General features: G+C 39.1%; 12 protein-coding genes and 1 long non-coding RNA gene across 22 annotated transcripts in view; 9 read left to right on the forward strand and 4 right to left on the reverse strand.

The window, feature by feature from the left end:
* Positions 1–248: 248 nt before the first annotated feature.
* On the forward strand, positions 249–9,342 carry LOC119893137 (nucleobindin-2-like). 2 transcript variants are annotated; one of them, XM_038705093.1, is made up of 13 exons: positions 249–382; positions 953–1,090; positions 1,449–1,556; positions 1,658–1,790; positions 2,170–2,273; positions 4,453–4,638; positions 4,977–5,067; positions 5,355–5,413; positions 5,529–5,621; positions 6,586–6,675; positions 7,004–7,174; positions 7,629–7,683; positions 7,998–9,342. In XM_038705093.1, the coding sequence occupies exons 2-13, from the start codon at positions 953–955 to the stop codon at positions 8,108–8,110; spliced, it is 1,341 nt and encodes a 446-aa protein (XP_038561021.1). In that variant the 5' UTR covers positions 249–382; the 3' UTR covers positions 8,111–9,342. The 2 variants fall into 2 exon arrangements, with proteins under 2 accessions (XP_038561021.1, XP_038561022.1); XM_038705094.1 differs by having other exon boundaries at positions 262–364.
* Positions 9,205–12,556, reverse strand: LOC119893737 (2-oxoglutarate-dependent dioxygenase htyE-like). Its single transcript, XM_038706070.1, is given in 7 exon segments — positions 9,205–9,677; positions 9,680–9,797; positions 11,216–11,265; positions 11,268–11,322; positions 11,427–11,569; positions 12,296–12,449; positions 12,551–12,556. Coding segments are annotated over 7 exon segments (585 nt in total). The 3' UTR covers positions 9,205–9,618.
* A 7,138-nt stretch (positions 12,557–19,694) lies between these two features.
* Positions 19,695–27,117, reverse strand: LOC119893138 (2-oxoglutarate-dependent dioxygenase gloF-like). Its single transcript, XM_038705095.1, has 7 exons — positions 26,893–27,117; positions 26,677–26,801; positions 26,536–26,602; positions 25,859–26,012; positions 23,891–24,033; positions 23,171–23,281; positions 19,695–22,047 (listed from the first exon to the last, which is right to left on the reverse strand). The coding sequence occupies exons 1-7, from the start codon at positions 27,043–27,045 to the stop codon at positions 21,868–21,870; spliced, it is 933 nt and encodes a 310-aa protein (XP_038561023.1). The 5' UTR covers positions 27,046–27,117; the 3' UTR covers positions 19,695–21,867.
* A 58-nt stretch (positions 27,118–27,175) lies between these two features.
* LOC119893136 (patatin-like phospholipase domain-containing protein 2) lies at positions 27,176–33,890 on the forward strand. The gene is made up of 9 exons (XM_038705092.1): positions 27,176–27,550; positions 28,552–28,784; positions 29,166–29,231; positions 29,989–30,198; positions 31,082–31,142; positions 31,295–31,489; positions 31,630–31,747; positions 33,114–33,221; positions 33,532–33,890. The coding sequence occupies exons 1-9, from the start codon at positions 27,364–27,366 to the stop codon at positions 33,830–33,832; spliced, it is 1,479 nt and encodes a 492-aa protein (XP_038561020.1). The 5' UTR covers positions 27,176–27,363; the 3' UTR covers positions 33,833–33,890.
* A 915-nt stretch (positions 33,891–34,805) lies between these two features.
* On the forward strand, positions 34,806–41,398 carry LOC119893478 (patatin-like phospholipase domain-containing protein 2). 2 transcript variants are annotated; one of them, XM_038705678.1, is made up of 9 exons: positions 34,806–35,230; positions 36,088–36,320; positions 36,464–36,529; positions 37,647–37,856; positions 38,164–38,224; positions 38,316–38,501; positions 38,907–39,048; positions 39,205–39,300; positions 39,507–39,959. In XM_038705678.1, exons 1-9 carry the CDS (start codon positions 35,044–35,046, stop codon positions 39,697–39,699), a joined length of 1,374 nt encoding a protein of 457 aa, XP_038561606.1. In that variant the 5' UTR covers positions 34,806–35,043; the 3' UTR covers positions 39,700–39,959. The 2 variants fall into 2 exon arrangements, with proteins under 2 accessions (XP_038561606.1, XP_038561607.1); XM_038705679.1 differs by lacking the exon at positions 39,507–39,959 and adding an exon at positions 40,919–41,398 and having other exon boundaries at positions 34,811–35,230.
* On the reverse strand, positions 40,311–48,038 carry LOC119893480 (G/T mismatch-specific thymine DNA glycosylase-like). 2 transcript variants are annotated; one of them, XM_038705680.1, is made up of 11 exons: positions 47,894–48,038; positions 47,187–47,261; positions 45,824–45,990; positions 45,122–45,408; positions 44,947–45,016; positions 44,484–44,619; positions 44,212–44,294; positions 44,032–44,126; positions 43,172–43,343; positions 42,791–42,943; positions 40,311–41,093 (listed from the first exon to the last, which is right to left on the reverse strand). In XM_038705680.1, the coding sequence occupies exons 2-11, from the start codon at positions 47,243–47,245 to the stop codon at positions 40,969–40,971; spliced, it is 1,347 nt and encodes a 448-aa protein (XP_038561608.1). In that variant the 5' UTR covers positions 47,246–47,261; positions 47,894–48,038; the 3' UTR covers positions 40,311–40,968. The 2 variants fall into 2 exon arrangements, with proteins under 2 accessions (XP_038561608.1, XP_038561609.1); XM_038705681.1 differs by lacking the exon at positions 47,187–47,261 and having other exon boundaries at positions 47,894–48,018.
* Positions 48,039–49,272: 1,234 nt separating this feature from the next.
* tdg.2 (thymine DNA glycosylase, tandem duplicate 2) lies at positions 49,273–55,371 on the reverse strand. 3 transcript variants are annotated; one of them, XM_038706727.1, is made up of 10 exons: positions 55,259–55,371; positions 53,740–54,062; positions 53,162–53,361; positions 52,890–52,959; positions 51,842–51,977; positions 51,622–51,704; positions 51,434–51,528; positions 51,165–51,336; positions 50,833–50,989; positions 49,273–49,700 (listed from the first exon to the last, which is right to left on the reverse strand). In XM_038706727.1, the coding sequence occupies exons 1-9, from the start codon at positions 55,267–55,269 to the stop codon at positions 50,883–50,885; spliced, it is 1,197 nt and encodes a 398-aa protein (XP_038562655.1). In that variant the 5' UTR covers positions 55,270–55,371; the 3' UTR covers positions 49,273–49,700; positions 50,833–50,882. The 3 variants fall into 3 exon arrangements, with proteins under 3 accessions (XP_038562655.1, XP_038562656.1, XP_038562654.1); XM_038706728.1 differs by having other exon boundaries at positions 55,268–55,320; XM_038706726.1 differs by lacking the exon at positions 55,259–55,371 and adding an exon at positions 54,948–55,244.
* A 1,322-nt stretch (positions 55,372–56,693) lies between these two features.
* Positions 56,694–58,286, forward strand: cunh12orf73 (chromosome unknown C12orf73 homolog). The gene is made up of 3 exons (XM_038706979.1): positions 56,694–56,838; positions 57,070–57,183; positions 57,761–58,286. Exons 2-3 carry the CDS (start codon positions 57,076–57,078, stop codon positions 57,878–57,880), a joined length of 228 nt encoding a protein of 75 aa, XP_038562907.1. The 5' UTR covers positions 56,694–56,838; positions 57,070–57,075; the 3' UTR covers positions 57,881–58,286.
* A 118-nt stretch (positions 58,287–58,404) lies between these two features.
* si:dkey-42p14.3 (EF-hand calcium-binding domain-containing protein 10) lies at positions 58,405–60,603 on the forward strand. The gene is made up of 4 exons (XM_038706978.1): positions 58,405–58,805; positions 59,755–59,919; positions 60,174–60,264; positions 60,370–60,603. The coding sequence occupies exons 1-4, from the start codon at positions 58,703–58,705 to the stop codon at positions 60,407–60,409; spliced, it is 399 nt and encodes a 132-aa protein (XP_038562906.1). The 5' UTR covers positions 58,405–58,702; the 3' UTR covers positions 60,410–60,603.
* Positions 60,604–61,354: 751 nt separating this feature from the next.
* Positions 61,355–68,828, forward strand: samm50 (SAMM50 sorting and assembly machinery component). 2 transcript variants are annotated; one of them, XM_038705784.1, is made up of 15 exons: positions 61,355–61,511; positions 62,800–62,910; positions 63,235–63,336; positions 63,428–63,515; positions 63,635–63,741; positions 63,924–64,054; positions 65,241–65,328; positions 65,690–65,818; positions 65,922–65,993; positions 66,082–66,168; positions 66,519–66,589; positions 67,518–67,585; positions 67,669–67,824; positions 68,013–68,154; positions 68,662–68,828. In XM_038705784.1, exons 1-15 carry the CDS (start codon positions 61,491–61,493, stop codon positions 68,705–68,707), a joined length of 1,419 nt encoding a protein of 472 aa, XP_038561712.1. In that variant the 5' UTR covers positions 61,355–61,490; the 3' UTR covers positions 68,708–68,828. The 2 variants fall into 2 exon arrangements, with proteins under 2 accessions (XP_038561712.1, XP_038561713.1); XM_038705785.1 differs by having other exon boundaries at positions 67,678–67,824.
* A 1,090-nt stretch (positions 68,829–69,918) lies between these two features.
* api5 (apoptosis inhibitor 5) lies at positions 69,919–81,531 on the forward strand. The gene is made up of 14 exons (XM_038705783.1): positions 69,919–70,239; positions 71,840–72,001; positions 72,182–72,275; positions 72,498–72,563; positions 74,618–74,769; positions 75,159–75,365; positions 75,736–75,840; positions 78,096–78,185; positions 78,743–78,924; positions 79,046–79,139; positions 79,286–79,342; positions 79,805–79,884; positions 80,034–80,176; positions 80,927–81,531. Exons 1-14 carry the CDS (start codon positions 70,168–70,170, stop codon positions 81,004–81,006), a joined length of 1,584 nt encoding a protein of 527 aa, XP_038561711.1. The 5' UTR covers positions 69,919–70,167; the 3' UTR covers positions 81,007–81,531.
* A 9,990-nt stretch (positions 81,532–91,521) lies between these two features.
* On the forward strand, positions 91,522–135,188 carry LOC119894448. Of its 4 annotated transcripts, none has more exons than XR_005442925.1 (8): positions 91,523–92,240; positions 95,538–95,560; positions 95,985–96,109; positions 101,848–102,066; positions 115,948–116,147; positions 127,717–128,296; positions 132,724–132,771; positions 134,278–135,188. It is a non-coding gene; the product is annotated as an uncharacterized LOC119894448 (long non-coding RNA). The 4 variants fall into 4 exon arrangements; XR_005442926.1 differs by lacking the exon at positions 95,985–96,109 and having other exon boundaries at positions 91,524–92,240; positions 127,717–127,835; positions 128,047–128,296; XR_005442924.1 differs by lacking the exon at positions 95,985–96,109 and having other exon boundaries at positions 91,524–92,240.
* A 916-nt stretch (positions 135,189–136,104) lies between these two features.
* hsd17b12a (hydroxysteroid (17-beta) dehydrogenase 12a) overlaps positions 136,105–140,887 on the forward strand; it is an 18,903-nt gene continuing 14,120 nt past the window's right edge. Inside the window, exon 1 of the mRNA XM_038706744.1 lies at positions 136,105–136,282. Within this exon, the coding sequence (XP_038562672.1) occupies positions 136,105–136,282 (178 nt within the window). The remainder of the gene's footprint in view (positions 136,283–140,887) is intronic.

A 140,887-nucleotide genomic window follows, 5' to 3' on the forward strand; every position in this document is an offset into this window, starting at 1 on the left:
CAAATTTATAAGTAAGTATGTTTAATCCAGTTTAAGATATGACTAACTCCGCCCTCGTCGGGGGCTGCCTTTGAACGCCACGTACAGTTTGTCTCAACGTACCTTAAGCTATGGCTTGACTTGGTAACCTTTGACTAACAGGCTGAGCGACCAATCAACTCTCAACGCGACTGTTCTACAAAGAAAATATATTTCTTCTGTCCAATAAGAGCGGCCGGGGGCGGGGCGTTACCATGGTGAACACAACCTTTTTTTTTTTTTTTGCTGTAGGTTGTGGCCAGTTTATAGATGACAGCCGTAAACAAGCTGCAGGGAAGCTCGAGTAGTGTGGTGAGAGCTAAAACGGTTCAGCGCGGAGCTCAAAGTGAGTGTCAGTATACAAGTAAGTATTATTTTACGTGAACTGCTATTATTGCAGTTTTCTATATATGCTACGGTTTGTTTTGAAGCTTTTCTACATCTATGGGATAATGAATTAGCTAACATCTTCACTACATCACCCTCACTAAACAACCTGTTCTTTAAATGATACTGTCAGTCTATGTGTTTATCGTAAATTAGAGGTCGAGTTACATCTTAACAACAACTCTTTTAAATTACAAGGCTATGGTAGAGGAATTGTTTTAGTAAGTAAGCTCGCTGTGTCTTGATCCACCAAACACGTGTGTTGCATAGTCCTTTGCTGAGTGTTGCTTTTGAGATTAAGACTGTCTTGCTTAACCTCATTCATCCAGGTGCATTTGTGACTTGTATTCCTTTTGCAATGCTTGAGAAATGAAGGGTGTTTTCTTTTGCAAGGGTTGAGCACCTGCCCACACTGTACAGTGACACTTATGTCTAAGAACCATACATTTAAAAAGCTCCATGTGAGGTGTTCCATATTTTTGTAACATAACAAAATTATGATTTACCCAATTAACCCCTTATTTATTTTTCTTCTGTAATTAAAAAGATGGTGAGGGGTAGAGCTGTGGCCCATTGTGGGCTGGTTCTGCTAAGTTTGTGGCTGTGTATCCAGTCAGTGCCTATTAGTGTGGACAAGACCAAAGAAAAGCCTAAAAAGGAGGAATTGGAGCCACCACAGAGTGCTGTGAGTATTGTACAGGGATATCACATGTAAATCTGGGTCTTATAGCTAATTACACCAAACATCTGTCAGTCATCCAAAGGATCTGGACTGACTGTGTCTCAGACGAAAAGTGCACTTGCTTGTGGGTAAAAGGTTGACGGGAAAATTACATTCAGTGTATTTTAGAGTTTAGAGTAGGCTATTTGCTCAAAACAAACAAGAGCAGTTTCAGGTTAAATTAGGTGCCACCATTTAACCAAGAGTTATTGACACAAAAGGTTTCCATAATGGAATAAATCAAGTTAGATATTAACAAGTTAAATGAGAATTTTAGTCCTCTAACAACAAAGACTGATGTATGCTTTGGTTTATGCTTCAGGAAACTGGGCTGCACTACGACCGCTACCTCAGGGAAGTCATTGAGTTCCTCGAGAAAGACCCCCACTTTAAAGAAAAGCTTAAAAATGCCAACATGGATGACATCAAGGTATGTCTGCATACTCTCTAAAAATCAGCGTTATTTTGTAAGCTTTTTGTTTACATGAACACTTTGTATTGAACTGTGGCATGTTGATTTTTTGCTTTCAGCAAGGCAAACTTTCCAAAGAGCTGGACTTTGTCCACCACAATTTTCGGACTAAGCTGGACGAGCTGAAGAGGGAGGAGATGAACAGGTTGCGGATGCTCATCAAAGCCAAACATGACATTGAGGGTGGGAATGGTAAGTATTGTGCATATGTTGCTGATGTGTCTCTGACAAACTTTTACTTCTTGAAGTTGCTCAAGAAGTTTTGAAATACACATTGGCAGCTGGGTCATTGTCAAATATAGGATGTGGCTCTTAAGACACAGGAACATGATGTAATAGAGCTCCTACTTCTACCTCAACTAACACTGACTTACACGGGTCATTGTGAGCTGCAGTATGAAAGCTTCTATGAAATTAGATTAAGAATATATCACTGTACAGGTTGAAGTCATAACACATCACCTTTTAAAAACATTATGGTCAGAGACATAAGATGATGCAAGATGGACAGGATGTGCAGAAACATTTTAGAGGTGGTAAATAAAACATTTCATTATTCCCTTTCTTGTAGGCCGGACAGTGGACCACCAGGCCCTGCTGAAACAATTTGAGCACCTCAACCACATGAACCCAGACACTTTCGAGGTGGAGGACCTGGACCGCCTCATCAAATCGGTGAAAAAACACCTGAACACTCCTCACTAAATAGATCTTTACTGAAGTAGATCTGACTTTTTTATGAAGAAGTTTGCAGGTAACTTCTAAGAAAGCAAAATTCATCAGGCAAGGTTGCTGCTTTTCTAAATCTAAAGTAACTCTGTTAATAACACAACATACCATACCTATATGAGAACAGGCCTTTTGGGGCATTTTTTGGCAATGTCAGAATCAAACATCAAGCACAGCCAAAATAAAGAAATGACTCATTCCAGAGGAATGACTGTTGTAACCTCAGAACATCTTGACTGTTCAAGTAGCACAAATAGCTAGAAATTTGTTGTAAGACAACGTCCCCTATATATAAATGGCAGCCACACATAATAATTAGTGTATGTACTAGTAGGTTGTCATAAATACAGATTTCTATATTTTAGTAGAGTTTGTCTTAGACCCTTGAAATGTATATGAATTTTTAGCTTTTACTGACCATGTTCCTCTACACTGTAGTGCTGCTGCTCATGTGATTCTGCTAACAGTTGTGATGGGATTTTTAGGGGTACTATGATACAGGTTTTCCCTGGTAATGTTAGGGTCATTTTCTGAGCTAAAGTAAGTCAAAGGTGATAGTCAGGGACTCCAAAACAATAGGTCAGACTCTGTCTCTCCTCTCTACCTTCTTGGTCGACTGACTGACACAGCTGTCTTGATAAGGATGCATTGTTTTCCATTTGTTAGGTAACCCAAGGTTGAGATTATCTTTATTTTGTTTCGTTACAGACAGACTGACTGGCTCTATGTAGAAAGTGTTGCATGTGGCTTGAATGACACACAGCGTTACTTTAGGATAACTTAGGTAAGCATAGTGTCTTTACACTATGTATAGGTAATCTCCACACATTTAGAATGAACAACCAACTTATTTGGACAGTTAGTTTTTTTTTATTTTATGCAATCCTTTTATGGCGTATTTATTTCTTTATAGAAGCTGCTAAGTTCAATGGTTTGCTCTAAACTGCATCTCGTTGTATTTTATGTGCAATGACAATAAAGTCTCTATCTATCTATCTAGTGAATCTCTGTAGGTCTAGGAAGGATAAATATCTCCAGACAGGAAGTACCCTCGAGATTAGGTGTTGGCATTGCATGTGTTCACATTTGGATGCTGGCACTGTATCTCCTTACTCAATAAACAAATGCTGTGTAAGTTTTCATCAGTCTCCGAAACCTCTTCATCACACCTGAACCTGGCTCACTTTATTTTTACAACAACAGTCATACCTATAATCACAGTAAAGAACACCTTGCGTCATGTTATTGCTATAATTACGATGGATAGAGAATTACAGGTGTCAAACAGCGAGCTGTGTTTCAAACGGGGCCGCTCATTCGTTCTTTTCTTCTGCCTCAGGTTTATTAACCAGTCCGGCCTTTTTTGATTTTGGATGTAATAACTGGAGAGGGCCACATTTTTTCTGTTATAATCAAATGCAATCAAATGCATCTAAAGCTTGACAATATTTTGTTTAGTGTAATTTATTCACTATTCATGCCTTGGGGCTGCTTGGTGAAATGCAAACAATACAGATAAATAAATGTTTACTTTGTTTGTGAGACTTATTATTTGACACTTTTAGGACAACCAAATGTGTATTTAACATAAAGGTACCACTCTTTTTTTATTTTTTTTTATTTGTCATTTACTAATGGCTACTTCCCTACTAAAGGATAAGATTTAATATCAACAACAGGGTTTAGATTTAATATCAACAAACCAATCCACCACCACAAACCAACAAATAATTTTTCAGAATATGAAACAGACTTAGTCATCTTTACTCTCAGTTTTACTACCCAGGTTATTAATGCTGCAGAGTGGCTTTGTAGGGCAGGTGTAGTTGTACATGGCCAGCATCCATAAAATAATGTGAACATATCAGCCCTGAACAATTTGTGTAATTTGCACTGCACGAGGTAAAACAAAAGGATCATGTTTGATTGATCCTGCCTGGGATATTACAGCATTAAATCCCTTGTACCCTGGGTGAGCTATGGAATTGAAATTCATCCAGCCAAGCAGTGTGCTTGCAACTGTGATTGCACTGTATGTGTTTTTCCAGAAAAGCGAGTGTTCCAGTACAAGCTGTACAATCCAGGTGAGAATTTCCCCATCTCAACGTTTTGTTTTAATGTGTAGGCGACCACAGACCTGGAGAACTTTGACAAGGACCGCCACGATGAGTTCAAGAAGTATGAGATGTTGAAGGAGCATGAGAGGAGGGAACGTCTGAAGGCTATGAATGAGGAGGACCGCAAGAAGGAGGAGGAGCTCTATGAGGAGATGAAAAAGAAACATAACAACCATCCAAAAGTTAACCACCCTGTAAGACTCCTGCTTCATTAATGCAAATAGAGGTTACATCTCATTTAGTAAAGTATCGTTTAGAAGAATTTTCCCATTTTACTTTGCCAATTCTTAGTTCTTAGTTGGTGGAATTGTTTGGATTTTAGGGACTATGCTGAACATGGAATTTTGCTGAGTAGAAATAAAAACAAGAGTCAGTTGAGTGGGTTTTATTGAAAGGTGCAATGGAGAGTTAATAAAAAACATAACACAAAATACAGGAATAAAGGAGAAAGAGAACTCCTTAAGGAAACTGAGGTGATGTGCTTCAAGATGAACTGACACCTACTATGGTGTGTGCTTGTGTGCAAATGCAGGGCAGTGAAGACCAGCTGAAGGAGGTGTGGCATGAGGCAGACGGTTTGGACCCAGAAGACTTTGATCCCAAGACCTTCTTCAAAATGCACGGTAACCAGAGACCATAGTGGGGCTAAAGAGCTAAGAACAAATATCAGATGTTTCCACTGTTCTCTCTCTAAATATACGACCAGTTCTGACTCTAGCATTGAATTGTGGTTGTGCAGTCTACTCTGACAAGTCTTCCCTCATCAAAAAGGGATGTTGATGTAGACCAGTGATTCAATGAGCACTGTATAGCTAAACACATTGACATAATAATAATCTGATATGCCTCTGAAAAAACTATGTATGTATGAAATTATCTGTTCATTCTTGTCATTTGTTTTGTTTTACAGACAGCAATGGAGATGGATTCTTTGATGAGAGCGAGCTTGAAGCTCTCTTCACTAAAGAGGTATTTATGTTTATGTATTTATGTCTGACTGCCCTGGTGTTTTAGGATGAAAAAAATATAACAATAAATGAAGAAGCCTTGGAGGTAAAATTTGTATCTTGTGTGTGTCCTTAAGCTGGAGAAGGTGTACAATCCCGAAAATGAAGAAGACGACATGGTTGAGATGGAGGAAGAGAGACTGCGAATGAGGGAGCACGTTATGAAAGAGGTGAGGCCACCACAATAACAGAACAGATGTGGATGCTCTATCAAGTGTGTTAATAAGGCAGTAATGCTCAGCCTTGATCAGGCCCCACAAATAATTTGGGCATCCTTTGAATGCAGTCAGTAAAAAGATTCAGACTTTTTCTATTGGAAATCTTAATGAAAGTTTGACTGTTTAACACCAGAACATAAAGACGGGGTACAAATTAAAAGAAAAACCTGAATAACACAGCGGATAAACATATCAAATGCAGATGCTACCTTGCATCAGGGTTTGGTGAGTTTGAAACCATGTGAATAAAATTCTATGGCCTTTACAGTCACTAGATCTCAACCCAGTTGAACACCTATGAAAGACCAACACGTAAGACAATGTTCTCCACCACCATCTCAAATTTGGTGTTATATAACATCAAATAATATAATATAAACATTTATCTGTAAATCTATTTAGTGATGTATAGACACTAATAAGACACTTCATGTTGGTTTTTCCTTTCATTTGTCACCCATCTCTTGTCCCATGCGCATTGCCACTCCACTGTTCATCAGAAGTGCAGTATTGGTATCTAAAATATTATGTTTTAGTTCAAATGTATAGTTATGGCACCCTATATTTAATTTAAAAACACTGGATTACAGTGTAAAAATACATTATTCATCTATGCAGTGCTGAAGTCAGAACAGTAGTGTGTCAGAAATCACTCAAATTATCATTAATGGTCAAATGGGCACATTGTTTCTCTCACTTAATTGACAAATTGTAGACTTGTAAACTTGTGCAGACATTGTCAGTGCTGGAAAATGGACAATATCAGTTGTGCTAAACAGAAACTGCAACAGAGGGCAGTACTTTAGCAGGGAGTTGAAAGGTCGAGGCTTTCTCCTGGGCAGTTGTGGCCAATGATTCCTCTTGAAGACTATTTATTGGCCCTGACATTGATTAAAGTGCTTCATGTGTTCTTCAGGTGGACACCAATAAAGACAGACTTGTGTCACTAAGCGAGTTCATGGCAGCCACGACGAAGGAGGAGTTCTTGGAAAAAGATGAGTGGGAGGTAAGCGCTAGATTTTATAGACAGAAATGTAAGGTTTCTCTTGAGAAGATGATGTTCACCAAGTAGAGTCAAGATTTGGTTGACCTTGCTGTCATGTTAGTGTACATTATCAATATTAAATTTAACTCACCATCAGTTGGAGAGCTACTGTCTCTAGTTGGCTTGTGAAATGATAAAATAAAAGCCCTACAAATGCTTGTACGGTACAAATGGTTGTACGGTTGAGAACAGCTGTTTTGCTTACATTGCTGATGAAATTCATCCCCTTTCTGTATTTATTAAATTCATTACATCTTGTAATTTCCTGCCCTTCACCGTGCCTCCACAGACTTTGAATCAAAACCCCCTATACACCGAGGAAGAGCTGAGGGAGTATGAACAGCAACTGGCCAACGAGGGGGATGACATCAATAGGAAATCGGCCGAGCTGCAGAAACAGAGAGAGGATCTCGAAAGGAAAGAGCAAGAACTTAATGCTCAGAAGTTGGGGCTACAGCAGGTGAATTTAAAAAACTAATTATTTGCAGGATTTCTTTCCTCAGTAGTCTGCAGGTGCTATAGAAGGGGGTTATATCGACACAGTTACCCATAGTTCAAATTATTTGAAATAATTTCTGATTGATTATATGTATGATTTGTTGGTATGTGAAACATTTACTTGCTATTAACAACAGTGGTGAGCCACACCCAAATGTTACTGTATTCTGTGGATTCTTTGCATTACAACTTACTGTTGCCAAGTTTGAGATGCAGTGGGCAGGTTTCAGCAAACAAGACCAAGATTCAGCTATTTTTATCATGGCTCATGTCATATAAAGACATGTCAAACTGTAACTTCATGTGAAGTTATGTTACAGTTTTGTTTGTACAAAATATTAAGTTAATAAACTGAGCAGAAGTTCCCACTTATTCAGTGATGCTCTAACATTTTCCATCTCGTTTTGTCTGCTCAGGCAGTAGATGAAATGGAAAGGTTAAAAGCCCAAAGCTCAAAGGCTGAGGTCATCAGTAAGTATCACACACACATTCACACGAGAGCTGACACAGAACACAGCCTTTTGAACACACAGTTGCCATTTACTTTGCACTTCTATAATATGTATATTATCATAAATGGGATTTATTATAATTATATTGATTTGTTTTGCATAATGTGTCAGCTAAATGACTAAATGTATAAAGTTGGGGGACTGACAAGAGACATTAAAAAAGAATGGTAATGTAGTCATCCGGACTTTTAGTCCCTAGTATGATTTAATGCTTTAACTTACATTTCCCAAAATTGTCATGTAAATTTGTCATGTCATTTAATTTCATTGCAGAGCCCGGAGCTCCTGTAACTGAAGGTGAACCTGCACCAATTGTACCAGGAAACAGTAAACCACTGCCCCCTGGTCACCAGCAGCAAGATGTACCAGTGCCAAGACACTCTTAGCAGGCCTCAGTACTCTGTGTGGGCTGTATGTGTGCCAGTGAGCGTGCGTGTGTGTGTTTGCCTTGTAATGATTCCAATTTACCATTTTTGTTTAGGATTTTCCAAAAAAAAATGCCTAAATGTTAAGAGCACATAAGATATAAGAACTCAGATTTAGTGCCAGTGCCCATAATGCCCGATTTCGCTGCATAAATCAGACTTGAAATGTGGAGCGGGTCCAGATTCCTTTGTGGACAATCGACTCTTTTGTTTAGTTTTTTTGTTTTGATCTTCACAAGGACTCTGTTACTCTCTGCTCTCCAGGGGAAGTGCTAATGGGGTGACATTGGGGGGGGGGGGGCTTTTAGGCCTGGTAAGTGAATGTTTTGTTTAGCACACTGTAGTTAATTCTCAGTGGTACTGTCTCTTAGAGACAAATACTAATTATTTATTTATTCCATTAAAGAAAGCTGATTATTTCAGAAAACATATATGCTGCCTAATGAAAGAAAATGTCCTATTTACATTTTTAATGTAGTGAAAGGATTAATTAATTCAGCACATCCATAAAATATTTCTCTTTTTATTTAACATTTATTTCACCATTTTCCTTTTGAAATATGTTTTCATTTTAAAATGTGACACTGTGTATGTGTTGGTGTAGAAAGTATGCTATCAATATTTAAAAAAACACTTGATTTTGTCCTCAATCTCTTAACTGTTTTATATAACTTAAGAGGACCCCAGACAGCAACAATTCTCAAAGGTCTTTTTAGACCCTTTGCAGAAACAGACCAAATGACTGAAGAACATATTTGTTTACAGATAGTTACATTAAATATTGAAATCTTATAATTTAATTGTGCTGGTTCAGAGTGATGATTGTATACATTCTAAAATAGTTGTATGTGTTTGCGTGTCTGCATTTGTGTCAGTTCTCATGATAGATTACTTAAAAAAAAAATTTAAAAAGCTGGTTGAATTTGACCTTGTCTCTGTCATAGGAGTTGGGAAAGCGTGAATTAAACAAGTAAACAGTCACAAGGTCAAAAACTGACTTCAGAACTGTCTTCATTAAGGATTAATACAACAGATAAGAGATAGACACAGAAAAGGACACATAGTTTATGTTTAATTGAGGAATCAAGATACAATACTTTTTTCATTCCTTTCAAAGAGCAGTTAAATCTGTCCAACATCCTGAATTTGTTGTACAAGGTTTGAATGCAGTCAATAAAGTGGATGAGCTTGCATATTTCAGATTTGTGTCTCTTTTTATACTGCACATTGCTTCATTGATTATCTAAAAAGCACAATAATATTCAAAGCAGAATTTAAAATGTAAAAACATTGTGGGATCCAAAAGAGGCATCTTCATCGTTCTGATGAAAGTGACTATGATAAAACGTGTGAAAGACTTCACAGGCATGTCTATAAAGCTCAGCAAGGCACCCTGACCTTTGTTGACAAAGTGACAACACATTTATGATAAACAGTTGTGTGTAAATGAACTTGGAGCGTGGAGAAATTCAGCTTTGCCCATATGTCTCATTGAAGCGCTCGTTGAGATAAGCGCTTGTAGTAACAGAGGATATTTGTTGGAGCCGTTGCAGCAGGTGATCAGAACGTCGTCATCCGGCTGGGAAAAGAAAGCCACAGACTGACGTGTTGTGGAGTCTCCAGCAGGGGGGAGCAACACTCTGTGGAGCTGAGGGACAGGACAAAGGCAATAATGAGCTTTCACATTTTTACATTATAAAACCCAAAAAGCACTGTACATCACCAATTAACATAAAACATTTTCCTCCTCAAATATCATTTCCCAGGATATGTACACCAAAAACAACATACAACAACAACAACAGACAGGACAGGTGAAATCTAGGCTCCAGCAGCCTGTTGCACCAGCAATACGTAAGTTGTACCTTAAGTTAGGGTGCAAAGTCCACACTAAACAATACGTTGAAACTAGGCTAAGTTTGAACTTACACATAGTTGGTGCAACCCAGTGCTGATGACTTCATTGAGATACCTTTTTCATGGCTGCTAAGGCCACAAAGGGACCGAAGTCCAAAATGACCAAAGTCCATTTTTCGTGTCACTTAATGTCTTCACACTAAGGTTGGGCAATATAACAATAATAATTTTTCTAAATATATAACAAATGTTCAAATTCAATAAATAAGCACTTAGTTTTTCTATTCAGATATTTACTTGGTTACTTATTTTACTCATTTGAAAAAAGATTTCATCATTATAATTGTTTTGAATGTTCTACCTCTGATTTGTGAAGTGATCCACTGTTTGGCAAGTGTTTGTCATGTTCTGACCATCAAGAATACTTTAAAACCACAATTAACCTTCTGGATTCTTTAACTTTCACTCAGGGGCAAAAATCAGCCTTTAAACTGGAAAGAAAACATTATTTGATATTTATTGTGATAATTATCGATAGAAATATTATTGTAATAACATTTTTGGCCATATGGCCGAGTCCTACTTCATACTAAACTTTAACTTACATTATATCCTGTGGGATTACTATTAATAATAGTTCTAGTTAGGTTAACATTTTTTGTACTCAATCTGTAGGGATGGTGAACATCAATATAATTAACAAACATTTTGTTTATCACTGTTAAACACTGCAATCATAACCTGGTTGCACTAAATCAAACATCTGATTTTTTTCAGTGATAAACAAGTGAAACAAAACAGCAATTCAGTCTCATTATCACACCTCTGAAGTCAGACATTACGGGGTGTTTGGATTTGCACGTCAGCCAGTCAGTAATGACCATTACAAGTGGTCCTTGTGTTAGACTTTCCCGTTTTGTATGCTGTAAGAGCCAAAATTTTTTAAAATCTTTTTGTCCCCATTTCTAGTATCCAATTGAATATCAATTACTCACTATCCTCTGATATAACCTACTGTATTTATTGGTTGATTATTGTAAGTTCTTTCTCTTGGATACCAGTTAGACCTTGAATTTGATCTTCTTATGCCCCATGCACATAGTTGTGTCCTGTGTATTTCTTACTTCGTTGTAAAATCAATAGCTAAATCCACCAAAGGTTTGTCATTCAGATGGGAGAGTTATCTGCAATACTGTCCTTTCCACTCACCACAGAGACATACTGATCACTGGTCCAGCGCTGCATCAGGTCAGCAATATGAGGACCGCTCCGGGGATAGCGGGAGCACTGATGAATTCACCTGAACGGTTAGGCACCTGAAAGATTATCAAGGGTCAGGTGGAGTAACAAATATCAGTACAACAACAGATATTCAGTTTTGTAATCCTTTACATTAAAAAGGAGATGTCAGTGGTGTTACCTGCAGACCCACAGAGCTCTGTAACAATAGGGTGATGCTGCCGTAGTCTGAATGCTCTCCACATCGCAGCTGACCCTGCTTCGCTTTCTCGCTGTTTACTGATGGGTAGTACAGAGACCGCAGCGTGGAGTCATTCTCTTCAGCTAGAGGAGACACTGTTAATACTTGCCTAGAATGTTAGTATTACAAAAGTTTACTTTGGGATTAAGATTCAGTAGGCCTACTATACTGGGAGCTATCGGATGTTTGGCTGTCGATTAACAACAGTCAAACAGGCCTGGCATTCTGAGGATAAGTTGTTACAGTAACTAGCCTGTGGGCTACACAGTCTTATTTGTCTTCCAAGATGATGATTCTGTGGTGTTCTGTTGGGAACTGAACTTTTGAGTGTATTCTTTATTCATTGTCCTTATTTTTAATGCCTTGCATCTTGCTTAAAAATGTTTTTCCACCTTTAAAAACCATTATCCGACATCTTCCTTTATTGACGATGTGGAAGCCAAACACAGTGCTGCTGAGTGAGAAGACTGTTAGCTCGTGTAAGCTGCATGTAAGCCCAGAGGGTTAACGACATTAACTTGGAAGTCAAGTTTTTTAGAGTGATGGAAAAGTCTGAATCACTCAACGAGCTGGGAAATTATGAGCTCTGTATTTTCATCTGCTCAGCAGATTACAATTTTGTGAATGTGAGACAGGATGTGCTTGAAAAGGTCCTCACATGCTCTGAAGACCTCATGCAGACAAAGGATCAAGTCACAGTGTTACCACATATCAGCTGATGTAGACTCAGTGACTGCCTTGACATGCAGCCTGAACCTAAGAAACAATACCACACTCCATAGTGAGAGCAGTGAGCCTTTTGTACATACTTCCAATTGAACGGTGTGCACTCAGGAACACCTCGGGGTCCAGACCCAGACTGTGTGCCATCACTCTCAGTACCCACAGACTCAGCTCTTTACAGCGCTGATAGAAAGACGCCTGGATCTCCTGGAACCCGGTTACAGCACCTGATGGCCATTTCTAAAGCAGAGGAGAACAGAATTAGAGCCTGACTGTTACTGGACCTTTGCAGCAGATACAGATATTTATTTTCGAAAGTTTTATTAAATAACAATTTATACATCCATTCATTTGTTTGCATAAAGCAAGCATGTTTTAATTAGATTCCTTTATATTGTTTTTAACACATGTTAATGAAATATGGACTTAGCAGGACACTTGGTGGGCACGTAATGGGGACACCTGTTTTTAAACATATTTGACCAGTAGACTATACTGAAATGTCCTTGTGGTGATACTGATATATCTGTGATAAATCAGTATTGGCTGATAGTATTGACAAATGTATCAGTCAGGCTACAAATGGAACAGAGTATGTTGTATGTTTCTCTATTAGGTCACCTTTCACCTAGAACAACTATCTATCTGATGTTTAGTTATGTTTAATTATGACCATACAATTGAATGGACCCCAGTGAGAATAGCTAACATTTATACTGGTGCTGATGGGGACCCTAATAAAAATAGATTTTTCCAATAGTTACAAAAACGTTTGTGTATGCTGTCAGTTATAGTTCTTAGAAAGAAATAAAATCGTAATCGGTCAAAATTAGAATTGGCTTGTCAGACCTTATAAAAAATCAGTAATTGGAATCAGCCAGGAAAAATAATCTGTGCATCTCTTACTACAACCATAATCCTGTGTGTGAACTGATATTAGGCTAATATCTTATATCTATCATTGTGTTGGGTTTTGCGCATATATATATATATATTAGTTCTGGTCAATATTAATTTTTAATTGTGATTAATGCATGATTTTCTTGCGATTAATCACGATTAATCGCATTGTTATGGTAAAATTGAATAATGAATTCTAAAGTAGTGTATTGCGCAATTTTAATTTAAATGTACTGCTATATATCTACACAAAAGTGTAATAACATGTGGTTTGCAACACTTATCAAACTCACAAATAAGGTGCTTTTTACCAGCAGTATTCCCTTTACATAGCAATAAAATATTTCTTGTAAATCTCAACTTAAACTTATTAATGTAATCAAGTCAAATATTAAGTCAAAGCGTGCGTTCACTCGCACAGACTTCACTCGGTTAAAAACTTAAAATGACGTTACAAGTCTCGACGGATATTTTACAAGCGCAGACCAGGTAACGTTAAAGCAACATTGAACACAGAGTGCAGATGCTGGTTTCGGCTGTTTGAGGTGTTTGATAGGCTGCGTCATTAACAAGCAAGCGGCTCACCTGCTGCAGTGATGACGGATCGCGGGTGGAAAACTATGGAAAAAAGATGACAGCGTAGTCTGCCGAAGCCTCCCTCCACTGCTTGTTTGGGTGGGTGATTTGCAGGCTGATCAACATCCCGCCCCTCCTGTGACCCATGGTTTGGACTGTATGTGTATTCAGAGTCAGTGGGCAAGGGACTTTCAAACTAATAATAATAAAATAAATACTGCGTTAACGTCTGATAAAATATTTGTCGGCATTAATTAATTAATGCGTTAACGTGACCAGCCCTAATGTATATAGCCCTAATATATACAGGTGAAACTCGAAAAATTAGCATATCATGCAAAAGTTCATTTATTTCAGTAATTCAACTTAAAACGTGAAACTAATATATAGACTCATTACATGCAAAGTGAGATATTTCAAGCCTTTATTTGATATAATTTCGATGATTATGGCTTACAGCTTATGAAAACCCCAAATTCAAAATCCCAGAAAATTTGAATATTGTGAAAAGGTTCAGTATTGTAGGCTCAAAGTGTCACACTCTAATCAGCTAATTAATCCAAAACTCCTACAAAGGGTTCCTGAGCCTTTAATTGGTCTCTCAGTCTGGTTCAGTGGAATTCATAATCATTGGGAAGACTGCTGACCTGACAGTTGTGCAGAAAACCATCATTGACACCCTCCACAAGGAGGGAAAGCCTCAAAAGTTAATTGCAAAAGAAGTTGGATGTTCTCAAAGTGCTGTATCAAGGCACATTAATAGAAAGTTAAGTGGAAGGGAAAAGTGTGGGAGAAAAAGGTGCACAAGCAGCAGGGATGACCATAGCCTGGAGAGGATTGTCAGGAAAAGGCCATTCAAATGTGTGGGGGAGCTTCACAAGGAGTGGACTGAGGCTGGAGTTACTGCATCAAGAGCCACCACACACAGACGGGTCCTGGACATGGGCTTCAAATGTCATATTCCTCTTTTCAAGCCGCTCCTGAACAAAAAACAACATCAGTAGCGTCTTACCTGGGCTAAAGAAAAAACGAACTGGTCTGTTTCTCAGTGGTCCAAAGTCCTCTTTTCTGATGAGAACAAATTTTGCATCTCATTTGGAAACCAAGGTCCCAGAGTCTGGAGGAAGAATGGAGAGGCACACAATCCAAGATGCTTGAAGTCCAGTGTGAAGTTTCCACAGTATGTGTTGGTTTGGGGAGCCATGTCATCTGCTGGTGTTGGTCCACTGTGTTTTATTAAGTCCAGAGTCAGCGCAGCCGTCTACCAGGACGTTTTAGAGCACTTTATGCTTCCTTCAGCAGACAAGCTTTATGGAGATGCTGACTTCATTTTCCAGCAGGACTTGGCACCTGCCCACACTGCCAAAAGTACCAAAACCTGGTTCAATGACCATGGGATTACTGTGCTTGATTGGCAGCAAACTCGCCTGACCTGAACCCCATAGATTCTCTATGGGGCATTGCCATGAGAAAGATGAAAGACATGAGACCGAACAATGCAGAAGAGCTGAAGGCTGCTATTGAAGCATCCTGGTCTTCCATAACACCTCAGCAGTGCCACAGGCTGATAGCATCCATGCCACGCCGCAATGAGGCAGTAATTCATGCAAAAGGGGCCCAAACCAAGTACTGAGTACATATGCATGATTATACTTTTCAGAGGGCTGACATTTCTGTATTTAAAATCCTTTTTTTATTGATTTCATGTAATATTCAAATTTTCTGAGATTTTGAATTTGGGGTTTTCATAAGCTGTACGCAATAATAATCGAAATTATATCAAATAAAGGCTTGAAATATCTCACTAGTTTCACCTTTAAGTTGAATTACTGAAATAAATGAACTTTTGCACGATATGCTAATTTTTCGAGTTTCACCTGTATATAAGTAAGAGACCTCCTCTATCCCAGAGGAAACCTAAATTATGTAGCCTAGAGGAGGCAAGTTTTTTAGGATAATATGACCCTATGGTGAACCTATGAACTTAAGTCATATTTAAACGACTATTGATTTGTGTTGTTGGCCAGAAAAATAATAGCAAGACTTCCCTCTGTGTACACGTATCCTATAAAAATACAATTTTGGCTGTATTATTTGTGTCCCCTTCAAAAATTGAGAAATTTTATGTTTATTGTCCACCCTTACTGTTAGATGAGATTTACGCCCATGCTACCATGCCAAAAAAAATGGAAAAAATAAATAAGACCTATGACCTGAGGTAGGTGTATTGGTATACAGTATATACAATATGACATAGTATGAACATAGTATGAATAGCATTGAAATAGAGAATGGTGAATAAATAAATAATTATGGAATAATAAGTGGAAACCAGTAAACAGGTGGCTGATTAGAGGAAGAGTTACTGGGTTATTGCACAGGAATTGTTCCTGACACCTTGAGTCAGAAATCAGCTGTTCATCAGAGTGATGGCTTATGGGAAGAAACTGCTTCTGTGTCTGTTGGTTTTGGCGTACTGTAGCGCCTACCAGAGGGGAGGAGCTGGAACAGATTGTGTCCAGGGTGAGATGGATCTGCAGTGATGTTTCCTGCCCGTTTCATGACTCTGGAAATGTATAAGTCCTGAATGGAGGGCAGGTTGGCACCGATTATTTTTTCTGCAGTCCAGACTGTCCGTTGTAGTCTGTCCTTGTCCTTTTTGCTGGCAGTTCCAAACCAGACAGTGATGGAAGTGCAGAGAACAGAGAACAGACTTATATGTTTACAAGTTGAAGTTTTCACTAGTTCGTGTAATGGGTTTGTACAGACTGGACTTTTGTTGCTGGAGTCGCACCTGACATGATGTTTGACTCGAAGAAAGAAAGGAGCATCTTACAAGTTACACATTGTAAATTACACAGTGGCCACAACAAAATATTAGACCAAATTTTCTGCAGTTAAAATAACAGCAGTAAAAGCAGGACAGGGCAAGTAAGGATTCCTCCACAGTTGGATTATACCAACCAATATCGGCACATACAGACCCGTTATTGTTGCGTCTTCTCCTTTTCAAGAAGATGTAAGAATGTCTCCAAGGTGTGTTGTCAAAGTCCTGCATGCACCAAAATGTGGCTGAGAGATAACCTGATTATGAAATTAGTTGATGCCTCCTTTCTGCTCTCTGCTTGTAACCTGTAAATATAACTTAGAGGGAAGTCTCCCTTTTATTTTGATACCAACAGACAGTGATCTCAAAGGATTTTGTGTGTATATCAATTTAGCTTCCATGCTTCCCAAACACTGAATTTTACAGACAATGGCTGAAATCTGCCAGAATGGCTACATGGGTGCTCTCCGCTTCCTGCAAGAGAACAGTAAGGACATCTTTCCATAATTACTGTTGAGCATTCATGTAAACAGAAGGTTTTAAAGTTGTATTCTACTAGCTGCAGCAGCTGATGGTAAGTAATCCAGTGCTTCTTACTGTGGAAATCATGTCGATTTGAATAATCCATCACAGATCTGATCAGCAGTGAGAGTCCCCTGAGAAGTTTGGAGATGGATGCACCTAAGCCTGCTTGTTGTGAGCTGGTGAAGGAGCCGGCCGAAGCTGAAGAGTCCAAGGAGAACACACATGGACTGAAACCATTTAAGGAAGAGCACAGGTGGCTGGATCCACAGCTGACTGAGCACCTCCCAGTTAACATTAAAAGGGGTAAGAACAGTCATTGAAAGGTTGGCTGACTTGGCTGTGTACAGGACTGTGATTCAAACAGAAGAAACGGCGAGTCACTGAGCCAGTACAGTACATAAAGTTAAACTAAATGTGTGTTTCTTTTTCAGTGTATTTGTTTCAGTGTTGTGTGATGCCTGTAGAAAGGCGCACACTGCCGGTGGTCTGTTGTCCAACATGACTACGTACCTGAAAGTCTCCTGTACTCTGCCCCTGGTGTCGACCTGCTCTCTTGCCAAGAGGTACAGTGTACTAGCCTGTACTCAACCTTTTCAACAGTACCAAATCCAAATGATTTCTAATATGCTTGGAGCCACTTAAGCATTCTTCCTTGTGATCATCTTAATGCAAACAAAGGCTCTGCAATCAAAATAGGTTAAAATAAATGCTTATACTTTTTTAAACTACATGTAATGTTGACTATGAACCACAGGGGAATATTTGGAGGATGATAAGAGTCTCAAAGTTATTTTCCAGGATAGTCTGCAGCAGCATCTAGGGTGTTCAGTCTCTTCACTGTAATTTGGTTTGCAGCTACCAAACCAGTGAATCATGCCACGTTGATTTTGTTCTTGCTTTTTTAAATATGACCATGAAGCGCATGAAGTCTTCATACTTTTACTTCACTATATATCAGAGGGAAATACCATTTCCAAACATATTGTATGTAACCCTGGACTCAGCGAGACTCATGTGTGATGTGGCACTGAATCTGTGTAGACGTAACAGTAAAAATATCTCTGTTCTCTGTGTTATCCAGACTTCAGGTATGTGTCTCTTTGAGATAATATGCTTGACCCTGAAGCTGGATAAATAACAGGCTCACTGAGCTCTCTTTACTCATTCAAGCCTACATGTAGCCTACACGGAGTATGTGTATTGCTATGAGACAAGTGTTTGCCTGAGCTGTTTATTTGAAAACTCGAACTGCCATCACAGGAATCTCTTTCTGTCTGTATATTCTGACATGTCTTCCCTCCTTCTATTTTCAACTAACGTGAAAGCATGAAAAGCCCCAAAACTAGGAATAACAAGACAGTCGACCCACAGCGAAATAGTGTTTGTTCTTTACAATAACTTTTGACTTCTGACCACAATTCATTACCAGTATTTGCAGCTTTCACTCAAGTCAAATTTTAATGTTTTTTTAATTGTGCTACACAGGACTCCCTTGTAAAAGAGACTGTGGCTCAATGGGACATTTCCTGTTTAAATAAAGGTTTATATATAATGTAGGATTTTTAATACACCCCATAGTGGTAGGGCTGATTTTAACTGTGTAAGAAAGTACTTTTTTCACTGCACACAACATGTGAAAATTTGACCTAGAATTTGACTGTTCCTTTTAGACTTGTGGACTATATCCCAGATGCGTCAAGGGACATGAGCTGGCTCTATGGCAAGGCTGTAGACCTGTACAAACAAGCTTTGAAGGATGATGTGGAGGACTACGACAGGTAGGCAGCGTAATAACCCTTTCTCCTTTCCAGATTCATAAATGTGCAGACTGTGCCATGGTTTCATCAGTTCACTGTGAGTTGCAATACCTCTAAAAACATCATGTTTGGCTTAACCTCAGTTGTGCTTTGCTGAATGCCAAAACATCAGAGTTACACAAGTGGAAGTTTGGGCTGTGTGTCATGCTAGATCATAGATGAAAAATCACTGGATCTCTGCGCAGATGTACAAGCCTGCCATTAGGCTTGAACCTGTGCAGTGAGAGCAAAGCTCTCCCAATGACCCCAGAAGCCACGCCCACCTCCGGTCTTCACTGGATGCAGTTGTGGAAAACAATGAACGGACGGTGACCTCGGTGAAGTACATCTTGATACATGAATGACATCAAACAGTATGAGAAACATACAATAATGCTATAAGATGGATGGTCCGGTGTGCCCTATGCTAAAAGGAGGAAGCACTGAAGCACCCTTTCCTTAGCATTTAGAGAATTGGACCAACTCTTATCATGGCTGCCATACTTCAGGGTCACTTCACTCAGTTAGAAACCTTCCTTAGCAAAAAAAGACTTTTCGACCGCAGCCCGGGAACATGCATAGTGGGTTGGACCACATGTCCCTGACTCCACCACCTACACCCACCTCTGAGTATGGTGAAGCCACCACAGAGTCAACTAAAAGTAAATGTGAATGCTCTGTATTTGTATAGCGCCTTTCCAGTTTTCCGACCACTCAAAGTGCTGTTACACAACATTGCATTCAGTGAGCCTAAGTGCTCAAACAGAACTAACATTCATACATATTCATACACCAATGGAACAGCCAATAGGCAAGCAGGTAGAGCCTGGGGCTTGGGCAGAGCCGGATTATTCAATGTCCTTTTTTTTGCATTTGAGTAAAAATATTTAATATTACACTGACATACACGCACATACATGTCATGCTCATACATACACGCTTGCATACACATACATACTGTCATTCGTATGTATGTATGAATGCGCGAGGCAAAGTATGTATATATACACACGTGGTTAAGTATGTAGATATGCACAAACTGATAAAAACTGAAAAGTACATTTACTCATTTGGTAGACACTTTTATCCCCTGTCAAAAATGTAAAATAACTTGTCATGACGGGGATTTGAACCCCAAACCTACTGCAGGAAAACAGTTTCACTGCCACTGCATCACTCAGCCACACAAGTGATTAGGGTTATTCCACCAGTAAGAAACCTTCACCGGTTTTGCTGTCAACACATTACATTGGCATTTACTGATTTAGCTCATGCTTCTATTTGATCAGCTCACAGTTTGTGAGTGGCAGGCTCTCCTTACTCACTACAGTGGGCTGTCACAGGAGTTAAAGTTTCTCTTTCTGGAACTGAAAATGCAGTATTTCCCTCTTCTCAGTGTCAACAAACTCAGAGTTATCAGTATATCGACTTTATGGACTACACCCGCATAGAGTGTCTTCCTCCACAGAAGCAGCTGCCTGTCAGCCTCAGACAGCACAACCTGTTAATATCGTTAGGTTTCCATACAAGGGTACAGCCAGAGACATTTTACAGCTTAGGTTACATTCATCTAAATATATAGAGACACTGAGCAACACTGATAATCTGGGAATCACACAGATAAGAATCATAGATAGCTAACATTGTTTCATCTACTTATCAAACAGGCAAAAACTATCCATTTCCATGTACTCATTTGGCAGTCACTTTTAACCCCCCCAAAAAATTAAAAGAAAGTTTTCATTTCTCCATAATCCCCTGACCTGCTGCATGAAGAGCAATGACTCAGAAGTTGGGGCTACAGCAGGTGACTTAAAAAAAACAATTATTTGCAGGAGATCGGGATTTCTTTCTTCAGTCGTCTGCAGGTGCAATAGATGGGCGTTATATCTACACAGTTACCCATAGTTCAAACATCATTTCTGATTGATGATGTGCATGATTTGTTGGCAAGTGAAATATTTACTTCCTTGTAACAGCAGTGGTGAGACGCACCCAAACGTTACTATATTCTTTGCATTATAACTGTTGAGATGCAGTGGGCAGGTTTCAGCAAACAAGACCAAGATTCAGCTATTTTTATCATGGCTCATGTCATATAAAGACATGTCAAACTGTAACTTAATGTGTAGTTATGGAACAGGTTTGTTTGTACAAAATATTAAGTTAAGTTAAGAAGTTCCCACTTATTCAGTGATGCTCTAACATTTTCCATCTCGTTTTGTCTGCTCAGGCAGTAGAAGAAATGGAAAGGTTAAAAGCCCAAAGCTCAAAGGCCGAGGTCATCCGTAAGTATCACATTCACACGAGAGCTGACACAGAACACAGCCTTTTGAACACAGTTGCCATTTACTTTGCACTTCTATAATATGTATATTATCATAAATGGGATTTATTATAATTATCTTGATTTGTTTTGCATAAGGTGTCAGCTAAATGACTAAATGTATAAAGTTGAGGGACTCACAAGAGACGTTAAAAAAGAATGGTAATGTAGTCATCCGGACTTTTAGTCCCTACTATGATTAAATCCTTCTTTCATCATCTTCGTCATTTAATTTCATTGCAGAGATTTCACTGCATAAGTCAGACTTGAAATGTGGAGTAGGTTCAGATTTCTTTGTGAAAAATCGAGTCTTTTGTTTAGTTTTTAGTTTTGATCTTCTATCACAAGGACTCTGTTACTCTCTGCTCTCCATGGGAAGTGCTTTTGGGGTGAAATGGGGCAGGGATTTTGGCCTGGTAAGTGAATGTTTTGTTTAGCACACTGTGGTTAATTGTCACTGGTACTGCCGCTTAGGGAGAAATACTAATTATTTATTTATTCCATTAAAGAGAGCTGATTATTTCAGAAAAAAAAGTATGCTGCCTAATGAAAGAAAATGTCCTATTTATATTTGTAATGTTGTAAAACGTGATAAAAGACTTCCCAGGCATGTCTTTAAAGCTCAGCAAGGCACCCTGACCTTTGTTGACAAAATGACAACACATTTATGATCCACAGTTGTGTATAAATGAACTGGTGGATAGAAATTCAGTTTCGCCCATATGAGTAATTGAAGCGCTCGTTGAGGTATGTGCCTGCTGTAACAGGAGGATATTTGTTGGAGCCGTCGCAGCAGGTGATCAGAGCCTCGTCATCCGGCTGGACGAAGAAAGCCAAAGACTGACGTGTGCTAGAGTCTCCAGCAGGGGGGAGCAACACTCTGTGGCGCTGAGGGACAGGACAAACGCAATAATGAGCTGTCACATTTTTACATTATAAAACCCAGAGGAAAATTCTTTTTCACAGCACAAATATTTTTATTTTATTGATATGGACCTGGGTGTCAAATGTATGTATCAAATGTAAATAACAGTGGATTGTACATCACCAATTATCATACAACATTTCCCTCCTCACTTGAGACACCTATTATCATGGCTGCTATCAAAAGGACTAAAGTCCAAAACGACCAAAGTCCTTTTTTCGTGTCACTTAATGTCAGGGTGTTAAGGGTGAGCAATAAACGATAATTATTGCGATATCATTTGTTTATTTTGAATGTTCTATCTCTGATTTGTGAAGTGATCCACTGTTTAGCAAGTGTTTGTTCTGACCATCAAGAATAGTTTAAAACCAGAATTAACCTTCTTTAACCACAATTAATCTTCTTTAACTTTCACTCAGGGGCAAAAATCAGCCTTTAAACTGGAAAGAAAAAATGATTTGACATTTATTGTGATAATTATCGATAGAAATATTATTGTAATAACATTTTTGGCCATATCGCCGAGTCCTACTTCATACTAAACTTTAACTTATATTTTTTAAATCCTGTGGGATTACTATTACTAATAGTTCAAACATTTTGCTTATCACTGTTAAACACTGCAATCATAACCTGATTGCACTAAATTGCACATCTGATTTTTTTCAGTGATAAACACGTGAAAATAAACAGCAATTCAGTCTCATTATCACACCTCTGAAGTCAGATATTACAGGTTGTTTGGATTTGCACGCCAGCCAGTCAGTAATGACCATTACAAGTGGTCCATGTCTGTAAAGACAAGTGGTCTCCCATTTGTTATGCTGTAAACAGCCAAGAAATGTTTTTGAAATCTTTTATTACACCTATTTCTAGTATCCAATTGAATATCAATTACCTTCCTCACTAACCAGTTTCCTCTGATATAACCTACTTGAAGATCTCTTGGATACCAGTTAGACCTTGAATCTTGTCCTGTTGTGTCCTTTTATAATTACAGTTCTCCTACCGTTGTAAAATAAATAGCTAAATCCACCAAAAGGTTTTTCATTCAGATGCGTGACATATCTGTAAAAATGTCCTCACCACAGAGACAAACTGATCACTCGTCCAGCGCTGCATCAGGTCAGCGATATTGATGAGGACCGCTCCGGGGATGGCGGGAGGACATATGAATTCACCTGAACGTCTCCGCACCTGAAAGGTTAACAAGAGTCAGGTGGATGTCTGTGAAGGTTCTCAGTCATCCAGGTCCTAGTTATCCAATAAGGGTTGAGGTCAAGGGCAACTGGACTTGGTTGAAGATACTACAAGACGTTTGTCCCTCATCCAAGAAACTCAGCTATTTAAACTGACAGTCGTCTTGGTCGTTAGAACCACCCGTGGCCAAGTCTGAACGATCATCACACCACAGGTGAAGATAACAAAGAGGAAATTTCCTCTTGGCCTCAGGTTAAGATACAAACGATGGTCGTTCAGACTTGGACACGGGTTTGCACAGCCAGGAGCAATAACGAACCAGCGGTATCGACGATCCTAGCTAACGATCCCACAGTAGTTAAATAGCCGAGTTTCCCTACCAGTCAGTCAGGACTGAAGAAGTCTCTTGGATGAAGGACGAAACGTCTTCTAGTATCTTCAACCAAGTCCAGTTGCCCTTGACCTCAAACCTCGTTGGATTACATGCCTTATTAAAAGCGCTATAGAAATAAAATGTATTATTTAAACAATAACAAATATCAGTACAACAACAGATCTCCAGTTTTGTAATCCTTTACATTAAAAAGGAGATGTCAGTGGTGTTACCTGCAGACCCTCAGAGCTCTGAAACAACAGGGTGATGCTGCCGTAGTCTGAATGCTCTCCACATCGCAGCTGACCCTGCTTCGCTTTCTCACAATTTACTGATGGGTAGTACAGAGACCGCAGCGTGGAGCCATTCTCATCAGCTAGAGGAGACATGACAACACTGGTAAAACTTGCCTGGTATGTTAGTATTCTGTCCAGTTCAATATGGTGTGCCTCAGGGGTCGGTCTTAGGACCCATTTTGTTTTCCTTGTATCTGCTTCCCCTTGGACATATTATCCATAAATATGGTATTTCTTTTCATATTTATGCTGATGACACACAAATGTACTTGCCCGTCAGATCCACAGACCCTGGAATGCTGAGTTCACTTAACAACTGCCTTTGTGAAGTTAAAAAATGGATGTCAAATAATTTCCTCCAGCTGAACTCAGACAAAACAGAAATCCTGGTCATCGGGTCTCAGCAGATGGCAAATCAAATACTGCCATCTGCCTGTGGCGAAGAACCTTGGTGTCTGATTTGATAGTAATTTAAATTTCAAGCAGCACACCACAAAGCTTGTTACATTCATGTTTTTATCGACTTAGAAATCTAGCAAAAATTCGATCTGTGTTAACTTTCTACACTTTCTAATCTACTGATCGACTCCAGACTGTCCAGAACTCAGCTGCCAGGCTTTTAACCAGAACAAAGAAATATGACCACATTACCCCTATTTTAGCTTCATTACACTGGCTCCCAGTATGTTTTAGAATTGACTTAAAAATTTTATTGATCACTTTAAAGATCTTCATGGCCTCTTGCCTTGTTATATTTCTGACCTTTTAGTCCCATACGCACCAGCACGTACCTTTAGATCCTCGGGCAGAGGTCTGTTGTCTGTTCCAGAGTCTCGACTGAAAACTAAAGGGGACAGAGCGTTTGCTGTCAGGGCCCCGAGGCTCTGGAACAGCCTGCCTGAGGAAATCAGGTCGGCTGAGTTAGTGAACTCTTTTAAGACCCTTTTTAAAACATTTTTATAGGAGAGCCTTTCCCGATCTTATTTGACTTTATTTTATCCCTTTTATTTTATTTCTGTTTTAAACGTGTATTTTAGTCTTTTCAATGTTTTCTTGCTTTTATCTTTTATTGTTTTTGTATTATTGTCTTTACACTTGTTAAAGCACTTTGTAACTTGTTTTTGACAAGTGCTCTACAAATAAAGATTATTATTATTACTACAAGAGTTTACTTTGGGATTAAGATTCAGTATTATACTGGTAGCTATAGTATGTTTGGCTGTAGATTAACAGTCAAACAGGCCTGAGGATATAATGTCTTACAGTAAATAGCCTGTGGGCTACACAGAGTCTTATTTGTCTCTGAGATGATGAATCGTTGGTGTTCTGTTGGGAACCGAACTCTTCAGTTTATTCTTTATTCATTTCACTCATTAATGCCATTGTTACGTGTATTATGTGTAATATTATGTGATTACATTTATACATGAAGGGATCTTGCTTAAAAATGTGTGTAAACATTCATTTGACTCACTGATCTTTTTCCACCTTGAAAAACCATTACCCGACATCTTCCTTTATTGACGATGTGGAAGCCAAACACAGTGCTGCTGAGTGAGAAGACTGTTAGCTCGTGTAAGCTGCATGTAAGCCCAGAGGGTTAACGACATTAACTTGGAAGTCAAGTTTTTTAGAGTGATGGAAAAGTCTGAATCACTCAACGAGCTGGGAAATTATGAGCTCTGTATTTTCATCTGCTCAGCAGATTACAATTTTGTGAATGTGAGACAGGATGTGCCTGAAAAGGTCCTCACATGCTCTGAAGACCTCATGCAGACAAAGGATCAAGTCACAGTGTTACTACATATCAGCTGATGTAGACTCAGTGACTGCCTTGACATGCAGCCTGAACCTAAGAAACAATACCACACTCCATAGTGAGAGCAGTGAGCCTTTTGTACATACTTCCAATTGAACGGTGTGCACTCAGGAACACCTCGGGGTCCAGACCCAGACTGTGTGCCATCACTCTCAGCACCCGCAGACTCAGCTCTTTACAGCGCTGATAGAAAGACGCCTGGATCTCTTGGAACCCGGTTACAGCACCCGATGGCCATTTCTAAAGCAGAAGAGAACAGAATTAGAGCCTGACTGTTACTGGACCTTTGCAGCAGATACAGATATTTATTTTCGAAAGTTTTATTAAATAACAATTTATACATCCATTCATTTGTTTGCATAAAGCAAGCATGTTTTAATTAGATTCCTTAAAATTGTTTTAAACAAATTATAATGAAATATGGAGTAGTAGTAGGACACTCGGTGGGCCCATTTTAAAAGACCTCAAACATATCTTTGACCACTAGTAATGTCCTTGTGCTGATACGGATATATCTGTGATAAATGATTATAGGCTGATAGTATTGACAAATGTATCAATCGGGCTATAAATAAAACAGAGTAGAAAGGAACTTTCTCTGGTAAAATAACAGTTACAAAGAAACTTGAACATTGGCCTCCAAACTTATAACCTACAGAATAAAGTGGGATCAATCTGCTAGGTTATGTCACCAAACAATAAATCCTGAGATAAGTCTGTTGTATAAAATTAACAATGTCACACGTTGACAGAGAATCATTACTATGTCAGGGTGAAATGAAGAAGTGTTGAATGCCTCCTTCAGGTCTCCAGGTCGACTTGGATTCAACCTGAAAAGCAGTTATTCTGAATTAAAACGAGTAAATTGTGCAGATTAGAAATGTGTTAATTTTCTGATTCATACCTCTCAGTCTCCAGAGACACCCAGCCGTGATTAGGATTGTTTGAAAAGCTTTTCCTGCTAAAGGGTTGTTTCAGTTCATCTGGCTGCAGGAAGAATTTCTTGGATATGTCCATAACACGATTCACCTGGACACACCAGGAGACAAGACGCATACCGCATTAAGCACTTTCAACCAACTACATGGCACGATGCTTCTTTTTCACATATTTTGCTCACCTCCTCCTCAGTGATCCCAGTGTTCTTCAGAAAAACAAAACCAATTTCAGTAAAAGCTGTTTTCAACTGCTCGCTTAAGTTCTGCATTTGCTCGTCGGGAACATCTTTTTCACTTAGGCTGTACGCGCCAAAGTCCACCACTGGGATGCTCATTTTCAAAACAAAATGCAGAGTTTTAGGTTAGCCTACTTCATACTATGAGCAACACAAGAATGTGGAAGTATTGGTGAGTCGCGACTCTATTCTGTTGTCATGTGACCTTTCCCAGCCAATAGGAAATGAGTCCTAATCATTCAAAATTGAGTAAGAGTTTATTACTCTACCATGCCACCTTTGGATGATTTTTTTTGCAGGGGATGTGAAGGTGGCAGATGGCATTTATTTCACATGTTTACAAGTTGAAGTTTTCACTAGTTCGTGCAGTGGGTTTGTACAGACTGGACTATTGTTGCTGGAGTCGCACCTGACAAGATGTTTGATTTGAAGAAAGACTGGAGCATCTCTTTTGCAGGATGTGGTTTTATGGGTATTTATTACGTTGGTGCCACCAGCTGTATCCTTGAACGCTTCCCCCGCCTCATACAAGGCGCCTCATCCATCTATGGAGCTTCTGCTGGATCTTTGATGGCCGTTGTTCTTACTCTTGAACTTCCTCTAGGTGGGTTGTGAGGCCCTTCTGACCAAACAAAAATCGGCCATTTTAACGTTACGGTGGTCATTATCAAATGTACTGTCAAATGTATAGGAGAGCCTTTCCCGATCTTATTTGACTTTATTTTATCCCTTTTATTTTATTGTATTTTACTAATTTTATATTAATCTGTATTTTAGTCTTTTCAATGTTTTCATGCTCTTATCTTGTTTTTTTTTTGTATTATTCTTTACACTTGTTAAAGCACTTTGTAACTTGTTTTTGAAAAGTGCTCTACAAATAAGGATTATTATTATTATTATTACTAGATCAAATAGCAGAATATTCAAATGCCATAAAAATCACTATATTTTATAACATAATTCAGCATAGAGCTATGCATCAAGCAGCATTGTACTTGGATAAATATCCAATGTCAATGCCACTATCACCATAGAGAGATGTCTTGTTGTTTGTTTTGACTTAATTAATATAAGATATATTATTAAAAACTTCATAAGATTTTGCTGCTTGTACCCACATTTACCTCATTAGTTTCTTAATGGATCTCTGTGTTGCAGTGGTTGCACCTTGTTTGGACACCTTATTTTGTGAATTAAGAAAAATCTTTTTAGAGCACATTTTAGTTTTTTTCTTAACTTTAGATGGGCTTCCATCACCTTAGCACAGAGTTTAGCCAGGTGAGTTTTAGACACAACCTGATATTGAAAAAGCACATTGACATCAATATATGGAGCTATTTTTAAAAAGGTTTTATCCAATGTTTGATGTATCTTGGCAATAGTCTATTTTGACAAATAACTCATAGCACATGTTAAATCAAATTAGACAATCTAACTTAAATCCTTAGTTGACAGAGACACTGCAACTGAATGGCTCCTTAATTTAGTTTTATGTAAAAAAAAATGTATATATTTCCCTTTACTGATTTGTGATCAGTAATTTTAGAATTCCAGTTCAGCCATTTTACCAAGTATGCACTGGTATTACTGTGTTTCTCTGTGCAGAGAAATGCTGTGCTGATTTGATGTTCATGGCCAGAGAGGCTAGGAAGCGCAAACTGGGGCCCCTGCATCCAGCTTACAACCTGGTGAAGATCGTTCAGGACTCTCTGCTGGGGATCCTTCCAGAAGACGCCCACGTTCGAGCCTCTGGGAAGCTCTGTGTGTCCGTGACCAGAGTGTCTGATGGGAAGAACGTACTAGTGTCGGAGTTTAACAGCAGAGAGGAGCTCATTCAGGTGTATTTTACAATTTGAGAGTTCAACTGACATTTTTATCCAGAGTCTTCTGAGGAGACAGTTCTGTGTCTTTATTGCCAACATGATATTTAGCCAACAGAGATAACTAGAACGGATCTGTGATGATACAGTTGTTGTAATCAGTTACATTAAGATTGTGAAAAGCTGACTAGACAGATGTTTTGACATTCCAGGAAACGGAGGAGGAATATGTTGGGGGGAAATTATGAAAGCTACTGCCTTTCACCAGAAAGGAGTAGTGATTCTGCTGTTTCTTTTCAAGTACAGTCATATCAGATGTAACCGATTTATAATCTTTTAGAGACATTACTCCACTGTTTGTTTCTGTACCTAATCTGCAGTAAAATGTGCCTTTTCCAGGCCCTCATATGCAGCTGCTTTGTCCCTTTCTACTGTGGCGTTATTCCACCCACTTATCGCGGAGTGGTGAGTGAACCAGCAAGCCATTATACTAGGCATGCAAAAAATCTTGTTATGGTGAACAATTTACCTTAAAACTGCATCTCTCTGTGCTTAAATTAAATTAAATTAAAGCAAGATATTAATTGTTTTTGAAGCAGTCTCGCACATTCATTAATTTTTATGCATGTTTCTTACCCTCTATTTCTCTGTATTCTGGCCAATAGTCCTGGTGTAACAGACATTCCCTACTGCTGAGCACGCAACCTATAATTTTAAAGTTGAAATCAGAATTCAGGCCTTTTTTTGGGTTGGAGGGGCGCATTTTGTACGTGACCAGACTGATTTGGTATGATTTTATTAATCTCAAGTTACACATTGTAAATTTCAATTACACAGCAACCAGAAAAATTTAAAATATTATGAGCCCTGAAATATACTGTACTGCGTTACAAAAAATTTGACAAAATATTAGACCAGCCTCCAAAATTTCTATAGTTGAATGAACAGCTCTTTGACAGTGTCAACACTTACAAAGTTTTATTTATACAGGACAGTTGGATTGCATTCGAATGTACAAGTTTTTTTTTTATTCAGATGCTTCAAACTTCACTCTTCCTCAAGATTAACCAAAGTGCTTTAGTCACTGCATGGCCTGTTAATTGTTACATCTACATGAAAGCTGTGGCCAATGTCTTGGACGATATTCATTAACCTCAATATCTGAGACCAGGAATACGTTTCCGGTTCTACCCATTGATCAACACCCTCCTTTTCCACTCAGCATTACGTGGACGGTGCTATCAGTGACAACCTGCCTCGATGTCACCTGAAAAACACGTTCACGTTCTCTCCATATGCCGGTGAGTCTGACCTCTGCCCTCGAGGGAGCACGCTCAGCTTCCACGAGGTGCGCTTCAACAATGTCAGCATCCAGGTCAACTCAGCGAACATGTTCAGGGTGGCCAGCTCCTTCTTCCCCCCCAATCCTGAGGTGAGATACAGATGGCCTATGTTTCAGAAGCTACTCTCAATTGCAGCAGTTAGAAACACTTTTAGTTAAAAATGGTGTTTTTAGGATAACAGACTTATGTATATTCTGTGGATATAGTACTGAATTTTGTACAACACATGTTAAATACTTCAGGTTGTTTTCTGTAAATTCTGTTGAACTATTCAGTTTTGGTTTTTGTTCCGCCCAATTACAACAAATCACATATTTCATATTACTACTGCCAGCCTTCTAAGGCATTAATTTTATGGATTAAACATGCTTGTTATCCTCCCTTTCAGCAGCCATTATTTTCCAATGATTTCAGTTGTCTTTCTTTTCAATATGGCATGACAATCAGCTTACACAGACTTTAAATATGGATAGTTCAGAATTGTTTATATAAGGTGGTATGAGTTATTAATGATATTGATGGCTCACAAAGAAGTATTTCATGTAACTATTGGATATCTCTGATCATAGAAAAGCAATGAAAGTTCAGCTGATACTCAGGGAAAGGCCATACAGGAGTCAAAGCAGTACAGGGCAAGTCAGGATTCCTCTACAGTTGGATTATTCCAACCAATATGAGCACATACAGACCACTTATTGTTGCGTCTTCTCTTTTTCAAAGAAGATGAAAGCATGTCTCCAAGGTGTGTTGTCAAAGTCCTGCCTGAACCAAAACGTTGCTGAGGGATTATTTGAAATTACTTGATGCCTCCATTCTGCTCTCTGCTGGTCATAATTTGTAATTGCAACCTATAAATATAACTTCTAGGCAAGTCTCCCATTTATTTTAATACCGACAAACGGTGAACTCAAAGTATTTTGTGTGTCTATTAATTTAGCTTCCATCCTTACCAAGCATTTTCGGATTTTACAGACAATGGCTGAAATCTGCCAGAATGGCTACATGGATGCTCTCCGCTTCCTGCAAGAGAACAGTAAGGACATCTTGCCATAATTACTGTGGAGCAATAATGGAAACAGAAGGTCGGGATTTTAAAGTTGTATTCTACTAGCTGCAGCAGCTGATGGTGTGTAATACAATGCTTCTTATTGTGCAAATCATTTTGATTTGAATAATCCATCACAGATCTGATCAGCAGTGAGAGTCCCCTGAGAAGTTTGGAGATGGATGCACCTAAGCCTGCTTGTTGTGAGCTGGTGAAGGAGCCGGCCGAAGCTGAAGAGTCCAAGGAGAACACACATGGACTGAAACCATTTAAGGAAGAGCACAGGTGGCTGGATCCACAGCTGACTGAGCACCTCCCAGTTAACATTAAAAGGGGTAAGAACAGTCATTGAAAGGTTGGCTGGCATGGTTGTGTACAGGGCTGTGATTCAAACAGAAGAAACTGTGAGTCACTGAGCCAGTACAGTACATACAGTTAAACTAAATGTGTGTTTCTTTTTAAATTTATTTGTCAGTTTTGTGTGAGGCCTGTAGAAAGGCACATACTGCTGGTGGTCTGTTGTCCAACATGACTGCGTACCTGAAAGTCTCCTGTACTCTGCCTGTGGTGTCGGCCTGCTCTCTTGCCAAGAGGTACAGTGTGCTAACCTGTTACAGTACCACATCCAAATTATTTCTAATATGCTTGGAGCCACTTAAGCATTCTTCCCTGTGATCATCAGATACTATCTTTGTCATCTTGAAGCCAACAAAGGGCATGTTGGTACTGCAGTCCAAATAGGTTGCAACAAATGCTTCCAATGATTTGCAAATACTTTTTTAAACTACGTGTAATATTGACTATGAACAACAGATGGATATTTGGAGGATGATAATAGTCTCAAAGTTATTTTCCAGGATAGTCTGCAGCAGCATCTAAGGTGTCTTTTTAAGTTTTTTTTTAATTATGACGATGAAGCACATTGAGTCTTCATACTTTTACTTCACTATATTTCAAATCAAAATCAAATCAAATTGTAAAATCACCAGATGTGTGGTCCCAGTACACTTTACAGAAAACAGAGACACATAAAGTTTGCAGAACTGGATAAAAAAGGCTTACAACACATAAGAAACACACATTAAAAAACAACAATAAAATACACAATTTCAAAACTAATACAATAAAATAGACAATGTATACAAATTCATAAAATACCCTAGCCCAAACTATAAGCCTTTTCATAAAATATAGAAAAAACATCCCTAACTAAAAGCTTTTAATTTTTTGTTTTTAACCTACTCTTAAATATGGAAATATTGGTTGCTTCCTGAACCCAGACAGGGGTCTGACTCCACAGCCGAGGTGCCTGATGGCTAAAGGCTCTGGCTCCCATTCTACATCTAGAGAACCTAGGCACTACAAGTAGCCCTGCATTTTGGGAGCGCAGTGTTCTAGTTGAGCAGTATGGTGTAAGGAGTTCTTTCATATAGGATGGTGTCTGACCATTAAGAGCTTTGTATGTAAGAAGTATTTTAAAATCAATTCTCAATTCTACCGGGAGCCAGTGCAAAGTAACTAAAACAGGGGTGATATGATCTCTCCTACTGGTTCTTGTCAGTATGCGTGCAGCAGCGAGGGAAATATTATACTCCACTACATTTCTCTGACAGCTGTAAATACTTTAAGTCCTTTTATGTTAGATAAGCAGATAATAAGCATCATGGCATGTCTTTCTGTTTGTAGATTCCGTCGTGCCTTTCCCTCCTTTCCATTTTCAACTAACGTGACAGCATGAAAAGCCCCAAAACTAGGAATAAAAAGATCCACAGCAAAACAGCATTTATTCTTTACAATAACTTTTATTCCTGACAACAATTCATTACTAATATTTGCAGCTTTCACTTAAGTCAAATTTTAATGTAGGATTAGTAATACATCCTAAGAAAGTACCTTTTTCTTTCTACCACTGCACACAAGATGTGCTAATTTAACCTAGACTTTGACTGTTCCTTTTAGACTTGCGCACTGGATCCCAGATGTGTCAAGGGACATGAGCTGGCTCTATGGCAAGGCTGGAGACACATACAAACAAGCTTTGAAGGATGATGTGGAGGACTACGACAGGTATGCAGTGTAATAACCCTTTCTCCTTTCCAGATCTATAAATGTGCAGACTGTGCCACGGTTTCATCAGTTCACTGCGAGTTGTAATACCTCCTATAAAAACAAAACAAAAAAAACATGTTTGGCTATACTTGAGCTCAGTTGTGCTTTGCTGAATGCCTTGTCTTAACACGAGTGGACATTCTGGCTTGTTTGTCTCACTAGATCATAGATGAAAAGATACTGAATCTCTTACATTTCACATTGGTGCACAGTGTTGGCCTGACACAATTAAACTATCCCTTTTTTTTTAATCCTGTGCTCTTTCCAGTGAGAAGCCACTGCGCAGATGTACAAGCCTGCCGTTAGGCCTGAACCTGTGCAGTGCTCTCCCAATGACCCCAGAAGCCACGCCCACCTCCGGTCTTGCCTTCACCTGGAACATGCAAAGTGAGTTGGACCACTTGTCCCTGACCCCCCCCCCTACACCCACCTCTGAGTTTGGTGAAGCCACCACAGAGTCCACTACAAGCGCAGGTAGAGCCTGGGGTTTGGGCAGAGCCGTGGGGTGGATCCGAAATAGTCCACACCTCAAGACGGATGATTCAGTGTCCTTTTCTGCATTTGAGTAAAGATATTTAATATTACACAGAAGAAATGAAAATGTTTAATAAAGGAATGGAAAATGTCCTGTGTTTTGTGGTGTCACTATCAAAGAGAATGTCAGCGGGATCTCAGATACAGTAAGCAACTGCATAGTAGTACTAACTGCACTATATTTGTTTTCTTGAGGTCCTGCCTACTTAACCTTATTATTATTATTATTATTATTATTGTGTGTAATATGAGCGGTGGCGCTATCCCACTGAGAATTATGACATGACTGCAGTTCCCCTCAGCTTATTGGAGCTTATTGGATCTTTGAGCTCATTGTTTTAGTCTTCCAGCCTGAATCTTTACTCTTCTGGTTCACTCTCACCGCTCAGGAGCAAAAGGCAGCAGTAGTTAAACTCACTGTGCACAACATCGTAATTTCAGTTGATGGAAGATAGAAAAACAAACTCGATTCTACTCAAAGTTGGATCTTTGCTATATATGTATTTATACATTTCATTTATTGATTTTTTTATAATAGTCTATTTATCAACTTGTACTGACGTACTGTCATATTATGATGCACCATTGTCAGCTGATGTCACATGTAGGTGTGACAATATTAAGTCAAATTAGAGATTGATCTTAGTCGTACTTTTTTTGTTTATTACTAGCTACATAAAGGATCAAGTGACCAAGGTTTACTCAGTTGAGCGTGGTGGGTGTGTGTGTGTGTGTTTTTTATTTTATCACATGTATTTCTAGGATCTGAAAATAATAATCCATTGAATAAGTCAGTGGGAAGACTGGACAGACTGGATAGGAATTGTTTTCATATAGGTAGCTCCTTTAAATATAGTTTTTCAAACCTGTACTTTATTTTCTCTCGGTATGATGATGTGCAATAAGTCAGTTCAGTCACACTGAGGATGTTTGTTTTTCCCATGCCCACCTTTGACCCCGCCTGCCTCCCTTCTGTACACAGTATAGTGTTGGTTAGTTATGAAAACTGTATCACATGGCATGTAAGTGAAGTATCCAGCCTGTTCTTTGTTTTGAAATATATGACGTTTGAGCCTAGCAAGTTGTGCAATATCAGACTGTAGCACAGTACTGCCCATTTTATCTCTAAATGTAGTGACGATAAGACAGTGGTTTACATGTTCCACAAGGAATCCAAATGCACCAGCTGAACTCTGATGTATGATTGAAAAGATGTGGTTTTGAGTTGATAGTAACCTCAGAGAAGATGTTTAACTGGGACGAGGAGTGGAACATCTCTTTTGCAGGCTGTGGATTTAGGAGTATTTACTACCTGGGAGCTTTGAGCTGTATCCTTGAGCAGGTCCCACAGCTGGTTCATGGAGCCTCTAAAATCTGTGGAGCTTCATCTGGTTGTCTTGTGGCTGCAGCTCTGACAGTTGGGATTCCCATTGGTGAGTTTACTGTACATTGCAGATTAGAGTGTACATTTCTTCCGTCTGACTCAAATCACCATGTTCTATAATTCAATTGTTTTGCTGACAATTTGTTGTTTGTCTCATGATGATTGCCAAATGCATCATCAGTATGCCTAAAATACTTAGCAAGTAGCTTGTAAAAGCCTCATTAATATTTTAGTTTGTTTTGTTATTCACCACTTTTTTCACCACATGTTTGCTTCCTGTAGTATATGAGGTACCTGGCCATTCAGAAAGTGCTGTTATTGATACTTGGAGTAAACACTGTACTTGGCAGGTTCTCTGACACACAGAGTTCGTGCAATAGTAAGAGCAAATTCCAGAGGTCAAAGTTAAAGCCAAGGGAGGCCAAATGAGAAAAAGCACGTGTCACTCACTGTCTCTCTGCTCTATTTTCTTAGTCATTAACTCAGAGTAAAACAATAAAAATAAAATAAAATCGCAAAAACAAAAAACACCATAATAATTTATTTTTATTTTCAACTCAACCTTAAATCCTAAGCTAAAATGATAAAAATGACTGACAGTAATAAAGCAACAAGCAAAGGGCAGTGAGATAAGAAACAAATCAGTTGAAACAATGCGTCAGTCATTGATTTCCTGCATTAGCCAGAATGCATTTTGCAGCAGAGCAACAACGCTTGCTTCTTGAATACATCAAAGAACCCGATGAATCACAAAATAGCTAAAGTAAATACAGAAACAATATCAAAAGATAACTTTATTAAAGTTAACCATGTTATTAATTCTCTCTCATTCACTTATTCACCTTTACTGCATAATAAATGCATTACTATAGCCAAAGGCTGATGTTGATAAGTTTTCCTCCTCAGAACAGTTGTGTGTCGATGTATTGAACACGGCGAAAGAGGCCAGAAAACACACACTGGGAGTTTTCCACCCAACCTTCAGTCTGCTGCGGATCGTACGGGAATCCCTGCTGGAGAGGCTGCCAGCAGACGCCCACCTTCGGGCCTCTGGAAAGCTCTGCGTGTCCCTCACCAGACTGGCTGATGGGAAGAACATTTTGGTGTCAGAGTTCGACAGCAGAGAGGAGCTCATTCAGGTAGAACAGATTTAAGAGGGGTACAAAACATTTTTTGCAGCCTGGTCTGACTTCATAGCATCTGTGCTGACAGTCTTCCAGCAAATGCCAGGAGCTGCGAGTCTAATACCTGAAGTTTTATCCTGCCTTGTCTTCCTTTGCAGGTTCTCATGTGCAGCTGCTTTTTCCCTGTTTACTGTGGTTTCATGCCACCCTCATACCGTGGAGTGGTGAGTAGGCCTAGAAATCTTGTACATTTTTTAATTTAGATTTTTGTAAAAGGGTTAGAAGGAAATGGTTATACAGTATATTGTTATTATAGTAATATCATAAGGGCTTGAAAGTAAAGAACATACATTTTATATACTTTAAAGCCCTTGTAATCAGAATGTATGAATCACATAAACAGGGGTAAAAATCCAGAGTAGGAATTTCTGGCACATCACCTTCTGCAAGATGCACAGAGAAGGAAAAAATCTGAATAGGTCAAAACTCCACCAACACTTGTAGTTGAAATACCAACTTCATTGTGAGACCAACACCTTTTGACTTGCGGTTTTCATTAGGGTCATTACACAACACTGTGTTGGTCCCACATTACAGTTCTTTCTACTACTTGACCATTTCTGGGCTTTTGTTTTGTTTATTTTACTCCAATACTTGCAACACAGCTACAATGGAGTACATAATGTTTTAGCTTTAAACATAATTTTGATTCAAACATTTAAACATAAAAGGACTGTGTGTTGTTTTTACAGCTGCCATTGTGCCTCCATGTTTAACAGTCACATAGGGAAAAAAACAAAGAACAGCAGGAGTACCAGTTCCCCCACTGACAGTTGACTCATTAGACCAGAAAGCATTGAAGTTTGGAGATAATATTTGAAGATTTTCTCATCTCTAAAGGCTGTTGCTTTGTCTTTCTTACTATTTTCCTAGTAAGACACTTTAACTCACAGCTGAATGCAACAAATTCATGCTTCTTTTCTGAAATTTACAAAAGGGAATCTAAGTAATGTAGGAAATCAATAACTTAAGATACATTATTAAATTCAAAACATGGATTTAATGGATTTGAAGAGTAGGATCAGTTCAGAATAATTTGTGGCCGGGCAATATGAGAACAGTCAATGATGTCAAATTACTCTCCTGCTAAACATTATTAAATGTTAACGTTAGCCATCCGTTGATATATAGATGCAGTGACATTTTTTCAGTCACATCCAAATGTTTGTCATCAAGAATGTAATAATAATTACATTATCAAACCCTTTAAGCTGCACATTTTGAATCTGTGCGGCCATCTGAGACAGTAATCAACATTCAGTCAGTTCTCCTTCCTCTCAGCTCTATATGGATGGAGCCCTGAGCAACAACATGCCTCTGTTCGAGCAGAGAAACACCATCACTATGGCCCCCTTCTCTGGCGAGAGCGACATCTGCCCCAGTGAGGGCACGTTCAACTTCTTAGAGGTTCACTATGGCAACGTTAGCATCCAGGTCAACACAGGCAATGTGTACCGGGTCTGGACATCCTTCCTCTCTCCCAGACTTGAGGTGGGTCATTTTACTTTAATATAACAATCTTTGTCACACCAAGAAATGTAATGTATTAAGTTTGGCAATGGCGCAGTTGATAAGACTCATGACTTTGATGTGTCCCTGAGCAAAACACTTAACCCCTGGTTGCTCCAGAGGAGTGCGACCTCTGACATACTTAGGAATTGAAACTCGCTTTGGTTAAAAGCGTCACCGTCACCTAAATGAATAAATGTAAAAGACAAATGGACCTTGTGATGCGTAGCAGTTCTCTGTAATTTAAAAGAGCAAACACACCTTCATGATTTCCACTTGTTCTTAACAGAAGCTTGCTGAAATCTGTCACAACGGTTACAAGGATGCTCTTTCTTTCTTGAGTGAAAGAGGTGAGCTCCAACACATGCATCCTCCTCACGACTGAGTCTATTTGATCTTAACAACCAACACATGTTATATTAACTCAACTGTCTGTGATAGATCTGCTTGGGCAGCATCTTACCACCAGTTTGGTGGCGGAGAGAGACGCAATCAGACCTGCTTGCTGTGAGCAAGCAGAAGAGTCAAAGACGACACTGTTGAATGGACAAAACCCTCAGCAACAGGAAGATCATTTATGGCTGGACCAGAAAGTCATAGAGAACCTCCCAGTTAGCTTCAAGAAAGGTAAGGAGGACATGTGGGACTTGCTCGTAATCAGCAGGTCACAGAAAGGGTTTAGTTAGAAAACCGAAAAAGGATAAGTGATGATTAAATGTAAGGACTTGGTTTATTGGAATCAAACTTGTTCCTAGGACACGGGTAAAAATTCCCAGGAAGGATACAAAAAAGGGAATAGGAAAGAGAATAATGAATGCCCTTCTTGCCCTTAACCTTTGAGCAAAGCACTTAACCACCACTGTGAAGCTCCTCAGTGGAGAATCATCACTGGAAATGTGAATCTTAAGAGGATACTTCTTGTGATAAATGAATTTGGATTGAGCCCAAGTACAAAATATCTCACAGGTAATATAACTATTATGACACAGACATAAGTTGGTGTGATGTCCACTGTGTGTGTGTGTGTGTTAGTGCTGTGTGAGGCATGCAGGGACAGTCATGATGGCAGCACTCAGTGGTCTCAGCTCATTAAGTTCCTTCCAGCAAAAGTGCTTATGTATCTGCTGACCTTCCTAATGCTTCCTGTTGAACTGACCTTCTTACTCACCAAAAGGTAAAGTGCTTTGATTATGCAACCAAAAGGGAAGGAGATGAAGCAACATAACTTAATATCCTGCTCCTTTCTGCACTGGGAAAATTACTTTAACAACAATCAGTGGCATCACTTACATTTTTTTATACTTATGATATTTTTCTTTTCTTGTGACAGCATGATATCAGGCTGTGCAGCGACTAGCAGACTGCTGACGTCGACTGCAGAACTTTGCAGGCTGACATGGAACAGCGAAGGCAAGGAACCTAACAGGTGTGTGCACTTGCAAATTTAATAAAATTAACCTCGAGTTAATCAAATTAATAAATTTTGATCTCTGTTATTGGATTGGTAATTATCGGTTATTCTTAATATACACGTCTTTGCCACTGCAGCTGTTTAACTAACACCACTTTATAAATAGATGACATTGCAAAACTACTCTTATTTTTGGTGATGCTCATCTTTGTATTCTCCAGTGCATTTCCAGAGCAGCGCTGCAGCAGCAGGTCCTATAATTCAGACCTCAGAACCCAGACAGCAGGAGACAAAAACATTAAACGCCAGGAATTCCAACAAAACTCTTCACTGGGTCCATCCACCCCCAAAACCTCTTCATGTAGCAAGATGACTTTAAACCACAGAAGTAAACAGATGTGTCATCAACCATAACCCAGGCAAAACAAACAAAAAAGTAGATTGTAGTAGATTTTATAATTTTAGCCACCCCAGTAGCTTGCATGTACTAAGGATAAGTCCTTACCACAGTGGCCCGGGCCCTTTGCTGCATTTCCTGTCTCTCTCCAGCTATCAATGTCTAATAAAGGCAAACAGCCTTTAGAAAATGATCTTGAAAGAAAATAATTGCAAATGTTAAACTTTTTTATGAATGACATTTGTTGTGTAGAAGAAGAAATGCTTGTTTGTTTGGATTTCTCTGACTCCTGTGTATCGACTCAGAAAGGCCAGCTTTACCTAACTTTTCCCAGGCATCGTGCTTTAAAAAGAATACCCCAAACTTCAAGTAAATGAGCATAACTTGCTGTTGAATAACCAGCATTCCGAGAACAGTACATAAAATAATTTAAGAGACTTAATTTAAGCATTGATAAAGTAAGCATTGACATAAAAAGTGATAGTTTCAACGATAAGTCGTTATCCAGGGTTTAGTGTGTTTAAAAGCATGTTGATTTTATGAATTTCTTACAGACAAATCTCTGGCACTCTAAGCTTACCCAAGAGGCTTTATGACTCTTGAAAAGACTGAAGGTGATCCAATAATATAGAAAAATCATCATCAGGACATTTTAATGGACAACTGTTTCATAAAATTCCTTGTGAATGACATTTTCATAAACATACAAATCATAATTCTAAAATTCCTAAACCAGAAAAGTGATAACAAAGATTAAAATATTACCTGTTTAAGTTTTGTAACATTATATTGAAAGGCTTGACAGAAATTCCTTCTGTGAAATCTCCATTATGAGTCTGGTTTCATTGAGTGATCACTTTGCATTGTGGTTAGTTCATAGCACCATGAATGTAAAAACATTAATGCTAGCTAAATCCTCAATTCACATAGAGGATCTTACAGTCACACTGATAAAATAACCATCTGGAGTTTTATCTGTCAGTAGAGATGAATGCTTACACTTACTGCATCACAGTGCAGTATAGTACAGTACAAAGGCAAAACAGACATTTAAATACAAGACCTTCTCCAAGGACAGTCAAGCATCATTGTCAAGTCCCTGATTTCACATATTTAAAAAGACTGCCATGAAGATGATCATACATGTATACAAGTCCACAAACAAAATAAAAAGTGCAGAAAGAATATTCTGCAAAATCTCTAAAAAGTCCATCTATGTGTGTATTTCCCACTCAGACACTAATAAAAAGGAAAACAACCTAAACCTGACAAAAGAAGTCTTTTCCTTATACGCTGCCCCCCTTTGGACCACCGCTGATGTCTGGGATCTCATCTGCAAAGGACTGGGTCATCCACTGTCCGTCTGGGAGCTGGCCTTCAGCTATCTGTGACGTGGTCGCCTCCTGTGCTCCTTTAAAGACAGCCAACACACAGACTGAAAGCTTCTGCTAAGGATAATGTGACACAACTGATATCTATTTTGTTTATTGTTATACCTTTGTCATATACATAATAACACTTCTGGAATTTTTCAAGGTACTGAATCACTTCAGGGGGGACAAACTGTTGCCAACATGAAAAGTGTGCATGTTGCTCACATTTGACTTTCCAGTCATCTGTCCCTTGTAATAAAGTTTCATTGCTTTAGGAAGCTTATTTAGAACAACGTTGGGAATTGTTTTGAGTGCGTAAAATAAATTCATCTGATTTTTGGAAGTGATGAGAAGTTCTTGAAAGTGAGTTGAATGACCACTTAATGTCAAATGCTGACAAACCGCAAAGCTCAAAGAATGAGGCTAAATTTGTCATACACGCCATAATAATGCATCTAAGCAACACAAAGATTTTGCATATTAACTTACGAATTTACACAGTCTGCGATATTCTGTCTGTGATGCCTTTCGCCTTGATTATGTGTTCAACTTTTTTCATATGTTTAATATTAGTTTGCTCTTAGATTGTAATATATGATGCTCTGCTGCCAGCAGACTTGTCCATGTTTGGTCATCTGCTGCAGACACTGCCCCCTTTTATGTGAAAGCACTTATGGCTGGATTGGGAAACCCTGGTTTGACTTACCTAGTTGATAGCCAGAGTCGTGTGACTGCTTAGCCTGATTGTGATTGTTACTCTAGGAATCCACTGACTACGGCACGTTACGGCTGCGCTACGGTTTTTATCCGTCCATAGCCCGGCGTCAAAGTCGATGTAGTGTAAAAGCGCTTTGAGTGGTCGACTAGACTAGAAAGGCTCTATACAAGTACGGAGCATTTACTTTTACATTCACTGGAAGCGTGTCAGAAGCGTTTCAGCAGCGGAGCGTGCAGCCTGCCCCACGTTATTTACTTGTTATTAATTTGTCCTTTTTGTGCTTCTTTTACCTTCTCCACAGCTCTATGTGACCCTGTTTTGTTCAGTCAACTTCAGGCTGCATTTCCCAGGAGGAACATTACAGAATCAGAGCATTTTGCCTGCCTGATTTTGCTGACATGTTTAGTGTTTTTGCTTTTTGTGCTTCTACTATGATTAAATAGGCTGCGCAGTTAAATGATTTCATTTTGTGTCCGTTTAACCGCGTTTATTGTCATTTTACAATCGGGAGTCTCCAAAGGGTGTTATATTTTGAAAATTTACCAGATTCTCTCTGCCATTAAGTGTCTGACTTCCTGCCTGGTTCGAGCTGCACTGTGTTGCTTACTAGCTATTCTCTGCGGAGCAGAGAGCCGCTTCTGGGACGCGCTGTGGCCATAGCTGGTGGACTCGGGCGCATTGACTAGCCGTAACGCACCGTAGCCGGAGTCAGTGGATTTTAGGCTTAATAGGCTTAGTGAAGCCAGATAACAAAAAGATTTCCTGGGTATACTGAACCAGTTATGCAGGATATTGGACAACCTGGCTTTGTTTCTCCAGCAGAAATCTAGAAGGGGAAATCAGGGTTCTCTGATCCCTGACCCTGATTACAAAAAACAGTTTCTCATATACATGACGTTTAAGAAGTAACCTGGTTTATGTAAACATGCTGAAGTCTTTTACCTTAAAAGATGGTTAAAATGTAAGGAGTGGAATAAACTCTGCACAGGTGAACCATTTCAACTATGTGTGTGTTACCTGTATTTTCTATAGATGAGAATGTACAGTGTCCGTTGGTCTGGCTTTCAGCCTGGCCCCCTTCAGGTCCTCTCTCTGCATATACTCCACCGTAGGCGTCTTCATAACCAGGATCGTACTGCTCCTCCTTTATTGCCATCCTCTTTGCATCCTCTGTTGATGTAAAAAAGGGAAGAGTAAATAAATGATCTGAACTGGATCCAGAGATCAAACTAAAGTCAGGATGATTAAATCAGGATGTACTGAAACGGGGAATCAAACAAACGATGCCACTACTTTAAATGCTTAATTCTTCATGCAGTATTTTACTGCACTAGAAGTGGGGAAATGAGTTAAATAACCTTAAGGAAAACACATCCATTCATTGATGACTTTGCTTACCCTTGGCCAATTCCAGGTTAAATGAGTACTTGACCTCCTCAATCTCAGTGCTTCTTTGGATCCCCTGCAGCTGATCTCTGAGCTCCCTCAGTTTGATGTAAAAGTGGACTTTGTCCTGAGCACGAGGAAACTGAGCACAACGAGCGCTGGATGAAGGCATCAGATACAGAGCCTGTGTAGGGGGAAATGACTCAAATCAATTCTTCAAAAGGTAATAGCTCTTCATTTATGAAACTGCTATGTTTTTTCAACCCTTAAAGAATAATTGTGGTATTTTTAAACATCAGGCCTATTTTACATATTTTGGTGTCGAAATGACATCGAAATGGTTTTGGAATCCGTGCAGTAGATAGCTTCAGCCAGCAGCCGCAAACCGGCAGCCTCTTTTTTTGCCACTGACAGGCTCAGACTCTTATTCGAGGTGTCACACAACATGGAAAGGATACCTACGAGTGACGTCCTTTGTTTTTAACAAACAGAAGTCTTGTTCAAGACAATGCTCGCTCTGAAATCTCGCAAAAGTGTTGCTGCAGATGTGAGTCAGAGTTGGAGAGAGGAATTTGTTGTGTGGAGTAACATTAGGGAATAAACGGTGTTTCCTGCAACAACTCGCCTCTCTCGAGATTTTAGAGCGAGAACTTGAGCAAGACTTCTGATTCCAGGGCGTCATCGGGAGTCACTTGGAGGGATCCTTTCCATGATGTTGATGTATTTCGACTGGTATCAAGTACTGATCTGATCTCTTTAGTCTCTGCGGTCAGCTAAAAATGTAGGAAAAAAAATAAATTTTCAGAGGCCAATCTGGAAAATTAAATATTTGAGGAATCCCCAATGAAGTTGTAAAACAGCCAGGTGCTCACCACATCACAGTCGGGGATCTTGTGTGGCTGCAAACCAAAATCGAGTTTCTTTGGTTTCTTACCAAACAACTCTCTGCAGAACATTTCATAGATGCCTTTGGGGAGAAAACAGAAATATTACTTTCATTCACTTTAACGAATATTTTTTTTGTAACAGTTGCTCTGTAGTGGAGTGCTTACATTTTCCATTGAAAACAGCAATAAGAGGCTTGTATTTCTTCAGCTTCTCTACGAGAATTGTGCCTCCTTCACGTAACTCTTTACTGTTGAGATGAAGACGGAAGAAAGATGGTTTTAATACTGTGTTACAAATAAGTTAGGATGCTCCAGTAATATGAAACATGATAGTGAGTGAAAAAAATCATAATCCATCAGCGATGTCATGGATGCATCTTCAGTGTCTCTTGCCGCCCCCCTCCCCCCCTCACCACCACATAAGTCTGTAGGCCTACCTTGAGAGGTCTTTGCTCCCTGGTGTCGCCCTGGCCACCATGTTGGTGAAGCCCATTTTATACTTAACAGGCAGGGTGGTATCATGCATGTGGTTGAGCTGCGCCTCAGTAAATCCAGACAAAAATAGGCACTTCCCTGAAATAGAAAAGTAGCCCAGTCATTCATTTCACAAACTGATCATGTCACAGCATCTTGCTTAATCTCTATCAGAAGAGCAAGGTAAAAATCACTTCTAATGTTCTTAAACTATAACCTCGCCTCACAAAAAAGTCCTCACTCTACAGGTCTCAAAGTCAAAAAGGATCTTACAAAGATAGTACAGAATCACACACTTTCATGGATTTCGAAAACACCTTTGGACAGCCACAACTATTTCCCATCCCCTGATCAGTTTTGCAGACAAGCATAGGAACCATTCTTAACTATTATACAACTCAAAATCATTCTTGTCACACAACTTACAAAAATGATTTCCAGGACCTGGAAACCACCGTCCAATGTAAGCTGCCATCAGTCCTGGATTGATACCAATCTAAAAGCAAAATGGCAGATGTTTTTTAAGCTTATGAACTCAAATTCATTCCTGACAGCACACTGTTTGGCTCCACTGTTAAAACAGTTGAACAGGGAATCTTACAATGACATAGTCCAGGTTGTAATCCAGCAGGTCTGGTAGAGTTTTTTTCATGACTTCCTCCTCTGACATTCCTTTGAAACGGTCAACTTTCCTCTTCACCTTCTTGAAGCTCTCATCAATCTTCTCTTGCTTGCCATCTGCCTGAGCCTCAGTGGCCTTCTTGGGCTTAGGACCAGGCTTGGCTTTAGGTGCATTTGGGTCCTTAGGCGGCTTTGGTGCCTTGGGGACTTTTGGTGGTTTGGGTGCCTTGGGTTCCTTGGGTTGAGCTGGTCTGCCTCTCTTTTTGGCTGGGGATACAACAGTACATAGTTTATATCAAAAGGAAGAACTGTCTATTGACAGACTTCATCTTTATGTTACTGTGCTAAATATCACTCCATTTAATTACACTTTAGAGTGTCCAGAAGCATAGAAAACTTCACTGCAAACCCCCACTACTCCAAATTACTTGAGAACGCTAAATACATTTAGCAAGGCTGTCACTTACTTACACAAAGCTTTTCTTCGAAATCATGCTTACTAGCAAGCATGCTAATGTTATACAGTATTACAAGACTTTCATCACATCTTATCATTCATACATCATTGTGCACACCTTCAGTTAACACACTGAGTCAATACTTAAAGACAAATTAAGAAATCTGGGACCAGAACCAGCTCATCTATGAGTGAGGATGTTTCATTCAAAAAGGATCATAGTACGTTTTGCCAGGTTGGCAGGTTCCTGTTGATCCATCATAGGTTCTGGATTAGCCATGTGTGGTACGGCTGTCTCTCCCGTCTGCTCCTCCGGGTAGTGATACTGATTGTTGGAGTTGAAGCCTGAATATTGGGCCTGGAGAGCTTGAAACTGCTGTGCAGACTGAACCCTGTGGTGAATTAATAAGAAAAATAAAACATGGAAATTATAAATACATTAAGTGAAATCGTGATGGGATGTGCTGTGGGATTCAACCTGACTTGGACCAGTTTGCATTGTTGCCTATGTGCCGTTATGTTTTTTGTTTTCAAATCATTGATCATTTGGTTTGATAAATTAATAAAGCATAACTGATGCACTCTCTCCTACAATTGCTGAGTCAGTTAATCCTGATACATTAAATTTATTCATTTAGCGGACACTTTTATCCAAAGCAACTTACAATTGCTATACATGTCAACATGAGCAACTAGTCTTTATTTATTATTATTTATTATGGTTTGTGTCTTGCTTGACATTGATGGTTATGTCACAGTGGGAATTGAACCCGGGTCTCACCACACCAAAGAGATGTGTCTTATCCACCATCACCACCCTCATAATCGCCTCACAAGGATGTGGTCCTTTTTCACAACTTAATTATTAGGTCCGAATTGTTTATTAGTTTATTAGATGAACCCAATATTAGGTTAATTTAATAACCCTGCAAACTGTTCTTAGTTTGCCAATTTAGCTGAAAGCATTTGAGAGGTATCAAGCTTTATGAACTAAATACTGGAAACAGCTTTTTGTTTAACGGAATACAATTCAACAGTCCGTCAAACTACAGCTTTTAAAATGACCATAAAGTTGAATCAACACCTCTTTTAAACAATTTTAACTAAAATGGAACATTATAACCTTGACAATGGTAGGTATTATTGCAGGTCTGTTGTATGTCCTCATTAGGTTTTAGCTAAACTGGCAACTTGGCAGAGCTGCTTGCAACTTATTTTCACACCACATTGAAAACCCACACTGTTAGTTCCCCAGTCAACAATCGTCATTGAATCAAAGAGACTATAGTAAAGCTTCACATCATATTAAGGGGAAAGACATTCCACCATCAAGATGTTTTGCTGTATTCTCCCTGTATTAAACTACATTAAAATGCCAACAACCTATAACAAAACAACATACACATCACTTTAATCCTTTTTCATGGTGCACAAACCAAATGGTATGTTATGAAAACAATGGTAAAACAAAAATCAAAAGGTCAACTGGGCGCACATGCTTTCATTTCATTTTCATCACACTTTACCATTTAGAGGTTTACTGATCTGATACCTGTATGGCCACATTGTGATGAGGAGGAAGACTCACCACTGATGAAGATACTCCGGGGAGACAACAGGGAATGATCCATTCAGCTTTTCTTCCATCTTTTGGGTGGTTTGACTTTATTAAATAAATCAATATGCATATTGAGGAAATACAGCTAGGTGATGTACACGTGTTTTAGCATATTAAGAGTCTGTCATTGTATGAAACTGAATGCATGTGCCAGGGCATTGTATACAAACTGTAGAGTTAACAACAAATGATCAACCATAACATAAAAAAATACCAACAAAAGGATAACTTAGATGGTGCATACACATTAAAACGATGTTAAAACACTACTATGCAGACCCTATTTTATGAAAAGTACAACAATAGATATCCTAAACGACAAATTCTGCTAAAATGCTTCTTCCTCATCCATGACTATGCTAACTAACAAGCTAAACCCGAATGAAAACCAGCTAAAAAGTTGCCATTTTAAACCAGGTTTAGAATACAATGCTAGCAGAATAAAAGGTACGAGTTTGTAGCTATCACACTTCACTTATAACCGTTTAGTATTTCGGGTGATAATATGAATGGTATTGTTAACAGCGGTTCAGTAGCTGTGCCACAAGTGCAGCTAATGTTAGCCAGCAGCTAGCTGTTCAGCTAACTTTGTATGGATGAATGGTTCCGCTTCCCACAAGAGATTCCTCGAGAGAGAATTTTACACAATTTAGCAGTAATTAAAAACGTCTACGAACCTGTTGGGTGTACGGGTTAAACGTGTTTCTTCTGTACAAATAACAGTTTTTTCCCATCTACCCCGCTCTTCTATTCACAACATATGAGGTGCAACACAGGCAACAAAGACTTGACAGCACTGCCGTTCAACTTTGACACCGGAAGATCTCAAGTATGAGACGTAGGGGTGTAAAAACGTAAAAAGAAAAAATATCTTTGGCTATAAACAAGAAAAAATACTCCAACGAAATTATTTGCACATTATGTCCATTCTTCAACAAACATATCGGAATGCGGTGTTTTTAGTGTAAACTGCAATGAAAAACACGAAAACAAGCAAAACGGCACGCACCTATTTTCGCATTGGTATGAGCTACTCGACTTTTAAACTCCGTGAGACTTGTTTTCGATTGGCTGATAGTCTGAGGCGTTTAAAGGGTTCAGCTTTTAAGTACTAATTTCGCCTGCTATTTTTACCCACCCCGCGACCCTGTACGCAGGATAAGCTGTTGACGATGGATGGGTTTTTCCCCACTAAGGTGAGTACAACAACAACTATGGTGAGTACAACTACCACTACTCCTGTAATCCAAAATATGACAGGTTAAAGCATAGTTTCAGTGTTTTTCTAAAACACATAATTAATTAAAATGAAAATAATAACAGCTCCACTTATAACTTTGGTTTTAAAAACTCTTGGTGTATCTTACACATCTCAGGTTCCAACCGGGCAATTTTATTGACCTGTATTTCTTCTTTTTACACTTCTGTTACAAACAATATGTTGTGCAAAATAAGTTAATACAACCTGATAATACATCACTGATGTTTTTTTACAGCAGTAAATATGAAGGCATATCTTACTTTACTGTGAGCACAAAATTAGATTTAATTTCATTAATTATTTTAAATGCTAAACTAATTTACACATAGTACTGTAGTGCTAAGCAGATATGTACAATGCACAGTTACATATAAATGATATAACACTTTTATATAGCCTAAGTTCAAAAACAGTTGCTGTTCTTTAAAGTTGTATTCAATAAAACAGTTGCCCTGTACATACTGTTGCCAGAAATTTGTATTAAAGGTGTCATTGAGGTTTGGATGTCAGGTTTTCTTTCTAGCTTTTTAAATTTTGGTGTTTGTCTACAGCTATATGTATAATTTATACTATGCATTGGTCTATTGAATATACGGCTGCTGGGAAGGAAAACAAGTCAGTAAGTGAATGAATCATCTAAATATCCACATCTTCCTGCTCTTGTTATAGAGCTTTGGAAATCGACTCAAGAAAAAGCATTAACCATACCTTCCGATGGCTTGTGTGCGTTTACTTACATTACAGGTTAAATATTACAGAGTCACATGAATGACTTTAGCAATGAGACAATAAAAGTGCCAGCTTTAGAAAAGATTTAATAACTCTGTAATTACAGATTAGAAATTCAGAGTACAATTACATATTTATACATGTGATAAATCATAAAATGTCTTTTTTTAAAATACAAAAATAAGTCACTGGACACACGTACCATACAAAATGCAATAAATAGTGATATAAAATAACACCAAAAACATGCACAGTTTGTTTGAGAGTTAAAAAATGTAACTGTTGTGGGAACTTTTTCCCTTGTGCGTCACATTGCGATGCCACAGTAAACTGCAAGACTCCTCTTCTCTTGTGGTGTCATCAGAGGTTTTTTTTACCCCCATTGATGCATCATGCTACTAGTAGAGCTGATATCTGGTATCTGTTGAGTGAACATCTTCAGCTACAGTGGTTCCATGTCATGTTGGCGGCTGAGTGGCCTACAATATCCATTTCTGCAAGATAGCACAATAAAAATGGATTGTGCTGCTTCCAGAACCAATACATTAGTAATAGTTCAGCAAATTATTTTTATTTCTAGAAACCACCAAGATATTTTAAAAAAAGGACCATGGCAGTGCTTGTGTTTTATGTAATTTACTGCAAATTATGTACGCTTAAAGGTGCCCTGTGGAGTTTTCTTCAGAATCAGAAGGAGCTTTATTGCCTAGTAGTGTTTTACACATCCGAAGAATTTGCTTTGGTGATAAGGTGCTACACGTAGACAAACATACAGTAGACATAAATAAATCTAGAAATATATAAATATGGAATAAACAATGCAAGTTATATAAGAATATAAAAAGAATAGAGAAAAATAATACAACTATTTGCAGAGAAAGAACAACGTCGCAGATATTTACAGACAGACAGAGATGTGCCTTATTCCAGGTTTGTGTTGTGCAGACATATTGCAACAGAAGAAAATACATATATAAATAGAACAAACAAAAGTTAAGAACAAACAAAAGTTATGTTTACATTTAGTATATCCTTGGGGCCTAAAATCACGGTGAATGCAATTCCTTCCTTCCTACAAACACACTTGCAAAGCTGATTTTCTTTTTTAAAAGTGACCTGTACTGTTTAAATCTATGTAATTTTGTTTCTTTTCTTTGCCCATGCATTGCTACTTGTTTTGGCTTGTTACAACTAATTACTGATCAGTGGTATGATGTGAACCCATTGGCATGAATGTGCGTAGTACAGTGCCAACCCACATGCACATGCATGAGGCATACAAAACAGGCACCTGCTCATAACTTCTCGTAGATGTCAAAGACTCCACAGGCTACCTTTCACATTACTGAAAAAAACATTTTACACCATGCCATTTATTTTGGGATAGACACATCCATTTTTACTTCCAGGGTGGATCAGGTCATTAGTTTACTTCATTTTAATAATGTATAAAAAAATCAACAGACTTCTTAATTGCTTTAGATAGGTTATTAGTCACAGTGGATTGGAGTCATTATTTACACTTACATTAATTGCACCTGAAACTATTGGTAGTTTTTCTATAAATAAAAAGATTCCATGTAGTTCCTGCTAAATTGAATTAGAACTACATGGTAAATACACTACCTGTGTGCTACAGCAGACAGGCCTGTTCTTTCACCTCTCCTCAGTCTCTCTTAGTTGGAGGTGTTGCTGCTTTGCCTCACGTCATCATGCAGCACACTGCAGCTTTCATACTCTGGATCCACCTGCTCTTCTTTAATTGCAAGCCTCTTAGCATCCTCTGCAGAGCAAACGCAACATCAAGGAGTTAGATCTTTATCAAAGACATATACATATTTGTGTGTGAACAAAAATGACAAAACTGTACCCTGCTTATGTTTCAGAAAATCCAAATAAGCAGGTATATCTTTGTATCCAAAAATAGCCACAAAATAAATCATAATCCAACGGTTTACCTTTAGCTAGCTGCAGATCAAACGAGTACTGTGTCTCTTCCACCTCGTGGCTGGGTGCCAGGCCTTTCATCTGGTCTCGCAGTTCCTTCAGCTTGATGTAGAAATGCACCTTATCCTGTGCTCGAGGAAACTGGGCACAGCGGGGGCTTGATGATGGCATCAAGTAGCACACCTAGACAAAAGGAAAGGATACAATGAGGATTATTAATTTTTTGAGTTAACCTATGGTTGAGTATATTTTAAGTAATCCAGATACTGCTTCAACATACGGTTTCAGTTTCTGGAATTTTGTAGGGCTGTAGACCAAACTCGAGATTCTTCGCCTTCACACCAAATGTTTCTTTGCAGAAGATTTCATAAATACCTGGGAAAAAACAAATGTCAATACACTGTTAAACTGACCCAGTGGCTTTATGAATAAGCCATCTAAATACATAAAGTAGTTTATTAATTTTACCTTTTCCATTAAAAGCTGCTATTAATGGCTTGTATTTCTGCAGCTTGTCAAGTAACTGTCGGCCTCCTTCACGAATCTCCTTACTGGCACAAAAATGTACATCCACAAAAATATTATCTATCTTAGAATTCAGGCTTAGTCTAACTGTTGCACAAACTCTGAATCATTCTGTATAAAAGCATTTCTATATACTAAATAGATCAATGTGTTTTTAATTCACCTGGAGAGATCCTTGCTGCCAGGTGTAGTCCTCTCTACCATGTTGGTGAAGCCGATGCTATAATTCTCTGGCAGACTCTGGTCATGCATGTAGTTGAGCTGCTGGTCAGTTAGACCGGAAAGAAACAGACATTTCCCTGGATAGAAAAGAACAGTTGAAAATTAAGTGACGCACAAAATACATTTCAACACTGGAAACTGACTAGTTTTTTTTAAAAGCACACACAGCTGGACCATGTGCAGGTTTGTTTTCCAGCATAATTACTTTTTACGGTTTTGGCCAATCAGTAAAATGTTTTCTTTTTGTACAATGATGTGCTGCGCTGATACTGGATCTGCTGGGATTGATGTAAAGTGAATGACAGCACCAGCATCAAATATACTTAGCTGCTTTATCAGCATAACAATAAACAGTGCAAAAAACATAAAGTACAATCAGAAAAAAGACTAATATTATATATGTAAAAGATTCTTTAGAGAAAAAATTGTGTGCCTACAATACTTAGAAACAGTCTGATAAATAATCTTGAGGAGCTACAAGTAAAAGATTATGAAATCATTGTGCACCCTGATTTTAGCAACCTCTCATTTTGAAAAACTGTCTGCCAAAAACCAACATTAAATGGCATTTATACCTTTTCTATTGACCCCATAAATGTTGATATTCCCCTTTGACGACCCTTTAAAAAACTTCTTGGAAATATTTTCCAACATGGCACAACACTGTCACGCATACTGCACATTCAGTTGTGTGAGTGAAATATTCAAACTCAAAACAAAATTTTTATGACTGCACCAATACATCAAAACAAAAGCTTGAGTATATTTAAATAACTATATAACATTTCTTTGTAATTCAGCATGACATGTTTTGTATCGCTGGAAGCTCTGGGATCTGTACTTAAAATGATGCGTTTGAACAAATCTGAGCTGCAATAAATGTGTAGATAATGATGGACCCATGCTGGGTCCAACAAAGTAGAAGAAGTTAACAGTGAAAGCTGGATTGCATTTCCTGTAGTCAGTAATGCAATTGAATTTCAACATACAGAAATGGTTTCCTGGGTTTGGGTAATGGTGTCCTTTGAAGGCTGACAATAGTCCTGGGTTAATTCCAATCTGAGGAGAAACATGAATGTGTTACCATGGCAACAGACCTAAAAATAAGAATTTTTTTGTGACTGAAACCTTACAACATAGACACACTTGGTGTAAATCTCTCTTTTTTTTTTTAAACAACTGGCACAAAAACCTCTAATTCAGTACTTATTCAAATAAACAAATACATAAATTCTAAAAATGCCCCCAGTAAATAACTCACTATCAAAATGTCAAGATTGTAGGTAATAACGTCTGGCAGGGTTTTGGCCATAACCTCAGCCACTGACATGCCGTTAAAGCGGTTGAGAGCCCTCTTGGCTTTTTTGGCGGCCTCAATCTCATCCTCCTCTTCCTGCGCCTTGCCGTCCTCCGCCTGCTGCTTAGGAGGCCGGCCTCTCTTCTTCTTCACTGGTGTCACAACTAGGGAAGAGAGAAAGAACGTGTATGACGGTGACTGATAAAAAGATAAAAAACACCTGTTATTGAATTCACAAGCACAGTCACGGCCATTAGAGAAAACACGTAGATAGAGGCTTGAAGGGCAGCTGCTTGGCTGAAAAAAAAGACAAAAATTTTGATTTACATTTTATGATGTCTTTTTCTGCTTAAGATTATTTCCCCAAATTATTCCAGAGAATCATTGCCAAATCATACCATGCAGCATGTGCAAAATATAGTACAGGCTGACAGATGTATTGCTAGAAAAAAGGATAGCAGCATATTAAAATACAGTAGATGTGAGCAAAAACTATTTTATGTGTGGGACAGAATTACTTTGATTAATAATCTCTTACATACCTTGAGGTGGACCGGCAGGCTGAGGTTGGTGCTGAACACTCTGCTCCTGCTGCTGTACTGTATGTTGATGCTGAGGGTGGTGCTGATGTGCAGGAGGCTGCTGCTGCTGCTGCTCCCTGACGTTCTGCTGGTAGGTCAGGTCCTGGTAGTGATTTTGGGCAGGGGGACAGTTCTGATAAAGAGGGTCCTGATAAAGAGGGGGCTCCCGGTGGACAGACAGCTCTGCCATGACGAGATCATCTCTGGGACCTTCTGTGTAATGGCCCATGTTGTGATACGGCATTACATACTGCGCCTCAGGATGCTGCTGGCTGGACTGGTACCTAGAAAAGAGAGGGTGCGTGGGAGAAGAAAAGAGAAGGAGGACGATGAAGGTTAAAGAGAAGAAGAGGAAGGTGAGCAAAGGAAGAAAACGAAACAGGATCTGGACACGGCAAGAGAAGACAAATTATGTCTGGCGTTCAATGGGGTGCGTGAACAAGTGGGTGAGGCAAACTTACAAGACACAATACTTACAAACATACATGCTCTGGTATACACCTGTTTGTATACTCTGCATTTCATTCATTGCAAGAGTATGTAAGTCAAGCAGTTTTTCCCTTTATTGAGGCTATTTCATTAGTTTAGAGAATATAACCTAAAACATTCACTCACTGCACCCATAAATAGGTAGGCTGACAGAATGGAATGAAAATATACAAACAACTGATAAGACTTGCAAATACATTGTGACTGTGATCGACATGAAGTCTACAGATCAAACGTGTGAAAAGTTTACTTTCAGGCTGTACCCATTCCACAGTTGGCAAAGACGCTGAATGAGAGCCACTGTGGGTGTATTTATGAAGCCTGTAGCAAGTGGTCGTGTAATAACTGCAGGATAATGCAGTAATTTAAAAAATATGTTTTATTTATACGTAATATTATGTCATCACATTGTAAAATTAACTGGCAATTATTACATTTACTGTTACACAACCTTCATTATTATCCACATGTTCATTTAGAGGAACATTGTATTACATTTCGACAGGGTACTACCCTTAATAATTACACTATCATTTGCCACAAGCCTAAATATAAAGTACATGTGTGATGTAGTGTGTCAAATGCTATTTATTTTTCTGCATCTCATGCATGAAAATGAAGACGTCGAGGAGAAAACATAAGAAGTTTCCCAGGACCTTCCACCTCCAACACCAACTCACCACTGCTGAAAATAATCCGTGGGAACCGTCAATGATGTATACTGGTTTTCTTCCATCTTAACTGTTGACTTATTTGAATAAATTAACATTCATTCTGCTGACAAACGCATTAATAAACACTGGAGAGAGGAGCTGTGTGAAGATTATAGCACATTAGGGGCATTGCTGGCACAAAGACGGATGGACGCTGCTACAGGAAGGTGGAAGCTTTACTTAAGCTAACAAACATTACGCAGTCCTACGGCTATCTTCAAACCACAAGTTACCTCTAAATTAGCGACACATAAAGGTATATGAGCAAACTAACATACCTGTCATACATTTTGTGCTTTAGTTTTCAAATAAGGAGACGGGGGGCAGGGAATCCTCACAAAACAAAGACCATTTAAACGCTCAACATTACGTTTTGCTCGGGTTGAGTGAATGCTTACCGCCACCTCTTGGTCAGGAGGTGTACTGCGCGGTTCAGACTAAAATGATCTTTAGGATGCTTAGTCACATTACACAACTATACGTTTACAGCCTACGACCAATAATCATTAGGTAAAACTGTACATGTTATTTATTCATTTAAATATTATAAAACACGGGGTTATAGTTCATGATGCACAGTCTGAATGTGTTCGCACAAGCTACCGCTAGATGGCGACTCTCATGAAAGCACCAACAGGAATTTATACCGTAGCCGCCAAAGATGTTTTGCTTTTGTGCAGCGCATCACTCCGTAGTAAAATCGGAACTCCTTTTACATATATGGTGTAAAGTGCATTATCTTAAATGATTCTGTAAAACTATTGCGTCTTGTTGGCATATTTCACATCCATAAAGCTAAAACGCTTAAAAACTCCCAATTTCCATTTTTTCCCTATTGAATTACAACATCTATTTGACTCTGTCTCACAATTATCAAAACCTCTTTAGTAATTGGTAAATAACTCACTAAAAAGTCTATTAATTTATAGGCTATATATTACTTTATATCTCCCTCACAAAATGTGCTTTCAGCTCCTTTTGTTTTATTGTCTTGTGTTTTATTTTATTTGTCCTAGTCTAATCTGTCTTTATTATTTCTGCTATTGCCTTGTCTCTTAATGTATATCATTTTCTTGTGTTATCATTGTTAATATACCTTGACCTGTTCATCTGAACATGTTACATAAAGGAAATATATAGGCTATATATTACTTTATATCTCCCTCACAAAATGTGCTTTCTGCTTCTTTTGTTTTATTGTCTTGTGTTTTATTTTATTTGTCCTAGTCTAATCTGTCTCTGCAATTTCTATGATTGCCTTGTCTCTTAATATATATCATTGTCTTGTTTTATTGTTAATATACATTGCCCTGTTCATCTGAACGTATTTAATAAAAGCAGTCAAAAAGAAATCCATATCTGAACCCTGTTATCTACAGTAGTATTTACTTTTTTCCTCCAACTCTCCTAATGTAACTGTACTGGTGCAACAAAGCAAGTTCAAAAGGCACATTATTACACAAATAGCGAGTTTAGCTGTTCACCAAAAAAGGCTAAAGTTAGATGAACCTAACCTACGTCTCATAGTAGCCTGGAAATAATGGAATAGAAAGCATGTGGGTTTTTTTTTTATTCAAGCTAGAGAAAAAAGAAAAAGAGAAAAAAAAGCAATTGCAATATGTTTACAAAAGCGGATCCCACAGCAAACGCACGAACAGGCGACGGTAAACTGAATCTTAACTTTTGGTCTCCGTAAATGTGGTCAGAGTAAGAGCTCACTGCCCGTTTATAATTATCTCCGGGTTAGCGAAACAGCATGACCTGCTTGTGTGTCCCAATGACAGGCAGTTGGGTTTAAAATGGTGAAAATTAGCTTCACGTTACGGTAATTTATTTAAGAGACAGTTAATTGTACAAGGTAAGGTCTAACGGGCGTCATTTCTTGTCAGTTTATGTCTGTCGCTCTGTCTCTGTTTTCTGTTCTTTAAAGTTTTAGCCCTAGTAACGTTAACTGTTACAGCAGTGCTAACAAACATTCACAGTGTGCAGGTGGTTAGCAATCCTATACAGTCCATGTATAATATGTGTGTATGAATATATATTCCATTAAAATGATGAACTAGCTAGTAATCTCTTCCTCTTTTTCCAGGTGAAGATGCCAGCTGGTGTGTCTTGGCCCCGCTACCTGAGGATGTTTGGTGCCAGTGTACTGGCCATGTTTGCAGGAGCACAGGCTGTCCATCAGTACTACCTACCTGATCTGGTGAGGAACAGAACTGACCTTTTTCCACAGTCTGTTTTTTTCTGTAGATGTTCTGGTTATGAAAACGTGTTGGGATGCATTGAAGTTATCATGATTATCATTTTCAGGTTTTTGAAAAGTTTGCAAAATCCAAATAAATGTGCCACCATACAACTAGATGGTGTAGTGTATTGTCACTGTTATTACACATAGTCCTTTTTGACAGATAGCTTTTACTCAAAAATGGGCTTATGGTCATAGATATGTCCGTTAGGGATAGACCAGTCAGTTTTTTTTTAAACAATTTGCTTTCATTCATCCACTGCTGTGTGAGAATAAGCTCCAAAAATACAAACACTAAAGTCAGACTTTGACTGTTGTTTCAGATTGCCTAAAGAAATTTTGTTACTGTAGAGTGTCACTGTAGATGCTGAAAATATGTTGATGTGACATTATGTTATCAACATTTGACCAGTTATACAATTAATTGGAATAATTGGGAATTAAAAGAAACTACGACATCACCCAAATAAACAGGCCATGTCTTTCAGTATATTTAACAGTACTTGCTTTTGTTGTTGTTGTTGTTGTTTTTTAGAGTATACCAGATATCCCACCAAAGCCTGGGGAGCTACAGACAGAACTCCTGGGTTACAAAGCCAGAGAAGAAGCTACTGCTGCACTGCAGCATCTTAAAGCAGAACAAAAGGTGGACTGATCCTATTTTTGATGGACACTCATCCAAGCAAACTAAGTCCAATTTTGCCAACAGCTAGAGGCTTCCATGTGCCTGGGAGAAAAGTAATTTCTGGAATAGGAGTGGAATAAAATGCTTCACTGTTGGCGTCTGGCTGCTCAGGATAATGATCTTATCTGGAACAAGGTCATTTGGTTTATACAACCATATGTATCCGTGTGTTGTTAATATATGTCGTCATCCTTTTTGAATGTGTTTGCATTTTTTTAGACCAAGTGATGAAATATGTAAGAGAGTAATAGAACGCTTCATGAACACACGGTAACTGCTGAAGTCATTAAATAATTCTATTTTATTCAAAAGTACATCCTTTGATTGTTTTTGCCCCCTAGCAGAGAAAATGAAATTTGAAATAAAAATATCAAACTAAACTGTTGTTAGTGCTTTAAAAATTTTTTTACAATTTTGATTATTACTTCTTTAAAGTAATTTTATCAAGCTAGAATGCCAAAAAAAATCTGTTTCCAGCTTTTAAGATGTGAAGATGCTTTTCTTTGTACTGTATCATTGTAAATTAAATAATTTGGGGTTTGGAGGCTGTTTGTCAGACAAAAGAAGCAACACCAAGACATTTTGTTGTTGTAAGTTTGACTTTACTTTTAGTTTTAGGTTAATGTTAGAGTTAGGGTTGCGGTTAGGCTCATAAAAGTGATCTGGTCAGGATTATTTGTATTTGTGATGGACCACACAGGTAACGTTACGTGTGTTTGTTTGTGTTGACGCCTCAACCGTTCGTGTTGGCGTATCATAGCAACAAGCTCAAACAAAGGTGAAGTGGAAAAGATGGCGACGCAGAGAGAAAACGATGCTGCTGATTATCTCAAGAAACACAAAATTATCGAGCTCATGGACAACCTGACCAGCATGCTGTTCTTTTACAGACCTGGTTAGAGCTTATTTAGTCTCTGTTATACACACAGCCTAACACACTGTGCTGAAAAACGCTAGTTCTTTAGTAATAGCTTAATTAGTAACGCTAACGCTAGCTCAAATTGTATTAACGAAAGACCATAACAAGTTTTTGGTTAGCCTTCCAGTCACAAATGACCTTATCTAACTGTATCTGTGCTGGATTAGAGTTTCGTTCTTCTGACTTTCCCGGTGCCAGATGGAAAGAGGATGAAAAAATGGAAATAGGAGCACTAACGTTAACTAAACATACATACCCAAGCATTAATTAAAAAAAACAAACTAAAATGTAATTTAACACCTACAGTTTTAACACAGCACAAACGTTGTCAACGTTATTCCTATGCTGGACATACCCAAGTGTATAAAGTTTATTTAAATATATTATCAGTTTTACATTGCTATATTTCTACTATTGTTCATTTTAGGTTTTATTCTGTTGAAATTGTTGTTCTGAATCCTAATATTTTGGTTACTGCAAACCTTCCCTAAAGTCAAGGGTGGATATTTCAGGTCACTGTTGGTGGGGACAAAAAGATAAAATTAAAGTCGCTGAGGGTCTGGAAAAGGCAGGCATCAGACCAAACCGTGAGACATGTTTATTTGTAAAATAATAATAAACTCAATTTGCTACACAAAGACAGGAGAGAGAGTCTAGGACTGTAGGATTATCATAGGCCTAGCCCAATTCTTGATATTATGATTGCGATTGTAATTTCAATTTAATAGCATTGCTATTATGCTAAATACATATTTTGTGTATGCCTATTCTTTAACTGGAGGTGGACATTAAGGATCACCTCCTGGCTGTCCAGTTTATTGAAATAATTTAAATTGTTAAATAATTTAACCTTTATTAGGCCACCATAAACACAGCATAGAAACCTTAACAGCAGTGATTTATTGTGATTGATTTGTTCTTTCAGAGAATCCCAGAGAGTTCCTTATTGAGCAACTGGAACAGCTGAAGATTTCTCAACAGAGTGGTATGAGAGGGCCGAATCTGTTCAACAACGCCAACTTGAATGCAGTGTTTGGGATACTGGACCCCGCTAACCAAAAATACATCACTTTTGCCCAATACAAGCAGGGTGAGCACAGGACATGGACACTATTAGGTTTTCTTGGGCAGAGAGATCGACACTGTACACACTCTCAATATAATTAAATACACAATCATTATTTATATTAGTAACATAATACCAAGGTCACCCACCAAAATAATAAGCTATATTTTAATGCATTTACTTGTCAGGTATTCAGTCTTTTTGTATTATAACCAATAATTATACTTATAAGACACTGTGGACTAAAACAAATACTCAGAGAGGCTTTTTCCCCACAGCTCTGACCACACTGGGCATAAAAGACATTAATGAGTGTCCTGAAGGTGTAAATGAAGACAGAATATCCCATGAGACTTTCAAAACAGAAGCGTAAGAGTAGCTTGTACAATCTAAACAGCATGACAATTACATTACTAGCATTTACAAAATTCACCATATTATAAAGGTAATTTTTGTCTTGCTTTGTTGTTACAGGATGCAAGGCCTGCAGAGATGCTCAGCAACGTATGAATAACTGTGAACTTATATATAGATATGGATGTTGTCATTTGGACTTGGCTTTATCTGTAGCTGTGTTTTATAAAATGAGCACATTTTATATAATTATTGTTATTAAACTGCTAATGTTAACATGTATTCTGATTCATGTAGTTTCATTTCCTTTCAAGTATTCACCACTTTGTAGAATAAAGTCAACATTTGCATGTTGTTGTGGGATTTATTCTAAAACCTGGAGGCTGTTAATTGAGAGCTCTCGGCGAAGTACAACAGGTTTCACATTGTAAGTCTACGTCCTAGCTCTACATCGCAGTTCTGAATGATGTTTTTCCCTTTCTATTCTTTATTGAAATTAAACAAAAAAAAATTTAATCTCACACTTTTGGTCAGTTTAATAAGGTCCCTTACATAGAAGATACTGTACATTTGACATGTTTTCACCATACTTTTGTTTACTCTTCAGCATGACCTTGGCCTGAAACATAAAATCTGTTTATGAACATAGTGTAGTGTATAATAATGATTACTCTTAAAACAACAATTTTTTCTACAATAAACTGCCTGTAGTAATAAATGACATAATCTCTGACAGTAATGATCTCTATCTCTTTAAGCTCTTTATTTTATTTGATTAAAATTTTTTTAAACAATAAACATATTATTATTATTATTAGTAGTAGCTGTATTCATTGGTAATACATTTAATAATGATATGATATATTATAGTTTAATATTTTATAAAATAATAACATTCATAGTAGGCTATTAGTACTAGTCTGTCTGCTATGTAGCAGAATGGAGTTAGTTAATTTCACTCTATAACTCGCTATATTGTGACAATAAACCTACCTACCTACCTATCTAGAATACTTTTTCTTGAACATAATTAAAAACATTTTTCTTTTTTTCCCTCATTTTGCAGCGCTGTTGTGTTGAACGCGCAGCAACAGAGGGCGTGGCCAGGAAGTGACATGGCCGCCTACTTATACAGAGCATCTTCGACTTTCTCCGGGTACTTGTAAGGTTACGTTAGTCAGTCTTTTATTCACGCAAAGTTTCGCCCATTTTTATTGTGACAGCGCCCTGTGGAGCTTAGCATGGGCACCGTCCATGCCAGGGTAAGGATAAGTCCGGTAAACGTGTTTGCTAAGTTAGATTTTGACCTCTTTATATGTTTATTTCGGCAGTTGTGGTGAAGGGAAAGGCCCATACTGTACATTCAACAAGGCTCAGACATTCAGCTCTGTGACAAGACACTGCACTACCTCTCTACTAAACCAGGCAATCAAGTTTTAACTTAACAATTAAACGTAAAGAGTCTGTCTGCTGCGTGTTTTCACACAAATTGACAGCATGAGAGATGCTAAGTTAGCTGTTTCTCCACTGACTGACAGCATGTGCTTTCTACACTCTTAGTGTTTTTTTTTTATAACATTTTACTTACTTGTTAGTCTTATCCATTTGTTCTGTACATATTTTAAAAACACAAACGTTATATATATTAAATTCAGTTCAATTAAGGAAGTTTTATTGGATGGATATTTATGTCAAACAATGTTGGCAAAGCAATTTTTTGAATCTAACAAGAATTAATGCAATCACGGCCCCTCAGTTATATTTGACACATTCAGTATATACCTTTTTAAATTAATAAAGAAACGTCATATGAGAAAATTAAACTTGTAGTTAAAGGTTTGCAGACAAATCAAAATATAACTAGAATTCATCTATATGTTTTTGTTAGCCAAATAAGTAGGTGATTAGTAGTAGTTTTCCATTTCCCCTGCACATTTCCCATTTGCTTAGTGCATTTATGAAATGAGTGTGTCACCAGTCAAACACCAAAAAATTAAAATGTAAATCTCCTTGCATTATGCTGTAGTGTAGGTCTGACACAATTAATCAGCAAGCAAAAATGTCAATCCCTCTCTGGTTCCAGCTTCTCCTATGTGATGATTTGCTGCTTTTATATGTTTTATATCTTTGTTAGCTTAATATCTTTGTATTTTGGTCTGTTCGACGGACGTGTGAAGAAGTCATCTTTCACTGTGGGAAACCGTGATAGATACTTTTCAGACCAAATGATTAATCAAGAAAATGGTCAGTAGATCAAGCAATAATAAGATATTCAGCTTTTAAATATCCAACATGTATAATCTGTGTGTATTTATAGAATGTAAACTCCTTTTCTTGTCATTATAAACCCTTAAAATGTCAAGAAATATTTCCAAGAACATGACCTCAGTGGTACCTACAGCCCTGATCTTGTAGACCCATATTTAATATATTTTGATTCAACACTCTATTTTTTCCATTTGATTGGTAAAATACAGTATGACCTCTGATTGCGAATATAATTAATATAATATAATTAAAAAATGTTCGCCCTCATATTTTGCGTTGCAGAGCCTGGATCCTCTGCCCATGCGGGGGCCAGAGCTAGGAGTTCAAGCTGACGACATCGAGGCTCCAGAGACTGAGCTGGAGCCAAAGCATGAAGTTCTTGAAAACAAGGATGTAAGATTTGCTTTGTTCCAGACCTTAATTACACCAGACTGCCTCAATAGGATTCTCACATTGCCAGACCTGCCTCCACATTATGTTTGTGCGTTGCCAGCGTAGGAGTAAGGCATTGCTTGCCTCATATCCATGCCACAGTTTATTAGAAAATAGCCACTTCTAAAAAAAATTTTATAATGGCTGTAAATGAAATTATTTAATCTGTATCTAAAACACAACCAGGCCAGCAGCTTTAGTGGACTTAAATAATTTAATAGATTTATTTGTGACATGAATATACTGTGTTTTGTTTAGGATGTTTTTAATGTTCTTAATTTTCAGGTTGTGGTTCAACGAGTGCACATAGATGGGCTCGGAAGAACCAAGGAGGACCTGTTGACTTATGAAATCGCAGGAGTTTTCCAGGCAAAGAACTTGATTGATGTAGGTGCATGTTAAAACAGCTGCACTAATTAATGCTTGTTCAATTTATGCTTGTGAGTAGCACCAACACATGGTTCATTTTGTTGTGCAGGTGATGCGAAAATCCCATGAAGCCCGACAGAAGCTGCTGCGTCTCGGTATCTTCAGAAAAGTTGAAGTTGTTATTGACACCTCACGAGGTACTGTCAATCACACATACATTTCCAAATTAATGAACAAATGACAAACATAGATCATGACAGGAGATACCCCTCTCATTGTTTTAACATAAAATCATTTTGATGTTTGTTTTCTTTAGGTGAAAATGCTCTTCCCAACGGCCTCGACGTGACGTTTGAAGTCACTGAGCTGAGACGTATGACAGGCAGCTACAACACCATGGTCGGAAACAATGAGGGAAGCATGGTGAGCACTGTGATGGCTCATGCCACCAGATACTTTCTGAAAGACCACATACTGTTTTGGATTCAATCATTGCGTCACACTGCGCTGGCCTTAATACACTTGTTTACCAATTTCCGTTATTAATTTGGTTGCCTCTAAATACAGAATGGAAACCCTAATCACCTCACCCACTTTAATTTCAGGTACTGGGCCTGAAGTTACCCAATGTATTGGGTCGGGCAGAGAAACTGACCTTCCAGTTCTCCTACGGGACCAAAGAGACATCCTACGGCCTGTCCTTCTTCAAACCCCAACCAGGACACTTTGAACGCAAGTAAGATATGAACAACTTCATAAAATAAATTATTTTTTTGGGCCTTATCACCTTGATACATAGTATGTATGTATGTTTACTGTATGTGCAGGAAGGCTTTTTCTTTTGCTATAAGTTATGCAGTTCATATTACTGGCCTCATTTAATGGTGGTTGAGGTCACTTTCCTGGTACTTGAGCTATTCATAGTTTTTACGTGACGTCACACTCCAATGAAAAAGCTCCCTTGGAGAGCAAAAAGACGTTAATTTCCATTGCCTGCCAACCAATATGCAAGTGATACACTGTTACTTTGAGTTTGTTACTTTTTGTGTTGCCAAAATGAGGGATGGTTGTTGTGATTTCGGATTTACTAATCGAGGAGACGAGCCTGAGCTGTGTTAGGTGAGGGATTCTCCAGAAGGTAAAAGTAAAAATTACCGCAGTCGAGCAGCGGCAGGGACCTGGCGGTTTTTAACGCTAGAAATGCAGCAGCGGATGCTGTAACGTTATATGGATCAGATATGCCCAATACTTGCAGTTTGTGTTCATGTCTTTCTTTTTCTTAAGTTGAAAGATGATCCAAATAAAATTTGATTGCTTTTGCGGCATCTCTGCGGGGGAGTTGCGGTGTGAGACGCTTTGTTGGTCCGTGTTTTGCCCTCCAGGTCACCGCGCATGTCACATGACTGAAAACTATGAATAGATTTGGGTCCATCATGCACTAGGGCTGGACAATATGGCCAAAAATGGTATCACGATAAAAAGTTTCATATCTTTCGATATTGTAACACCATGATGGTGGAACGAACTAACAAGAAGCTCTTGAAAACTCACCACTTCTGAACACCTCTAATCCATAACCTCTAACATGCACTTCCTGTGCTATTCGTCCTCTCTCTCCTTACACCTTGCTTGTCTTAATTGCACTGTTTTTGTTAACTCTTATTGCTTCCACTAGGTATCTATCCCATTGAGGCCTTATGCGTTTATAGCTCTTACAAGTATTATTGCTGCTCTTGCTGATATCTGTTGTTACTCATAGATCTCTTACTTTACTGATGCTTGTATGTTGTTTGTCAAATGTAAATTGCTTTGGATTAAAGTGTCTGCCAGATGAGTAAATTTAAATGTAAATGGATATATTTTGTAATCACAAAGGGATCCTATTAAAGTATTGACATTGTTCATTTCTTTTTCACTTTCAGCATCTCACTGAACATCTACAAAGTAACAGGTCAGTTTCCATGGAGTTCCCTGAGGGAGACGGATCGAGGCATCTCTGCAGAACTGAGCGTAAATACTGGTTTCTATTTTTTTCTCACATTTTGTGCAATTAAAATTGTGTTTCTGATTCTCTTGCTTCCGTGCTCATTGAGGAAGTGAAACGAGCTGAAAAGAATCTCTTGTGGACCATAAAGTCCAGTTTGGACTTTGTTTTAGACCATCTGTTTTGCACTAACATTTACTTGTCATATATGGATGGATTATGAAATAGGCCTTGACAGACTTTCACAGAGCCATTATTTTTCCTGTGTTTTAAGGACAGTTACTATGTTTCAAACAATGTATACTGTATGCTCATTTACTGCAAGATATCTGTACAAACAAAAGAAATAAACTTACTATTTTCTTACTATCAATTTACCACCCACAGTTCCCTGTCTGGAAGACCAGCCAAACACTGAAGTGGGAGGGAGTGTGGAGAGAGCTGGGATGTCTGGCTCGCACTGCCTCGTTTGCCGTCCGGGAGGAGAGTGGCCATTCCCTCAAGTCCTCACTTTCAGTATTTGTCTTCTATTTTAAATTGAAGATTTGACTATAGCCTGTATGATACAGTAGATGTGAAGTTTTTATTGGCTGCCGAATGGTGCCATTTTGTTTTTCAGCATGCTATGGTCATCGACACCAGAAACTCCTCCATCCTTCCCAGGAAAGGTGGCCTTCTGAAGATCCATCAGGTTAGTCAGAGATTTTTTAAAATGCTTTATGAAAACAACATGACTGATGTGGTACACCAGGTTGACGGTTTGTGTTATGGTTGTGTAGGAACTTGCTGGTTACACTGGGGGCGATGCCAGTTTCCTGAAAGAGGACTTTGAGATTCAGCTCAACAAAACACTCTTCTGGGACTCAGTGAGATTCTACATTTTATATTTCAGCTGTTTAACAAACTCTTATCTAAAGGCACTTAATGCAGTTTAACTTTAAGCTGTTTTACTTGGCCATGTATAACTGACAGGATATAGAAGTGTTAGATTTATTACATTAATGTACAATACTGTATCATAGTTTATTGCTAGGTAAAGAATTCAAGTAATACACCCAGGCTTTTGTGAGAACGGTCTGTTAAATTAACCAAATGACCAACAGATTAATTTCCAAAAACCTTGGTGTAGTCTGTCTTTTTATGTTAAAAAAACCCAACAACTTTACATACTTCTTTAGTTTGTTATTTCTGTCATTCTGTGTACACACTCTTCCAGGTCCTTTCTGCCTCATTGTGGGGTGGTTTGCTCCTACCCATCGGTGACAGGCCAACAAGCATAGCAGACAGGTACAGAAATAGAGAAACCGTGTTTTTTTGAAGTCAGAGAAAAACGAGACAATTTGAGCTCCGTTTTTTTTATTTTGTATTTATTTTGTGCTTATACTTGTTCACAATTCCTCAGATTGACACTAGTGTTGTAGTCAAGACCGTCCAAACCGAGACCAAGTAAAGACCAAGACAAGACCAAGACTTTTAGGGGCTGAGACCAAATCGAGAGCGAGAGCGAGTCAAGACCAAGACCAGTTCCCCACATTACATGACACACAATAAAATGTGGAACGAGATGATAGGTACTTCTCAAATTGATCTGAAAGATCCACATTCCTATTAAAACACCCACATACAAAAACTAAGAGCTGGAATCAACGAAGCATCTTTATTCAACACTTTTTTTCCAATGTTTACCATCGCGGGAGGGGTGACACTCATAACAACACATTTTTAATTAGGGTTATTGGTTGCATTTGTAGCAATACGTTTTACATCCACGTTGGGATGTTAACAAATAAATCACACAATGCAAAAGCAATTTATTGATTTTCCAAAAGTTATGGTCTTGACTAGTCTTGAAATAATACCCGAGTCCGAGACCAAGACAAGACTGAGTACAAATATGGTTGCGTCCGAGACGAGACCAAAACCGGTCTTGATTTTCTTGATTTTTAGGCTGGTTCTGGAGTTGAAAAGTGTCTTTTTCTATGATTTCTAAGTGGATTTCTGGATGTTCAGAGTACATTTTATTAGTTGTTTTCAGAACACCGGCATGTACTTTTCCCTTTCACCTTACAGTGTGAAACCTCTGAACTAGACCAACTGTAGCCATAAAACTAAGTTAAATAAAAAAAAAATGCATTAACTTTAGGCTTCTTTTGTATTCAAAGAAAACTTATAACTGTATTATGTCTTGTTTTGTGTTTCTTTGTCGACATCCTAGGTTCTATCTAGGCGGCCCCACCAGTATCAGGGGATTCAGTATGTACAGTATGGGCCCACAGAGTGAAGGTGAGACATTAACTTGGCTGAGTTTCTTGGTAACCAGAGTGAAGTTTGATGGTTAAGTGAAGGGTTGTGTGCTGGTATTACTGGTATGGCAGGTGACTACCTGGGAGGAGAGGGCTACTGGGCTGGGGGCCTCCACCTCTACACCCCTCTACCCTTCAGACCAGGCAAGGGGGGCTTTGGTGACCTCTTCAGAACACACTTCTTCCTCAATGCCGGAAACCTTTGTAACCTTAACTATGGTAAGTAGTTGGAAACAGAACAATTATCAATGTAGTGTCAGTTAAAGGTTTATGTTTAACGCACCAGACTTTGACATTTATGACTGAATTCATTAAATAGGATTGGGTGAATTTGAATTTTTACTCGCATCTAGTTCAGGTTTGGACAGGGGTTAGCCTTGATGTGTTATGTGTTTGTTTTTACTCAGGTGAGGGGCCACAAGCACATTTGAGGAAACTGGCGGAATGCATCCGTTGGTCATATGGACTGGGCATTGTGCTGCGTTTGGGGAACATTGCCAGGCTGGAGCTGAATTACTGCATTCCCATGGGAGTCCAGAGTGGAGACAGGTAGGGCTGGTTATGTTTGCTAATCGCAGGTATGAGGATTTTTAATTTAAGGCAGATTTACTTGAAAGACATTTAAGGCACACTGGGTAAACATAATTTCCAATACCCCCCAGCAAACAGACAATGAATGATGAATTAAAGACTAGCATAGACTAAACAGTCACATTGAAACTGCCTGTCTAGGTCAGTCTCTAAAACTTATGCAGTGTAAGTCTCAAATCGGTTTACATGTGTGAAATATTAAGGGCTTATTAAACCAATTACAGTAAATATTGAGCAATGTCAAAACCTTGCTCTATCAAAGTTGGGAGCACGTTCTTTCACAAACAAGCACTTTTTCTGTACAGCCATGTAGATGCACATGAGAACATTACATACTGTACATGATGAGAGCACTCTTTGAAGAGACATACGTCCCATGTCTATTGTCTTTACCATGTGCTGGAAATAACCTGATTTTTTTGTTTTGATGTTGATTTCAACCAATTTTTATTGCGGTCCTTGCAGGATATGTGATGGGGTCCAGTTTGGAGCAGGAATAAGATTCTTGTGAAACCACATTTCTTGAATCTTGGATCAAAGTTTTATGCCAGAAACATTTTATTTGGAGCGGAAATTGCTTGTACAGAATTGTTGTTGTGGGGAATTAGTTCAATAAAAGTGTTTGCACTGACTTTCAGTTTTGATGCATATTTTTTCGCTGTCAGAGGTCAAATACAGTGTTCAGAGTTTACACGGGTCACTTTACTGTGTATAACAAACAATATGTCAGATGAAGGTGAAGAAATTACTAAACAGACCATCTCCCATGAACCTCAGCCTGCCCCAAGATGGACCTATAGTTATAAATATATAGTACATAAAATAAAAAAGGGACTCAACGCATCTTATTTTATTTCCCTCAAACATGACTGATTTTACTGCGCACCACTTAAGCGCACACTAGTGGTCACATGTGTTGTTACTCTGCATGGTCGGTTAAACCTGCGCGTGCAGACCAGACATTTTGATAGAAATACATAAAACAATATGTTGAGTTCAAATGATGAGCATTGCAGTTATATTTTTGTGGGTACCACCACATGTTGTCATCAAAGGAAATGAAATAGCAGATAAGGTTGTAAAAGGAGACCAAAAAAATACATTGATGTGGCAGTTAGCATCAGTAGAACAGAGATCAAGAGCATAATTACTGAAACTGAAGAAAATATGGCAAAAGCAATGAGAGGAAGAGAGGAAAGGACGGTGGTTTTAAAAAATTCTGACGAAACTGGGAGAAATGAGATGTGCAAGAAGGAACAGAAGAGATGATACAATCATATTAAGACTTAGATTTGGACACACTGGGTTAAACAGCACTTTATTCAAAATAGGTAATAATAACACAGGCGGTTGTGACTAACAAGTGACAGTAGAACATGTACGCTATCAGCCGTATGATGAAAAAAGAAGGAAACTGATTCAGAACTTCAGAATGACAAAAAACATTACACTTTGATTTAATAGATATTCTTAGAAAGAACTCCAGAGATGAGTGCAATCGAATTGTTTTTTTTTTTATCTTAGAGTAATCAAGATGACTGAGACGATATGAGTTTTTTTGTTTTGTTTGGTTGGCTTTTATTTTGTTTTGTTTATTTACCAGTCATTTTTTCTGATCGACACCCCGTACCAGTTGGTGGCGGTAATGCACCAATTCGTTGTTTGCCAACCGCCAATTAAATTTCATAAAGAAAGGGAAGAAGAAGAACCTGCGCATGTACGGTACTCATTGTTCCGTAGCATTTTAGCCACCATACCAGAGATTGCGGGAAGACAGACGGTGGGGGGTGTTCATTCACGGGCTTCTCGAAATTTCAGCTCCACGTCCCCTTTTCCAGAGAACATATTTTCCGATAATAGGGCGTTGTTTGGGCTGCAGTCGTCCAAAACGGAGCAATCGCAACCCGAGAGGGGTTTTCTTCTACGATTTTCTCGTCGTTGTTATCTGTGAGCGGCAGGCGACGCACGCTGATGGCGGTCACTATCGAGGATCTCTATCGGAGCTACGGGATCCTTGCTGATGCCAAGGACAACCTCAGCCAGGTAAATAAAGCCCAGTTTGTTTGCGTCTCAACGCAGTTGAACCGAGAGTTTAGTTGATTTGTCGCAGTACTTATTTTACTTCCACTGTGTTAACTTTGTTGAGTTACGCTACATAACATTGTGTGCGTGCTAGGCTAGCTGTAGCTAGCTAACGTAACGTAGTGACCAATGTAAATGGCCTCGACATAGCGACCCTGAAATATAGACGGTAACGTTACTAACTCGACAATTATTACTTTCAAGTAAACCAGCCGGTTATAAACTTACTATTTAAACCCATTATCTTTCAAACTAAAATCAGGGCAACTAGATTAAGCCTAGCTAGGTTGTGAACTCAAATCTACCGCAGTAACGTTAACGTTACTTCTCATTTAAGATAATGTTTCTCTGGAAGCTTTTGGAGCTTTGCTTCACATTTGGAAAAATAATTTACTTTACCTCAAATATGAGTTTAATTCATCGCACATACTTGACGTTTACAGGTTAGTGAACCTGCAGGGTTTTGTAAGTGGAGGTATACCCTATATCACGTGCATATCGCTTTAATTGTTTATTTGAACTCCTAAATTACTTTATTCCCGAGGTATTTACCTCACGCGCTAGTAATAGCTCTTCTTACTATTATCTATTGTTACTTGGAGATCTCTTATTGTATTGATGCTTGTCTGTTACATGCCAATTGAATAGATGTATTATGTAACTGACATAAATGTGAAAATAGTCTTTGTCAATCCGAAACTTTCAAACACCTTTTCCGTTGTCCTTTTGCGATATATTCTAACGTTACTAAATAAACGGACCACAATAGGACATAACGCAACTGTTTTCACAGTCTACTCCCCTTTATTAAAAAATGTTTATTTGTTAAAAAAAATTGAGTGTCCTCATTGTGACCTCAAAGTGGCTAGTTTCAAGGCATTCCCTCTAGGGCTGGACAATAAAACAATAACTAATTATCGCAATATAATTTTTTTTTTCAATAACAATATAACAAATGTTCAATAAATGTTTGATTTTATTCACTTGAATCATACACTAATTAGGACTTTTTTTTTATTAAGATTTTTATTTTATTTAGGAAAAAGGACTGATAAAAGCTTTTACGTAATTTACTCATGCATATTTGTTGACAAAGATTTTATCATAATTGTTTTGAATGTTCTACCTCAGATTTGTGAACAACTGTTTGGCCTCAAGGTTTGACCATAAAGAAGATTTAACCATCAGGTCTCTTCAACTTTCACTGATGAGCAAAAATCATCCTTTAAACTTGAAACAAATAATGATTTGATATTTATTGTGATAATTATCGAAAGAGATGAAACTTTTTATCGTGATAACATTTTTTCCCATATCGTCCAGCCCTAATTCCCACGTTACTGTAGTAAACATGCCTGTAATACCCAGGTACACTCAGTGTTCAGGCACTGTTAAAAGTTACAGCTGTATGCACTGCTGTCCCAGTGAGCATTGAACCAAAGTCACTTTCAATCTGGAACCCACACCATATTATGTAATGTGTGGTTCAGCAAGAATAATAACTTGATGCTGCTGTTATATCTTGCACATCTTTATTATTGTAATCTTTCTTACTCTGCAGCACAAAGATGCCTACCAAGTAATCTTGGATGGTGTGAAGGGTGGCCCTAAGGAGAAGCGCCTGGCTGCGCAGTTTATTCCCAAGTTCTTCAGCAGCTTTCCGGAACTGGCCGATGCAGCCATTAATGCTCAGCTTGATCTCTGTGAAGATGAGGATGTGTCGGTGAGTATTAAAGGACACAGGTGTGCAAGGGTGCCTTATGGACTCGGTGGCAGGTACAGACTTTGTCTTGTTCACTGACAAAGCTCACTCACCCTCCGTTGACTGTATAGTTTCACAATGGTCATTTTTATTCCATTCTAATAACTCCCTGTGTGTGTATGTGCACTTGTCTTTGTCCAGATTCGACGACAGGCAATCAAGGAGCTCCCACGGTTTGCAACTGGCGAGAACATCCTCAGAGTTGCAGATATTCTCACCCAGCTCCTTCAGACAGGTATTTGTTGCCTCAAGTTGACCACTTAAGACTTTAATATCCTTTTGAGGTCCTGAATTTGTTTTTACAAACAGACAGGGGTGGTTTACTAGTGTTTACTTCAACCACAGCTATGGTCCATTGTTAATGTCGTAATTTGTTTTTCAGTCAGTATAATTGCCTGGATATCAGATTTGCTGATTTAAGAATGACTACTGAAGAATCAAATCTTTTCACTTTCAGATGATACAGCAGAGTTCAACCAAGTGAATGCAGCACTTGTTTCTATCTTCAAGATGGATGCTAAGGGTAAGTGTTGCTTTCCCCTACTCTTTAGCCAAATTATGCCCAGGGATGCTTTTTAATTATTCAGCCAAGTTCAGAGCTTTGCTGGAAGAGGACACTGAGAAAAGGGGGGTATTGAGAGGTTTATCCCAGAGGGAGATTTCTTTGTCCTTGTTGAGGGTTAGTTGTTACTGGTGTTGTGTTTTTATTTACGTCTGTGTGACTGGCCATGTGAAACACAGGATGTTATTGGGCCTATTTTAAGTGGCTGTCCACTGGGCATTCTTTTATACAGATACCTGGGTGAATTGCCGCTGCATCCTCATTCATCCACCACAGCCAGTAGATCTGAATGATTTAGAATTTCATATAATAGTATACTTTTTTTTTTTTAACCACTTTTTGAGTATTAAAACCAGCAGCTATAGCTTTTCATTTTGTGGGTTGTTTTTTAAAATTGAATCCTTGTGCAAGCAAAAGGCTGTACATTGCTCTCTAATTTGTTAATCAGGGTACCCGCGGGGTCTTAAAAGTATTAAAGTTTTAAATTTCATATTCCAAAAATAAGGCCTTAAAAGTCTTAAATTTCATTACCAAAGTATTAATTTTCCTTTACCAAGGCCTTAAATACTTTTGTAGGATGTAATTAATGTTGTAATGTCATAAATAAATACTTTGTGTGAGACTTCATAATATACTCCATTTGGTGTGACTCTGTTATACGGCAGTACAGGTAACGTTACTGTTACTACATCTGTGTTCAGCTTTATGCTCTGGACTGTGAAGTGTTCCCGGTGCACAAGCTCTGGCATCCAGCTCTGCGCGAATCAGTCAGTTAGGTTAAAAAAAGAAAAGAAAACGTCTCTGATGTGCTAATAACGTTAGCTCGACGTCTCAGAATGGGCAAGTGTGAATGGAAACATCAAACTAACGCACATCAAACTTGCGTCACCCAGATGCGCCGATCACGGCAACGAGGGGAAAAATAAACCGGACCCCAACTCCTTATCCCCGCTGCTTTCAAGCCAATACTAGATAAATATTTCAAGCAGTCTTTAGATGAAATATTGAAAAAACAAATAAAAATACTTTGAGAAAGGTTTATTTACACAATAAGAAAACTTGTAATTTAAAGATAAAAGAAACAAATGTGCATTGTTCAAAAAGTTTAAGCTAAAAAAATCTGAATCACTTTATTTAAATAAAGACAATTCTACCACAAATTGGTGCAGAAAATATCTCCAGAATGCAGGAAATTAAGTGTTTAGTGCTCAAAATTTTCTAGGGGACCCCCATTTAAATATATTTCAGCATTGAATATTTCATCAAATAGTGTAAAAATATCATCTTATCTTGTTCTCGTGAACCCAATATTGTAAATAGTGCATGTGAGCTAAGTGTATCGCCCCTAATCTGAACCCTTATGTCTCCACCACTTTTCAACACGCTGACGTCCTTGATTCATTTTATCTTATCAAAGTACAAACACTCCCCAAGCTATTGTGTGTTTAAATATGATTGTATTATAATAAAATGGTTTAGTAAATTCATGCAACTTTGTAAATAATTCTCGGGCTTAAAAGTAATACAGATTTTCCATTATACGGCAGTGAAGTTGGGGTACAGTAGCTTGTTGTCTTGCAAGTAACTAGCACACTGCTCACAAAACATTTTTCTCATGTAGGCTTATCTGTTTTTAGAGGCACATGCGAGAGCCCTGTGTGGTGCAGAGATGATGAGCAGACTATAGCGCACACACAGAAGAGTATCTCACACACCTTTTCTGTTTTATTAAATCTAAAATATATGTAATCCTACATGACGAGATTGCGATTACATTAATTGTGCAGCCCTAGGAATGACCCCTCATAATATTTAGGATGGGGACCAGAATATTATGTAATCTCCTCAACCTACTTAAACATGTTTTGACAACATTGGAAATCAATCTGTCAGCTTGCTGTGTATTCCATCATTGGTAATATTCATTGTGCATATTGGGGTTGTGATCCCAATGACTTTGTTGTTATTGACTTGTACTGATACTATCCATTCTACTGCTGTCATTTGGTGTCCAGGTACTCTCGGAGGCCTCTTCTCTCAGATCCTGCAGGGAGAGGACATAGTGCGGGAAAGGGCGATCAAGTTTCTGTCAGCCAAACTGAAGACCCTGCCAGAAGACGTCATGACAAAGGAGGTGGAGGACTACGTCTTTGCAGAGACAAAGAAGGTTTGCATATAGTGTAGAGTTTATCAAAGATGAATGATCCTTTGTCAGTCTGAATGTAACAAAGGTTATTTACATCACTATATGGTGGTCTAGAATCAGGGTGTGTTGGCCAAAGGTGATTGTTTTGGCTCTGGCTGGTAATTTTGCTGACTTCTCAATGTAGGCGTGTCTGAAACTTCTTTTCTGTTTTAAGATTTGCATTTGTGAGTACATCAACCACTCTCTCCTGGTTTAATATATCTAATTTAAAGGCCATGGTTTTAGTTACCATTTAAAAAAAGTTGATGTCTAGTTTATTGAAGCTATGTTAGATGGAGCTCAAACAATGGTGTAGTATTTGGTGGATGTTGGCATGAGTATGTTGACAAAGAGTCCTGCTGCCTACTCAGGTAATGGAGGACGTGACTGGAGAGGAGTTTGTGCTGTTGATGCGTGTAGTGTCAGGCCTGCGGGTGCTGCAGACAGTGAACGGGCGGCAGCAGCTGGTCGAGCTGGTGGTGGAGCAGGCTTTCCTGGAGCAGGCCCTCAACCCAGCTGACCCCGATACTGTTGACCGCCTACTTCAGTGCACGCGCCAGGCACTGCCCCTATTCTCTGTGAGTATAATTGGTGGTTATCAACCAAGTTCACTGATGAAATCATGTTCAAAAAAATAAATGAAGCTACTGTTGTGCAACAAATAAAGTTCACTAATCAGTAAAGCATAAAGTTGCATCTTTGAATCGACTGTTACAAAAATAGTTATTTTTTAGTTACAAAAATAGTTTGCCATTACATCAAACAAAGAAAAGTTGCACATTTGCATGAAAAAGGACTGAGACAATGAATTATAAAAATAGTTGATTATTTTCAGTAGATCGACTAATCAATTTACAATTTTATAAAAATATATGTAAATAAAATACTTGTTGCATATTCTAATTGGCATTAATTTTTAATTAATCGTGTCTTTCTTCTGTCTTGTAGAAAAATGTCCATTCCACGCGTTTTGTAACCTACTTCTGTGAACACGTCCTGCCCAACCTCAGCACCCTGACAAGTCCTGTGGCTGAGCTGGACATTCAGTTGGAGGTGAGTTCTTCATTGTACTGACTAATGAGAAATTGGCTCTTGGACATCATTATTTGGTCTTACCAGCTTATTCCAGCACATTGCAGCAGGTTTTACAGGATTTCTGGTTTGTCAGATGTTGTTAGCATTGGGGGATTGTGGGATAGTTGAAATCAAATCTAAAAGTGGACGCAGTGTTTCCCCTATATGCGTTCATCATGACCGCCGCTACTAAAATTTCCCACGATAATTAAACTATGCGCTACAAATGTTTTCACTCGCACACTGTGGGAGCACGGCAACACTCAATACTTGGCTCGCTTCCTCTCATCGTTCTATACAAAACATCTACGTGACAGATGCTGTTATAACAGCGTAATTCCTGTAAGGAATCAGGAGGTGCCTAGTGAGTGTTTGATTGTCCGAGCGGCAGAAAGTGACGGTGAATGCGAGCGGAGGAAAAAATTCTGGCAGTAAATGTACGGTGTTGGTTACAGTGTGTCGGCTTCTCAAAACCAAGAAAAGTCTGTTGTTTCCCCACCTGCTGAAAAAGTGAAGCATGTTGGCACTAAGTTAGCTAACATCCCCCCTCCCCTTCTGACTGAGCTGAGCAGGAAAGCTTCAACAGCAGGCTCAATAGAAAGTAACTGGTAGCTGTATTTTATTACTGCCTACTTGTCCAATGTTGAGAACATCAGTAACAATCTGAGAGTAAACTGGTGTAACGTTAGCCTGCAGCTCTGTCCTGTACAGACTGGTTCAATTATTTTTCAGATGAAAGCGTGGTTGTTAGGAAAAGAAAGGCCGGTGGTGACTGGAGGAGCTGAGGTTAGTAAAGCAAATTCCCAGTAGACTGATCTTTTGCTTTTGGTTATTTATTATCTGCTCTAGCTTTTCCAACTCTTTGTTCAGACATATGGTGAAAATAATGACCCAATGTGAAATTACCGATTCGTCATTGGAAAACGTAAAACTTTCTTGGGAGGACCTGCAAACCCCCCACCACCCTGACCATGACCACCAACACCAAAACATTCAGCTAAAGCGTACATTAAACTGGGAAAACACTGAAGTTTTAAACTATTCTGATGTGCATTGCATGCTCATGGACACGAGCAATACTGCTGAGACATGTTGTGTTGCAGTTTTATATTCAGACAAAAATTTTGCTTCACCTCCGCTGCTATAACTCCATCCTAGGGGAAACACTGAGACTTCTTTCTTTGACATCTTTACCAGGTTTTTTTTGTTTGTTTTTTTACCTTTGAATTTATTGCAACTATTTAGTGGTATTCAAATTCTGCATAGTTCTTCTTCTCTAACAATGTATTTTGGGTGCGGAAAGTAAAATTCCCATTTGTTTCCCCATAGACAGTGTTAGGTGACTCACAGTTCTTCTAAGGCTTGGAGCCGCATGAAACTCTCACGATTGAATCATCAGTACAAAAGGGAAGAACTGCATCAGAAAATATCTGGCTCTTTGACTAAAAAGACGAAGGCACAAGCTTGTGTACATAAACATTATAAGGTAGACGTTATCTCCCAAGTTGTATTTTGGCAATCTCTGAAATTAAAATTCTGTGATGTGCAGCCCTGATCTTAAATCAGTTGTAGTTCAACTGTTGGTGGATTCTGCAACTTTGGCGCCCAGTTGTTGCCAAAGCGTTTTGAATTTGCTAAAACTCTAATCTGCCCTTCTGACAGTGGCCGAGGCTCATGGGTAGTGTATTATATAGACCTGTCCACCATGCCGGCTCACAAGACAGGATTTCTCAGAAACGAATTGTAACTGGTGGCAATATCCTAATGTAATCTGGACAGTCCAGTATCTCTGTGTTAATTAACATTAAGGATTTTGTTTAATTATTATTTTAAATGGAAATACAAAATTTGGGAAGACCCAGAACCAGCAGCCCCTCCAACTTCGCATCTCTTTAACTTACAGTGCTTATTCAGTGTTGCAGTTTATGAGCTAGTGTGGCTATTAGACAAAAAGACTAGTTTCCTGACCTGGATTTATTCAGCCTGAATCAGCACTTCCACTTGAATATGGCCACTGGTGTGAGGTCGATATTCCTAATGTCTGACATTTGGTGAGCAGTTGTAGTAGTAAACAAAGTCAGCGTGGCAGCCACCTGTCAGAGGTGTCAGCCAACTGCATGTTGTTAATGGGTCATTAGTTTGAACCATGCAACACTATTTCTCATTAGCAATGCACATTACACTGTGTGAGGGGATCTGCTAAGCTGTGTGTGTGTGTGTGTGTGTGTGCGTAGGTGCTGAAGCTGCTGGCTGAGATGAGTCCGTTCTGTGGAGACATGGAGAAGCTGGAGGCCAACCTCAACATGCTGTTTACCAAGCTGCTGGTGAGAACGGATTGTCCTGTTGTTGTTGAACATGGAGAAATACAAGTGTAAATGCACTTACAAATCAAAATAAACATTGGCTGTTTTCCCCTGATCCAGGCTGAGATTGTATTGCTTTTTTTAACATTTCCTTGCTTTACTTTATGATGTTGCACACAGTCAGTCCTCCGCAACTGAGGATTTTCTGTCTAAGGATAATAGCAGTTGTGACATTCAAGAGCATGATTTATTTTATTTCCTTGGTCACATATGCCCACTTGGTCTGGGTATTTGAACCAACAGCCTTCTTTTTAAGTACCTACATTTTTACTACTACTGTCAGAGTTGTTAAACTCAAAGTGGGGAAAATGTATTGAAATATATCCTAATAGCTTTATCTATAAAATACAAAGAAGCTGTAATTGACTTGGGGAACTTAAAACAGTAGCCCTAATAGTTATGATTTATAAGATTCATTCACTTGATGTAGAGGTAATTTCAGTGCAGGCTCCACAATAATTGAAGGGGTAACAACAAGGTTCTGGCCATGACTTTTCATGTTTTTTCTGTTTGTGTAGGAGTTCATGCCTCTGCCACCAGAAGAGGTGGAGAACGGTGAGAACTCAGCGAACGAGGAGCCCAAACTGCAGTTCAGCTACGTGGAGTGTCTCCTCTTTGGCTTCCACCAACTGGGCAAGAAGTTGCCAGACTTTCTCCTCGACAAAGTGGATGCTGAGCGCCTCAAAGACTTCAAGATCAGGTGAGGTGTGATTGATGGGTTAGCTTAATTTACAGGAAAGCCCACCTTTTCACCCCAAAATGCCTACTTGAATGTATTTACAATGAACTTTGTTGAATTAAATTTGGTTTGTGTTCGGCAGGTTACAGTATTTTGCCAGGGGCCTGCAGGTTTACATAAGACAGCTGCGAGTAGCACTGCAAGGCAAAACAGGAGATGCTCTGAAGACAGAAGAGGTAACAACTACGGTCAACTTGCTTAACTTAAGTAGAAACTTCATGCATAAAGTCAACAACGATGCAAACTGAGTAGTGAAGTTGTTTTTTGTTCTGCTGTGAAATATCTAATGTAAGACTTGCAAAACTTCTGTTTTTGTAATCAGAACAAGATCAAAGTGGTGGCCCTCAAGATCACAAACAACATTAATGTCCTCATCAAGGTATGGTGTTGGTCATATACACTGAGTGACCAGAAAAATAAGAATGTGTGTATGATTGCAACACACTTGCATTAAATGTGCAGTTTTTTTATCCAGCCTACTGCTCAGGTCATTGGTGTATGGAATTGTTTTTGTGGTGTCGCTACACTGAGCTGCAGTATGTTAAAACATGTTATCCCATAATTTATGTATCTGGAGAGGCAGAAACACCTCACAACTATAATGCAGTTCAACACTACACAAGTAAACACGGCACCTTTCTGACACAATGTCAAAGACAATTGAGAATATCAACTTTTACGAGGGAAGGATTTATTATAAAGACTGTTATATTGGATTGCATTACAATGTACATGGTTTCTAGTTTTCTGGTTATTTCAGGAGAGTAAAATATAAACTGCATTGCAGGCAATAGCTTTATTGTATTTTAAATGTGACTGTTAATCTTTATTTTCATTCTAGGATCTCTTTCACAACCCACCATCATTCAAGAGCACAGTCACTCTGTCTTGGAAACCTGTCCAGAAGACGGAGGCAGTAGCGTAAGTCTGCTCCCACTTTTTGTCACCAATGTTGCCTCAGGTTAGAGATGGTAGAAAAACCTTTTAGCAGCTGGTAGCCACACACAATGCAGCCAAGTTTCCTTTTTTTCCCTGTTCGGTCATCATCTACTCTTCTTTTGTGTTTGTAGGCCCAAGCGTCCGTCAGGTGAGGAGATGGGCTCCGGTGCCAGCACAAAAAAACAGATCTCTCCTCAGCCCCGGAGGGACGCACGACAAATCTACAATCCCCCCAGCGGCAAGTACAGCGCCACCATCGGCAATTTTAACTATGGTGAGGAATCCTTTTGCGGCAACTTTCTCGGCACAGTAAACACTGTTGTGCAGCATGTTCACGTTTTGTTACGAATTGTTTATTGGTTTCATTGACACAAATACTAACCCTCTGTATGTTTAATGTTGGCTCTGAAAAGTCTGTAGCTTGCTCCTGACTATAGTGAGATTGGATTCACAGAACTTAAATGGAATCTCGTGGCAATTCAAAGTTGCGTCCAAAAAAAGCATCAAACTTTTCAAAGTGCACCGGCAGCATAATCCACTTTACCATTGTTAACCTGTATGATCCGTATGATTGCAAAAATCACAACTTTGCCAATAAATAGCTAAATATGGAACTACGAATGGCTTCACCATTGTACATCATTTTAAAAACCAGTCAGTCAGTTTGAATTTGCATTATATTAAAATTATGCTCGGAAATATATACTTTTAAAGAAACAAAACATCTAAAATGGGCAAATCCAAGAGATATTTAACTAAAATATATAACCGTAAATGCTGTATGTTCACTAAGTAACAAGAAAATGCAGTACAGAATTATAACAGTTTGTCCGTCAGAGCACTGCCAAGTTCATTTTTCACCTGTAAACTGTTCAGTACATATCCTTTTAAAAATCTAATTTAAAGTACATTTATCCCCAAAAAATATATATTAGTATTAAATTCTCAAATATTAAAAAAATTCAGATTGGTCAGAATATAGCCATGTCTCATCCTTTTTTTTTTTTTTCATTCTTTTCTCCAGAGCAGCGTGGTGGGTTCAGGGGCGGCCGAGGACGAGGCTTCGGAGCCAGAGGCAGCAGGAGCCGAGGCCGAACCTACTGAGACACTCGCACAGTACATATTGCTCATTGAACTGCATCACATCAAGATCTTTTCCACACAAATATGGACTATTTGTCACCTACTCTTCCCTTTTTTTTTAACTGGTGTCCAAGTCTTTTTCACTTACCAACCTGCAGATCCAGATTTATTTTTGTTGTTGTTTTTGGAGGGGGGGTGGGGGGGTGGAGGTTTGGTTTCTTGTCTTCAGAACATCATACAACGGGCTCAGTCTAGTACATCTAAATGTTTACCCCTTTATTCTAAAAATATTATACTGTGTATTTTTGTGGAACAAAAGACTGCCAAGTTGTAACTGATAAATATTTTTGTCAGATTGTTGTAGGAAAAGGTAAAGATCCTCTTGTCTTGGAACATGTTGATGAATGCATTTCTTTCTACCTTTTTATTTAATCTTGTTTTCTTTTTTATTAGAACCTAAGTTTAATTGGCTGACTATTCTACTTTGTATGAATCAATGATGTTGTTTCATTGGATTTTTATCATAAACTTGTATGGAAGTATGAACTTTTGTCCTTGTTAATATAGAATTTTGCAGTAGTTAAACTGATCTGGGATCAAGACAAAGATCCAACCCTACACAATTCTACTGTTTCAGATTTCTTTTTTTCTCAATGCAAAACTTGAATGTTCAAAACCTTTTCCAAACTTACCTTTCTCCTCCCATTCTGTCCTCTCACGATCCATTCATTTGCTTACCCACTCATTATTCCTATTTATCTTCTCCCCCCTCCTTTCTCTCCTTTTCCCTCTTCTTTCTATTTGTACTCGCCTATATCTGTACCAAAGCAGAATGAAGAGCAGGTAATTTTAGCCCACAATCTGGCATCTACATTTAGAAAACACATAGAAAGGTGCCTTCTCAGCTGTCTACATGTCTGCATCTCCTTCCCACTCCTCCCTCCCCTCAGTACTGTGGGTGGTTGGGTTTATATATATATGTGTGTGTGTGTGTGTGTTTGCTTTGAAGTAGAAAACAGTAGAATCCAGCTCTCAGTAATTGAAGGGGCTATAAATAGTCGCTGCCATGTTTAGAACACACTTTATTTTACTCACCCTGGTGGGAATGCTCTGCTTGCTTTGTGCATGTTCAGTCATGGCACATTTTCTTACACGTTTCATATGCTATAATACTTTTAACTATATTAATTATTCCACTTAATGTAAAAGTGAACTTGTATGTTAAACCTTATACTAAAGACCTAATCTTGACTGTTCCTAAACAACCTAATGTAACAGATGGGATTTATGGAAAAACTAGGTTAACGCACCATTTAGCCATAAACGTTTTTAGGGTTTATATTAATTCTAATATCTTCTGTTTTCCAACAGTCATTTTCAATAGATCTATACTTAACCTGGAGCCTGGTCCTTGATTAAAGTTTCCTCATTTCATGTTTTAATAGGTAAATGTTTGGGGGGGGGTTACATTGATTTTTGTCCTTTTTTTTTTTTCTGGTATAAATCTGCAAAGTAAAATTCTGTGGTAATTGGATATGAAAGATGTCAAACATGTTGTATTGCTTACTTACTTAATTTAGTCTTAGCACTGAATCCAAGTTTGAACTAAAGTGAACCTCTACCTGCCTAAATCCTAATTTAATTCATATTTTAGTCCATACTTGTTTGTAATGCTAAAGGAACAGGAGTTTATGGGCCTCACCTAAACCTAGTCTAATTCTAATACTCTAAAGCCAAATCTTATTCCTAAAAGGATATCAAGGAACATGTCAGCATGCATACCAAACTGGTTCTCAAAAGTATAGAAGAGACAGCTCTGTGTGGGTGCTACAGGTCTGCACGTGAAGACACGTGTGCTGGTGTGTGTGTGTAGGTGGATGCTTTGGAGGGGCGCTCAAACTCACAATTTTCTGAATCGACTGTGGCAGCGTTTTACAGAGAGGCAACTCTGAATGGTTTTAAGTATTTAACTAAACCTACAAACCATTAATGTGAAAGTTACATATTAATGAAAAAGCAGAGATGCAGCTTTTTCTTCATTGGGTTGGTGGTTTTAATAATGCTTCCAGCACGCTAAATGAAAGACCTACCATCGTGCAAAAATCGTTGCATTTAGATACATGAGCTTCAATATGATTGAAAAAAATCTAATCAAATCATGAATAAGCTCCATTTTGTAATTAGGGATGTATGAAGGTAGACTTTATAATCTCAAGTTTTGTCGTTCTCCAGAATACTTGCAGTGTTTCCGGGGACATTGTTCTTAATGAAGTAAATACATAAAAAGGGAAGACCTCTACAATTTAAATCGGACCTGTCTTTATTTATACACAAATTGGTATTTGCAACAAATAAAACGGACTCTTATAAATTTATTAGAAATATAGATGACGTGTGTTTAACAACGCTGTTGAACATTTCAGCACATTTTATTGCAGAAAATAAACGATCAAACCAGCGTCTCTGTTGTCTTTGCAAAGTCTCCCCTCTAGAGGGCAATCCAGACCAGGGTTTCCCTCGCAAAGCAACCAAATCTATTTTTATCCCCACCGAACGAGTCACTTAAGCCTTTCATGATGTCTTTTTGTCTCTCTTTGTATTTCTGCTCGGGTTAAGGCGCATGGAAGAACACTGCGATCCGAGCGAGCAGTGCAGAGAACAGTGAAAACCATTAAATCCCCTCCTGTTCATGACCCAAGTCGATAAATATTTAGTGATCAAGAGTCTGGTGTAACCGGTCAAATGCTGTTCTAAATGCTGCACCGACGAGAAGGCATCACATAGCCTTTATACCATTAATCGGATTGCAATATTTGCATGTTTACGTGCCTATTTGTGTGTAAACAGTTATAATATATTTTGTTATATGGGCTGGGATTTTTTTTATAATGCATCATTTAGTTTCTTTTGATTGTTTACTAATTTGGTCTTTCATCCTCACTGAGTTGCAGGCTGATAGTGTGTTAATGCAGATAGACTATACATCTTTTGGCACACGCATCATGGTGCGTTTAAGGTCTACTTTTAAGTTCTCATTTCAGGACAGTAGGGGGCGGTATGCAACCAAGATGAATCCTCTCCTCATCGATCGTGACCAGGTATTTCCCAAACCAGCCAGCCAGCCAGTGCCTGGTTCACGCGTTTGCGCGCGCACACGCACACGGCGGAGCTGAAAATAATCAAGTGGTGGAGGAGGAGTGGGCGGTAGCAACGGGTGAGGAAGCGAAGACGGCCCTCAGAGAGAGAAAGAGAGACTGAAGGAGCGACTGTACGAGTCCATGTGAGAGTAGAAGTGAAGGTAAATCAATAGTCCTGAAGCACTTGGTGGAACTCTATGGGTTTCCTCACTTTATTACCAACCTTTGGGAGAGGGTGTTGGTGATGATAAAACAAGGCCTTCATACTGTACCCCAACAGATATGAGGCAATTTCCACACTTAGCATGAATGGGTACCTGTTCCCTGCACAATTACCATAGATAAAGATCCTACATTTCGTAATTTCGTTGCCAGTGTTGTAGTGATTGTAAAAGGGCCACACTGCTGTATTTGTTGGACGGTGCGTTCAATTGTTAACCTACTCGAGTTGTTGTTGTGTGTTGCTTTCACTGCTGCCATTTTGTTGGAAAGAAAACTGTCCCAACAACATTAATCCAAGATTGATGTCTTGATAAGGATGCTGTGACTTTAGCTAACAAGCAGATTTAATAAGTTGCTTTTCAGACAAACATGTATTGGGGTTTTATGGCAATTGACTGTTCTGTCCTGTCTCCATATGGTCGTCCTTGTTTGAACTGTAGCCAGCAATCGAATACAGAGCATTCATTGCTGTAATTACACATTTAACCTTGAGTTCCCGTTTGTCTGATACAATTGGCCTATTTGATTTTACACCACAACTCCTAGAGCACATTGCAAAATTTTCTCCAACTTTTAATGGTGTTCACAATTTAGTTTTCTGATTAATCAGACAGCACCTGAATGCAGTTTGAGTCTTTACAGCCACAGGCCCAAATGAAGAATGCCTGGAGTTGTGCTGGCTGCACAGGAGATTGTCCTAAGCTGCGTTTAATCAGTATAACAGGGAGAATTCTCCACATCATAACTCACATCATAAATGATCCAAGACTCTCTTTATGTATAGACAGAGAGGAAGTATTTACCTCAAGAAGGCCTCTAATCGGAGTATATGTCAGATATCAAACTGAGCTCTCATTACTAACCACCACCAATAAAGTCTCCATATGACCTCTACTGAAGATCAAAAGAGAAGAATGTACTAAAGCAGATAGGATAAGAAACAATTCACTATATGCTACAAAAAGATGCATTAATTGTGAACTTTTTTGAGTACTGCTGCATTTGTTCTTACCACCACATTTATTCATTTATCTGATGCTTTTATCCAAAGCGACTTGCTATTTAGATCAGAGGTCACACGCCTCTAGAGTGTCTTGCTCAGGGACACATTGGTGGACGTGTCACAGTGGGGGATTGAACCCAGGGCTGTCACACCATAGACGTGTGTCTTATCCACTGCCCCATCACCACAGTTGTCTTTTGTCTGGCCCATAGAAATGTGGGCAGAAAGTGCACTTTGCTTTGGAGCTGTCTATGACTCTGAACCGCGCTGAACCTGTGTGGCTGAGTTTTAATGGGAACTGTCCCTGGTGCTGAAAACACACTAGACTTGAGTCAGGCAGTTTAACTAAACAGAGGGATAAGGCAAGTTTTACTTCACTAACATAAACATTTTGAGAAATGTATTTCATAAGGGCAACAACAGCATTTTATTGAAGGGACTACTTGCTTTTGGGAAACAAAGGATTGTCATGTCTTTCACCAAACTCAGGTGTATGACCTGTAAGTTTAATGATAGGCTATGTCCAGACTTCGACATCTTCATGAAATTCCTGATGTGAGGAAGGCCTATTTTTTGCCTGTTACTCCATACAGAGGTCATGGTCAGCCATGACGGATGGTGGTCGGACTTGTGCACCCACTGTTATCAGCTATGTCTGTTCAGGCATTAATTGATCACCATTAGGCCACACAACTCTTCCCACCGCCCTTCATTCTTGGAATCGTGAATGCCTTTAACTCAAGTGTCCCTGAACTAGCAGGCTATCAGTTGCAGATAGCAGGCTATCAGTTGCAGATAACAGGCCAAGATGTACGCGGGAAAAATAAATCAGTTGTGAAAAGGAAACTTTTTCTACCCTTTTCACTAAAAAAACAACCCCCCCCCCCCCCGCCCGCACCGTCCGCCCCCTCATGTACAATGCTGGGAATAGTAACAGCACTGTGAGGCTGGGCTAAATATAGCAGCCAGTGAGTGTTAACATGTCAACTTCAGCAGGAGTGCAGGGAAGCGGCTGGTGCACGTGTGATCGCTGTGGATGTACACAGCATCGCTATAAATACCAACCAGCCCTTCTCTCTGCTGGATGTATATTATGTGCATACCAAGCCGAGGTTGGGTTCTAAAAAAAAAAAAAAAATCTTTTCGCTTTCGTCGCCTCTCAAAAGACAGAAATTACAGCACACTTACCTAATCTATTTATATCCGCTTTAAAGCAAGCTCTTTTGGAAATCAAAAACATCTACAAAACTGATTCCTAGACATGTTTTTACCCCGTTAGACACCTGATATCATCATTAACACTGCTGCCGATAACGCGCTGCTCTCCAGATATTTACACGATTCCACCGATGAGGGACTTGTTTAAAATTCAGCTTTTCTAAATCTAAAAGTAGATGGGGATGGTTGGGTTTAGGGAGGGAGGGGGTAGTTTATTTTTATCTCGGACGCCTTTCAGAAATAGAATGCAGTCTAAAAAAAACAGACCTCATGATTTCTTCTCAATCGAAAAGCTTGTGCAGCAAACCGTGCATTTATTTTTGATAGAAGGAGACTTAACCCCCCCCACCCCCAACAACTATGTTACGTAATCTAACATGTGAATGTCAAGAGACAGAACGAGTCGTAGAGAGCGAGGGAGGGGAGTGTGTGTGTGTGTGTGTGTGTGTGTGTGTGGGGGGGGGGGGGGGGGGTTATGCATAGATCTCCCAAAACTCATACCCAGGGAACACAGTGTGCTCTGGTGTCCCCTGAGACGTGGTAGTTAGCTTTCACCCCCTCCCTTCACATATGCGCACACAAGTTGGTGATTCCAACTGTATATATAAAAAATTTTTATAATAAATAGAATAACGCCAGGAAATAGTGCGCCAACAGAACAGGTGGCTTCCCGCATTAATCCCATTTGTCCGTCCATTCACAGACTTTGCAGGAGATATTGTGTGAATGAGTGAGTGGGAAAGTGATGAATGAATGACTGCACGAAATGAGTGAATGAAGAGCAGCAGAAGAAGAATCGCAGGGGGCGGGCATCGCTCCTGTCCATCTCAATGGGTTTTCTTTGTCTTTTTTTCCTCCAGCAGAGGGAAATACGGCTGCACGGGCAATAACCAAGCATGGAGAGCAAACACATACAGTGCACACGCACATTAAAGGGGGGCTAAGAAGGGGTTACAGGGCAGAGGGTCCTGCGCGCCGGCGCGTGCGCGCGCCTCACATGTGACAAAGCCGTTCATACATATTCAGCAGCTCAATTCATGCGGATTCCTCTCTTGAAGAGGTTTATTATGTGTGTGTGTGTGTGTGTGTGTGTGTTCTATAAATAGCACTATAGCTCTGCTTCCATTGACATCATTTAGGCAGGAGAGATGGAAAAATAAATAGGGGGAGGGGAGGGAGCATGGTTCCTTAATCTGGGCTTGAAATTCAAACAAAACCTGGCCAGCCATCCCTCTGTACACACTCTCAACCAAAACGGTTCTACATACTAAACCTAGAGATGACTCTCCTAGACTAGAAACCTTGAAATCTTTTTCTCTTTGATTTTGCTTTAGTTTGAGTTATGTTGTGAATCATGATTTACAATAAAGCTAAACCAGAAAACAAGATTTAAGATCCTTCTCTTTTCTGATTTAAATTCCTATTTTTAGATTTTCTTAAAAATGTGTATTTGGATTTAAATGGATATTATACTTCAGGAATGGGGGTTATCAGTGTATTAAGCCAGTGAATGAGGAAACAAATTAGCAATGCCTCAGTAGATCAACATTAAACCAAGTAAAATCCACAAGGACAAGACATACTGTACCCTTCTCTGGGGTTTCTTGTTTTTTAGTCTTAATGGTTAAAAACCTAATGTATTACCCTGGCAATGGATCCATTGAATCCCTCTCTTTTTGGTGTGTATGCTTGCCCCCATCCAACGGTTCCCAATAGTAAATATCAGACCAAAACACCCACTGTTTCCTAGAAAGACGCAGCCTACGAGTTGCAATGGAAAGCCACAAGGCAGATGGGAGGGGACATCAAACAAATTAAAAGGTGTGTATACAACAGACACATACACACAAGCAGAGATCCCTGTGGAAAAGATGGGGTCCATCATGCACCCAAGGCAAATGTTTTGGAAGGTATTGTTATTGTATTGACATGTTTAAAAAAGGACAAGGCAGAGGGTTGAAGCTCAGTAGGCTGTACAAAGGGAGCGACATTTTCATTTCATTATCAAGACTAACATTTCCGCTCAAACAGACTGACTGACTCGTGTGTTTATATTATTATGGAGGAGGAAAGAAGGACAGCACACTGTTTTTCCATGGTTGGAGTGTCTTAGTCACACCCATGATCTCTCTCTGTCTCTCTAACTCTGTCGTCAGCACTTGGCACTGACCCCTGAATGCTGCGTGACTTCCATTGGTGCTGATGACGTCTTCTATGATACATATCTCCCCATGTGGGTCCCCCGCCTAATCCTGGTATCACACATCTCTGAGTCCCAGCTTGTACCTGCAACAACACATACTTGCGGTTGTTTCGTTTTTCTCATTTATTCTCATTTATTGTGATGCCCTTGTTGATTATTGTGACAAAACACTTTTCCTTTCATTCACAGAGAAGTCAGAGGTCAAAGGTCAGCAGCAGCTACTGAGCCTCCTTGAAGTAGCAGAAGTTCCTCAAGGGCGCTTCAGCAGGCCAGTCATTTGCTTGAACCCTGAAGACACCTACTCGTTCATCCTGCCACCTTTTATTTGTGGTAACCAGAGCAGGTTAGTGGTACATTCATATATTTAGGCGTAGACAGAGTATCTTTCCTCTCTGTTTTTGATCACACACTTCCTCCTCCCAAACAGCACTCGCACCTTTTTTTTTGTATGTTTGGCGCACAATTCTCACAGCAAAAACCTGAAAGGTGTAGTGCTAAATGGCTACCAGACTTGAGATGTAACATCCTACGACATTTGAAATGTGTGTCTCTTAATTCAAGAGGATGAATCATAAAGCCTAATTCAGTACTAATGGTGAATTATTTTTGCCACAGTCTCTCCCTCCCTCTCTTTCACATTTTCTTCTCACTACTTCACTTGTTTCTTCTCCTTTTCTCCACATCACACATATAAACACTGTCTCTTTCTTTCTGCACACACACACAAAAACAAATGCCAACCCAGTGACTAAAGTAGGTTGGGCAAATTTTCAAAGGAGCCAGTCCGAATTCATAAACAGGTGGAAAAGTTCCAAATCAGTAGCCAACATCTGCATGTACAGTGTGTGTGTGTGTGTGTGTGTGTTTCATAGCCAGGCATGCATCAATGAAAATGTGTGTCTTGGAGAAAGGTGCAGGCAGCTATTTCCCATGTGTTTTAGTCATATTGAAAGTGGAAATTGCTAATGTTGCTCATACAATGTGGATACATGTAAAGATAAAAGTCTATAATTCTGCACAATGTTGTTTCTCTGCCATAACTGAAAGAACTGGCTACACTTGATACTTGGAGTGTGAAATGTTTATTAAATGTTCTGCTGATGCTCACTGGGAAATTCAGTTTTTTACTTTCTCAACTCTAAGTAGAACAGGACAGCATTCCCTAGAGTTCTAGATTCTTTAGAGAAAACACATTGACAAAACAAAGTCCTTAAAATAAATAAATAAATAAATAAAATAAATCCTTCATGGGGTTCCAAAAATTCAAAATCACCAGATTTGGAGATGCATGGTTTACAATGTATATAATTTCTACATGATCTCCCATAGCTTGTGAATACGACATGTAAACTGCAGTTCTGTATTGATTCTAGTGAGTGTATTTCTACTGCTTCATCAGCCCATAATCAATTATCAGTGACGATATTTTCCTGGGCTGCAGATGAGTCAGAGCCCTGTGAAAATAATAGCAGTAATAAAGTTTTACGTAGAGGCCACTCTTCAGAATAGTTTTCAAAAAAAGTGCTTTACAACAACACTGTGAAATGGCTCAGCAGAGAAACAGGTGTGCTGACACACTAGATAAATTAGTATAGTATTAGTAAATATAGACAATAAAATTAGAGGAAAAACGGTAAAGTCTTGAGGGTTTTCAGCTTGTAATGACATTTCAGCACCAAGGACAGCTCCTGGAGGTAACCTCTTACACACAACTGTGAACACTTCTTCTAAATCCAAATATATTTCCTCCAAACCAACTATGCAGACACTATTACCTGAAACTAAAACCATTTCTGTGTATTCAACCTCGAAAGAATGACAACTGAACAGAAAAATTCTCAACTTTGGTTTCACCATTAATTCCAATGCTGGTGGCATAGTCCAGTTATCTGAGATTTACCATTTAGATAATTTAACTATTTAAAATGTGAAACATGTTCCAAAGCAGCATAATATAATTAAGAACAATGGGCTCTGTACATTGATTTGGCTGTTATGAATCTAAGGGTTTTTTTGGGATCATTACAGATCTGATTTCCTAATTTATAATCTCTGAAAAGCCCAGCATCCCACCAGCCTGTAGAGTTAGGCTACTTTTTCTGTCTGTGGGTTCAATGGGGGAAAAGGTTTTCAGCACAGTCAGCTGGAGGCTGGAGGATATTTTTAGACCAGAAAGCAACAAACCTATTTTGACCTGATTACTAAAGCTATGACTTCTTATTTTGTATCATTATCATCAGTCAATGTTTGGTTTATTTATGCTCTCTTTTTTCCTTGAATGTGTGTTTGCTTTGGCAACAATGACTAATATGCATATGTAAAATTCAATTTGAATTTGAGTTATTTTTGCATTGTTCCCTCTCCAGTTGGACTCCTCATTGAGCACTGGGTCTTTGCACCCCAGTCGGCTGAGAATTGGTGGTGCTGGGGAGACGTGAAGGGTTTTGGGGGGCTAAAGTTTCCCAGAATAAAACCTAGCTATCCCCCCACTACTCACCAATATCTACCCATACACCCCCTTCACCCCAACCCCAAACAGTCATAAGCCCCACCCCTCTCCCCTTGCCAGCTGAATTAATTTGATACTATTTTTGAAAGTCAGTGTTTCTAAGGGAAACCTAATGACGCAATGACGTCAATGCAGGTCAATAGCACACTGCTGGAGAAGAGGACCAGAGAGAGAGAGAGAGAGAGAGAGAGAGAGAAATACACAGAGATGGAGAGAGCCAGAGAAAAGGGAGAAAGAGAAGTTGTTTCGGGTCTCTTTTCCAAATCCCTTCCCTGTGTTGTGACATTAATGGTTCTCTCCTCCTGGTTTTTATGAATCCCCAATTCCTTCCCGCGAGCTGCTTTTGCTTCGCCTTGGTCTTCGTGCCTTTTTAATTGCGCTGGATTAATTCGTTTCCCCGCGGGTGTGCGCCGATAACAGCGTGGACTCTCAGTCGCGCGTCACCTGCCCCATTCATGCTTTCCATCTCTGCCTGGAAGTCATTCACACACAGGGAGAGACATGTATAGGCCTACACACGCGCATAACCAGTGAGAGAGAAGGAGAGAGAGTCTATGCAGTGAGGTGAATCGTGTGCGCGCCTCTCCAATTGGATATAGTCCCCCTGATTTGGCGGGCTCTTTCTATCAGCTGGCTCACAAAACTCCATGTACTCACCCCCTTCTCTCCAACCACCACCTTTCCACTCCCAAACCCTTTACCCCTCCCGACACCACCACTCAACCAACCCACCTTTCTTTTGAGCTCCTTGAATCCTGAATGGCAACACCAAACGTTTTAATCTCCGACAGAACAGGGAGACGACGCACATCGGACTGACCTGTTTTCGCCACCCTGACGCAGAAGCAGAGATTGTGTGCTGCCCTGCTGCTTACTCTCTCTGTTTCCTCTTCTGTCTGAGCCTGCACACAACCCTTCTTTTAAAAAAAGAGTTTAAAAAGAGAAAAAATCTAAATCTAAAAGGTAAGTGATTTAATTTGTAGATGGCGCGAATCCTGACCCAGAATGTGCTGTAGCCTACTAGTCAAGGAAGTCTGCAGTTAGACCATGCGTAGATATTTTGGGACTTAGAGTCTCGGTTATTACCGGTTGATCTAAGGACTGGGGTAGCACTCTCACGAGCAGGAGTGTAGTGGCGGGGAACGCCATCCAAAGTCAATTTACACAATTATCTAAATTATGTGGGGGTTGTCGGTATTTCAAGGAGAAAGCATCCTGTAGCAACATATGTGCGTTGTCAGAACATTTTACTTGTAATCGTGGTTTCTTGCCTTATAGAGAAATCTAACTGAATCTCATAATTAACATCTTTGCTGCACATGAGGTATCCATGGCGAGTTTATTTAGGTTCATCGCAGGGCACGCCGGTGTTTGCAAGCGTTGCTGTCTCTGGAGACGACCAGACTACACTATCAACACCGCAGTGGAACTGTATTCAGTCAGGGTTTTTTTGTTTTTTGAGTGTATGCATATTGACAACGGAGGGGATTTTGCAGACACTCAAAGAGAGCGGGCTGCGGTATTGCGTAGGAGTATTCACGTGTTGGGGATCCTGTGCTTTAGGCCGCCTGCTCCGCTGAGATGCCTAGTAACAACTGAGAGATACAGAGAGAGGGAAACTTTGGGGAAATGTACTTTTCTGACTCTGTTTCTGTTTCTAATATATGTGATATATTTTGCACTGGTGTCTTCACTGTCGTGCCAAAGCAAATGTGAGCGTGACAGAGAGTAAGCTGACAGCCTCTCATTCTTGTATAGCCTATTTGTTATAGACAAAGCTCAGCTTAGATGTAAGGCGCCTTTACTTCTCCATTTGTAAACAGCTCTCCGCGGCGGACTTGCGTCAGCCCACACGTGTTGCCAGCCACATCGGACGTACATGTTATCGTGTTCTTTTACATGGCAGCGATAAATCTGCATTTGCAAATCCGCATGTTCTCTAACTTGCATTCGCCGAAGCAACATAAGGTAGCACCAATTTCAAGTGACTGTGTTGTGTAAATTGCAGTGGCTACATTGTGTGGCAGTAGGTAGGTCATTGCACTCATTTGAAACCATGACATATCCTGAAAATGAATTTTTAAGATGTATATCAGCCTCAAACGTCATTTTTAAATGGCTAGTTTGAGTGTAGGTTGTTACAGATGTAGGCTACATTTCTGTCTTTAGGCTAACCTCTAGAGATGGTGTGCTGTGATTAATTCGTTGTGCCAATGAGAGCCGCGTCATGTTCCGTCGGACAAAGGCTTCACCAAAGAAAAAAAAAAAAAAGAAGTCTGCTGCGGTTTGCAACTTGCAGGAGTTAGGAGTGCATACTTTTTAGGGTGGGGTGGGGGGTAGGACACAGAGGATCTATAGAAGAGTTTGTCGACACCACGCGTTGATCTTTACGCACTGCACCGAAGAACCTCGTCTGCAGCTCCCTCTTGGAATGATTGTGGACTACAGGGAACTATGTGTATATACATGTGCCTCTGTGTGTGTAGGGTGACTTGTGGTGATGGTGTATGTGTTAGGAAGATAGGATACTTGAATTGTCTCATCTTTTCGTACTTTGGCTTGATTTTGGGAACAAAAGAGAACAAGACAATCACAGCAGAGCATAAAAAACGGAATTATTTTCTTATTCTGTGATTCCTTACGTTGGTTGTGTTAGTGTCGAGGATATGCTAAATAAGCTTGGTATCTATCCACACATTCGCCAGCAGTCACGGACATACAGTTGGCCTACAGGCAGGGATAAAAATAGCACAAACCGATGCAACGGGCGCAGCCCTTTTCCCATCTCAGAGCCGACTTTTCTAGGTAGCTGCCACTCAGTGGATACTCTCCCAACAGCCCACCCCACCCCATCCCGTAAAGTCTCGTGAATCTCCACGCGGCATGAGTGCAGATGGACAGAGTAGGGCGCATGGAGAGCGTCTCGCAGTAAAGGTGTTACAGATATTAAAGGGAAGGTGGGGTGAGATACAGAGCATACTGTGGAGGGGGTTTGTTTGTGCACCTTTGCATGGTTAAGTGTACGCTCCCCTTTGGTCTATTCCGTGGGTAAGCGAGGTCTGGTGCGTGGGCACGGTCAGTGAATATAGGAGATGAGGGAGGCAGCAGCTCAACACATTGTTTTTTCCTCTCCTACGGCTTAGCGTTTTGCCCGCCAAATGCAAAATGCCGGTATGCTGGAATAAAAATTCTCCAAGACCAAAACAGCACCAACGCTTGGTAGGGGGATATATAGAGACAGGGGAAGGAAGGAGGGAGAGAGGCGGAGGGAGAGGGAGGTTGGATGGAAACCCAGATGCTCCAGTATTAGAGGAGGGTTTTTTTTGTTTTTGTTTTTACCAGGAGATAACCTTCTAAAGCTCCAGTCCAAACCACATTATCCACCAGTAATATTTTCCTATTTTGTTACTCATTTTTTTCCATGGCACATTTGCGAAGAGCTGATCGCAGAGTCTTTAATCAGGCTCTACGGGCTGTAAAGTGAGAGAATCTAAACGTGACGTCAATGCCTAGTAACTGACGCAGCCCTTCAACAAAAAATGGCTTTTTATTTATTATTTTTCTTCTTCTCGTCAGCAAAGCTCAATTACTCAATTTTACTGTGCTCCGTCGACTAAAAGAAAAAAGAAAATCCCGCAGGGAGCGTCGGGTAATCCGCGTTCATCAGTATTTGGATCTATTTTGCGTTCATGAGTTTCAGCAGCTGAAGTGACACTGGGACGAGAATTTTCTGAAGAGGGCGACAAGACATCAAATATTATCGATAATCTTTGCAGCGACGATCAGTTCCAGAATTTAGTTGTTGTTGGTGAAAGTAGTGTGTTTTAAGGATGAGAAGGAGGTGGTGGTGCTGTTGAAGGCAGATTGCCCCCCCCCCCCCCCCCCCCAAAAAAAAAAAAAAATCACTGCAATGATGCAACGGAGGGGAATCGGGGCTCTTGTGCAGAGCTGGAGAGGCAAAATTAATTTACATTACATGCACTTCACGTAATGTTCCTAAGCGATGCCTTTTGTGAGTGTTTTTCCCCTTCCTCGTACTGTGACCTAAAAATAGCATCATAGTTTTGATCGTGCGCCAGAAATAGACAGACGGGTATCACTTGTATAAAAAGGGAGGCGATCCTGAGCAAACTTGGACGTGCCACTGTAAGCCTACATAATAACAAATGGAGGACTTAATCTGTTGCATTTCTTCCAGACTCCTGTTGCGGCTTTTCACTGAAATCTCAATCTTTCTGTGTTTCTCTTTCTCCTGTTTAGAGCAAGGATGTGCCTGCATCACGGTGAGTGAGACATTTGCACATGCAATGTTTAATTCCGTGTACTTTTGTGTATGTGGTAGTGCATGCTCCCGAGTGCCTGTGCTGTCTGTCTTCTCCCAATCTTTCCTCATTCTCTGTCTAATGCACGCAGAAACACTTGACTCTCGGTCGTAGGCATGGATTTTATTGGCATGCTTTATGAGCCATGTTTGACTATAAAGCCGAAGCATAGAGCAACCCTTCCTGCAGAGTAGGAATCACCCCTTTTGGTAAATAAGCAAGTGCAAAAACTCCCTTTGTCTGTTGGCGCTGTTGAGTCTCTATCACACATTTACCCCCCCCCCCCCCCCCCCCCCCCATCTCCCTGCTTAACCGCGAAAGCGAGGGGAACCCTTCTCTGATAAGCGCTTAAGGACGCCTTTCCCTCCGTATTCTTGTTTTTAAGAGGAGTCGTACTGACAGAGAGGCGGCGGTGGAGGAGAGGAGGAAGTGAAGTCAAGGAGCTGTTGCTGCAGCAGCAGAGACCAGGCGCACCGCATGGGGAAACCCGGGAGCTGTCCAGCAGCAATGGTGCTGAAACCACACCAAGTGGCGGTAGTGGGCTGTTGCTGGTAGTGGTGTGTGTGTGTGTGTGTGTTTGTATGCATGTGTGCACAGGAGGGGAGGGGGGGGGGGGGGGCTGGCGTTGTTTCTGGCAGCCAAAACCTTTATTTACTCCTGTTTGGAAACCAACAGCATCTATTTGAGTGAATCCTCTTTCCCCAAGCGACGTTGGAGAAGAAATAGCCTACTGAAGCGCCCCGCCTCCTCTAAAACAGCTGCGCTAACTGGGGGGAGACATTTGGCTCGAAAAGATGCTAAAACAGAGTTTTTCCCGCCTATATAGTTTGAACCTCCTCATCGGATGCCAGGCAGGCAGGCAGACGGAGAGAGGGAGCCAACAGCCGGACCGACTTGGATCAGCTCTTCTGCTTACGTCAGTCCCGTAATTTCCTACCGTTCAATCCAGCCTTTTTGAAGTGAAGCAACTTTACCTTCACGTATAAATGAACAGATGATGTATACCCAATGTCAAGTTTGCAGTGAGTTTACGAAATGTTTGAGAAAGAAGCAAAAGTCGTTTAGAAATTCTGCGTTTGAGTTCAGCCAGACGCGCCTAACTTAAGTGCTGAATGAGGTTTTGGTTTAAGGCGTCCTAGCGAGGAGGAGGGCGCGCAAGAGGCGAAGGGAGCGTTGCTATTATCGTCTCTACTCCAAGAACGGGTCTGAAGGAATCATCCTTTAGATTAAGGTATCAGTGCTGAATTAGCGACCCGGATCGGCAAGATGATGAATAGGCTACATGCGTCTGTACAGTTCTGCAGAGAACCAACAGGAACCGCGCTCACCTCAATCCCAGTCTCTGCACGACTTTGATTTTCTCAGTATTTTGAATTCAGGTTACGAGGCTACCGTGCAATTGATGGGGGGGGGGGACCCACATCGACCACCTGTCTTTGTCATGCAAAATCCCGATTGCACTTCACCTGCGATACATTCCTCCACCTCCCCAAACACACACGTACACAAAAAACAACTCTGTACTTCTTCGTCGGTCAAAACGCTCAAATGCCGACTCGAGGGGCCAGATTTTGCTCAATAATTCAATACCGAGCGTGTAATTTCGGTGGAAACAACACAGATTCCCGAGTCGTGACTGCTAAAGTGAGTAATGTACGCGTTGGCTGCGTCAGGAAAGGCAGTCACTGTGCAGTGCAGACGGTGGGGGAGAATCGTGACTGACTGGGTTGCAAATGAAAAGACCACCCAATAAAAAAATACCCACATCAGGAGGGGAGGAGGTAGAGGGGGGCATGGCGGGAGGGAAAGGGTGGGGAATCTGGGTCTGGAGTGGGCTTTGGACTCTGGGTATGCACTAACCATTTCCCTATACACCCCACCCCACCCTCCCAAACATCTTTCTCCCCAAAGCATGCTGGCAGCCAACTTAAATGCAGACGAGTTTCATCAGTGATAGTGGGGCGGTGTGGATGGAGAGAGAGGAAGAGGGGGACGGGGGGGGACGGGGGGGGGCGGGGGATATGTTGGTCTGACACAAACTTGACACAAACAAGGGGGGAGCGGAGAGGGAGATAATGTCCGGATCCAGATCGTGACCCATCCTCCACCTCGGTACAGTAACTTGCAGTACCATGGAGGGCAGGCTGAAGGTTGTTTAGGGGGCTGAAATATTGCAATGGCTTCTGAAAACTAATGGAACTGTTGCAAGAAATAAGCAGGTAAGTTGTTCTCTCCATTTGATTATTCCTTTGCTGAATTTGACCAAAACATATTAAAGATTGTTTGAACTCAGAGTGTGTGAGAATGAGTGGTTTACGGTAGTGATTAACTCTTGATGTGATGCTTAGCAATGTGTTGTTGTTGTTTTGTTTAGTTGTACATTGTTGTTGTAAACTGTTGCAGTATATCCTAGTGGTTATATCATTGTTATTGTGTTTCGTTTCAACTTTAAACCCGCTGTAAATGACTAAACCATCGTGGCTCCGGGCTGAATTTGCAGTTGGAGACCCCCGTGTCGTTTTTGCTGTGGTACCCTCCGGTGAACTCTATAGGTGACCACGAGTCGCCTCAGATGCTTCTTGCTATGTTGTGATGCGATGTGGAGGGCATTGCGAAGCTCCCCACACTTTGTCAATATACAACTCTCATTTTTATTATAATATTTTTGCTTGGTATGTTTGCATTTCCTATAACTTCATGTAGCTTGTAACTGGCTCGAAAGGGAAGGGGCTTTATTTGCGATCAGGTAAAAAACGGCTCATCCTTGCTGTCACATATCTTGTTTATTAATATTGTCGTCATAATTCTGTGTTATTTAGCATGATATAAATCATTTAAAGCCACGCTCAACTCCACAGCTTCGCTAGACGCCCAGAAAATGCAAAATAACAGAGAGGGGAAAAAATAGAAATACATATTAACAAATAACCGCATCAAATGCTCATATCCCTACATCAATGCATATAAGTATACATCTTCTCTGGTATAGATCACAATTTGGTTAGCCCTGTCTATTTTTTTTCAAAAAGGGGGGTCCCTATATGAGCGAGACACCGATTGGTTGATGACGAGGTTCGGTTTCTCCAATAAGAACCCTCCCTGCTCTCTATTTATTGCCAGCAGTTTACAGCCTTGCTCTCTCCTCACCCAGAGCTCTGGAGCGGCTGCAGAGAGCCAAAGCTTCACTATACGGAGATACACCACGGACCAGGGAATATAATACACAGAGAGAGAGCACACTGACAACAATACGGATCGATGCACAGCTCTCAGTGATCACACGGGCTTTGCACATCCGAGCGTTTGGATAAAAAAAAAAGAAAAGAAAGGAGAGGAAAATATGAGGGAGAGAGAGTGGAAGGGGGAGAGGAGAGAGTGGAAGGGGGAGAGGAGAAATGAATGGATGAGGGAGAGACGGGAGGGTAGATAGAGGAGAATTCAAACTGGAGAAGGAGTGGGGAATCAAAGCGAAAGGACCTTGGACAGCTCTCAGTTGCAGCATCAGCCTTGGCATCCGGAGACCCCCCCCCCCCTTTTCTCTCATTCTCACCATCCTCCATCCATCCTCTCTCTCTCCTAGTGTGTGTGTGTTTGTGTGTGTTTGTGTGTGTTGGAGGGACACACTCGCCTCGGGTTGCCGATGGCTGGAGATACAATCAACCGAGTCGGGATGGGAGATAAATTCACGGAAGCAAAAGGAGAGCAGACTCCCCGGGTGTCACGGAGTCTCCGTCGGACGGCAGCAACAGAAGATAATGTCCTTCACGAATCTTTTTGCGGTCTGGGCTTGCTGTTCATAACTATTAATCTGGGAAGCCCTTACCCCAAAAAGCATTTGCGGAGGGCGCAATCGCCGCGCTGAGACATCGACATCGGAAGACGGCTCCACTAGTGGAATTTTACAATCTTTAATTTTTTAAGGGCTTGTTTTCTTTTTCTGCTCGAATTTTCTTTTTGCTTTATTGTTGTCATCATTTGCTCTTGTTATTTTCGTCATTGCCATAGCAGTGGCGTTTTTGTCACTGTTGCTTTTTAGCCCTGTACGTGTGTCATTTTTGTTCCTAACCAACAGTTTTCTTCTTTGTTAAAAATTGTGGCGAAGCTCTGCAGCCACGTCGCGCCCGAGTTTTTCCACAAACTCTTGCGTACATAAGTGTCCAGAAAAAAAAGATTGTTTTGGTGTTTCTGTCAACAAACATGTTCTCGGACCCAAAACTTTGAGTCATGCAACATTAAGTCATTATTTCAGCCAAACACACCCCCAACCCCCGTCCCACACTGAACAATTGACAGTAGCCCCCATCAGAGCAGAGTGTAAACACAGGGAGACCCTTGCAGTGAACAAGTTGCACGTGGGAAAAACAGTGAAGGGTGTGTGTGTGTGTGTGTGAGAGAGAGAGAGTGCGTGCGTGCGTGCGTCTACCTCTTGGAGGGCGGGGTGCCACTTTGCTTGGACGTCAGTGAACCCCCAATCCCGTCAAAAAAAAATAATGTGGGGAAACGTACACACACACGCACGCACACACACATGTAAGTAAAGTGCATATGCAAGGGATTCCCCAACAAGGCCATCCTAACATAGAGAGAAGCCCAGTTTGGTATATGGAGAGGAAAAAGGAACATCTGCAATCACTGCCTCATACACTGTGTGTGTGTGTGTGTGTGTGTGTGTGTGTGTGTGTGTGTGTGTGTGTGTGTGTGTGTGTGTGTGTGTGTGTGTGTGTGTGTGTGTGTGTGTGTGTGTGTGTGTGTGTGTGGCCTCCGTGCGAACATGCACGCAGCCTCTCCTTTAACACACACACACTGTGGAAACGCACACCTGTCTCCCTCCGAGTTTTGTGAATAGTAGTTAATCCACCTCAAGCATTGCCCATCACTGTTCTCTGTCAACGTTCCCCACAAATAGCACACAGAGAACCGGACACAATCACGTCCCTTCAGCCTGACCTACCAAACAAAACAAAAACAAAAAAAGGGGGGTAAAACAACATCAACCCTAAATGTTTGCAGCTTGACGGCTCGGTCAATATACTCACAAGTTCTGCTGCACAGCAAAACTCTGGCCTCCCATGCTGTATGTGAATTATCAGTGGTGTGTGTACGCAAAGTAATCACACCGATGAAAATAAAAGTCAGACATGAGAATTCTCTTCCTTAAAAGACAGAGTAAAAAGAACAAAAGGAGATGCAATTCAATTTAGCCTCGAGAAGAAAAGCACATGCAACTTTATGCTTAGTTTGTTCTCTGCAGTGCCCTCACATTTGAAGGGAGCATTACTGTGAATTATCATAATTCATGCTAAAATATGTTTGTAATATAGGACCAAATAGCAGCCAAGTGTAGTTTTAAGATGGAAGACGTGCATGCCTACTCATAAATGAGACGCACTATGAAATATTAGGCCCCCTTTGCGCTGCAAGACCTGCAAGTTACAGGTCTGAAGTTTAGCACGACAATATATTGTTACGATTAAAGCGTTTAGATGGCTTGTCTCTATGGAAAAGTATAGGTACCAGAAAAGAAACAAAGGAGGAAAAAAACAGAGTTCATGACGTGCAGCTGCAAGATGAGCACACCTTGCTAAACATCCCAGCAGGCGTATCTGTAATTTCCGAAAGTGACATGTGACCCAACCCATGAGCAAAGCACTGGTGATGAAGCCTGTGCAGGCTGCGCAGAATGCTACGCAGAAGATGCAGTTGCTTGAACGATCTACGCCTTCTTGCAGGTTGCCATATGGCCTGCAACGCATGTAAGCAGGGAACATGTTCCGTTAATGGACTTTGACAAGACAAAGCAAGCAAACAAAAAAACACCTGGAAACGACAGAACAGACAGAGATGACGTAAAGGGAACCAGCGTGACCTCTGACCTGTGGAGTGACCTCGCGTTTCTCTCTATCGTTAGTGCGTTTAATAACAAAAGCCATAGTTTGGTGCTGTTTGGTGGGGATGTGATTGGAGTTAAACGTACCCATGGATTTCTTGATATAATTTTTGCATTTTACTGCACGGGTTTATATCAGTCTGTGCGCAAAACGGAGACTTTTCTGAAAAAGTTTCTTTGTGGCTGTGTGGCGCAGTCTGATATCCAGCGGTTGCAGGTCATAAAGTTTCTCCACCTCTCTCCAAATTCACATTTACATTGCATCTCTGTCCTGACCGTGTTTGTCTGCACGCACACCCACAGACTTTACTTTATAGACAGTTAAATCTCACAATGCGTGTCTTGTCTTTCTGTCTCACAGGAGAGAACAATGACAACGAAAACAAGAGCATATGAGGTGACGTGTGCCAGGGTGGACTCTATCGCTGTCGTGGAAGCCTCCAGCTGTGCGCCTGAGAAAAAAAGGGGACCCACGTTTTGGATGTTTTCACCGAGGTGCGCATAGAGACAGACAGAGACACCGATCGTCCGACCGACCTTCCTCCTCCTTGTCCTCCCCATCTGCCTCACTTCGAGAAAGGTAATTGCACGGCCTGAGATGTGTTAGGGGATGAGGATGACGTCAAACCCAAATCACTCTTTAAATTGCACTTTGCGTGAGGCTCGTTATGACTGCTTGGTGCTTATGAGCAGGAGTTGTGTCTGTGCAGGGGCTTGAGGTGCTGGATTTCCTTCTCTTATACATGCCAAGAATCGTTGTGTCACCTATGTTGAATTAAGTCTCATACATTTAGAGGATTTTTGTTCTTGTGAATATTTAAAACTCTCTGTAGCCTATAAACACATCTAGAAATGATATGTACAAGTTGCAGCATGCACATTTTATACCTCACTGAAATAAGCCTTTTAAAATTCTTAGATATACCTACAGGAGGGTCTTGGCTGTGTATTAGTGACTTAATAGTGTACCTGGTATTTCACATGTCCTGTCACATCAGTATAATATTTCTAATCAGGATTAATGTTGTTGTGATGTAAACCAGTGCACAGGCATACCGCTTACCAGTCAATTTGATATTGTAACTGTCACGTATAACATCAGTCTTCTGGTTGCAGTTTAACTTGGAAGATAAACTTTTTTGTTGGGTCACCCTTCACACTGGGCTATTCAGCTATTTATTAGGCCTATGTAGATGTAAAACTATGTGATGATGTGAAGCTACCCGGTGATTAAAAATGTTTATTGATGATATTTGAGCAGGTTTGAGCGTACATAGGCTGTGACCGACTGTATCTGCTGTATACTCTTTGTTTTTGGCACCAGGAGCTGTAAAGTCCCCTCCCAAATACCTGCTGTCACCTCTCAGTGTGAGTCATCATATCATAGACAGTTCAGGCAACACCTCGACGTCACGTTAGATTTACTTGCCCTTGTAATAACGCTGTAGTTACCAGTACAAGCAGAGGGCACCATGACCTGGTGCAAAGATTCAGGCCAACATATTTTGTGTCCTACTAAAACAAAAAGTCTCTCCCTGTTTCTAAACAATTGGTTTTATTGTTGTAGTAATTATATATAGGGCCTATACTGTAAATCAAAGAGTGAGTTAACGGCATGATCATGTTGATGAATTTTAGTTATGTTGGCTACAGGGGCCAAGATGCTTGCCCTGACCTACTATCTTTATTTGTCTTGTAAAAAGTAGTAAACCACTGCCTTTTGTAACATACTACAAATTTGCATTTTCAAAACATAGCCTGCTGGAAGTTTAAAAATGCATGACTCCAGGTTAGGGTCATTTCTCTGTGTTCAGAGAAATTATCACTGCTAAAATCAGGGTAAATACATTTTGTCCTAGATTTATATAAAGGCTCACCCAAATTGCCAAAACATATTTTCTCAGGTTCCCTTTAGGTTGCCGTAGCCATGCAGATATTCTGGTTTTATTTGTGCAGGTTTTGAGATATCCATCACTGATATTTTTACTTCAACCCCAATACAATGGAAGTGAATGGAATTTTGTTTGTGGTGCTCACAGCGTTGACATGTTATATTTACAGTATCCTCATTTATCAGGATAATCCACAGAACACACTGTCAACAGTTGTCACACACACACACACACACACACACACACACACACACTAATTTTCACAAGAAAATTAGCGTGTATGTTTGTATTGCATACAATTACAGCACAAAGTTTGTCAATGGGCTATTTGGTGTTTTATTGAAATAATTGGCTACTAGTTAGTTATTGTGTGCTGCTGTGGTGATTGTATGACTTGTATCACTTTATTGGACGTCTTTAAACGTGATGTTTGTGTTGTTGCTTCCTTTGTGTGTACTGAGCTCAGAATGATAATATTTCCAACACCAAATCACAAGGATTAAAGTGGGGATGCAAAATGGTCAATCATCAAATAGTGAGAATTGTTTGGTGTGTATTTTGTATCCTGTTCAAGCTATTGGTGTTATGGTAACACTGTAGCACTATTTAACAGCGATCAAATCATCACATAGTGTGTTTGTTATATATTTAGTTTGGCTCTTTTAACTTGTACATTTTAAACACTACTATTAGACTGATTCCAGGTCCAGTTACACTGTGCTTTAAGGCTATACACATTATCTAATCATAAGTATCCACAATGACTCATGATGTCTGATTATTGACATGCTCTCTAACACTAAATATATTATATGAATAAATACTGTATAATACAGCTTTGATGGGAGTTTTCATATCATCATATGCATGATGCAGTATGTTTTATCTGAATCAAAGTGTAAAGAGAGTATCTCTGCCCTGACCTCATCTCACCTGTGTATGATAAATCGTGGGATGTTTCTAAATATCTAATGTTTAATATGAGCTAGCAGTGCAGAAGAGATGACATCATGGTTTAAACTGAGACCAAGGGGTTTTGAAGACGTTGGCTACAAAAAGGCATGAGTTACGTTTGAATCTAGGTGCTAAAACCACAACACCCAGCATCTGCTGCTTTGTTATCAAAAATAGACTATTTGTTTCAGCATTTATTTTGGCAGATTATCCATAGACTGTATTGTGGCATTACAGTGATGTTTACATCTGGTTGATGAGTGGTGTGTGCACCCCACAAATGCACCTTTTGAGTATTTATCAGAGATTAAATTTTTTTCAAGTAATCTGATCAGTGTCATCAAAGTATAAACACAAATTATAATCATTTACATAATTTATTTGCTAATCATTGAGTGGTGTGATATTTTTTTGTGTGATATCGTTAGTGTGTGTAGGTTGGCCAATAATGATGCCCTCTGTTATGTTCCACCTCCCATTTGGTTTGCAGTGTGTAAGATACTAGAGATACTATGGGCTAATACACCAGGAAAAGCTAAAAAGGTTTTTGAGGCACTTAAAATGTGATTTTAAAGGATGAGGCTGGTGAAATTCTACAGTTTTCTTATGGTTAACAAACAAAAGACCAAAACCAACAATGACTTGATCATTCTAACAAGTGTTGCCTGTGTAGCCATATACCTATATCGTATTTCTCTGTGCCATAGAGTGCCACTGTTGTCCAAAAACAATCAGTCGATGTGCTTTGCTCTGAGTGACATGTTCCTGTTACTACTAATGTGGTTATTGTAGTTTATTTAGAGTCAGTCCTATATACATTGTCCTGTTGCTGAAAATACTCTAGTGAACCAGATGTGTATCAATCCGCAAGTGAAAATAAATGCGCTATTTACCCGTAGTGTCACAAACAGGTTAGAAAACTCGGAAATAATTGAGAGACTGTTTAACTCACTGTTAGATTTGGTCTTTTCGTGGGATAAGAAAATAAAGAAAATTGCAAATCAAGTCTTTGTCCTTTAAGAATCTTAAAATGATCATGAAGCGAGACATTTATCTTAATATACATTATCTGTTGCTTTTGTCAGATTCATTTATATTTCCTTCAGTCAGAATTTCTAGTGTAATAATTTTTCTTTCTCTCTACTTTGGACATATAATTTCCCACAGAAAGTGACCACCATTTTTTTGTATCAATCTTACACATTTTTATTTTAATCAAATAACAGTCAATTTGCTGCTGTGATTGTTTGCATAATGTTCTCCCCAGCTAGTGTTTGTTGTAAAGGTTCAGTTAATCATTTTGGGTAAGGTTAGGTTAAAGCTGTGGACGTGGTTTTGAGATCAGGCTGTCTATTCTTACAGATTCCCCCCCTTTTGCCCACTTTTTGATATATGCAAAATGAACTGCTTGACTTTAGATTAAATCTTGCAAGATCTACAAAGGTTTTACGCTGGAAAAAATCCAATGAGAATGGATTGAGGCTGACCCCATAAGGGGAGCGTTCAGTTGGGATTTGTTGCATGCCTCTGAAAACATAGCTGTAGTCCAATTAGGTTTGAATGAACGAAGCATAATTATCTGTCTTCATAGCACCAGTTTATTCAGAAACTAGTTTTAAAAGACCAATGAGAACCAAGAAAGTAGTTAATTCATCCAATCAAGTGTAAAAAAGGATTTTGGTGAAACCCTACTTTGCCATTTTTCAGCCAACTGGAATGGCCATTTCCCCTCACACTGCAGTCCTTCTTGCTGCTAACACCCACTGTTGGCCTGAGCACAATGTAGACTGCAGTATGTCTTCTATAAAACATGGAGTTGCCAGTCACTTCTTTTCACAAGACAATAGTTTATCTGCAGGTTGTAAGTTATACTGAGGTTCATGCTGTTGCATCAGGACTGACAAAGCCCTCTAGCAGCTGTAGTAATTATGCCCGAAGCAAATGAGGATGTAAGGTGATGCTGTTATAGAGCGACAAAGGCTGTGTAGAGAAAAAATATTGGACTCTTGAACACGGGAGAACGCTGTTTGTTTCCTGTTTCTGACTGACAGTCAACGCTGTTGTTTTCAAAGCATGACCACTCCTAACCTTAACCATGTTTTTACTATTGGAACCATGAAGATGAAGATCCCCTAACTTCATTGAAGTAGATATTTGAACCCAAACAACAATGTAACCTAGCAGTGTTGAATCATAAAACAGATTTATTTTTCAGCAGTGGTTTGTACTGGTTTTGTAAGGCAGACCAATTATGTTGTTCTCTATAGGGACATCCGATCAGTTCTGGAGAGCATGGACAAGAAACATATTTAGTGCTTTGTTTTTGATTATGTGTAATTTTTATACCATATTCATACTATGTTAACTTCTGATTCTTGTTATATGGAATAACAAACTATTTTTCTGATGTGATTATAATGTGCCGTATGTGCAATAAATCCAACACTTGTGCAATGTGATGGATTCTAATACAATACCGCTGCAACAAATGCTACTTAAGCTAAAAGCTTAGCTTAAAATGTTTTATTTTTGTTGACACAGTGTCAGGTAAGTGGTAAACAGGTAATCTTTAGGGTCAGGGGTGTTGTGATATTGGATTTCATTATATTAGGTGTAAATTACATTTGATGTACTTAAACTGGTCCAAAGATTCTGCATAGGGCACTCAAATGGTCCATTGTCTGAAGTCAATTTGTTACTTTTTTAAAATAAAAAATATGAAACTATTTAATAAACACATTGTTTGTGTTGAGGGTCTTTAGCCTGGCACCACTGGCAGGTGCAGCCAATTCACCATTTCAGTATGTTGAATTGACGCTGGAGACAGTCAGCAAGACAGAGCCCTCTGACTGGCTGTTTCTCTTAGCAAATAAGTGATTTCACCCATTTACTGTGGTTTCTCCTTCCTCCACCTTTTCATTTTCCACAAGCAAAGGACCATGACATGATAACACCCTTATAATACAAAGCAAAACTCTTGAGTGGCAGCTTTTTCTCAATACTGATTTCAAACATACAACAAGACTGTTTCAAACAGGTTCTCTATAGAATGAAAGTGGTTACCGAGTTAATCTTTAGCTTGTCTTTCCACTATTGTTTTTAACATATGTGCACGCCAGTGGTCAGTTGGTCATCATCTTTGAAAGTGAGTTCAAGATCAAAATTTAACAAAGTACAAGAGGTGTTTGATTGGGATTTGTTGACACAACCTTTTTGAATTTTGCTCCGTGTTGGAGCTGTAACAGTTGTACACACATCACATCTGGACTTACCCCTGATTGGTTCCCTCACTAAGCTGTATGAAAATCTGCCAATTATCAGGTTTATGTCCTCAGTTTAACTAATTAAATTCAGTTTGTAACTAAACAGTATTTATCTGTAAGAAGAAGAACATCGTTGTCTATCCTAAACCTCTGTAGGATCAAAATCAAGTGAAAACTGAATAACATGGCACCTTTTAAGAAGAAAAAAGTTTGATGTATAGAAAAATACCTGGATTTGCTATGTAGCCAGTGCTATGATGAATTTGAGAGATCTTGTACAAATATACAGTGAAGTTTGTGTTTAGTGTTTGGTTGAAATTTTAGCTTGCATGAAATCAAACATTGATCTCTGTTACATTTTTCAGACTGAAGCTGGTGGAGGCATCTTTCTTAAGTTGGTGGTTGGGGTTTAAAGTTTTATTTTGGAGAGAAAAACAGAAACTGGAGACGATGGAAAATTGTCCCAACTGGTTTTACAAAACGGACATAAAAAAGGTTTACACACATGCAGAAATTGACACGTCAATTCAAAGGCTGGGAAAAAATGTTTTTTTTGGAAAGAATGAGCAAAGCCCCAGATCACACTGTTGTTTTCATTCAAGTTTCTGCTTTGAGATGTGCATGCTGACAAAAATAGATCGATCTGTCCGAGAGCACAGGAATAACTGAGTAATAAATGAGTTCTTCATGCAAGTGGTATTTCCCTATTAAATCAGAAAATGAGTACTTTGATAACTGGAGAAGGACAAGCTCTGGAGTGGAGGTTTTAGTCACAGAGCTTGACATTTTGTCATGACATTAACCAAACCTGGGACAAATTGAGATTTTAGTCAGTCACACGATAGAGAGTCCAGATTCCATTTAACTCCATCCAAAAAACTTTTCACTTACACTTTTGAAGTTTAAATTTTCCGTCAGCATTTCCCTCATGTTGTCAAGACTAAAACGCTATTGTATCCTTAACCAAACAGTTTAAGTTGCCAAACCTTTCACAGTTTTACTACAAGGCTAAGACTGTCACATGACAACCATGTAAAGAAGTGATACAAGTACAATTAACTGCTTCTCACATGTTCACATTTGGTCTTGTCCACAGTATGTAATCTGCGCTTTAGTGGTTTGTCCCGTTTCATCTAATTTTGTGATAGTTGTTCCAGGAAAGACTTGCCTGTCTGTTAATGTAAAAGCATTCATTACCTGGATGCCAGCAATCAACACTGTGTTATATGAACTAGCAATGGAGACAATTCAATTAAAAGCATAGTGCTATCGCTAAAGATGTGGTGGAATTTGTGTTTAGTGACAGTAAATCCCTGTATTGCCAAACTTGTTTTTTAAAAGCACGTACTTTCAGATGCATTGAATATGACTCATCCTTTGTGGTACCAATATAATTTTTATTTTCTATTATTTTGGGAGATGAGTCGGGTACGTGTCCGTAAACAGCACGTAAACAGCACGTACACAGCGATGTTGTGGAGAGTAAATCCACCAACATTTGGATAAAACACATTTTTTCTTTGTTCAATACAGTTTATTATAAATCATGTTAAGGAGTGTAAAAGTGGTATAAGGTTTACTTTAATGGGAACCTCTCTGGGGAAAACAACATAAGAAATGTTTTTCTTTATATTCAGATTTTGGGAAAATCTAAAGACCATAGAGAATATATTTTGATGGACTGTTTGTGATGTGTGTGTGTGTGTGTCTGTGTGTTGTGAAAAGTCGTTAGGAGTTTCTGGAGGTCTTGCTGTTTTGGTGCTGAGAACTGGCACTCTCCCTGTCAGCATCTGAATGGGGAGGAGAAGGTGTGCTTGTGTGTCAGTGAGTGTGGTGAGGAGAGTGTATCGTCATCACCACTCCTGGTCGTGACTCACAGTGCACAATGCTTTTCGCTCCTCTCTCTCTCTCCCTTTTATTTATTTTTAGCTGAGCAACGTTTTGTATGCCCGAACTGTAGGCCTGCACACAAGATGACACACTCACACAAAAACGATGCAGAACTTCTTACCATTTATCCACACATTCTTGTTTCTTTGATACTGTTTTTGTCCGTCAGTCATAGAGGTTAATCAGGTCTTTGCTGTGATACATACCAAAATTCACAATTCTTAGATGTCATAGTGTGTGTGTGTGTTTGTGTCTTTGCATTGTCTGCAGTTAACTGAGCCTGATGATGTTAACAAACAGATGTTTCTTACAGTTTTTTCTATTTTTTTTTATCAAATTACTCTCATCTCAACTATTTCAGCATGTAAACAGAAGCTGGAGTTTGGTTACATTGGAACCTCTGGATAATATTTGCTGATGAATTTTTAAGTTGTGACCTAACATGCAAAGAGCTGAAGTTGCCAGAGTTGCATTCTAAGACAAAGACTTCACCTTTAAAAGAACTCAAGTAAGGAACAAACAAGAAAACTGAGAAGACAACATACATTTAAAGACTAACCTCTTTAGATGATATTTGCAGGTTAAAATACCTCTTGATATATAGGTCAAATTCAGTAATTTCATTGCTGTTGAAATAACAGTTATATGGGAACCAGACTTCTAAAAACATTTTTAACCATAGTTATGCAAATCACCAAATTAGTGCTTAGTGCGCTGTACACTGTGTTCATACTTTTATTAACTAGCTCAAACTTAAGGGTTATGTTTAGATTTGCACCTGTTTTCAGTTGTTAAAATCAAGCATGTTTGATCTGAGCCTTAATATAATCAGAAGGCAGGGAATATGAATCCTATACAAGATAACGTGCACAAACTCAATTTAAAAATGATCAAATTAGTCATCGTGGTCAAATCATTGTTGTAATCAGACTTGAAACCACACAGCTTTACTTCACAACACAACTGCAAGTCACTTTCTTAAAGTCGCTATATGTAGTTTAAGTGAAATTTAATAAATCACTTTTTTACTTTTGTCAGTGGGCTGTAACCTCACTTAGAAATGAAGAAAATGGCTGTTTTCTCTGTTGCTTGGAACAGCCACTATTCTGCTTCTTATGTGAAGGTATCGGGTCGGGATGTAGCTGCATGCAAGCTCCCGAGCCGAGTAGTTAACAAAATGCAGTCCACTAACACCATAAAACAACCGGTGTTTTGCCAAATTCTGCATGCCCTCCAAAAACTGCACGCACCTCCAAGAACTGCTTAAAAACAATATAACTGTCACAGGTTGGCTGAGTTGAGGACCCAAATGCAGACAAAGGCGAAGCGAGAGGAGGATGCAGTTCAAAAGGTGATTTATTAACTCAGAACTAAACTGAAACAGGCTTACATGGAGTCCAAACAAAGGTAATCCACAAACACAAGGCGATCCAAAAACACAGGGAATAATCCAGAACAGGGAAAACGAAGGAACAGGCAGGAACACTCAACATTAGACGCACAGGACATGACAAAGACTGGAGACACAAGCAGGCATACATATACACAGGGACTAACGAGCGGGGCGGGAGCAACACAGGTGAGCGGGATCAGGGCTAACGAGGCAGGCCGAGCGTATGGAAAATAGAGAGACAAGCAGACAGGCAGAGAAACAGCAGGGGGGAACAGAGAGACACTTACAGATGCAAAACACCATACATTAACAACAAGGACAAAACAGAACTCAGATTAGACATGGGCAAAATAACACATAAGAACACAGACCAGAAGGAAACACTAAGACATGAACTGAGACACAAAACTAGGAGCTAACTAAGCAAGACTACACAGAGAAACACGGAACCAAAAACAGACTTAAACAGGAAACATGAACACAAAAACCACATTCCTAACAATAATATTCTTTGTGGGATTTAATCAATGGTCATAAATGATTTGAAGTGTATATTTTATGAACGTTTTGAGTCATCAATATTTTATTACACTTAGTAGAAGTAGCATTCCATGAGATTCAGCAAAAATATACCATGATAACTGCATTTGATCCATGTGCACAGCAAAGTGTCTGAAAAGGACACTGACTAGGGGGTGGATGCATAATTTGGCAGAAGACAATCTACAAATGTGTGCAATGATGTGCAAATATTTCACTATCTACAAATGTGTATTTTTACATTTGTGATGTGAAAAATCATATCCACAAAAATACAGGGTGATGTGTACACACAAAACTGTTTTTACACATTTGCAGTATACTTCGTGTGAATTTGTGGGTCATGTTACATTTATAACTTCCTTTTTACACATTTGTGTAATTATGTCCAATGTGTACTGCAGAGATCTGTAAATAAATATATACACAAATATCACACGATTTGCAAATACACACAATTAAATCTGTACAAAGATTTTTTTATTTCACATACAAAGTGTGATTTACGCGTTTGTGGATCCATTTCTACACACAAAACTGTTTTAGCACATTGCGGATTGCTTCCTGTCAATTTGCAGGTCACGTGACATTTTTAATTTCCAATTAGAAAATCAATATGTGGCGGTCCTATCCAAATTATAGGCTAATTATGGGAAACACTGCTTCAGCAGATGCTTTAATAAATCAGATGTAGAAATGTTTGCGGATGAAAGCTTTTTGCTGGTCGCACAGAGTTTACACTAGACGACTATGTCCTTTGCATCTTAGGCTGTGACACAATAATGGCAGTAGCTACTTCCAGCTGTGGAAAGAACGCCTCTCTCCCTCGTTCTCCATTCCTCCTTTAGTGTTTGGCTATCAGCTGACATGAACAACAAAGTCCGGTCCCGCTGACCTGCCGCACAGTCGTGGTGTGTTCAGTAACGAGCGTTACTTGCTTTAGTAACTGTAATAATATTACTGTTTTAGAAAAGTAATTAGTTACACTACTAGTTACTGGGGAAAGTAATTTTATTACAGTAACGCGTTACTGCCCAACACTGGTGACGTCATGGTTTACTGTCACTAAGATAATGATCATTCTGCACTCATCTGTCAAACTATCCTAGCCTACTGATTTTATCACTATATACCTTATAACTTAGTTATAAGGTATATAGTTAACTGATCACCGGACTGCGGTAAATGGAGGCTATATGAGAGACTGGCATTGGCTAACTCCAGTTGTAGAGGGAATAACCAATTATTGTGAAAATCATAAAATCTCTCCAGGTGAACTAAATGATTTAATATGAGCTTGTTATGTGTAAAGTGGGCTATCGTTACACAGCTAACTCACCACAGGAGACACAAAGTTAGCAAACTGCACAGCAGACTTAATGTTACCTTGAGAGGACAAGGATGAACCCGATCCTGAATCACCAGCGTTGAGTTAAAAGAAGATTCTCCACTTTATTTTTCCGCTGCTGGTTGAAACAAGGCTACAGTCCTCCAGACGAGGATGAAGCTAGCTAGTGCCGTGCAGAGGGCTCTGGCGCCTTGAATATCCTTTCAATTCATGTGAGAGGATGTCGCTGTTGCCACCTGCTGGTGTAGCTAGTAAATTAGTCTCAAACTTACAGATCTCTGTTTACAGATCTCAGCGGGACAGAGTGGACAAAATTCCACAAATGTGTAAAAAGGAAGTTACAAATGTCACGTGACCTGCAAATTGACAGGAAGCAATCCGCAAATGTGTAAAAACAGTTTTGTGTGTAGAAATGGATCTACAAATGCGTAAACAACACTTTGTATGTGAAATAAAAAGAGCTTTGTACAGATTACATTGCGTGTATTTGCAAATCATGTGATATTTGTGTATATATTTATTTACCAATTGAGTGGTGATGGTGCAATGGATAAGATGCCTGCCTTTGCTGTGAGAGACCCCGGGTTCAATCCCCCACTGTGACCCATGCACCATTGTGTCCCTGAGCAAGACACTTAACCCCTAGTTGCTCCAGTGCGACCTCTGACATGTATAGCAATTGTAAGTTGCTTTAGATAAAAGCGTCAGATAAATGTATCTCTGCAGTACACATTGGACATAATTACATAAATGTGTAAAAAGGAAGTTGCAAATGTAACATGACCCACGAAGTAATCTGCAAATGTGTAAAAACAGTTTTGTGTGTACACATCACCCTGTATTTTTGTGGATATGATTTTACACATCACAAATGTAAAAATACACATTTACAGATAGTGAAATATTTGCGCATCATTGTGACCACATTTGTAGATTGTCTTCTGTGGGTTACAAATATTAAAGTCCAATTAAATCTTCCATAATGATGAAGGCTACCTGCCGAGATTTGCATCCACCTCTTTTCTAAGCATAGGCATTTATGAGCTTTACCTCCCGTGAGGTGCAAGCAAATTGCGGCGGGCATGCAGAAATTGGCATAACACTGGCATGCCGTTGTTTCAGTGTTTATTGCGGGATCTCTGTATGAAAGTGGTTGTGTTTCGTATTATGCTCGCTCATGAGTTCAAGTTGAGCGCACGTACGATCCACAGACTGGTACGAGCACACACCTGGTAATGAAAATTGCGCTGCTTGTGGCCGCTGAAAACGACATTTTACCCTTTTTAATATGATAGAGGAACAACAGGAATGTTTAGAATCTCTTTTCAGCTGTTTTTAGCAACAGCATTCCTAGTTCAGTTTTTGGCTTCTATAAACTAGCGCATGTTACTGAGTTTCAGTTTATGTTGTTGAAAATTAACAACATTTGAGTTTTTGGGCAACTTATGCTTCATTTTATCAGTTTGATCACTTCTAGGTTTATTTTCAGCACCAAATCCCCTCAGTCGCGCTTTGTCTCTTTTTCTTTACAGTCAGTATAGTTTAAAGAATCGTTTCACCAAAATTGCAAAAACATTTCTCACTTATGTCTAGTGGTATCCTGTCATGCAGATTGTCAGGTTTTTAGATATTTGTCCCTGATTCTGCATCTACCCCAATACAATGGAGGTAAATGTAATTGTGGTTTTAATAAATTAAATCTATACAAAATCTTCTATAAAACTGTTCACACTGAGTTCTTTGGACTTGAGAAACAAAATTCCATTCACCTCCATTTTATTGGGGTGCATGGAGTTAAAAAACACTGATATGTCAAAACCTGAACAAATGAAACAAAACATATCTGCATGACTTAAGATAAGTGAATTTTTATTTTTATTTTATTTGACTGAACTGATCATTTCAGTGTATTATCCATCTTCAGCTGCTCACTTAAAGAATTCAATGTGATAAAGCCTGGCTCTCCTCTGGGGCTAAATGTATGAATCCCTAGAGCACGTATATTCTATTGTCATGATGTCTGTTAGTCCAAAAACGTTTGGCAAACATTAACAATTCTTGCTAGAGCTAGACCTCAGGGAGCTGAACTCAAATCTGCAAGTTTACCCAGGTGGTAAATTCAGATCTTTAAAAAAAAGTCATGCAAAGAAAACAAGTTCCTCCTTTCAGCAAATGAGAAACATATAACCTGTCATAAATAAATATTTAGATGATAAAATGTAAATACAGTCAGGAAAATGGGCTTTTCACACTTCCTGTGAGTATAGGTTGTAAAGAAACACTGTAAAGATTTGGAAAATCATTGATAATTGGAAACCAGTTAAAGTTGTGATACTTTATTATTTCAGTCGTGATTGATTTAGCAACACTCTTGGTTACCATGGTAACAGGAAGTACAGTTTAATACTACAGCACTCTTTAAGCAGATACTTTGTCAGAAATCAGAGCAGAGCAACAGGTAGCTATATAAGTGTAAAGTGCATCCAAACCAATTCACATTGTTTTAAAAAAGAAGTTCAAAAATGAACACAACAGCAACAGCAGAAAGTTGTTTAGCTTGCTGAGGAATTGAAGGTGTGCAGCCTGTTGCCGATATCATCAGCACACTGTGGCTGTTCTCTCTCGAACAATCCCGGTTAGCATGTGACAAATATACTATCTTTCCTGTGGCTGTTTCACAATAAAAGCATATATAAATAGCACAATAAATGAATAAAATAGTATCCATAGTTTCCTGCAAATCCCTTGTGAATAGGTAATCCAGCACGGGAATGGCGGTCTCCACCACTACCAAGTACAGAATATAAATACATTGGATGGCTATTGCAGAAAATTCTAAATAATATGAAAAATGGGGTTTGATTTCATGAAAATCTTAAGGATTATGACTTTAAATTAGAAGAACATACATAATCTCATCTGGTAACATGCACTAATACTAACTGCAACTCTCATCTGATCCGTTTGACTTTATGACTGTCTTCCCTGCTTGGATTTTTAAAAGTACTTCCTTACTGGTTTCTTCTTTGCTCTCCTTGTTTCTTCTCCTGTCTCCTTGTCTCTTCTCCTTTTTGCCTCTGTCTCACTTGTGATTCCCCTCTCCATCTCTCTCTCATCTGTCTCTGTCTCTCTCCCTCACTCCGTCTTTATCCTCCTCTCTTATTCACTCCATCTCTCTCAGGGGCCCGAGGTGAGGATTGACAGAGGGGAAATCCTGACTGACTGAAACCCGGCTGATGAGTTTTCCTCCTCCTCCTCCTTTACTTCATCCTACTTCAGCTTCTCCCATTCTGTTTCTCCACCTTGAGCACCTTCTTTTTCTTCTTCACCCCCTTCTTCTCCATCTCTCCAACCCGTGCATCTTCATGCTGCAGGATTAAGGTACATCCACACTTCCCCTGTGGAAGGTCTCTCTTCAATACTTGCATGTGATGTGGGTGACTACATGTGACACACACACATAGCCTCCATTTTCATTTGCTAATCAAAATCAAGGATGTTAAAAGCAGCTTGTGGTGACAAAAAAAAAGACAAAACCAGACACAATGTTAAAACAAGATATAAGAACAGGAAAGGACATTTTTAAAATATGCAAAAGCTCTTGGGAGTTTTCTGTTTACTCATGGGGCTGATGTAGCATGGTTTAGGGCTGGAAAGATCTTGTAAAACTTGAGTTAATTTTTCAATTTGGGATTCCTGTTAAATGCCAAAAACATAAACTCTGCAAGTAAATATGCTGCATGTCGTAAGATTATCATTTAGTGAAGCATCCATCCATCCATTTACTGCCATATATCCGGGGCCGGGTCACAGTGGCAGCAGACTGAGTAAGGTAGTCTAGACATCTTTCACCCCAGCAACATTTTCCAGCTCGTCCTCGGTGATCCCAAGGCATTCCCAAGCCAGATGAGATATATAATCTCTCCAGGGTGTTTTGGGGGTTTAACCGGGGGTCTCCTACCAGTTGGACGTGCCCAAAAATCTCCCAAGTGATACCAAACCACCTCAACTGTCACAATTTGATGCGAAGAAGCAGCGTTTGACTGGTAAATCAAAAGCTTTGACTTAAGTCTTCATGTCAGTCTGGTACAACGCCCGCATAACTTCACAATTAGCTGCAGACAGCCCCAGTGCGTGCTGAAGGTCACGGTCTGATAAAGCCAACAGAACCACATCATCTGCAAAGTGTAGAGAAGTGCCTTAGGGTCCTGTCCAAGAAAATAACAGAATTGGTGACAAGGGACAAACCTGGCTGAGCCAAATACCCACTGAAAACATATTTGACTTCCTGCTGAGAAGACGGACACCACTCTCACTCCAGTTATATGAGATCCTGATGATTCATAGCAATGGCCTTGGTACCCCATACTCCTGCAGTACCCCCCTACTGGGCTACCCAGGGAAAACGGTCGTAAGCCTTCTACAAGTCCACAAAAAACATTGTTATGGTTTTGTGTTTGATGTTTTTGTTTCCTGTTTTATTTTGTTAAACTCTTGCTCTTCCTGTCTTTTCTCATTCACTGTGTTGTCTTTTCCTTGTGTCATTTATTAATTTGTTCTGTGTTTCCTGTTTTACTTTGCTACCCATACCTCTTGTTCTCGTTCACTTTGTTTCCTGCTCTTGTGTTTTTTCTGACTGTTTGCTCCACCCTGATCGGTTTCACCTGTGCCTTGTTAATCAACTCTCTTTATATATATATATATATATATATATATATGTATATATATATGTATATATGTGTTCTTTGTCATTTTTCACATTGTGTTTGTTCTTTGTCGAGCGTCTCTGCTTATCTTATGTGCCTATGTGTTGGATTACTTTGAATTTTGTATTTTGGTTTTCGCCTGTCTCCTATGCCTGGATTATTGCATTGTTTTTGATTTTGGTTTGTTGCCTTTTGGACCACCTGTCTCACCATCATTGTGTCAGGATTGTGCCCAGTGCAGAGGCAAAAGCAGGTTGAGGACCCAAACGCAGGACACACATACAGAAACCACAGACAGAGCAGACTAGGATAACTAAAACAGAACAGACTAAGGCAGAATGATACTAATCAAATAAACTACAAAACAGGCAGAGGTAACAAACCAAGACCGGGCAGACAGGCAGAATCGTGACACATTGTAAATTTATTCTCACCTAGCAAATAAACACCTTGCTTTGCAAATTAACACACCTAGACTGGATGAGGAAACTCGCATGACCCCCCACCCAATGAGGGCAAGAGCTGTTCCACTGTTATACGACCATGATGGAGTCCACATTGCTCCTCCAGGATCTGAGGTTCTAAAGTCGGTTAGAGCCTCCTTTCCAGCGCCTCTGAATAAGCTTTCCCAGTGAGGCTAAGCGGTGTGACAGTGTGATACTCCAATAATTGGAGCGCACCCTACAGTACCTCTTTATAAAAATTCTAACCACCACTGTTTTTAAAGAAAGTTATTTAATACCAATCGCAGTTTTTACTTTTGGAAATAAATGATAACAAATGAATACAAAATTTAATTTCTTAGGATAGTGAGTTGGTTCATCTCCTCCTCTTTGTGCTACTGAAGCAGGTTGAGCTTGTGGTTGATAGAACTAATCTCGGTTCATTTTGGTTTGGTGACCAACATAATGTACACAACCCTATAGAGGTTTAACCAGTCAGAACACAAAGTTCAACATCCACTTAGCAGGTGACTTAGCTTAATTTACTCATATTTTTGCCTGGATAAACACTCATCATTCTATCATCTTGTCACACTGATGGAAAACAAGTAGATATGTAAAATGTTTCATCACCTCCAACCACATGTTTAAATGTGATCTTTTAAATATATTACTTGAGTTGTTACAGTGAGTGTGGACCAGTTATGGTCTTGTGATCATTTCAATCAATTCAATTAAAAAAAATAGCAATATATATATATATATATATATATATATATAATTGTTACATTTTAATTTAATTTTCCATGTTTTTACATTGGACTGTGTATGTAATGCTACACCACTGAATCATAGACAAACCTTGGTGGTTTGAGGACAGTGGTGCTACATGTACAACAGAAAATCTGAGAATGTTTTCCTTGCTGATTTGATATTCCCATATTCATTCATCTATAAAGAAATAAAGTGAGTGAAGACACTGGTTGTGGGAAAATCTTCTTGCTGTAAATTGTAAATGTTACCCATCACAGAGGCATGAGCATAAAATGTCCTGTTAGATAATCAGTTAGAAGTGTAAAGAAACATATATAATAAGAAGAGAATATTCCTGACTGATACCTTTGTATGATATTAACTTTGGATATTCAGCAACACTGAGTACAGTTATCTTAATAGTTTTAAATATTTGTGGTGATTACATAAGGATATAAAAACAAATGTGACTATTATGTATGTAGCAACATCTTTAAAAACATAAAATTAAAAATTCAGCAGGTGATTTTTATTCATCATGTCATGTTATTTTTTCAAAGAAAAGTCAATATTTTGCAGCTAAGAGGTGTGGTTTGGTGGGGGCACATTTCCGGACAGAAGTGTGGTGCAGTGGGTGTGTGAATGTTTGTGCTACCAGAGGGCAAAATGCCATGTCAATATGGATCGGAGGTTTCTATTCCTTGCCAGGATGTCCTGTAGCAGACTCTACCCGCCTGGTAAAGGCAGCATCTACTTTTTACACCATATGTACAGTATATATGACTTTGAATCTGTCATTTAACTTCCCCTAACCGACACACACACTATTTATATTATATGCTTTCTTTTGAGTGTATGACTCAAAAGAAAGTAGTCGGCTATTCCCATAGGTGGTGTTGGAAAATGATTCAGGAAAGTGGGATTTGAAGGTAAGGGGTAACTTTGTGACCCCTTACGTAGCAAACACACACTCACACACACACACACACACACGGAAGCACAGAAAAATACACACAAACAGAGACAAAAACACACAGCAGCAGTGCATGTCCGGACGTCATCAGTGCTGTGAAGCTGCCTCTGTGGCTCCATAGACGTAGGTGAATGAAGCATCACAGCATACAGTCCATTTAATTCACACACATTCAGACACACACACACAGACACAAATATAAATAGACAATACGTCACATCCTTTCCTTTCTTTTTGTAATCGTGCACGCACACACGTCAGGTGGTTAAGTGTATTTCCTGGGATATTTGTCTGACGCTGTTGGTCAAAATATCAACAGGCAGGCTCACATGAATACACGCAGACAGACAAATATGCTCGCATGTACAGTGTGGAACTTATAATAGTTTCTTCAGTTTACAAATATTACGTCAAGTTCGGGAACGTCTGAACTGTTGATGGGACAAAACAACTTGTAATTAAGTTGTTTCAGTTTACTTTTAATTTAGTCAAGTCAAACTATAAAGTAAAACTAAAACAACTGAAAATGCTGTACCTGAAATTAATTTAAAGTATGTTGAATTTATCTTTGTTTTCTTTTTCTTTTCTTTTTTTAACAAGAGCCTTTCATGAATGAGTTGAATTGAAAGTTATTACAAACTCTATTCCTTATTTTGTCTTTACAGCTAATGGACTTTGGGAAACACACGCGCATATGAACATACACACACACACACACACACACACACTTGCATATGTCAGAAATACACAATTTCACAAGTAAATTCTCACTCGTATGCTGACGCACTCGTGCTGACACTTGATGTGATGTGATTCACAATCACACTTTCTCTTCTCTTTGAGCTCTCTTTACTGTCTGACAGACACACACGCATACACACATACACACATACACACATACGTACAAACATCCATGCACTGTACCTGCTTAATCACAATCTTGTTCAAACTTTTTCCACCTCCATTTTCAAATAAATCATGTTTATCTGCATGAATGCAGACAAAAACAAATACACTTTTCAAATATCAAAATCTTCTGCAAACAAAATGCTATCATGAATCAGTCATCATGAGTCAAAAAAACAAACAAAAGTTACACTGCCATGTTTTATGAACCATTGACTCCCCAAAACAACATTTTCCTCACAACATTTTTCAGCTTTTTCTTTTTCCAATTGTAAAAAACATTCTTGGATCTAAATAAGCTCTACAGTTTTTTTTTTAGATTTCAATTTTCTTTGGAGTTCTTCTGTCACACTTTGGTAAATTCATGTGAACCTCTTTTAAAAAGGCTTCATTCAGTGCAGAATAACATTATTTTCATGATCAACAAGAAGAAATAATTCAGATTTGATGGAAATTGTTGCAGCAGCATCATGTATATTAAGCAAAACACAAATAAAGGAGTTGCATAATGCAGATGCATAATCACACTGTAAAACCGGTAAATGTTTGTAATTTGAGAAAGAAACTGAGAAAGAAACTTTATGCTTTAATTACTTGTTTAATGAAATGAATGGGGTTGATTGTTCTTATGTTGTATGTATGATGCTTTGGCAATATTGTTGTTACACATTCATGCCAATAAAGCTAATTTGAATTGAAGTGAATTGAATTGAACTGAAAGACATGATGTCTGTTTCCTTCTGTAATGCTTAATACTAAAAATGACAATTGAAAACTAAACAAAGCACCTATAAATACATAGTTATTGTATTTATTCTTATTGTATTATTTTAAGTTTCTACTAACTTTATTTAAAGCTATTTAAAAAAAAATATATCCAAATACACACAAATATAGAAGCACAAAAATAAAATAAAACCCATAAACAGAATAATCTAACAACACAGACCAACCCAGATGAAAGCCCACAAATGCTTGAAAACTTTTGTTTTATTATTTAATCCTTTTATTTATACTTCATTCATAAAAATCATCCTACAGCATAATTACATTCATTATCTGATTTATACTGACACATAACTTGTTCACTTAGAATAAGCTCACATTAGGCATTTTATCCAAAGACACATTAATAATTAACCTTAAAAGAAGAAACTACCACTTAGCTGCCATTAAACACTTTGTTATCACACACCTTGAAAACTACAGATTACTGATTGATGGAGTCTTGTTCTGATTAAAATTTAGACTGTAGGTTATATAATGAAACATGCTCATTTCCATTTCTGTATGGAAGAGCTGATGCATAAAAACATCACAGTGGTAGTTATGATCTTGTTTAGAACAACAACAACAACAACAACAGAAAAAAACAGAAGAGATCTTTTCAGTAGGTTGAAACTGCCCTGTGATTTAAAGTATGTTCATGTGCACCACATAGCTAAAGGTTTAACCCTTACTGCTAATGATGTCAGAAATACAAGCAAACACGAATCTTATTAAGCCAAAGGAAATTCATGTCGAAATAATGTTCATTTCCATACTATGTATTCTTGAAAGTGTAGTGTTTTGGCAGTTAGAGTACTACACAAGAAACTCCTCTTTTTTATCACACAATTTAGCAGTAAAGAAATAATTAAAATGTTTGTACTACATTACTAGTCAAACTTTGTAGTTTCAAAGCATTACTGACAACATCCCAAAATTACAAACTTCAACAAATATCCAGTATTTCCTACTGCTTTATTTATGGCCAGAACAATCACACTAGTAGTAGGAGAGTATGGGAGACTTTATTACTGCTAGATGTGGAACTTTTAATTGTGTCAGGTTGATTTTCTTAGTTCTTAGTCTTCGTAGTATCTCTAAACAGTCTGATCTGAAGATCTGAGTTGATGTTGATACACTCATCTGAGTGGCATTAGGTTATTACCTTGTGCACAAAACAATAAGCTTAAGGAGCAGGAACTAGTTTTTTAGACTTGTTTTGCCTCTCTGGTGACATAAAGTCTGCCCTATCTTTTTGGTAAAGGTTGTTGGGGCTGTTGCCTGTAGGAAATGGCACTATTCAGGGCTGACATTTTTTTAACCTTTTTTCAGTCAATATTTTTATTTACCACAAATATTATCCTAAAAAGACATTTGAAATGAACATAGGTCAATTATAAACAACATTATATATCATAAAGTATTAGGTCTCTAATAAAGGAAACTAAAAGAAAGGGTTTTTTAATACTTTATTGTGTTCCCCCTACTTCTAAAGCCAAACAACCACTGTTTCATCACTTATTTTGGAGAAAGAATGGTGATTTTAAGTGCCCAGTAATCCACTTTAGTTACCTTAAAAAAACACTTTTACCACTAAAATGGTCTGTTATTTAACAGAAAAGGCTTTGAAGAGAAAGTTTTGACAGTCTTTGGTCTTAATAAATCACAGTGAAACGTTAGCTTCAGTATTGTGATGTATTTCCGAGTAAAACAGCATACAGATTTTTTTACGAAAGGGATTTATATAATAGGCTTGACATTTGATTGAATTACACACAAAGTAGGCATTGCTATTATAGTGCAATAGTATAGTTCCTTCCTTACCTGCGTTGTTAGATTGCAGCTTTAATCCAAACACTCACCTAGCATGAATATTGCTCTGCTAGCTATCCACACTAGCGGCCCAGTCAGCACAGTCAAGTGTGGTTTTATATGAGGGGCGGGTTAGCTAGATATCGCAAATCACATTTGATTGGATACATTTATCCAATTAACAGCCTCATCATATAAAACCTGAGAGAGGGATTTTAACATAAAATACTTTTAAAACAAGAGAGAGCGTAACAAGAGATAAATCAACAGCTCACACAGTGACAAAGGATTAAATATTTTTGCTGTGTCTTTAAACACATCTGATTTGAGTTCATTTAAATGATTCATTGTTCATTCATTTTGAATATTTGGAGTGTTTGTGTTCTCTGTAAATATGAAAACAGTGACTTAAATTAAGATTTAATATTGTCTTAAAGGAATGCACTCTAATTACAGATGAGGTGATATAATATATACACTGCGTTCAAATACGCTTTACCGTTTTTGAAAATATTATTCACTGACACCGGAAGTTAAATTATGACAGGTGTGTATGTGTGTGTGTGTGTGTGTGTGTGTGTGTTTCAGCTCATTGGGACACACCTAAAAAGGAAAGACTTTTCACCTTTTTAAGACACATTTCTAAGGTCACTTGTACATTTTTACTAACTTCAGAAGCAGTTAAATGTGAAAATACAGTATGCTCAACTGTTTATGTGAGGGGTTTTAACCTGTCCTGGCTCATCTTCATTTTGCTGTTGCTTTCTTTACCTCAGTCCTTTTCATTCACCTTCCCATATTTTCATCAAATCAGCATCTATAGAAAACAGTGGATCTGAGTTGGAGTGAGGAAGGAAAACTTTCACTGTAAGAGCAGCACATGTTGTGTCGAGTTGTCTTCCTACAAATATAGTGTCACTTGCAGAGGAAATTCTAGTAACTACTTTTCCAGCTTGACATCGGTGTGCTTTTTAAGTTTCTCAACCTAAAGAGGAGTTTGTAAACCAGCAATTGATATTAAAACATGAAAATCACAACAGAAGGGTTAGGGTTTAGTTTAGTACTGGAGTTTTCACATGATAGTAACAATGTTGAATTTAAAACAGACTCTTACAGATGCTCGAATATGTTTTCACTAGATTGTGTTTATTAGATTTAGAGGTTAGTTAGATTGTATTTTACAGTTAATTATAATATATAATAATGCGCAAATAATACAGTCTGCAGTGTTTCTACCTTTTCAACATATAACAACATATTTTCAACTTTAAATCATATCAAATTTTTATTTACTTCCACAAACTGCAAATTTAAGCTGTTTTAGATTCTTAACCATCAAAGTTTTGTGTGTGTGTGTGTGTGTGTGTGTGTGTGTGTGTGTGTGTGTGCGCGCGCTTCACCAGGACTAAATTCAACAAACTCCTCGTCAAGATCAATAAAAAAATAATTATAGGCAGTTTAATTCACAATGTTTGGACAAATTTAAAGTCTTAATTTTAAACTGATATCTATTAATTGAAGTAAGTGATAAAATAAATTCATGTATCAACTCTACCTTCCTTTTCTAGCATGTTGGCTCTTCTGTAATCTTTCCACAATAACAGGGTCATGAGAGCAGTGCACAAACATGTGTAATATTGATGATGTACAGCTGAAATTTTAGATAATTCTGCTTTAATTTGCAATTTGGATATCAGCAACATGTGCCTATACACACAAAGAACTACTTTTTGTAGACATTTTTAAAGACACATTTCAAGGCCATGTGTATATTTTTACTCCAGACACAGACAAATATGAAACAGTTTACAAAACTGTTTATATCAGGTTATTTCAACGTTTTCTGGCCCGTTACTGTGTTTTAGCTACTTTTATTCTCTTATTAGAGTTCAAAGTAAAGAGCTAAGACCAAGGAGGAAGCTGTTGCTGACTGCATTTAGAAAAGAGCTCTTTTAAACCTATTCTTTAACTGGTTTTGATAAAAAATGTATAAAACAAATATCAATATAGCTCCTTTTGGTTAATATTTGAATTTGAAAACTTAACACATCATATCCACTTTTTTCCACAATAAAAGGATGATCAGGGCAATGCTGTACTGATTCTAACAGTTCAAACCTATAACTGCTATAATGTTGATGATGTCCAGTAGCAGTTAAAATTATTATTTAATTTCCTTTAATGTTCAGCTTGAATAGGGGTCAGATACATGCAAATAAAATAAACTGTGTAACCAAACTTACAAAAACCCTTAAAACTGTGTACAATATCTGCATGTTTTGTCTATACAGTCATGATACTAATAATAACCACAGCAAATGTGTTTGTGTAGCCATCATCACATTCACATCACATATATCCAAACAGAAGTTCACCTCACAGTTCATGATGATGGTCGATAACTGAAGCTGGGACAAGAGCAAGGAAAGATTCCCACAACCAGGGTCTAAGAATACAAGTTTTCATATGCTATATAAATAAAATTTACTTGACTTGACCACATAGAAGAAATGAGACAATACAGGTAATATTGTATTCAAATTATTTCAATGAATTCCCTTCCTCCAATCTATGTATTAAATCCCACGTATAATTTAGTCCACTCAGACACAAAATAAACATTTGATCGAACTTTTGCTGAACTTTGTGCGATCACAAACTCACACCATATCAAACTGCGTCTGCATGTCCAGCTCTCACTTCACTTCCTTACCTGCAGCTGTGAACAGCCTCCATCTTCCTCTTCCTCCTCCTCTTCCTCGAAGTTTTTTAGTGGCCACAACTAAATTTGTACAATAAACAAATGTAACGGACTATCATGTGTGTTTGAATGACAGAGAGAGAGAGATAGTGAGAAAACCTGTGTGTGGGTCCATGCTGTTGTGCACTAACACACTTCTGTGGTTCCGTTCACATGTGACCAGATGTGACCAGATGTTTTTCTTGCTTTTATAGGGGGCAACATTCGGTCAACCTGTAAACAATGTTTGTCCAACTGTCACATAATTTGGGTTATTTTTGGACACACCGTACACCGTTGGGACACTTTTATGTGAAGTCAAAAGTTTACAATTTTTACAAGATCCTTAATTGGATTGAAATTTCTCTTGTCTCATTGAGATTACCCCAAACCATCTTTTCTCATTGTTTCACCACTTCATAGAGTTCTCTTCAAGTCAATCACTTTTCACACATTACATCACACAGGCTGAGTCCTTACATGCTGAACAAAGGCAATGCACAACAAATGCTACAAACTGGCTTGATTGTGGGGATTTTAACAATTGTGCAAAATAGGAGATATTTTCTAAAATGAAAATAAAACTTTAAATTTTACAAAGTCAAATCTTTCTTCAGGAAACATGAAAACAATTCAATGAAAAGTTAAATTCTTCTAATAATACCAATTTAAAATCATATTTCATAACTGTTATGAGAAAGAGGCAGTTTCAAAACTCATCTTCCTCAACAACAAAAAAACAAAACTTTAAAACTGCAGTCAGTCAGTTCAATTGTCTCAGACACAGCTTAATGATAAAAGATACAAATGCAGGTATAATTACATTATCTGCATTTTAACCTTAACTTCCATATGTTTGTTTAAACTTGTATAGTCATCCTTGAAGATGCTGGTCTGCCATTTTGTTGTGACCACTCATTGGGTGGGCAGTGATGTGAGGAATAACTAAATGATAAATCACCTCCTTTCGTGTCCTTAGCACAGCTGTTTACCATGTCTACATATGTTAGTCTCCATGTCTGGCTGTAGGAATGTGTTTTTTTCTTTTTAGGCAAAACTGTTTACAAGAGCCTTCCTTTCACAAGCAGTGCAGCCTCAGTGAAGCGTCCTCATGTCTGACAGAAAATGGCTGACTGTACAGCTGAAGGCACAGAGCTATAGAGAGGTCCTCCTCATAGGCTGTTTATTTAGATAGTGTCTGCTAAAGAGGTTAATGTCAAACTCTCAGAAATGAAAATTTACAGTATTTTAGACAATTTATGCTATAACTGCTAGAGAAATATTCATATTAACACATATTATCCAACTTTGTATTTGTAAATTAAATCTGTGTTGTCATGTCTTGTCAAGGCAATGTAATTATATTTATCTAGCACATTTTATTCCAAGTAAACTCAGTGTGCATTACGTGAAATAGCTTGAAGCAAAAAACAACATGTACAGAAGAATATTGTAAATTAAATACAAGAAAATGTTACAAGAAAACATTATACAAGGAAAACCACCAACCTGGCCAAAAACAGCAAAGAAAAATACAATAAAATACACACATACTAACTTATTTTAAAGCTGATATAATATCTATGATCAAAATTCATAGTTATTATTAAAAAGGAAGAATATGGGAGTGATTTAAGATACATGAAATGAAAGTTTTATAAGAATTATATTACATGTTAATGGTTAAAATGTGAAAATCAGACGTTATTCACCAAGTACATGCATACAAGAAATTTGTATTGTTCCAGGCGTGTGTGTGTCGACTGCTTGTGTGCATGTTAAAGAGTGTGTATATAGTCTCCTTGGTAATATATTCTCGTTAATTATGTGTGTGTGTATCTCACCATAGGGTCGTAGCAGATGCAGAGTCAGTTTTCCAAAAAAGGGAACTGTGAGCAGCCTGTCTTGTGGGCCGGAGGGATTGAAAAATGCAGGACACCCACAGTTTGTGTCCCACCCAAAAAAGGGGTCGTAATGTTTTTTCTATTAATTACAGTCCCAAAACCATGCTTGTGTTAAATACTTGCTTACTCACTGTTTGACAGCAGTATAGTATTTAACTTTTCATACATATTTGTTCTTAGTGTTGACCAGGTCATTTGTTGCACCCAGTTGTGTGTTAGTGTGCATGCATGCAAGTGTGTGTGTTCCTGAATCTGTAATTTTTTTGTATTCTTAGGACTCAAATCATGATGGTGAGAAGAAAGAAAATGAAACTAACGCAGCAGATGAAGCAGGAGAAGCAGGAACAACGAAGATTGTTGTCCCCCGGCAGGGACGCAGGAGGCAGCAGGACGGTTAGCGAGAGAGCTTGGATCAACTGACACCTTTTTTTCCACTTGCACCAACCGAAACTCTGAGAGTCAAGCCGGTTTGAATGGAACACACCCAGTCATCCTGAGGGAGTTGTCAAATCCCTGTATGGGAAGGTAAATGGGTGTGACCTTTGATAGCTTAAGTATGAATGGGTCCTATTCCTGGTAAAAATAAAATGGTACACAGACCAAAACAAAACCTGACACTTTTTTCAGTGCAAAATCAATGAGCAATGGTTTTAATTCAAAAACATACTGTATTTGAGAGCTAGAAGCTCCTAAAGGTAAAAGGTGGAGTAGAATTGACTTTAAACATGTTCAAAACCAGGATTTACCGTACTTAATCTGTCCAAAAATGTTAAATAAGGGCTGATATACTTTATTAGAATGATCGTTTGTTTATCTACATAAAATCTGCAGGTGGACAAAAAAAGGAAAATAGATGGGAAAGCAAAGCAGAAATGTGGAGCAAGGAAAAGGGAAAGGCTGGTCAAGTTCCAACAAGTACAGTACAGTGGCTAATGAATCATTTCAGTTGTTAAAAAGAACAATCAACCAACAAGCTTGTTCCCTTGAATGTTTAACTTTTTGCTCCAGCTGAGCATAAAAGCACACCTGCTTGTACCAGTTTTAAACCACTTTGCAGACCCTGTCAGGATATTTGACATTTCGACCATTTAGCTGCAACTTGAAAGCAGCAGAACAAGTGAGTTTTATGACCTATCACCACAATCACACGTAGTTCAGGAATTAAACAGTGCAAGTTGATTAATTTCCATTTCAGTTTTAGAGTGCTTTGGAAAAGGAGTTTGAGGTGCAAACAGCACACCTGATTCCGGAGCAGTGTTGTCACCAAAACCATGGATCCCGAGATTTTGTCAGATCATAATAATACGGTGTGACTTAATGTTAAACTAGGTCATTCCGTCTCAAACCAGGGTGCAGGAAATTATCAAGGGACCTTAAGGGGACTCTAGGAGGCCCCTCCTGAAAGGGGGAAAATTGTAACACCTAAATATAACATCTGACCTATGTTTTCCTCAACAACAATTAACATCTTTCTATATTAGAGTCCTTGCATATCTGTTAAAGGGTTGGGACATAAAAACCAACAGCAGGATTTAAAGATGAGAGAGCCCTTCCCAGAAACACAGCGCTACAACCCTTCTTGTCTGATAGGGTTTTTGACACTCAGTCCCAATGCGATAATTTTTCTGGATTAAATCTGATGACTGTTTAAACTGCAAGTCCTGCAATAAATCCTCCCTTCATGAAGGTTATAATGTTCATGTTTTAGTTGAAAAAGTTTTAGAGAGGTGTTGATTTAACTTAATAAACATTTTAGAGGATGTAGTTTGAGATGCCGTTACATGCCGTAAATTTATTGTGTTACACAAAAAAGTGTTTCTGTTATTTAACATACCCTGATTGATATCATAATGGTGTGGACAAAATATAAACATGTGTCAGTATGTAATACATGTACAAATCAGTACATTTTCCAAAATGAACATAAAGCTGATCCAAGAATCACAAATACAATCAGGTTTATTGTAAAGTTTTTTTTACATAGAAGGATTGTGCCTATTTTAGTGCATAATAACAATAAACACAAGAAGAGAAAAAGTACTGCACTAATAACAAATAATATCAAATTTTAAAAAATTAATGTAAAAAATATATAAAAATATGTCAAACACAGTATGTCTGTTTTTAAAATGAGTTGTACAGAGTTTAAAATGAAGATGATGTAATATTTAAAAAAGTGGCAGAGGGATGTGCAAATATTCAAAGTACAAAGTGTAAAGAATATGTGCAATGTGTAAAGAAACACAGTGAGTCAGATGTGGAGATTAATGCAATGTGTAGTGTACGTGTGGTGGAATGAGAGTCAGTGTCAGTGGGGGTCCCGGGCCTTGTTGATGAGGCCAGCTGCAGTCAGGAAAAAACACTTCTCTGAAACAGTGTCAGCAAAACTGAACATTATAACCCTCATGAAGGTAGAATTTAACACAGGTCTGCTGTTGTTATACTCATCATCTCCAGCCTAATATATATAGAATCCCTTTAAATGTTATTACTTTGATGGCAAAGGAATTAAAATATTCAGTGCCCATCCACCATTTTCTTTCAGTCATTGACAGCAATTATGCCATCAAAAGTCACACAAACCTTCAAGTGAAACCTCCACTGATGACTTTTATTTAGATGGGTAGGTTTTGCAGAGTGATACTTAAAGCTGGTTCAGTAAAATCTGGTCTAAACCTCCATCCTATGAAAGACAGATTACATCAACAAACAACACATATCAGGTGATATTTGAGCCGCTAATCTGGACATTATGGTAACTTGTCAGACTTCTGATCCATCAGCTTCGGTGGTCCCAAGTGTATGTGTGTGTGTGTGTGTGTGTGTGTGTGTTAAAAGCTTGTGTTGGTGTCTTCGAGGCGTGGTGTTGACCACGGCAGACATCTCACTAGAATGTTTTAGTTTCCCCACAGTGACTACAGTGAGGGGAGCTGACGTAGCATGACGTTACAGGCTCTTACTGACGTTATATAGGCTGCTATACATCAAATATCAAACAGCAGATTAAATGTAGAATGTTAAATAATAAATAAGTGTAAATTTGATGCAGTTGTGAACACAAATGTTTCAGCACTTTATTTTAGTACAATTATGTTAGCACACTATGTTTTCTCTTAAAGAAGTGGGGGTTTTAATTTGTAAATTCCAGAATTTATTATCATGTTAGTGTGAGTGACTGTCCATGAGTGTGTGTGTGGGTCTGATTGTGTTTCTAAGCATCTACGTACATAAATGAAAATTGGGGCACAGTGTGTAAGGCAAATTTTAAATATATATATGTATGTGTGTTTTTTATTAAGTCTATAACATGAATGTAGGTTCATTTAAAGACAAACAATCAAAAGCTGAGTGTGACACATGTACACACACGATCCATGTGTGCTGCATTTGCATAAAGTATCAGCTAAAATAAAATGTTTGGTAAATGAATGGAAAATTGTCAGAAAGAAACACACACACCCACACTAACACATGCAAGTCTGACACACACTCGTAACGGCTGGAAATGTGTGTGTGTGTGTGTGTGTGTGTGTTCGTGTGTGTGTGCGCGCGCGCATGTCAGTGTATCATCCACAATAGATGAAAGACAATTATTTTATCATACAGCAACAATATATCAAGACATACATAAAGGGACATTTATATTTAACTTTATTATATTTAATAATTGAATCTAGCTTGTGTGTAAGTTGGTAACTTAGCTTTGTGTTATACTATGTAAATTAAATTCTAACATACAAAACTGAGAAAAATGTGACGCTGAAATGTAAAACTTGTTATCCTTTTCTGTTGTATTTGATATCTGAGAGAAAACCAATTAAGATGAAAACATTTCCCCTGAATGCTTATTGATCCCAGATTTAGGCAGAATGATCCCCCACCCCATTTTAAATTGCTTATATTAATTTGAATGTGGGTTTGATAAAGCAGATATATAATTAATTTGGATTTTAGATGAGTTTGGATGAATTTACAGTTTATATGTTATGGGTACTTTTTGACATTTGATGTAATTCAAGCTGTTTATATTAAAGATACGCTGCAGAAACAGTAGATGGAAGCTTGAGTGTTACATGTGGCGCGGTGTGTGTGTGAATGTGTGTGTGTATGTACATGTTTATCTGTCTATCTCCACATTTTTTGAGTGTGAGTTTATCAGTCTCATACATGCACAATTGAGAGGTGTGTGTGTGTGTGTGTGTGTGTGTGTGTGTGTGTGTGTGTGTGTGTGTGTTGGACTTAAATATGTGTCTTTGTTCCTTTTAATTTTTTGAACGTGATGGCAAGACTTTTATCAGACAGCACAGACAGGAAGAAACGTTGAATGTGGAATTGTTTGGGGTCCTTTTTGGGTCAGTGTGTGTGCGTGCGCGCTGGCCTTCTTTTTCCAAATCAACATGATGCAGAGTGTGTATCTCTTGCTCCGTGTTTTCACTTTGTCCGTCCGTATGTGTGTTTCTGCATGTGTTTGTATGTGTTATAAAATGTCTACTGTATAATGACAGTGGGCTTATAATGTGATCTCTTTATTTTTTCAGTACAACATAACAGCAGCCACCATGTAAGGCAGCTGTATGTTCAACATTCATCTGGATATAACACACACATATGTTACATGTTTTATATTATTTTTTATACAAAAACAAACAACGTATAGTGTATACTGTGTCAAACATACACACATTCTACATTCATACTTACAGCATTATTTTGTAACGCTTAATCTGTGGCTGACCTTATCATTGAGTGAAAATTGAGAGTTTTCTTGAGTTTTATGCATTTAAAAGCCTGATATTTTTCACATAAAAGCCCATATATTTTGTTGGAACTGCACCTGCCAGAACAGACTTGCTGTAATGTGTCATTTCTGAAAACACATGAAAATATAAAATAAGAGGTTCAAAAGTTGCTGAAATTAAAATTAAGCTAATTTAAGTTCTCTGTGCCCTCAGATGCAGCTGCGAAAATGTTGCTGTGGTCCTGGGATTAAACAGGACTAGGTAAGTATAAAATAAAATAAACATATAAACCATAATTAATTTTGTTGAGAGTATTCACTGAACATGTGTTGCTTTGAATATGACTCACTCTCCAATATTTGTGGTGATTTTTAGAGTTAAGACAGGAAACGTTACTGGGGATCTACCCTAACTCCTTTCAGGAGGGTTTTGCCCTTAAAGTTGCAGCTATCTCAGCTTTTGGATGTGTAAAAGAAGAATTTGGTTATGTGTGTTGTGTCGATGTTGCTGGGATGTTTCTATTGAATAAAAGTTTTTCCTTAAGATTATATAAGCATGCTGTGCCACATATGTTGAGAGTGAATATCATCAGCGAAAATGGCAAAAACAGGACCAGGAGTAGTCACTGTAGGGTGGACAGTTGTGTGGAAAGGACAGGGCAGGAGCGTCTGCTAGCTTGTCTCTGTCAGGTGTGTGTCTGATGCTCATACAGATGTGGAAACCCCTGTGCAGGGCAGGAGTCGATCATTTACATTTGAGAAACTTTAATGTTTTGGTGTTAAAGAAGGGTTTCTGTGTGTCACTCTCCACTTCTACGGTGCTGAAATGCGCCGTTACAGAACCAAGGAGGTGGACAGCGACACACAAAAGAAAAAAGGAAACGCGTCAGTTGACTGCTCTGTAAACTCTGTCAGCGTCTATGTACAAACTACAGTCTTGCCAACAAAACGTTAGCGTATATAAACGTAATTTCTAAAGTGGTTGAAATCAGTGATGACAGTCGGGATATTTTTTCCATTATTTTATCAGTTTGAGGAATTATCTGCACAGAGGAATTATTAGTCCCAAACGCTGCCCTGATGTGACTTTTATCGCTGTAAATTATAGCAATGTTTCCCCGCCTTCAGAACTTTTGTTTCATGATTAATAAAATGAAGCAAAAACCAGATAAAATGTGGACTCACGAAGGTATTGATAGCAGTGAGTTATGACAGTGTGTGTAGGCAAAGATGGGGTTGGTGTTGACTCCGATAAAGTGAGAGACCGTGTGTGTGTGTGTGTGTGTGTGTGTGTGTGTGTGTGTGTGTGTGTTTTGAGATGATGAGGCAGAAACTTAAATGTGAGAAAAGCTTTGCAGGATACAAAAGGTTGCGGGATTTAGGGAGTGTGTGAGTTTAGGGCTATTGATACAGGGAGGGGGGTATATACTCTTCGTGTAAAAAAAAACAAAAACTTGAAATTAGGTAGAAGCTGTAGTTTGTGGTATCGCTGTGACACAAGCCGGTATACATATAGGCTATATAACCCTAACCCTATATATATTTCTTAGATTTTCTTTTTTTGCCTCTTGTGTGAAATTAATATTTCTATTTAATAAAAGATTACCCACAAAATATGTAACTTAATTTGTATTAATAGGCGGTGGCCAAGCTGACATTATAAAATGTTTGTGCAATTTCTTGGGTGTTGAAAGTTTTGCACACACACGTGTAGATTTTCACAGGGAATTGTGCACGACTAAATTCACATATTCTCTTTTGTTTTCAGCAGTTTGTCTTCGGGGACATGACAGAGACGTAAAGGTGGACTCTCAAAACGTCTGACAGGAGTGTGTGTGTGTGTGTGTGTGTGTGTGTGTTTGTGTGTGTGACGTGTGTAATTTGATCATATTTAATGTTATCAGTTTAAATACACACTTTGAGGCTACAAAAACCTCCTAAAAAACCAATGTGATTTTGATGGATGTGCTACACTACACATAAATGATGTGTGTGTGCTGTTTATAATATGAAAATTGTTGGAAAATATTTGTGTGCACATATTTGAGGCTGTAAGTTGATACATGTATTTTTGTGCAGATGAATATCGACTTTGAAATGATGCCAGAATATAAAATCGGTGCTGTACAAGTTATTTTTGTGAAGATTATTTTGTGAGAGATGGCGTTTTGTTAATATATTTTACTTTGCACATTATAATTATGGCTGAAAGACTGTTGGTCAGAAATATATTTAATTTTACCCCGTTTGAAACCTTCCTCTCGGTGTCACGTTGACTTCGAGCCCTCCACTTGTGTCAAAGAGTGCGAGCAGCTGCATGTTGGCTGTCAGCATGCAGATACATTTTTATACTCTTTTTCTTCTGCTTAGTACATGGCATGGTTTGCTTTGTGCCACAGATCCTCGGTTTGTGAGAATTTCATGTTTAGTTTGGGTGTGTGTGTGAGAGAGAGACAGGGAGCATGGCGGCAAAGGGGTGGGGGTGGGGGGTGTTGGAGACTAAAAAATGCTGTTGCAAATAGCCTTTCTGGGTCGGAATGGGCAAATGAGAGCACATACTGCTGAGGAGAACATCGTGACAGCCGGTTGTGCAGAAACATCCAGCGCCTGTAAGCATGACTGGCTTTTTCGTGTGGACCGAAATGTAAAAAAATCAAAATAAAGCGATGGAAATCCAAAGCCTGTCTCAGTGTTTATGTAACACACATATCATCTCTCTCCTCAATGTTTGGGATGGGGAACTTACTACGATGGAGGCAATCTCGCGAGAGTTTGAAAGAGACTGGGGATTGTAGTTTTTTATTTTCTTTGGGGAGCTGAACTGGCGCATTTGGCAGCAGATGCGAGTGCGGAATAGTTATCTGGCGCAATATGCGTGAATCTATGCAAAGATGCCTCACGCCACCTGTTTTTTTTACTATTTGTAGTGGTTATTAGCAGTATGATGCATACAGAATACCTAAAATAGAGAGTGACTCATGTCTAGGTGGGAGCAGTCTGACCTCATAGACTGATATCACTTTAGCCAATAAAAACTTTCCAGGCGATCTCCAAGGGGCGGGAGGACGCGCACGTTTTTCACCAATGAAAGCATCCTTTCATTCATAAAGTGGTGTGGGCAGTTTTTTTCCGAAAGCGTGGGTTTGGAGGGTTTCATAATCCTGACTGAAACCGACAAACCTGATCCGGTGAGAGCCAATGACCGACTCCGGATGGTGGCTGCCATAATGATTGCCCAATCGCTGCTCATCCCGGTCTCCTTTTGACCCACCCTGATTCATACAGAAAATCGAATGAATGGGGAAAGCTCTGGAGTTGATTGACATGCAAATGCACCAACCGGCGGGATGGATCAGCCGAGAGACAGCTACTGCAGCCAGAGCAGAGCAGAGAAGAGGAGGGCGGGGCGGAGTAGGAGGTGGGCGGTGCACTTTAAATCAGGCTAGACAAGTGTTGGGGGAGTTGGGGGAGTGTGTGATGCTACAACCTCCTTATAAAGGGACTCTCTCTCACGTTGTGGCTACGAAATTAGAGCACATTGCCTAAAATTGAGGTCTCCACACACACATTCTCACACACACCGAGAGCTGCTGCCATGAACTGGATGAACGTTGAGGAGACGCTCCGCAGGGCCGAGACGCCTCTCTTCTGGGTCGGCGCATTGACTGTGGCCTCTCTGGCGCTGTGGCTGCTCTACAGGCTGCTCTCAGGCTTTAGGATCTGGGTCTTGGGAAACGGGCGGCTGCTCTCTCCGAAACTGGGCAAATGGGCAGGTGAGTTGGGTCACATCAATTTTCACGCCACCTACACCACGGTCACGAAGAGGGCAGCTCAGACGTAGGCAGGTGGACTCGACGTACAAACACCAGAATGAGGTTATTGAGCTGAAACTTCACTTTGGCACAAAGAAGAGCTGCATTCTGGTCCGTTTTTGTGGCTCAATTCAAGGGGTGGTTGGTGTTGCGTAACAAGCGCAGGTAAGCAGCTGATTGACTGACAAGATAATGGTGATTATTAGCTCAATTGTTTATTTTGTTTTTTTTTGTCGCGTCAAACACAGCACCGTCTGCTGCCAAGGGCTCCAGTCAGCGTTTTCACCCACATTTGGAGCGGTGGGGGGATGCCCCACATTGGTGAGCCAAGAGCCAAATTGCGCAGGCTATGCGCACTTTTCAGAGAGCTGTTTTATGTGGGTGAGCTCTCAGCCAGCGCACTACTGAACCACATTAGCCCATCCGCATGATGTAGGACAAACCCATATGCCCAATTAAAACGTGTCCCGCATCTAGATGATCTTCACATCTTTTGACTTTTCAAAATATGTCACCTTGTGGGAGTTTGTCCAACATTTTGACACTTGAAAATCTTTTACCTCACTTTGTGTATTAGTATATTTAGGCGGTGTATTGTCATGCTTTTGTTTATGTCGTCGGTTTCTTCCTAGTCATTGCTTGTCACATTACCATGCCTCATTCCGTTTGCCCTACATATTGTCAGACGATTAAAACGTCTTTAAGAGGATTTGACTAATGTACTTTGACAAAGTGCTTGGCCAAATAGGAGCGAGTTACCTGTCAGATCTAAGTGTATTATTTTGAATTGCTAGAGACTAGTCCCATAGGAATCGCCCTGCCATGGCTTGACCCACTTCTTCAGTCTCTTCTTTGGAGGACTGCTGCGTCTGGAGCTGCTTGCTGCGCAATTTGCCGAGCGCTCCCCGTTGCATCGGGATAGGTTGATGATCTCCCCCTTTTATTTTTAACACCCCAAAACGTGGCGACCCGGATGATTTTTTAAATTCTTTTAATTACCCAGATGTTTATCTGCACCGTGACGCAATTTGTCTCTAAGTCGTCGTTTTTTTTTATTAATGGGGCGTTTAATTGATGCTCTATGTACCATAAAAGGGAATTAAACGCATGACGCAAAGGTAGGTGCCTTTAGGAGTGACTAATGTCACATTTTTGTGATTCTGCTGGAATATGCGGAGGAATACCGGTGCACACGGATGACTCATTCGCTTGCCTCGTCATCCATTGGTCATATAGAAATTGTGATCCCCCCCCACCTCCCCTCTCCATTCACTCCACCTCCAGCGTCTTCAGTATCTTGTCAGATATAGCTGTAACTTCGCATTAGAGGTTACCTTCCTGGACTCTAAAAATAAAATTATTCCTCATGCTTGTAGCAGAGACCATTTTTGGTGCAGTAACAAACCGTTCTTAAAGGGTTTCTATTGCATCAAGCATACTGGGTCAAATCTAATACCTGTGATGCCATAGAATGAGTTTGAAGAGTGTTGCAAATGCTCTAAACCAGCAGTTTTAAAGTAGCATTTTAGAAAGAACTATTTTTCTACTAATCTAAGGGTTCATGAAACCTGTCACATGTATTCTTGTATCGCCTTTCTTAACATGTGAACTTGCATGACCCTCCCTGAAACCAGTTGCTGCCACCAGTCTGACAAGTCTGACTTTCATTTCTAATTACAATGGTTAGAGCCATGGCAGGGAGTGAGCAAGTGGAGGAGAGGAGGGAGTGGATGTGTGCTGGGGATGTGGTGTTCTCCTCAGCTGGTTGTACCAGATGTGCGGGTCTGGCCAGGTTAGGCACAGGCGTGATTTCCTTAACACACATACGTCAAGTGGTGCGACTCCTGGTCTCCACCTTATACTAAAGAACTAAGGCACCTGTTGAAACAAGTTAAACCTCCTAATGATTGAAAAGGCTTGGTATTGTCTCCTTGTTTTTAAGCACAATAAGCCACGAGTGTAAAATTAAGTCGTGAGTAGCTACTCCACAGAAGCTGTGGAGTTTGTAGGGTTTTCAGTCATTTACTTATACTTCCGCATCTCCCCTGAATTCAGAGCTGTGGAGTAGCATAATCCAGGTTGGTGTTTAGCACAACTCTTCAGCTCTTGTATCTAACCATGACAGTTGATTATCATCAATGTAAAGCGCCTTTGTGTAGGAAAACTTATTGAAAGCTTGAAATTTCATCACTGTCTTCATTTGTTTTCAAAGAATGCTTCTCTTTGTAATTATATCACCTGAATTGAGGACTGTGTGTAAATGGGAAAAGGTTTACTTTATTTCACTTACTTTATGGGATCATGTAAGAGGATATTGGCTAACACCCAGTAAACAATTATTCAAGGAAATAAAATCAGTCACTTCACCCATAGACAAAGTTCTTAGACTGACATGGCTTCTAAAATGTTCAACATTTGATAACTATCATCCTTTTTAAACATGTGCTTTTTACAGTCCACATGGCTGCAATTGCAACACACAAGACTACTTGTATTTCCTGGTCAGACGTGTGTGTGTGTGTGTGTGTGTGGTTGAGGTAGTTTGCCCACTAAACACTAACACAAGATCAGATACAAGTTAATCCCGTCCCTTTTTGCAAGAAAAGGAAATTTGTATTTAATGTTTGTTTGTTTTTTAAATCATTGGTGTAGTTTTTCATGTTATCACTGTACATCGTTGTGTCTTGTGTTGGTCTGAAGCTCTGCAGCTCTCACATGCAGTGGAGAGCAGGGATTTCTCTGGAGTTCCTTTGCCAATGATTGGTCTTCCCCTTAGTGGATGGGACTCCTAGCGGTAGAGCAGGAGCACTGCAGCATGGGTAAAGGCGGCTTCCCCAGCCTCTCTGCTGCACTGTGCAACCACACATACTCTTTTCCCACCTCCTGCCAGCCCAATCATGTCTGCAGCTCAGTTTTTCTCTTTTAAAAAAATAAAACCTTGAGTGAAGGAATGGCAACTCTCTAGAACATGACACATTTTATTTTTAGGAGATTTTGAAAAAGACCAATAGGTGCATCACAATAAAGCAAGATTGCTGCTTTTTTGTTTGTTTTTTTTTGTTAGCATTGTGCATGAATCTGGCTTTCAGAAAGATTTAGTCTTTTTTAGTTAACCTTTTTTTAAATTCTTTCTAGTATTTCATAGACATTTTGCAGTTTTCTGATGCAATTTTTGGTATTTATGCTTTTATTTCCAGTGGAGCAGCTTTTCACTCTGTGTAATAGTGCCTACTTTTCTCCTCTCTGCTCACTCCACACTTAGCCCCCAGCTTCCCTTATTATATAAGGGAGCCAGTGTCTGTTCTGTTGCGTGTGAGTAAAACTCCATTATAGAGAAGTAAATTAGACCAAAGAGAGCTTTCTGCAAGGGCTGGGTGGTGATGTGACACGCGCTTTCACATTAGAGTGTATTGAGAAAATGTTCCTATTACATAAGAAGGATGCAGCCATTCATCAGGACAGCACAAGAGTGACAAAGGCTTGGGTCAGCACGCAAGAATTTAGTAGAGTTTTTTTGGACCAGGATTAAACATTTGAGCCATTTATCAACACAAGCTGCAGGTGAATCAGAGTTGCAGGGTAGCGTTAATAATTTTGAGAATCATTGTCAGTTTTTGCTTTTTATGAATAGGAAGTAGGCTTCATTCACGCTAAGGAAGATGCACATATCAGACTGAAATGTATCCCTGTGTTTCAACTGAGGCAAGGTCTCTACTTTTTCATCCTTGTGAATGTGCTTCCCTCTAGTGCTTTGTATGAGAGAGAGAGAGTGTGTGTGTGTGTGTGTGGGCGGAAAGGGAGAACACTGCTGTTCATGTGATGAACACACTCTATGACACGTGCCAGAGCCAGGGATGCTGGGTAAAAAAAAAAAAAGAGGGAGGGGGGGAAAAAAATCCTCTGCATCCCCCTCATTTCAAACTCTTCAAAATCCTACCCCCCTCCCTGGCTCCATCTCGGCCACTGTGTAATTGTTTCTTGCACTCTATTTGAGCCTACAGTACCATCTTCCTCTAAGCATGTTGTTCTGTTCTCCAGTTAAATTTTTCTCATTCTCCACCCATCTCCTTTTTGCTCATCAATTGGTTTGCCCACTAAGCCATTCCTATATTCTCTTGACAACTTAAGTCTGTATTTTCTTAAACAAGTAAAGCTTAAATGCTATCCATCATGACTAGTGCTGATATTTCAGTATACAAGAAATAAGTGTACTTAAAGCCTAACATTAAAAAATTTGTAATACTGTAGCGTCACAAACACTAAGATGTTGCTTTGTTATATTTTCTGAAATTATTCTACTGTGGTTCTGACGACCGCTTAGACTACATGAACAGTTTAAGATAGAACTTCTGGATCTAGTAATCTGTGATTGACATTGGTCATGAATTGTAACCTTCTTTAAACAAATTATTGGTTAAATGGTGTAGGGCTGCAACAAACTATTATTTTCATTAATTATCTGCTGATAATTAATTTGGTCTATGAAATGTCAGAAAATAGTAAAACTGTGTATACAACTTCTGAAAACCTAAAATGATATCTTCAGATTGCTTGTGTGTCCAACAA

Source organism: Micropterus salmoides, unplaced genomic scaffold (genome assembly GCF_014851395.1).
Source record: "Micropterus salmoides isolate LMB-PRFRI ecotype aquatic unplaced genomic scaffold, ASM1485139v1 Ms_hic_scaffold_8, whole genome shotgun sequence".
NCBI classification, from domain to species: domain Eukaryota; kingdom Metazoa; phylum Chordata; class Actinopteri; order Centrarchiformes; family Centrarchidae; genus Micropterus; species Micropterus salmoides.

Excerpts from the sequence above, each read along its gene's own strand:
- tdg.2 (XM_038706726.1), bottom strand. The coding sequence starts at position 55,036 with ATGTTAATTTATTCAAATAAGTCAACAGTTAAGATGGAAGAAAACCAG. Across the intron at positions 51,978-52,889 it reads AAACCCAGGAAACCATTTCT|GGAAATGTCTGTTTCTTTCC; the intron begins GTATGTTGAAAT and ends TTTTCTATCCAG. Across the intron at positions 51,705-51,841 it reads GGCAGCAAGGATCTCTCCAG|TAAGGAGATTCGTGAAGGAG; the intron begins GTGAATTAAAAA and ends TTTTTGTGCCAG.
- LOC119893137 (XM_038705093.1), top strand. The coding sequence starts at position 953 with ATGGTGAGGGGTAGAGCTGTGGCCCATTGTGGGCTGGTTCTGCTAAGT. Across the intron at positions 4,639-4,976 it reads ATCCAAAAGTTAACCACCCT|GGCAGTGAAGACCAGCTGAA; the intron begins GTAAGACTCCTG and ends GTGCAAATGCAG. Across the intron at positions 5,622-6,585 it reads GGGAGCACGTTATGAAAGAG|GTGGACACCAATAAAGACAG; the intron begins GTGAGGCCACCA and ends TGTGTTCTTCAG.
- samm50 (XM_038705784.1), top strand. The coding sequence starts at position 61,491 with ATGGGCACCGTCCATGCCAGG. Across the intron at positions 63,337-63,427 it reads AGGCAAAGAACTTGATTGAT|GTGATGCGAAAATCCCATGA; the intron begins GTAGGTGCATGT and ends TTTGTTGTGCAG. Across the intron at positions 65,819-65,921 it reads CCCTCAAGTCCTCACTTTCA|CATGCTATGGTCATCGACAC; the intron begins GTATTTGTCTTC and ends TTTGTTTTTCAG.
- LOC119893478 (XM_038705678.1), top strand. The coding sequence starts at position 35,044 with ATGTTTAACTGGGACGAGGAGTGGAACATCTCTTTTGCAGGCTGTGGA. Across the intron at positions 36,321-36,463 it reads GCAGAGAGGAGCTCATTCAG|GTTCTCATGTGCAGCTGCTT; the intron begins GTAGAACAGATT and ends CTTCCTTTGCAG. Across the intron at positions 38,502-38,906 it reads CCCAGTTAGCTTCAAGAAAG|TGCTGTGTGAGGCATGCAGG; the intron begins GTAAGGAGGACA and ends TGTGTGTGTTAG.
- api5 (XM_038705783.1), top strand. The coding sequence starts at position 70,168 with ATGGCGGTCACTATCGAGGATCTCTATCGGAGCTACGGGATCCTTGCT. Across the intron at positions 74,770-75,158 it reads TCTTTGCAGAGACAAAGAAG|GTAATGGAGGACGTGACTGG; the intron begins GTTTGCATATAG and ends CTGCCTACTCAG. Across the intron at positions 78,925-79,045 it reads CTCAAAGACTTCAAGATCAG|GTTACAGTATTTTGCCAGGG; the intron begins GTGAGGTGTGAT and ends TGTGTTCGGCAG.
- si:dkey-42p14.3 (XM_038706978.1), top strand. The coding sequence starts at position 58,703 with ATGGCGACGCAGAGAGAAAACGATGCTGCTGATTATCTCAAGAAACAC. Across the intron at positions 58,806-59,754 it reads GCTGTTCTTTTACAGACCTG|AGAATCCCAGAGAGTTCCTT; the intron begins GTTAGAGCTTAT and ends TTGTTCTTTCAG. Across the intron at positions 60,265-60,369 it reads GAGACTTTCAAAACAGAAGC|GATGCAAGGCCTGCAGAGAT; the intron begins GTAAGAGTAGCT and ends TTGTTGTTACAG.
- LOC119893480 (XM_038705680.1), bottom strand. The coding sequence starts at position 47,245 with ATGGAAGAAAAGCTGAATGGATCATTCCCTGTTGTCTCCCCGGAGTAT. Across the intron at positions 45,991-47,186 it reads CCGGAGTATCTTCATCAGTG|GGTTCAGTCTGCACAGCAGT; the intron begins GTGAGTCTTCCT and ends AATTCACCACAG. Across the intron at positions 42,944-43,171 it reads TAACCTGGAATTGGCCAAGG|AGGATGCAAAGAGGATGGCA; the intron begins GTAAGCAAAGTC and ends TTACATCAACAG.
- LOC119893136 (XM_038705092.1), top strand. The coding sequence starts at position 27,364 with ATGTTTGATTTGAAGAAAGACTGGAGCATCTCTTTTGCAGGATGTGGT. Across the intron at positions 31,143-31,294 it reads CCGCTTCCTGCAAGAGAACA|ATCTGATCAGCAGTGAGAGT; the intron begins GTAAGGACATCT and ends AATCCATCACAG. Across the intron at positions 31,490-31,629 it reads CCCAGTTAACATTAAAAGGG|TTTTGTGTGAGGCCTGTAGA; the intron begins GTAAGAACAGTC and ends TTTATTTGTCAG.
- LOC119893138 (XM_038705095.1), bottom strand. The coding sequence starts at position 27,045 with ATGAGCATCCCAGTGGTGGACTTTGGCGCGTACAGCCTAAGTGAAAAA. Across the intron at positions 23,282-23,890 it reads AGAGCTCTGAGGGTCTGCAG|GTGCGGAGACGTTCAGGTGA; the intron begins GTAACACCACTG and ends TTAACCTTTCAG. Across the intron at positions 22,048-23,170 it reads GTGATCAGTTTGTCTCTGTG|CGCCACAGAGTGTTGCTCCC; the intron begins GTGAGGACATTT and ends CCTGTCCCTCAG.
- cunh12orf73 (XM_038706979.1), top strand. The coding sequence starts at position 57,076 with ATGCCAGCTGGTGTGTCTTGGCCCCGCTACCTGAGGATGTTTGGTGCC. Across the intron at positions 57,184-57,760 it reads AGTACTACCTACCTGATCTG|AGTATACCAGATATCCCACC; the intron begins GTGAGGAACAGA and ends GTTGTTTTTTAG.